We start from the raw sequence: 130,509 nt of genomic DNA, 5'->3' as shown, positions 1-130,509 counted from the left end.
TGAGCTCAGTGAACCCCAATCAGGATAAACTCAAAATCATACCCTGACACATCAAAATCAAACCGAAAACCAAAGTTAAAGAAAAATACTTTGAAAGCAGCCAGGAAAAAAAAAAGATTTGAATGACAATTTCTCCTCAGAAACCGTGGAGACCAGAAGACAGTGGAATATCTAAAGTGCTGAAAGAAAAAAATTAACCCAGTATCTAAATCTAGCAAAAAAAATCTTACTAATGACTGCAAAATAAAGACATTCTTAGATAAAGAAAAACTATTTCCCAGTAGTAATGAAAGTTCTTCAGGCTGAGTGGAAATGACATGAGAAAAAGCTGGAAATTCAGGAAATGAGGGAAGAGCAACAGAAATTGTAAATAGGAAAGACTTTTTCTCCTTTTAAATTATATAAAATAGGGATGACTGTTGAAAGAAAAAATTGTTAACACCGGCTGTTCGGGTTTTTAGTGTTGTGTGCTGTCAAGTTGATTTCAACTCATAGCAACCCTTTAGGACAGAGTAGAATGCCCCATAGGGTTTCATAGGCTGTAATCTTTACAGGAGCGGATTACCAGGTCTTTTCTTCCATGGAGTGGCTGGCTGGTGGGTTTGAACCACCAACCTCTTGGTTAGCAGCTGATTGCTTAACAGTTGTACCACAGGGGCTTCTCTCTAGTATATTAGATGTAATACATGACAATGGTTACAAAGGAGAAGGGAACCCGTATGATAAGTATATTTTACTTGAAATGGTTAAATAAACCCTTCGAGCAACCACTAAAAATCTTAACATAGAAATATTCAAATAATCCAAAATAAGGAAAAGGGGAACAGGAACAAAAAATAGAGAGAATGAATGAAAGCAAATAAAATGGTAGACCTAAGTCCAACAATATCAGTAATTACATTGATTAAAAGAGGTTGTCAGAATTAATAAACATGACCCAACTAAGTGCTTTCTACAATAAATCTACTTTAAATATGTGGATATAGATTGGTTAAAAGGAAAAGGATTTAAAAAAATACCATACAAACATTAATTAAAAGAAAACTGGAGTAGGTTTATTAGTATCAAAGTAGACTTCATAACAAAATATAATCAGAAATAATTACATAATGATAAAAGTCTCAGTTCACCAAGAAGACAGGAACAAAAGTGTATATGCTAACAATCGAACTTCAAAATTCATAGCAAAGCCTGATAGATCTGAAAGGAGAAATAGATCAATCCACAGTTACGCTTTGAGACTTCATGCTCTTTTAAGTAGAAATAGGCTCAGCAAGAATATTGACGAACTTGTTATGGATTGAATTGTGTCCTCCCAAAAGATGTATTTTTGGCCCTTGGACCTGTGAATGTGATCCTGTTTAGAAATAGGGTCTTTATATTAATGAAGTTTAATACCAGTGTGGGGTGGTTCCTAAACCTAATCATTTCTGAGTTTTGAAAAGACCAGAACAGACACAGAAATATACACATGGGGGAAGACAGACACTATGTGAGGATTGTCTGCAAGCCAAGGAACTAAGGAACACCCAAGGCTACCAATATTGAAGGCCTTGACATGACGAAGACACTGATTCGGACCTTTAGCCTCCAGAATTGTGGGAAAAAACCACTCACTTGTATTTGCATTGACAGCAGCACTGGGCAAGCCCTGAACAGCTCAACCGCTTGACCTAATTGAAATTTACAGAACACGCCATTCTTTTCAAGTGCACATGAAACATTCACTACTATAGACCATATTCTGGGCCATAAAAGAAGCCTTAACAAATTTAAAAGAACTGAGATTATACAAACTATGTTCTCTAAACATAGGAATTAACAAAGATATCTGGAAAACCCCCTAAATATTTGGAAATTTTAAAAAATAACCCATAATTCAAAGAGAAAGTCATGAGAAATTAGAAAATAAACTCATTGCCATAAAGTTGATTGCAACTCACGTGTTACATACAGAGTAGAACTGTTCCATAAGGCTGTCATGGCTGTAATATTTACAGAAGCAGATCGCCATGCCTTTCTTCTGTGACATCACAAAACCCACTGCTGTCAAGTCAGTTCCGACTCATAGCGACCCTATAGGACAGAGTAGAACTGCCCCCTAGGGTTTCCAAGGAGTGCCTGGCGGATTTGAACTGCTGACCTCTTGGTTAGCAGCCGTAGCACTTAAACACTACGCCACAAGAGTGGGTTCAGATCACCAACCTTTAGGTTAGTAGTCAAGCACAAACTGCACCACCCAGGGACCTCTAGGTATAGCAACTAACAAAAAAAGAGAAGACAAATTACCAATATCATGAATGAAAGAGGGGACATCAGGAAAGGCCCTAGAAATATTTAAAAGATAATAAGGGTATACCCTGAACAACTTTATACCTTTAAATTTGACTACTTAAATGGATCAATTTCTTGAAAGGCACAAACTATCAACTCACCTATGAGGAAATGAATAACCTGAATAGACCTTTGTCTATTGAATTGAATTTGTAGTTTAAAATTTTTTTTCCAAGGTATCTGCAGGATAGTGTCACTGGTAAGTGCTACTAAACATTTTTTAAAAAGAAACAGCCAGTTGTACACAGTCTTTTCCAAAAAATAGAAGACACGGGAACACTTTCCAACTCATAAGGCCAGCATTACCGTGGTAAACAAAACCAGACAAATCATTACAAGAAAACTACAGGCCAGTATTCTCTATTGACATAGACACAAAAAATAAAAATAATACATCATGACCAAGTTGTGTTTATTCTGGGAATGCAAGACTGGGTCAACAGATGAAATCCATTAACAGACTAAAGAAAAACTATATGATCACAGCAGTTTATACGAAAAGAGCATTTGATAAAATTCAATATTCATTTGTGAAAGGAACAGAAGGGAATTTCCTCAGTCTGATAAAATCCTGTAGCTAACATGCAGCTTAGGGGTGAAAGAATGTTTTCCCCCTAAGACCTGGAATAAATCAAGGATATCCACTCTTAACCAGTGTTATTCAATATCTTACTGCAAGTCTTAGTTTGGTAAGGCAGACAAAGAAATAAAAGCATGTAAATTAGAAGGGAAGAGACAAAACTGTCCCTGCTTGCACATGAACTGTTTGTCTACCTAGAAAATCCTGAGGAATCTACAAATAATTCCTACAACTAAGTGAGTTTAGCAAGTTGGAGGATACGATGTCAACACAAAAATCAATCTTATTTCCGTAACTCTCAGCGAACAATTGGAAACCTAAATAATCAATACCACTTATGTTAGCTTTAAAAAAGGGTGAGGGTGGAAATAACTTCAGAATAAATCTAACAAAAGTGCAGGATCTGTATGATGAAAATTATGTTGATGGCTAAAATCAAGGAGTACTTAAATATATACCATGTTCATGGGTTGGAAGACTCGATACAGTTCTCAATTTTCCCAAAATTGATCTTTATATTTAATGGAATTCCAAGCAAAATCCCTGCAGGCTTCCTTGTAGAAATCTAATTCTAAAATTTATATGGAAATGTAAAGGACCTACAATAGTCAAAACAACTTTGAAAAAGATGGATGAAGTTGGAGGACTTAACTACCTGACTTTAAGATTTGTTATAAAACCATAGTAAATAAAGACCACGTGGTATATAATGTCAAGATAGACAAACAGATTAATGGAAAAAATAACCCAAAAATAGACATATATTTTCAACAGATGCAGAAAAAAATTTTTTTTTCAGCAAATGGTGCTGAAACAATTGTATTTCCTTATGCAAAAAACAAAAAAATAAGCTCAAAATGAATCAAAGACCATCGGAGGAAATCTTTATAGAAGAAAAATATCTATTTGACCTCAACAAAAGAACTGTTCTTCAAAAGACAATGAAAAGACAAGTCAAAGATGGGGAGAAATCTACAAATCATATGTCTGATTAAAAAAAAAGTTTAAACAGAAGGAAATATTCTTTGATGGTTATGAGAGTGGGGAAGGAGGAAGGGAGAGGGGTTTTCACTAATTAGTAGATAACTATTTTAGGTAAAGGAAAAGACAATACAGGACAGGTCAGCACAACTGGACGAAACCAAAAGCAAAGAAATTTCCTGAATAAACTGAATGCTTCAAAGGGCCAGCGTAGCAGGGGCAGGGGTTTGGGGACTATGGTTTCAGGGGACATCCAAGTCAACTGGCATAATAATAAAACCTATTAAAACATTCTGCATCCCACTTCAGAGTGGTGTCTGAGGTCTTAAACGCATCTAAGATACATCAATTGGTCTCAACCCACGTGGAGCAAAGGAGAATGAAGAACACCAAAGACACAAGGTAATTATGAGCCCAAGAGACAGAAAGGGCCACATAAACCAGAGACTACATTAGCCTAAGACCAGAGGAACTAGATGGTGCCTGGCTACAACAGATGACTGCCCTGACAGGGAACACAACAGAGAACCCCTGAGGGAGCAGTTGAGCAGTGGGATGCAGACCCTAAACTCTCGTAAAAAGACTAGACTTAATGGTCTGACTGAGACTAGAAGGACCCCAGAGGTCATGGTCCCCAGACCTTCTGTTGGCCCAAGACAGGAACCATGCCCAAAGCCAACTCTTCAGACAGGGATTGGACTGGACTATGGGATGGAGAATGATACTGGTAAAGAGTGAGCTTCTTAGATCAAGTGGACACATGAGACTATGTGGGCATCTCTTGTTTGGAGGGGACATGAGAGGGCAGAGGGGGTCAGAAGCTGACAGAATGGACACGAAAGGAGAGAGTGGAGGGAGGGACCATGCTGTCTTGTTGAGGGGAGAGTGGCTAGGAGTGTATGGTAAGGTGTATATAGATTTTTTTATGAGAGATTGACTTGATTTACAAACTTAAAGCATAATAGAAATTAAAAAAAAAAAAAAACTTGTACTCAGAATATATAAAGAACTCCCAGGATTCAATAATTACATATAAAATGAAATGGCAAAAAGAATTCAATAATAAGAAAACACTCAATTTAGAAATGGGTAAAATATTTGAACATATACTTCACCAAAGAAGATACATCAATGGTTAATAAATACAGTGAAAAGAGACAACATTATTAGTAAAAAAAAAAAAAGTTGCTGGCAAGTCATTTTCAACTCATGGTGACCAATGTGTGTCAGAGTAGAACTGCACTTTATAGGGTTTTCAATGACTGCTTTTTCAGAAGTAGATTGCCAGGCCTTTCTTCCAAGGTGCCTCTGAATGGACTCAAACCTCCAGCCTTTCAGTTAGCAGTCAGAGTGTGTTAACTATTGCACCACGCAGAGACATCCTATGAGCCAGTAGGGAACTACAAGTTAAAACCAGAATGAGATACTACTACACACCTATTGTTAAGTGCCGTCAAGTCAGTTTCGACCCATGGGTACCCTCTGTACCACAGAACAAAACACTGCGCAGTCCTGCGCCACGCTCACAATCTTTGTTACGCTTGAGCAGTCAATGTGTCAATCCATCTCATTGAGGGTCTCCCTATTTTTTGCTGACTCTCCACTTTACCCAGCAAAATGTTCTTCCCCAGGGATTGGTCTCTCTTGATAGCGTGTCCAAAGCTTGTGAGACAAGTCTTGTCATCCTTGCTTCTAAGGAGTGCTCTGGCTGTACTTCTAAGACAGGCTAGTTCGTTCTTCTGGCACTCCATGATACATGTTCAGTATTCTTCGCCACCACCACAGAGGCATCAATTCTTCGGTCTTCCTTATTCATTGTCCAGCTCTTGCATGGATATGAGGTGACTGAAAACACCATGGCTTGGGTCAGGCTCACCTTAGTCTTGAAAGTGACATCTTTGCTTTTTAACACTTTAAAGAGGTCTTTTACAGCAGATTTGCCCAAAGCAGTGCCTCACTTGATTTCTTGACTGTTGCTTCCATGGGTGTAGATTGTGGATTCAAGTAAAATGAAATTCTTGATGTCTTAGTTATCTAGTGCTCCTATAACAGAAATACCACAAGTAGATAGCTTTAACAAGGAGAAATGTATTCTCTCACAGTCTAGTAGGCTACAAGTCCAAATTCAGGGCATCAGCTCCAGGGGAACACTTTCTCTCTCTGTTGGCTCTGGAGGAAGGTCTTTGTCATCAATCTTCCCTTGGTGTAGGAGCTTCTCTGCGCAGGAACCCCAGGTCTAATGGATGCGTTCTGCTCCCAGCGCTGGTTTTTTGCTGGTATGAGGTCCCCACTATCTGCTCCTTTCCCTTTTATCTCTTGTAAGATAAAAGGTAAAAGGTGATGCAGGTAGGCCACATCCCAGGGAAACTCCCTTTTCTTTGAATCAGGGATATGACCAGAGTAACGGTGTTACATCTCACCCTAATCCTTTTTAACATAACCTAATCTTGCCTCATGAACCACAGGCAGAGATTAGGATTTACAACACATAGGAAAATTACATCAATCACAAAATGGAGGACAACCACACAATATCGAAAATCATGGCCTAACCAAGTTAATACATATTTTTGGGGGGACACAATTCAATCCATAACACTTGACAACTTCAGTCTTTTCTCCGTTTATCATGATGTTGCTTATTGGTCCAGCTGTCAGGATTTTTGTTTTCTTTATGTTGAGGTGTCATCCATACTGAAGGCTGTAGTCTTTGATCTTCATCAGTAAGTGCTTCAAGTCCTCTTCACTTTCAGCAAGCAAGGTTGTGTCATCCACGTAATGCAGGTTGTTAATGAGTCTTCATCCTGATTGTCCAGCTTCTTGGATTATTTGCTCAGCATACAGATTGAATAAATATGATGAAAGGATACAACCCTGACATGTACCTTTCCTGACTTTAAACCACACAGTATCCCCTTTTTCTATTCAAACAACTGCTTCTTGATCTAAGTACAGGTTCCTTAGGATCACAGTTAAGTGTTCTGGAATTGCTATTCTTCACAATGTTATCCATAATTTGTTATGATATACACTGTCAAATGCCTTTGCATAGTCAATAAAGTGCAGGTAAACATCTTTCTGGTGTTCTCTGCTTTCAGCCAGGATCCACCTGACATCTGCAAATGATATCCCTCGTTCCACCACCTCTTCTGAATCCAGCTTGAATTTCTGGCAGTTCCCTGTTGATGTACTGCCACAACTGCTTTTGAATAATCTCCAGCAAAATTTTACATGCATGTGATATTAATTATATTGTTTTATAATTTCTGCATTCATTTGGATCACCTTTATTTGGAATAGGCATAAATATGAATTGCTTCCAGTCAGTTGACCAGGTAGCTGTCTTCCAAATTTCTTGGCATAGATGAGTGAGCACTTCCACTGCTGCATCTAGTTTGGTATTCCATTGAATGCATCTAATGTGAAACATCTAATTTGGTATTCCATCAATTCCTGGAGCCTTGTTTTCACCAATGCGTTCATCACAGCTTGGACGTCTTCATTCAGTACTGTTGATTCCTGATCATATGCTACCTCCTGAAATGACTGAACACCAACCAATTCTTTTCGTATAGTGACTGAGTATTCCTCCCATCTTTTTTTTTTTAACTTTTATTGAGCTTCAAGTGAACGTTTACAAATCAAGTCAGTCTGTCACATATAAGTTTATATACATCTTACCCCATACTCCCACTTGCTCTCCCCCTAATGAGTCAGCCCGTCCAGTCTCTCCTTTCGTGACAATTTTGCCAGCTTCCAACTCTCTCTATCCTCCCATCCCCCTTCCAGACAGGAGATGCCAACACAGCCTCAAGTGTCCACCTGATATAATTAGCTCACTCTTCATCAGCATCTCTCTCCCACCCACTGTCCAGTCCCTTTCATGTCTGATGAGTTGTCTTCGGGGATGGTTCCTGTCCTGTGCCAACAGAAGGTTTGGGGACCATGACCGCCGGGATTCCTCTAGTCTCAGCCAGACCATTAAGTATGTTATTTTTATGAGAATTTGGGGTCTGCATCCCACTGATCTCCTGCTCCCTCAGGGGTTCTCTATTGTGCTCCCTGACAGGGCAGTCATCGATTGTGACTGGGCACCAACTAGTTCTTCTGGTCTCAGGATGATGTAGGTCTCCGGTTCATGTGGCCCTTTCTGTCTCTTGGGCTCTTAGTTGTCATGTGACCTTGGTGTTCTTCATTCTCCCTTGCTCCAGGTGGGTTGAGACCAATTGATGCATCTTAGATGGCCGCTTGTTAGCATTTAAGACCCCAGACGCCACATTTCAAAGTGGGATGCAGAATGTTTTCATAATAGAATTATTTTGCCAATTGACTTAGAAGTCCCCTTAAACCATGGTTCCCAAACCCCCGCCCTTGCTCCGCTGACCTTTGAAGCATTCATTTTATCCTGGCAACTTCTTTGCTTTTGGTCCAGTCCAATTGAGCTGACCTTCCATGTATTGAGTGCTGTCCTTTCCTTCACCTAAAGCAGTTCTTATCTACTAATTAGTAAAAAACCCTCTCCCTCCCTCCCTCCGTCCCCCCCTCGTAACCACAAAAGTATGTGTTCTTCTCAGTTTATACTATTTCTCAAGATCTTATACTAGTGGTCTTATACAGTATTTGTCCTTTTGCCTCTGACTAATTTCACTCAGCATAATGCCTTCCAGGTTCCTCCATGTTATGAAATGTTTCACAGATTTGTCACTGTTCTTTATCGATGCATAGTATTCCATTGTGTGAATATACCACAATTTATTTATCCATTCATCTGTTGATGGACACCTTGGTTGCTTCCAGCTTTTTGTTATTGTAAACAGAGCTGCAATAAACATGGGTGTGCATATATCTGTTTGTGTGAAGGCTCTTGTTTCTCTAGGGTATATTCCGAGGAGTGGGATTTCTGGGTTGTATGGTAGGTTGTATGGTAGTTCTATTTCTAACTGTTTAAGATAACGCCAGATAGATTTCCAAAGTGGTTGTACCATTTTACATTCCCACCAGCAGTGCATAAGAGTTCCAATCTCTCCGCAGCCTCTCCAACATTTATTATTTTGTGTTTTTTGGATTAATGCCAGCTTTGTTGGAGTGAGATGGAATCTCATCGTAGTTTTAATTTGCATTTCTCTAATGGCTAATGATCGAGAGCATTTTCTCATGTATCTGTTAGCTGCCTGAATATCTTCTTTAGTGAAGTGCGTGTTCACATCCTTTGCCCACTTCTTGATTGGGTTGTTTGTCTTTTTGTGGTTGAGTTTTGACAGAATCATGTAGATTTTAGAGATCAGGCGCTGGTCGGAGATGTCATAGCTGAAAATTCTTTCCCAGTCTGTAGGTGGTCTTTTTACTCTTTTGGTGAAGTCTTTAGATGAGCATAGGTGTTTGATTTTTAGGAGCTCCCAGTTATCGGGTTTCTCTTCGTCATTTTTGGTCTGAGAAGATGCTTTGTAATATTTCGATGTTTTGGACTCTGCAAAGGTTTGTTTTATGACCTAATATGTGGTCTATTCTAGAGAATGTTCCATGTGCGCTAGAAAAAAAAGTATATTTTGCAGCAGTTGGGTGGAGAGTTCTGTATAAGTCAATGAGGTCAAGTTTGTTGATTGTTGTAATTAGATCTTCCGTGTCTCTGTGGAGCTTCTTACTGGATGTCCTGTCCTTCTCCGAAAGTGGTGTGTTGAAGCCTCCTACTATAATTGTGGAGGTATCTATCTTGCTTTTCAATTCTATTAAAATTTGATTTATGTATCTTGCAGCCGTGTCATTGGGTGCATAAATATTTAATATGGTTATGTCTTCCTGATCAATTGTCCCTTTTATCATTATATAGTGTCCTTCTTTATCCTTTGTGGTGGATTTAAATCTAAAGTCTATTTTGTCAGAAATTAATATTGCTACTCCTCTTCTTTTTTGCTTATTGTTTGCTTGATACACTTTTTTCCATCCTTTGAGTTTTAGTTTGTTTGTGTCTCTAAGTCTAAGGTGTGTCTCTTGTAGGCAGCATATAGATGGATCGTGTTTCTTTATCCAGTCTGTGACTCTCTGTCTCTTTATTGGTGCATTTAGTCCATTTACATTCAGGGTAATTATAGATAAATAAGTTTTTAGTGCTGTCATTTTGATGCCTTTTTATGTGTGTTGTTGACAATTTCATTTTTCCACATACTTTTTTGTGCTGAGGCGTTTTTCTTAGTAAATTGTGAGATGCTCATTTTCATAGTGCTTGACTTTATGTTAGTTGAGTCGTTACGTTTTTCTTGGTTTTTATCTTGAGTTATAGAGTTGTTATACCTTTTTGTGGTTACCTTATTATTTACCCCTATTTTTCTAAGTAAAAACCTAACTTGTATTGTTCTATATCGCCTTGTATCACTCTCCATATGGCAGTTCAATGCCTCCTGTATTTAGTCCCTCTTTTTGATTATTGTGATCTTTTACCTATTGACTTCCATGATTCCCTGTTATGTGTATTTTTTTTTAATTAATCTTAATTTGTTTGTTTTTGTGATTTCCCTATTTGAGTTGATATCAGGACGTTCTGTTTTGTAACCTTGTGTTGTGCTGATATCTGATATTATTGGTTCTCTGACCAAACAATATCCTTTAGTATTTCTTGTAGCTTTGGTTTGGTTTTTGCAAATTCTCTAAACTTGTGTTTGTCTGTAAATATCTTAATTTCGCCTTCATATTTCAGAGAGAGTTTTGCTGGATATATGATCCTTGGCTGGCAGTTTTTCTCCTTCAGTGTTCTGTATATGTCGTCCCATTCCCTTCTTGCCTGCATGGTTTCAGCTGAGTAGTCAGAACATATTCTTATTGATTCTCCCTTGAAGGAAACCTTTCTTTTCTCCCTGGCTGCTTTTAAAATTTTCTGTTTATCTTTGGTTTTGGTGAGTTTGATGATAATGTGTCTTGGTGTTTTTCTTTTTGTATCAATCTTAAATGGGGTTCGATGAGCATCTTGGATAGATATCCTTTCGTCTTTCATGATGTCAGGGAAGTTTTCTGTCAGGAGTTCTTCAACTATTTTCTCTGTGTTTTCTGTCCCCCCTCCCTGTTCTGGGACTCCAATCACCCGCAGGTTATCCTTCGTGATAGAGTCCCACATAATTCTTAGGGTTTCTTCATTTTTTTAAATTCTTTTATCTGATTTTTTTTCAGCTATGTTGATGTTAATTCCCTGGTCCTCCAGATGTCCCAGTCTGCATTCTAATTGCTCGAGTCTGCTCCTCTGACTTCCTAGTGCGTTGTCTAATTCTGTAATTTTATTGTTAATCTTTTGGATTTCTACATGTTGTCTCTCTATGGATTCTTGCAACTTACTAATTTTTCCACTATGTTCTTGAATAATCTTTTTGAGTTCTTCAACAGTTTTATCAGTGTGTTCCTTGGCTTTTTCTGCAGTTATCCTAATTTCATTTGTGATATCATTAAGCATTCTGTAAATTAGTTTTTTATATTCTGTATCTGATAATTCCAGGATTGTATCTTCATTTGGGAAAGATTTTGATTCTTTTGTTTGGGGGGTTGGAGAAGCTGTCATGGTCTACTTCTTTAAGTGGTTTGATATGGATTGTTGTCTCCGAGCCATCACTGGGAAACTAGTTTTTCCAGAAAATCCGCTAAAAAAAAATGCAGTCAGATCCCTATCAGAGTTCTCCCTCTGGCTCAGGCTATTCAGATGTTAATGAAGCTGCCTGGGGAGGGTGGGGGAGGGAACAGAGAGATAGGAGAGTAGCACCTCAGAATATAGCCAGAGTTGCTCGTCTTGCTTGGAATGACTATTATATCTGAGATTCCCGCGGGGCGCGTCGCCTATGTGTGCTGGCTGTGTGGAGATTGCCCCGGGGGGTCTGGCCCGCTGGAGTCATGGCCAGATCCTCCGCTTCCAGCCCCACGCCCAGCGTCAAGGCTCCCCTACTGGGACGGTGCACTCTCGACTCCAAAATCAGTCGCTGCCTCCCGGGGACTTCTCGTCCCTCCAGCCGCGTGGCCGTGCCACACCCGAGAGCCAGTTGGGCCTCCTCCCGGGGTTAGTTCAGATGGGTGGAGCAGCTCCCCGTGCTTGTGCCGTGACCGAGTGTCCCGGCTGGGACGCTGTTCTCCCTGCTCCAATACCAGTCGCTGCCTCCCGGGGACTTCTCCTACCGGCTGCGTCCCACGCCGCCTGCGCGACCCGGCTGGTCCCCTTCCCGGGGTTAGTTCAGGGGGGTGGAGCAACTCTCCGTGTTTATGCCGTACCTGCATCCAGTCCAAATCCCTGCGGGACGGTTCCCCGGCTCGGACGTTGCTCTTTCTGCTCCAAGACCAGTCACTGCCTCCCGGGGACCTCTCCTACCGGCTGCGTCCCACGCCGCCCGTGGAACCGGCTGGTCCCCCTCCCGGGGTTAGTTCAGGGGGGTGGAGTAGCTCTCTGTGCTTGTGCCGTACGTGACTAGTACGCTGGCTCCAGGCTCTGGAAACAATCGCTGCTTCCCCGTATTAGTTCGTTCTCCGTCTCTAAATCTGTGTTTGTTGTTCAGGGTTCGTAGATTGTTATGTATGTGATCGATTCACTTGTTTTTCCGTGTCTTTGTTGTAAGAGGGATCCGAGGTAGCGTCTGCCTAGTCTGCCATCTTCCGTCATTTTTGGTAATGTTTTGTATTCTGTTTATGCCTTGTATTAGGGCTCCTAACATTGTCCCTATTTTTTCTTCCATGATCTTTATCATTTTAGTCTTTATGTTTAGGTCTTTGATCCACTTGGAGTTAGTTTTTGTGCTTGGTGTGAGGTATGGGTCCTGTTTCACTTTTTTGCAAATGGATATCCAGTTATGCCAGCACCATTTGTTAAAAAGGCTATCTTTTCCCCAATTAACTGACTCTGGGCCTTTGTCAAATATCAGCTGCTCATATGTGGATGGATTTATATCTGGGTTCTCAATTCTGTTCCATTGGTCTATGTGCCTGTTGTTGTACCAATACCAGGCTGTTTTGACTGCTGTGGCTGTATAATAGGTTCTGAAATCAGGTAGAGTGAGGCCTCCCACTTTCTTCTTCTTTTTCAGTAATGCTTTGCTTATCCGAGGCTTCTTTCCCTTCCATATGAAGTTGGTGATTTGTTTCTCTATCACCTTAAAAAATGACATTGGAATTTGGATCGGAAGTGCATTGTATGTATAGATGGCTTTTAGTAGAATAGACATTTTTACTATGTTAAGTCTTCCTATCCATGAGCAAGGTATGTTTTTCCACTTAAGTATGTCCTTTTTAATTTCTTGTAGTAGAGCTTTGTAGTTTTCTTTGTATAGGTCTTTTACATCCTTGGTAAGATTTATTCCTAAGTATTTTATCTTCTTGGGGGCTACTGTGAATGGTATTGATTTGGTTATTTCCTCTTCGATGTTCTTTTTGTTGATGTAGAGGAATCCAAGTGATTTTTGTATGTTTATCTTATAACCTGAGACTCTGCCAAACTCTTCTATTAGTTTCAGTAGTTTTCTGGAGGATTCCTTAGGGTTTTCTGTGTATAAGATCATGTCATCTGCAAATAGAGATAATTTTACTTCTTCCTTGCCAATCCGGATGCTCTTTATTTCTTTGTCTAGCTTAATTGCCCTGGCTAGGACTTCTAGCACAATGTTGAATAAGAGCGGTGATAAAGGGCATCCTTGTCTGGTTCCCGTTCTCAAGGGAAATGCTTTCAGGCTCTCTCCATTTAGAGTGATGTTGGCTGTTGGCTTTGCATAGATGCCCTTTATTATGTTGAGGAATTTTCCTTCAATTCCTATTTTGGTGAGAGTTTTTATCATAAATGGGTGTTGGACTTTGTCAAATACCTTTTCTGCATCAATTGATAAGATCATGTGGTTTTTGTCTTTTGTTTTATTTATGTGGTGGATTACATTAATGGTTTTTCTGTTATTAAACCAGCCTTGCATACCTGGTATAAATCCCACTTGATCGTGGTGAATTATTTTTTTGATATGTTGTTGAATTCTATTGGCTAGAATTTTGTTGAGGATTTTTACATCAATGTTCATGAGGGATATGGGTCTGTAATTTTCTTTTTTTGTAATGTCTTTACCTGGTTTTGGTATCAGGGAGATGGTGGCTTCATAGAATGAGTTGGGTAGTATTCCGTCATTTTCTATGCTTTGAAATACCTTTAGTAGTAGTGGTGTTAACTCTTCTCTGAAAGTTTGGTAGAACTCTGCAGTGAAGCCGTCCGGGCCAGGGCTTATTTTTTGTTGGGAGTTTTTTGATTACCATTTCAATCTCTTTTTTTGTTATGGGTCTATTTAGTTGTTCTACTTCTGAATGTGTTAGTTTAGGTACGTAGTGTTTTTCCAGGAATTCATCCATTTCTTCTAGGTTTGCAAATCTGTTAGAGTACAATTTTTCGTAATAATCTGATATGGTTCTTTTAATTTCATTTGGGTCTGTTTTGATCTGGTTCTTCTCGTTTCTTATTCGGGTTATTTGTTTCCTTTCCTGTATTTCTTTAGTCAGTCTAGCCAATGGTTTATCAATTTTGTTAATTTTTTCAAAGAACCAGCTTTTGGCTTTGTTAATTCTTTCAGTTGTTTTTCTCTTCTCTAATTCATTTAGTTCAGCTCTAATTTTTATTATTTGTTTTCTTCTGGTGCCTGATGGTTTCTTTTGTTGCTCACTTTCTATTTGTTCAAGTTGTAGGGACAGTTCTCTGATTTTGGCTCTTTCTTCTTTTTGTATATGTGCATTTATCGATATAAATTGGCCTCTGAGCACTGCTTTTGCTGTGTCCCAGAGGTTTTGATAGCAAGTATTTTCATTCTCGTTGCATTCTATGAATTTCCTTATTCCCTCCTTGATGTCTTCTATAACCCGGTCTTTTTTCAGGAGGGTATTGTTCATTTTCCAAGTATTTGATTTCTTTTCCCTAGTTTTTCTGTTATTGATTTCTAGTTTTATTGCCTTGTGGTCTGAGAAGATGCTTTGTAATATTTTGATGTTTTGGATTCTGCAGAGGTTTGTTTTATGACCTAATATGTGGTCTATTCTAGAGAATGTTCCATGTGCGCTAGAAAAAAAAGTATACTTTGCAGCAGTTGGGTGGAGAGTTCTGTATAAGTCAATGAGGTCAAGTTGGTTGATTGTTGTAATTAGGTCTTCCGTGTCTCTATTGAGCTTCTTACTGGATGTCCTGTCCTTCTCCGAAAGTGGTGTGTTGAAGTCTCCTACTATAATTGTGGAGGTGTCTATCTCACTTTTCAGTTCGGTTAAAATTTGATTTATGTATCTTGCAGCCCTGTCATTGGGTGCATAAATATTTAATATGGTTATGTCTTCCTGATCAATTGTCCCTTTTATCATTATATAGTGTCCTTCTTTATCCTTTGTGGTGGATTTAAGTCTAAAGTCTATTTTGTCAGAAATTAATATTGCTACTCCTCTTCTTTTTTGCTTATTGTTTGCTTGATATATTTTTTTCCATCCTTTGAGTTTTAGTTTGTTTGTGTCTCTAAGTCTAAGGTGTGTCTCTTGTAGGCAGCATATAAGACGGATCGTGTTTCTTTATCCAGTCCGAGACTCTCTGTCTCTTTATTGGTGCATTTAGTCCATTTACATTCAGCGTAATTATAGATAAATAAGTGTTTAGTGTTGTCATTTTGATGCCTTTTTATGTGTGTTGTTGACAATTTCATTTTTCCACTTACTTTTTTGTGCTGAGACGTTTTTCTTAGTAAATTGTGAGATCCTCATTTTCGTAGTGTTTGACTTTATGTTTGTTGAGTCGTTACGTTTTTCTTGGCTTTTATCTTGAGTTACGGATTTGTTATACCTCTTTGTGGTTACCTTAATATTTACCCCTATTTTTCTAAGTAAAAACCTAACTTGTATTGTCCTATATCGCCTTGTATCACTCTCCATATGGCAGTTCTATGCCACCTGTATTTAGTCCCTCTTTTTGATTATTGTGATCTTTTACGTATTGACTTCAATGATTCCCTGTTATGAGCATTTTTTTTTAATTAATCTTTATTTGTTTTTGTGATTTCCCTGTTTGAGTTGATATCAGGATGTTCTGTTTTGTGACCTTGTGTTGTGCTGATATCTGATATTATTGGTTTTCTGACCAAACAATTTCCTTCAGTATTTCTTGTAGCTTTGGTTTGGTTTTTGCAAATTCTCTAAGCTTGTGTTTATCTGTAAATATCTTAATTTCGCCTTCATATTTCAGAGAGAGTTTTGCTGGATATATGATCCTTGGCTGGCAGTTTTTCTCCTTCAGTGCTCTTTATATGTCATCCCATTGCCTTCTTGCCTGCATGGTTTCTGCTGAGTAGTCTGAACTTATTCTTATTGATTCTCCCTTGAAGGAGACCTTTCTTTTCTCCCTGGCTGCTTTTAAAATTTTCTCTTTATCTTTGGTTTTGGCAAGTTTGATGATAATATGTATTGGTGTTTTTCTTTTCGGATCAATCTTAAATGGGGTTTGATGAGCATCTTGGATAGATATCCTTTCGTCTTTCATGATGTCAGGGAAGTTTTCTGTCAGCAGATCTTCAACTATTTTCTCTGTGTTTTCTGTCCTCCCTCCCTGTTCTGGGACTCCAATCACACGCAAGTTATCCTTCTTGATAGAGTCCCACATGATTCTTAGGGTTTCTTCATTTTTTTTAATTCTTTTATCTGATTTTTTTTCAGCTATGTTGATGTTAATTCCCTGGTCCTCCAGATGTCCCAGTCTGCATTCTAATTGCTCGAGTCTGCTCCTCTGACTTCCTATTGCGTTGTCTAATTCTGTAATTTTATTGTTAATCTTTTGGATTTCTACATGCTGTCTCTCTATGGATTCTTGCAACTTATTAATTTTTCCACTATGTTCTTGAATAATCTTTTTGAGTTCTTCAACAGTTTTATCAGTGTGTTCCTTGGCTTTTTCTGCAGTTTGCCTTATTTCGTTTGTGATGTTTTGAAGCATTCTGTAAATTAGTTTTTTATATTCTGTATCTGATAATTCCAGGATTGTATCTTCATTTGGGAAAGATTTTGATTCTTTTGTTTGGGGGGTTGTAGAAGCTGTCATGGTCTGCTTCTTTATGTGGTTTGATATGGACTGCTGTCTCTGAGCCATCACTGGGAAACTTGTTTTTCCAGAAAATCCTCTAAAAAAAAATGCAGTCAGATCCCTATCAGAACTGCCTTTGGAGTATAACCACCACCTTGTTCCCTGTAAGGATGAAAGTCCGAGATTTGGATCATATACGCCTGGCTGTAGCTGGTTCTGTGTTTTTAGTCCAATTAGGGATGGATTTTTGGTCCCTTGGTTTTTTGTGGTGCCTTCTCTCAGGCCGGAAGAATGGGTTAGGAAAAGACCAAAAAAAAAAAAAAAAAAAAAGGGGGAAAGCAAAGCCTCCGCGGAGCCGGAGCCGTTCTCCCTCTGGCTCAGGAAATTGCAATGTTAATGAAGCCGCCTGGGGAGGGTGGGGGAGGGTTCAGAGAGATAGGAGAGTAGCACCTCGGAATATAGCCAAAGTTGCTTGTCTTGCTTGGAATGACTATTTTATCTGAGATTCCTGAGGGGCGTGTCGCCTACGTGTGCTGGCTGTGTGGAGATTGCCCCCGGGGGTCTGGCCCGCTGAAGCCGCAGTCAGATCCTCTGCTGCCAGTCCAAAGCCCAGCGTCAAGGTTCCCCCTGCTGGGACGCTGCACTCCCGGCTCCAAAATCAGTCACTGCCTCCCAGGGACTTCTCGTCCCGCCAGCCGCGTGGCCACGCCGGCCCTGCGGACCAGCTGGGCCCCCTCCCGGGGTTAGTTCAGGGGAGTAGAGCTGCGCCCCGTGCTTGCGCCCTGACAGCGCCCAGTCAAAAGCCCGGCGCCAAGGTTCCCCGGCTGGGACGCTGCACTCCCGGCTCCAAAACCAGTCACTGCCTCCCGGGGACTTCTCCCACCAGCCGCATCACCACACCGCCTGCGCGGACCGGCTGGGCCCCCTCCCGGTTCAGTTCAGGGGAGTAGGGCTGCGCCCCTGGTTTGCGCCGTCACAAGATTTTTGAGTTCAGCTCCCTTGGGCCCAGAAGCCCAGCGCCAAGGTTACCTGACTGGGACACTGGCTCCAGGCTCCGAAAACAGTCGCTGCTTCCCCATATTTGTTCGTTTTCTGTCTCTAAATCTGTGTTTGTTGTTCAGGGTTCGTAGATTGTTATGTATGTGATCGATTCACTTGTTTTTCCGAGTCTTTTTGCAAGAGAGATCCGAGGTAGCGTCTACCTAGTCTGCCATCTTGGCCCCGCCTCCTCCCTCCCATCTTCTTTTGATGCTTCCTGCATCATTCAGTATTTTGCCCATGGAATCCTTCAATATTGCAACTCAAGATTTGCATTTTTTTTTTCAGTTCTTGAGAAATGCCAAGTGTGTTCTTCCCTTTTGCTTTTCTAAATTCAGGTCTTTGCACATTTCATTATAATACTTTACTTTGTCTTCCTGAGCTGCCCTTTAAAATCTTCTGTTCAGCTCTTTTACTTCATCATTTCTTTCATTCACTTTAGCTACTCGACATTCAAGAGCAAGTTTCAGAGTCTCTTCTGACATCCATTTGGTCTTTTCATTCTTTCCTGTTTTTTTAATGGCCTCTTGCTTTCTTCATACATGATGTCCTTTATGTCATTCCACAGCTCGTCTGGTCTTCGGTCATTAGTGATCAATGCATCAAATCTATTGTTGAAATAGTCTCCAAATTCAGGGGGGATATACTCAAGGTCATACTTTGGCTCTTGTGGACTTGGTCTGATTTTCTTCAGCTTCAAGTTGAACTTGAATTTGAGCAATTGATGGCCTACTCTGCAAATAATCTGAGAAGCTGGACAATAAGAAGAGGAATGCAGCATCAGGATTGGAAGAAGATTCATTAACAACCTATGATATGCAGATGACACAAACTTGCTTGCTAAAAGCGAAGAGGACTTGTAGCACTTACTGATGAAGATCAAAGATGATATAGCCTTCAGTATGGATTGTACCTCAACATAAACAAGACAAAATCTTCACAACTGGACCAATAAGCAACATCATGGTAAATGCAGAAAAGATTGAAGTTATCAAAGATTTCATTTTACTTGAATCCACAATCAACACCAAATGGAAGCTGCAGTCAAAAATCGAATGACATATTGCATTAGACAAACATGCTACAAAAGACCTCTTTAAAGTGTTAGAGAGCAAAGATGTCACTTTGAAGACTAACTCAAGCCATGATATTTTCTGTCACCTCATATGCATGTGAAAGTTGGATGATGAATAAGGAAGACCAAAGGAGAATTGATGCCTTTGATTTATGGTGTTGGTGAAGAATATTGGATATACCACGGAGTGCCAAGAGAACAAATAAGTCTGTCTTGGAAGAAGTAGAGCCAGAATGCTCGTTAGAAGCAAGGATGGCTAGACTTTGTCTCGTGTATTTTGGACATGTTACCAGAGGGACCGATCCCCAGAGAAGGACATCAACATCACGCTCAGTGAGGCGGAGGGTCAGCGAAAAAAAGGAAGACCTTCAATGAGATGGATTGACATAGTGGCCACAATGATGGGCTAAAGCATAGCAACAATTGTGAGGATGGCGCAGGACCGGGCGGTGTTTCTGTTGTATGTGAGGTCATCTGTGAGTTGGAACTGGCTCATTGGCACCTAACAACAACAAATGAATTTGAGCGTAGCTAAAATTCAAAAGTTTTGGGAAAAAAAGCTCAGATTCAGGATGTTACTCAGAGAAAGTTAATTCAATAATACTAATTTTACCTACAACTTTGGATCATAGTTATGCATGTGTTGAAGTAGTTGACTTACACACATCTTAAAGATACTCACATGATGAGTTTTATATGGCTACTAAGAATGAAAAAACTATAGATTCACATATTCACTATCTCTCATTCCAGGCATGGGTTCATTCAGTGGACTGGCTGGTGGACCATTCAACACTATTTAATTCCTCTCTCTCTCTCTGCTGAACACCCATAGTGGAATTCACAAAAGCTGAATGTGTTTGTGCTATGATCTTGCTGTAATTAAGAGGGGATATAGATCACTGCAAAGGAAGGAAGAAGGCTGTGAGCTTGGGCTGGATGCTATTCTTTTGTCACATCCTGAGAGCGGGATGGTTTGAGGGATTGTGTGTGATCAACTCTCCCTCAGAGGTAGCATGCCCTCAGAGTTCCTTCTGTCAATGCGCATAGAACAGGCAGAGATCTCAAGAGGTTTCGTGCATCGAGCACACTCATATGTAATACTCTCCATGGCTGACTTCCCATTCCTGGGCTGGTGACAACCCAGTAGATAGGAAGAACAGAGTAGTGTCAGAGATGCGGGACCAGAACCCGGTTTTGGTTCCTCTTTCACCAGATCTGTGCATGTGTGATCTAGACCAGATCTCTCTCAAACTTTCTGAGCTTCAGTTTCTTTGGGACTGTGGCTAGGCCACTGATACACCCTAAGATTTAACAAGATCCACGATAACACAAATTGTAAAAAGCAAAATGCTGTTTAAGCACTGTTGTTAGGTGCCATTCAGTCAGTTCCAGTTCACATCAATCCTACGTACAACAGGACAAAACACTGCCTGATCTTGCATCATCCTCACAATCATTGCTTTGCTTGAGCCCATTGCTGCAGCAACTTCGGCATCCATCTCATTGCGGGTCTTCCTCTATTTTGCTGACGCTCTACCTCACTGAGCATGATGTCCTTCTTCAGGGATCGGTCCTTCCTGATAACATGTCCAAAGTACTTGAGGCAAAGTCTGGCCATCCTTGCTTCTAAGGAACATTCTAGCTGTACTTCTTCCAAGATAGACTGGTTTGCTCTTCTGGCACTCCATGGTATATTCAATATTCTTCACCAACACCATAATTCAAAGGCATCAGTTCTTCTTTGGTCTTCTTTATTCATCATCCAACTTTTGCATGCATATGAGGCGATTGAAAACACCATGGCTTGAGTCAGGCACACCTTAGTCTTCAAAGTGACATCTTTGCTTTTTAACAATTCAAAGAGGCCTTTTGCAGCATATTTGCTTAATGCAATATGTTGTTTGATTCCTTGACTGCTGCTTCCATGGGCATTGATTGTGGATCCAAGTAAAATGAAATCCTTTCAGTGTTTTTTCCATTTATCGTCATGTTGCTTATTGGTCCAGTTGTGAGGATTTTGTCTTCTTTATGTTGAGGTGCAATCCATACTGAAGGCTACAGTCTTTGATCTTCATCAGAAAGTGCTACAAGTCCTCTTCACTTTCAACAAGCAAGGTTGTGTCATCTGCGTATCACAGGTTGTTAATGAATCTTCCTCCAATCCTGATGCCACATTCTTCTTTATATAGTCCAGCTTCTGTCTCTTTGCTCAGCATATAGATTGAGTAAGTATGGTGAAAGGCTACAACTCTGACACACACCCTTCCTGATTTTAAACCACACGGTATCCCCTTATTCTGTTCGAAAAATTGCCTCTTGGCCTGTGTACAGGTTCGTTATGAGCACAACTAAGTGTTCTGGAATTCTCATTCTTCACAGAGTTATCCGTAATTTATTATGATCCATACAGTTGAATGCCTTTGCATACTCAATAAAACACAGGTAAACACCATAATTGTCCAGTACAAAATGGCCACTACCTGTCCATTTCTGCTTACTAATGTCTAGGATATCTATCTGTTATGGATTGAATTGTGTCCCCCAAAAATGTGTGTCAACTTGGCTAGGCCATGATTCCTAGTATTGTGTGATTGTCCACCATTTTGTCATCTGATGTGATTTTCCTATGTGTTGTAAATCCTACCTCTATGATGTTAGTGAGACAGGATTAGAGGCAGTTAAGTTAACCAGGCAGGACTCAATTTACAAGATTAGATTGTATTGTGAGTCAATCTCTTTTGAGATATAAAAGAGAGACACAAACAGACAGGGGACCTCCTACAACCAAGAAAGCAGAGCCAGGAGCAGAGCACATCCTTTTGACCCGGGGTCCCTGTGCTGAGAAGCTCCTAGACCAGAGAAAGGTTGATAACAAGGACCTTCCTCCAGTACAAACAGAGAAACATTGCTAGACAATTGCTAGCTATCTCTCAGGAGACTGTGATCACCTGCAATCTAGTAGAAGGTCCAGTAACTGCTGTAGTTTCATGCAATATGTGATGACTGTGAAAAACATTTTAAGATATCTGCAGCAATAGTGGTGCTGCAAAAAATATCTTTGATTCCTATTGGTGACAAAGTCACAGGTACTGCTAATACTACTATAGTTTGTTGACCTCATTCGTAATTGAAAGAAATGGTAAATATCAGTTAGAGGTTAGTGACAATGAAGGTATGATTTTTTACCCCACCTAAGAAACCCTACTCTTTTGTATAATCAGCTCTGAAAGTGAGTATTCTTGCCACGCATCTTCAGCCTGTGCAGTGCGTAGCGCTCATTTTACCTGGCTCCATTCCTGCCAGCCCTGGGGGCACTTAGACTTTGGCACATGTAAACACTTTGTGGTTACCTTCCCTCTCAGTCTCTCTCTTCAGGTTTTGAAGTTAAAATCCTGAACAGATTCTAACTTGCACTCTCTCTCCCTCTTTGTCTCCTTGCAATTCTATGTCCTCTCTCTCTCTCATTCTCCTCATTTTTCTGCCTTTATGGCCCATGGTTCATCTTCAACCTGTCTCTTTTTTCTTCTTTCCCCTGACTTATTCCATTATCCCTCCCTCCCTTTTAGGCTCCCCACTTGTAGATCTATACAGAGCCCCCATCATGGGTCTCATAAGCACCTCCCTCCTCTGCACTGCTTACCTGTGGCTTCAGCATAGGAGACATCATTGATCTGGTTTACTCCAGGTATGATGTTAGGCCCCAGTCAGACATGTTTTGGTCCAATATTGTGAGGAGGAGGAGGAGGAATTTTCTGAAGAGGCCTCCCCTTCAGGTTCTATTCCCAAGGCAGAGACCTTTCTGGACAATGCTTCCCTGTTGATACCCAGAATGCAGCGAGGGATGCAGGTCTCTGCACCTTCAGCATGGCCTATGAAGTGAGGAGCAGCACAGCCAAGACCCTCTTCTGGGGCAGGGGTGAGAGGGCCTCCCCTTGCTCCTAAAATCCCTCTGGTTTCCTTTACTATTTTCCCTTAAGGCCTCTTAATTATCCCCAAGATGAGATATTTCTTAGGGCTGGCCACTCCCCAGCTTTTAGGTCCTTGTCACCATTACCCTCAACTTCCCCATAAATCTACTTCTTGAGTTGCCTTCACCTGAGATAGTAGGTCCCAGACAAATTGATGGAAATGTTTATTAGTAATTATTAGTAATAGTCCATCTTCCTCTCTCTCATACTCCTCTAGCTGCCCCCGACCATATCTTCTTGCTCCCATCCAAGTATCTCCAGGGGAGAAGATCACTCTCCTCTGCCACTTCAAAGATTTCTATGCAGTGAAGGCCTTCAGGCCTGCTGACTGTGGGACAGAAAGGAGCATTTAGTGGCGATCAGTGCTGGGTTCCCCAAAGAGAACGTGGATGGCACCTGTGACCTGGAGCTGCTCTAAGCCTGACCCTATAGCCCTAAGACCAAAGGGAGCTAACTTACCTGGAATGTGGTCAACCCAGCCCTGGAGCAACAGGTTCAGTGGTTGAAGTTCAGAAAAAGCACAAAGCAGTTTATAGAGATTGGAGAGGTCAACGGTCAAAGAAAATATGGAAAAGGCCCATGAAGAGTTCAGAGAAGATGCAGAGGATGGAAAGGACCTAGGAGATGGTTACTGAGAGAAGGTCTGGCGAGGTGTTTGCAAGATAACTTCTTTATTGTCAATTTCTCATTCTCCACTGGCCTATAAAAATGAGCAGTTGAAATTTTTTCACTGTAAAAAGTATTCTCCCAACTCTGAGTTCCTGCTCTAGCTTCTACCTTCTCTCTTTCCTTTGCTTTACTGTAAACTTACAGAGACTAGTTCCCATAGGCTGCATCCTCTCCCGAAGCTCCATCTCTCTCTTCAACCTTTAACTGCCATCTACTCCACCCCCTCCTCTAGAAGGAAACTGCTCTCCAATTGCCACATCAAAATTCTGAGTTCTTAAAATTCCTTCAGTTCAGCCTACATTTATTGAAAGCTTCCAGGCACGGTGCTAATTGTCACTTTGCTATCTCACATTTTTTTTTATCTCAGGACACCTTTATACCCTTAAAAATTATTGAAGACCCCAACGAGCTTTAGTTTATATAGGTTTCATCTATCGATTTTATCCTGTTCTACATGAAAACTGAGAATTAGTTTAAATGTGAACTATCACTTGATAATAATAATAAACTAATTATGTGTTAACATAAGTAACAAGGTCTTTAATGAAAAAACAAATCTGTATTTTCCAAAACAATTTTAGCAAGAAGTGTAGCTTGTTTTACATTTTTGCAAATCTCTTTCACATCTGGCCTCATAGAAGACAGCAGGATTCTCATATCTGCTTCTATATTCAATCTGTTGTGATATGTTGTTCTGATTGAATTATATGAAGAAAATCCAGCCTCATACAGACATGTATTTGGGAAACAGAAAAGTATTTTTCAGATAATCATGGGTATAGTTCTCTGATACTACACCAAAATCTGATAGGTAGTTGTTTTTTGAAGATTAGTTTAAAATGTGGGGTGGCAAGAAGATAAAATACTTAGGAATAAATCTACCCAGAGATGTAAAAGACCTACACAAATAAAACTACAAGACACTAGTGCAAGAAACCAAAAGAGACCTACATAAGTAGAAAAACATACCTTGCTCATAGGAAGACTCAACATTGTGAAAATGTCTGTTCTACCCAAAGCAATCTATAGATACAATGCAATCCCGATCCAAATTCCAATGGCATTTTTTAATGAGATGGAGAAACAAATCACCGACTTCATATGGAAAAAGAAGAGACCCCGGATAAGTAAAGCATTACTGAAGAAGAAGAACAAAGTGGGAGGCCTCACACTACCTGATTTTAGAACATATTATACCGCCACAGTAGTCAGAACATCCTGGTACTGGTACAACAATAGATACCTAGACCAATGGAACAGAATTGAGAATCCAGACATAAATTCATCCACTTATGAGCAAATGATAATTGACAAAGGCCCTAAGTCCATTAATCGGGGAAAAGACAGTCTCTTTAACAAACAGTGCTGGCATTACTGGATATTCATCTGCAAAAAAAAATGAAACAAGACTCAGACCTCACACCAGGCACAAAAACTAATTCAAAATGGATCAAAGACCTAAATATAAAATCTAAAATGATAAAAATCATGGAAGAAAAAGTAGGGACAACATTAGGAACCCTAACACATGACATAAACAGTATACAAAACATTACTTATAATGCACAAATGCCAGAAGAGAAACTAGATAACTGGGAGCTTCTAAAAATCAAACACTTATGCTCATCCAAAGACTTTACCAAAAGAGTAAAAAGACAGCCTACAGACTGGGAAAAAATTTTTGGCTACAACAAATCCAGTCCGTGTCTAATCTCTAAAATCTACAAAATACTGCAAAACCTCAACAACAAAAAAACAAATAACCCAATTAAAAAATGAGCAAAGGATATGAACAGACACTTCACCAAAGAAAATATTCAGGCAGCTAACAAAGACATGGGGAAATGCTCACACTCATTACCTGTTAGAGAAATGCAAATCAAAACTGCAATGAGTCCCATTTTGGAGAGTGGCGTCTGGGGTCTTAAATGCTAGCAAGCGGCTATCTAAGATGCACCAATTGGTCTCAACCTACCTGGAGCAAAGGAGAATGAAGAACACCAAAGACACAAGGTAATTATGAGCCCAAGAAACAGAAAGGGCCACATAAATCAGAAACTACATCAGCCTGAGACCAGAAGAACTAGATGGTGCCCGGCTACAACTGATGACTGCCCTGACAGGGAACACAACAGAGAATCCCTGAGGGAGCAGGAGAACCTCAAATTCTCATAAAAAGACCAGACTTAATGGTCTGACTGAGCTAGAAGGACCGTGGAGGTCATGGTCCCCAAACTTTCTGTTAGCCCAAGATAGGAACCATTCCCAAAGCCAACTCTTTAGACAGGGATTAGACCAGACTATAAGAAAATGATACTGATGAAGAGTGAGCTTCTTGGATCAAGAAAGCACATGAGACTATGTGGGCAGCTCCTGTCAGGAGGGGAGATGAGAAGGCAGAAGGGGACAGAAGCTGGCTGAATGGACACAGAAATACAGGGTGGAGAGAAGGAGTGTGCTCTCTCATTAGTGGGAGAGCAACTAGGAGTATATAGCAAGGTATACACAAATTTTTGTGTGAGAGACTGATTTGATTTGTAAACTTTCACTTGAAGCACAATAATAATAAAAAAGAAGATACTACCATACAATCCAGCAATCCCACTCCTTGGAATATATCCTAAAGAAATAAGAGCCATCACACGAATAGGTATATATATACCCATGTTCATTGTAGCACTATTTACAATAGCAAAAATATGGAACAACCTAGGTGCCCATCAACAGATGAATGGACAAATTATGGCATATTAACACGATGGAATACTACGCAACGATAAAGAACAACAATGAATCTTCAAAACATAACGTGGATGAATCTGGAAGGCATTATGTTGAGTGAAATTAGTCAGTCACAAAAGGACAAATATTGTAGGAGACCGCTATTATGAGAACTCAAGAAAAGGTTTAAACATGGAAGAAAACATCCTTTGATGGTTATGAGGGTGGGGAGGAGGGAGAGGAGCATTCACTAACTAGATAGTAGGTAAGAATTATTTTAGGTGAAGGGAAGGACAACACACAATATAGGGGAAGTCAGTACAACTGGACTAAACTAAAAGCTAAGAAGTTTCCTAAATACAACCAAACACTTCGAGGGACAGAGTAGCAGGGGCAGGGGTCTGGGGACCATGGTTTCAGGGGACATCTAAATCAATTGGCATAACAAAGTTTATTAAGAAAATGTTCTGCATCCCACTTTGCTGAGTGGCATCTGGGGTCTTAAAAGCTAACAAACGGCTATCTAGGATGCACCAATTGGTCCCAACCTACCTGGAGCAAAGGAAAATGAAGAACACCAAAGACACAAAGAAAATATGAGCCCAAGAGAAAGAAAGGGCCACATAAACCAGAGACTCCATGAGCCTGAGACCGGAAGAAGTAGATGGTGCCTGGCTACCACCAATGACCGCCCTAAAAACCAAAAAAAAAAAAAAAACCCAGTGCTGTCGATTTTGACTCATAGCGACCCTATGGGACAGGGTAGAACTGCCCCATAGAGTTTCCTAGGAGCATCTGGCAGATTCGAACTGCCGACCCTTTGGTTAGCAGCCGTAGCACGTAACCACTATGCTACCAGGGTTTCCAAATGACTTCCCTAACAGGGAACAAAACAGTGAGTCCCTGATGGAGCAGGAGAAAAGTGGGGTGTAGAACTCAAATTCTAGTAAAAAGGCCACACTTAATGGTCTGACTGAGACTGGAGGGACCCCAGAAGAGATGGCCTCCGGACTCAGCTCAGAAGTAAAATCATTTCCAAAGCCAACTCTTCAGATAAAGATTAAACTGAATATAAGACATGAAATGATGCTGGTGAAGAGTTTCTTGGCTCAAGTAGATACATAAATGGGCGGCTCCTGTCTAGAGGTGAGATGGGAAAGCAGAGGGGGACAGGAGCTGGTTGAATGGATATGGGAAATACAGGGTGGAAAGGAGGAGTGTGCTGTCACAGTATAGGGAGAGCAACTAGGGTCACATAATTGTATGAGAAACTGACTTGAATTTTAAACTTTCACTTAAAGCACAATAAAAAAATGTGGGGTGGAAAATCATATCAATGAATATTTCATACTGTTACATTAAAATTCATTGGTCTAGTTCTTTGTGCATTATTTCCCCTTACGCATTATTTTATAGTATTACATGTTGGTCACTTAAAAAATACTGGTTCACTGAGTTATACAGATCTCCCAAATGTTGACATTTTTCATTACACATTAACAAAAGTCCCATCTGTGAATTTCACTACTAATCTCATTAGAAAAAAATCTTTAAGTTGAGAAGTCGTCAGGCGTATGATGGTAGATACAGTAATTTTCACTTGAAAACTCAAATTTTATCATTGGTAACAAGCTGTCAGTTTTTTCCTTGATGTGACAAGCTCACTTAGTTCACTTTTGAAAAAATGTCTGCAGATACCCAAATATGAATAATAATAATTTCTTTCAGTCATTCTTCCAAATAAAACTGGTGTTCCATGAAAAATTGGCTAGTTCAGCTCACAAGTCCATCTCACAAGTCCCTTTCCTTGAGATAGCCATTGTACTTCAGTTGCAACGGAAGTGCTTTATCCGTACTTCCCGTTTAGAGACAACAAGTATTAAAAAGATATGTATAATTAAACTGGGAACATTTGACTGACATTATTAGAAATACTTCATAACACATCAAAAATCATAAAACCTAGTATTCTGCCAATTTAATCTTCTGTCAAGTTTCACTGTGCACGATGTTCTGTGGTTCACTGCGCTTTACTCAGAAGGAGGAAACGTATTTAATACACTAGTGGTTTATAATGCCAAAAAGCAAATCAAACCCACTGCCGTTCAGTCAACTCTGACTCACGGCAACCCCACAGGTTTCCAAGGCCGTACATCTCCACAGAAGCAGACCGCCACATCCTCCTCCCATGGAGCAGCTGGGGGGTTCAAACTGCCAACCTTCCAATTAGTAGTCGATTGCTTTAACCACTGTGCCACCGGGGACTCCTTAGTGGTATTATAATAGGGAAGCACAAAGTATTTGCTTCTTTCCACAAATATCATGTACGTGGTAAATTTATGCCTTTCCCACATTGTGACACTTCTGAAGGGGCGACCCCTAGCCTCCAACTTTATAGATAAAATAAATGAGGATGAAAGGCTGTTCAAGAAGTCATCCATGGATGAACCCCTGAAACTGCTGCCCTGAGATAATCTTTAAACCTCAATCCAGAAATATCCCCTGAAGTCTTAAAACCAAACAATGGTTTAGCTTAACTACTGAAAAAATGTCTGCTTGATCATTATCCTCTTTTAAGAATTATCGATATGGGATCAAATTGACAACAGCAACTGGAAAAATTAGATAGGAAGCTTAGAGGGCAGTGAGTTTATGTTTATGGGGCAGGAACACCTCAGAAAAGGAGGGTGAGAATGGTGGCACAGCTCAAAAAATGTAATCCATGTCACTGAATTGTACATGTAGAAACTGTTGAATTGGTGTATGTTTTGCTCTGTATATTCTCAACAACAAAATAAATACAATTAAAAAAAAAGTTTTCCAAAGCTTAGCAGTAAATCCAAAAGGTATATAGCATGTCCTTTCAATATCATATGGGGACACAGATCTATTCAAAGATTGTTTAATCAAGTAAGGGAATGTACTTTGCTCCACTCTTCTATTTACTTCTGAATTAAGCATCCAGGCTAAGTGAAGAAAAAAAAAAGCTATGCATTCAAGGGTTGAGATTTAATAAAATTCATCATTTTCAATGCTTCAAAAAGGACATTCTTAAAATGGGTTCATTTATTTTGTTTATGGAGCCCTGGTGGTGCAGTGGTTAAGAGCTACAGCTGCTAACCAAAAGGCTGGCAGCTGGAATGCACCAGCTGCTCCTCGGAAACCTTATGGGGCAGTTCTCTCTGTACTATAAAGTCCCTATGAGTTGGAATGGACTCAGTGGCAACAAGTTTTTTTTTGTTGTTGTTGTTATTTAGTTTTTACTGCAAGCACATGCTGGTGAAGAATATGACTATTACTACAGTGTTGCTGTTGTGTGCCATTGATTTGATTTTGACTCATAGGGACCCTATCAATTGATTCCTTCTCAGCTCCAAATCCATTCAATGCCCTGCTTGCTATACTACAGCTGGGTGTTGAACTTTTCTCCTTTACCAGCAGAGGGCACTGGAGGAATGCCGCAGGAAGAAGGGGCTTTTCTTGGTTCTTGTATACTTCTTTGGGACTCATGCAGCCTGTGGCAACCAGCACTGCATAGGATACTCAGTGCCACTCCACTTCCAGCTTGTCAGTTCTAGCCCGTGGTTCCCTTCCTGACAGCCTTGGCACACCAGCACCCCAATGGGAAGGTTTCCTGCTTATGGTTCCCTGGCCACCAGTCTCACCCTGCCACTTATGGATCAACTCTGGCCCAGGACAACCCAGCAAACTTCTCCATCCATTCAATGGATTGCAGCCACTCCTGTCCAATGTGGCCTGAATTCCAGCCTTGGGGAGAGCATCCTCCTTCCAAATTTGTATCTTCCTTGGTGTCATGGATTGAATTGTGTTCCCCCAAAATATGTGTCAACTTGGTTAGGCCATGATTCCCAGTATTGTGTGACTGTCCTCCATTTTGTGATTTTCCTATGTGTTATAAATCATAATCTCTGCCTGTGGCTAAAGAGGATTAGTGTGGGATGTAACACCCTTGCTCAGGTCACATCCCTGATCCAATGTAAAGCAAGTTCCCCTGGGATGTGGCCTGCACCACCTTTTATCTTACAAGAGATAAAAGGAAAGGGAAGCAAGCAGAGAGTCAGGGACGTCATGCCACCAAGAAAGCAGCTCAGGGAGCAGAGCACATCCTTTAGGCCTGAGGTTCCTGTGCTGAGATCCTCCCAGACCAGGGGAAGACTGATGACAAGGACCTTCCTCCAGAGCCGACAGAGACAGAAAGCCTTCCCCTGGAGCTGATGCCCTGAATTTGGGCTTGTAGCCTACTAGACTGTGAGAGAATAAATTCCTCTTTGTTAAAACCATCCTCTTGTGGTATTTCTGTTAGAGTAGCGCCAGAGTAGTAAGACAGAATTTGATACTGTGAGAGTGGGGTGCTGCTCTAACAGATACCTAAACTGTGGAAGCGGTTTTGAAACTAAATGAATAGAAGACTCAGAAGGCAGTCGGCACGGGTAACACCGGAAAAGGCACAGATGGTGAGAAACAGTAGCAGAGGACTGGCAGCAGTAGAACCAGGAGACTAGTGCCAGACACCACTGGAGCCAAACCACAGAATGAGAAAGCTGAGTGCCTGTGGCGCAGGAGGATTCCTGGCAGAGTGGGGTGCCTCCAGGCATTTGTCAGTGGAGCTACTGAGCTTGAGAACACTTGTCCCCCAGGGTAGATGTGGGTGCGAGGCCTAAGGGCCTAAAGGCCAAGGAACACAGGAAGCCACCCAGCTGCCTCAGTCTCAAAAGGTTTGGCCACGACCTCTGGGGTTTCAGAGGGTGGAGCCATGGCCTCTGGTGTTCTAAGGGTGGAGTCACCACTCAGATGGACTAGGAGAATGGTGCACCTAAAACCAAGGGAACAAAGTTGCCGTGCCAGTGGGCCTGGAAGGTAGAACTGAAGCCCAGGGCCCAGCGGCCTCCACTCAGAATGAGTGTGGCCAACACCTAGAGTCTGAAGGGCAGGACTACTGTGTAAATGGTATCAGAGAACAGAGGATTATTTTCAAAGCCTTGGGGTCTAATGTAATGTGTTCTGCTGACTTGCTTGGTGTCTGTTATGCCTTCTTTCTCTCCAATTTCTCCTCTTTGTAATGGAAATGTCCATCTTGTGCCTGTTCTGCCATTGCACTTTGGAAGCAGAAAACTTGTATTTTAGATTTCACAGATGAAGAAGCAATTTTGGATTTTGGACTTGGAGTTGATTTTAAGACTTTTGCTCTGATACGATGGGGTGAATGTGTTTTACATGAGACAAGGGCATGAATTTTGGGGGGCCAAAGGGTGGAACACGATGGATTGAATTGTGTCCCCCCAAAGTATGTGTTAACTTGGTTAGGCCATGATTCCCAGTATTGTGTGGTTGTCCTCCATTTCGTGATTTTCCTATGTGTTATAATGTCTGCCTGTGGCTAAAGAGAGTTAGGGTGGGATGTAACACCCTTGCTCAGGTCATTCTTCATCCAATGTAAAGGGAGTTTCCCTAGGGTGTGGGCTGCACCACGTTTTATCTTACAAGAGGTAAAAGGAAAGGGAGGCAAGCAGAGAGCTGGGGACCTCATACCATCAAGAAAGAAGCACCAGGAACAGAACGCGTCCTTTGGACCCGGAGTTCCTGCACAGAGAAGCTGTTCATCCAGGGGAAGATTGATGAGAAGGGCCTTCCTCCAGAGCCAATAGAGAGAAAAAGCCTTCCCCTGGAGCTGACACCCTGAATTTGGACTTCTGGCGTACTAGACTGTGAGAGAATAAATTTCTCTTTATTAAAGCCATCCACTTGTGGTATTTCTGTTATAGTAGCACTAGATAATCAAGATGCTTGGGTACTCTCCCTCAACCTTCAAGTATTTTTAGAGCTCTCTTTTATTCACGTTTAGTAGTAATTTCCTGTGTAGTGGGTTGAATGGTGGCCCCCTCAAAGATATGTCCACACCCTAATCCCCAGAAAATGTGGATATTACCTTATATGATTAAAAAAAAAAACTGAATATTATCTTGCATGGCATAAGATGTGATTGAGATAAGGGTTTTGAGAGGAAGCACTTATCCTGGATTACCTGGGTAGGCCACAAATCAACTGGCCCTAAACCAGTGACCTTATAAAAGTGAGGCAGAGGAAGATTAGACACACAAGGAGAAGGCTATGTGAAGAAAGAAGGCTAAGCAGCACCACATGGCCACAAGCCAAGGAATGCCAAGAGCTGTCAGAAGCTGGAAGAGGCAAGAAATGGACTGTCCCCTCGTGACCCAGAGAGAGTGCAGCCCTGTCAACACCTTGATTTTGAACTTCTGGCCTCCAGAACTGTGCGAGAATCAATTTCTGTTGTTGTTTTTTTTTAATATAATTTTTATTGTGCTTTAAGTGAAAGTTTACAAATCAAGTCAGTCTCTCACATAAAAACTTATATACACCTTGCTACATACCCTCATACTTGCTACATACATAGCCCGCTCTCTCCCTCCAGTCTTTTCGTGTCCATTTCGCCAGCTTCTAACCCCCTCTACCTTCTCATCTACCCTCCAGAGAGGAGATGCCAACATAGTCTCAAGTGTCCACCTGATCCAAGAAGCTCACTCCTCACCAGCATCCCTCTCCAACCCATTGTCTAGTGCAATCCATGTCTGAAGAGTTGGCTTCAGGAATGGTTCCTGTCCTGGGCCAGTAGAAGGTCTGGGGTCCATGACCACCAGGGTCCTTCCATTCTCAGTCAGACCATTAAGTCTGGTCTTTTTATGAGAATTTGGGGTCTGCATCCCACTGCTCTCCTGCTCCCTCAGGGGTTCTCTGTTGTGTTCCCTATCAGGGCAGTCATCGGTTGTAGCCGGGCACCATCTAGTTCTTCTGGTCTCAGGATGATGCAGTCTCTGGTTCATGTGGCCCTTTCTGTCTCTTGGGCTCGTAATTGCCTTGTGTCCTTGGTGTTCTTCATTCTCTTTTGATCCAGGTGGGTTGAGACCAACTGATGCATCTTAGATGGCTGCTTGCTAGCGTTTAAGACCCCAGATGCCACTCTTCAAAGTGGGATGTAGAATGTTTTCTTAATAGATTTTATTATGCCAATTGACTTAGATGTCCCCTGAAATCATGGTCCCCAAACCCCTGCCCCTGTTACACTGGCCTTCGAAGCATTCAGTTTATTCAGGAAACTTCTTTGCTTTTGGTTTAGTCCAGTTGTGCTGACCTCCCCTGTTCAATTTCTGTTGTTTTAAGCCACCTAGTTTGTGGTAATTTGTTACAGCAGCCACAGGAAGCTAATATACTCTGTAAATAGTTCATCATTCCTGATATTAAAACTTCCCTATTTAAATTACTCCTTGTTTATGTCTCATGCCTCGACCCTGATTGATACAGAATTGATATCAAGAGTAGTGCCAGAAGATAGGCCCACAAGTATAGAATTTTGGGATTGGTTTGGTCATGCCAAACCAATGAGTGTATTGGGTATAAGTGTAGTGCTGAGCTCCTTGACAATGGGAAGTGGGATGTTAGTAATCCATGACATGCCATGACATCACAATTAATCAAGCTATTGCTTACGATGAAGTACCAACAGAACCATGTGTCTTGGGAGCACAAGTGGCTGCTACACTTGACTGTTGTACCAGTAATGATGACTGTAAGGACTGTGGTATGGGATGGATTCTCCTAAGTGCACTGGGTTAATTACAGAGAGAAAAATGACAAGGATAAGTCCTGTAATTCTCAGCTTATGTCATGACCTGAGAACCGGAGAGCTTCTATGACAGCCCAAAAAGTATCTCATTTCTTGTAGCCACAGGACTGATTTTGCTGAAAATGACACACACAATTTAGCTGTGTGGTGGACTTTTGCTTCCAGGCCAGATGGAGTAACAGGAACTAGATTTATCCTCTCAGCTGAAACAACCAAGAAAGACAGATAGGAATGTGGGGCTCCTTCTCTCAGGCTGTGAAGATCCACAAATTCCAGGATCTGCAGATAAGCTGATAGCTCAAGTCCCAAGAGCCGGAGGTCTGACAAACAGGAGCCAGCTGCAGGATCTAGAACAAGAGAAGGCCCCCAGCCTTGCTAGAACATCCACTTATATGTGGATGCAGGCCACACACCCAAGGAAACTCCCTTTCAACTGATTGGCTACTCATAGCAGATCCCATCATGGGGGTGATCACATATCAAATCTCAACAGGGAAGTGATCACAACATTATACGGCTGCCAAAACACTGAGAATCATGGCCCAGGCAAGTCGACACACAATCTTAACCGTTACAATATGCTGTGCAAAATGCAAAAACTAGTGAAATCCAAATAATGCCTGTAGTTTAGTTAATAGTATTTTACCAATGTCAATTTCCTGTTTTTGATAATTGTGCTATGGTTATGTAATATATTATCACTGGGGAGAGCTGGGTGAAAAAAAAAAAGGTAACTACATTAAAGAAGGCAAATTAAACCCAAAGTGGAATAAAGGAAATAATAGAGTTAAAAATCAAAGGGAAGATCATTAAAGATTATAAACCTATAATCAGACTGACTAAGAAAAAAAGAGAAAAGATACAAATTGTCAGTATCAGGTATGGGAGACGTAACACCACTACAGATTCTAAAGATATTAACAGGATAATAAAGGAATACTATGAACAATTTTATGCCAATAAATTTGACAACTTAGGTGAAATGATGCAAAAATTCCTTGCAAGACGCAAATTACCAAAGCTAACTCAAGAAGAAACAGATATAAAGGAACACACCTACCAACAGATAAAGGATTGGTGGTGGATATTTCTACATACATAACTGTAGGTGCTAACTATATATTGATATAGACGAGAGACCACACAAGAACCACAGTCAGGGCAACTTCTTAGACATAACCAACACCTCACGAAATGAAGTTCCTAGGCTTGAAAGTGAAGAACCACAGATTCAGGGGACATCTATGTCAACTGGCCCAGCACAGTTCATGAAGAAACCCTGGTGGTGTAGTGGTTAAGAGCTATGGCTACTAACCAAAAGGTCACAAAGTTCTGCATCCTACTTTGGTGAATAGTGTCTGGGGTCTTAAAAGCTCGCTATGTAAACTTTCACCCAAAACAATAAAATATTTTTTAAAAAATAATTAAAGATATGGGTCTATTCAAGTTTTTTTTCCTTGTATTTAAAAAAATTATTGTACATTATGTGAAAGTTCACAGCACAAATCAGTTTCCCATTTGATAGTTTGTACAGAAAATATTGCATGACATTGGTTTCATTCCCCACAATGTGTTAGCATTCTCCCCAGTTCCACCCTAGGTTCCCTGTTTCCTTTTGTTCTGATTTTCTATCCTTCCCGCCTTCTCATCTTTGCTTTTCGGCAAATGTTGCCCTTTTGATTTCATCTAATTGATTGTTCTAAGGCGCATGTTCCTCTCTGGTGTTACTGTTTATTTTATGGGCCTGTCTGTGGTTTGTGAAAGGTGGTTTCCAGGAATGGATTCAGTTCCAGTTCAGAAGGGTGTCTTAGGGCCATAGTCTCAGGGGTTCCTCCAATCTCTGTCAGACCGGTAAATCTGGTCTTTTTTGTGAATTTGACTTTTTTTCTACAATTTTTCTCCTGCTCTGTCTGGGACCCTTTGTTATGATCCCAGTCAGAGGTATTGGTAGTGTAGCTGGACATCATCTAGTTCTTCTGGTCTTGGGGTCATGCAGACTGTGGTTCATGTGGTCCCTTAGTCCTGTGGACTTCTTCCTCAAGTCTGGTTTCTTTTACTCTCCTTTGCTCCAGATAGGAAGAGACCAATAATTGTATCTTAGATGGTCCCTTGAAAGCTTTTAAGACCCCAGATACTACTTAAACAAACTAGGATGTATAACATTATCTTCATGAACTAAGTCATACCAATTGACCTAGTTGTCCCATGAGTCATGGTTCTGAGCCTTCAAATCTGATAAAGCAATCCCATGAGGTGTTTCCATATGTCTAAGAAGTATCCATAACTGTGCCCCCATGTGCTTTATTGTATACATGAGTATATGTGCAGTATCTACAAGTATTGCACATATACATTCTTATCTGTAAGTATATATATACATATGCCCGCAAATATTCCTATATATGAATGCACATGTACTCCCATATACATATGCACACCCATATAGAATATGTATCTACCTACGTAACCACTCACATATTTTTTGCTTGTTATTACTGTTGTTGCAAGATTATGTATGTTACAGCATTTACCATAGTCGTCCTTTATTCTTGCATACCTCTCTGTCTTCATTTACCTTGGTCGAGTTGTGCTGACTTCTCCCATATTATGTATTGCTTTTTCCATCACCAGAATTAACATGTCTACTATCTACATAGGTTATACATAGGGTTGCTATGAGTTGGAACCAACTCAACAGCACCTAACAACTACCTAGTAAGCAATTCCTGCTTGTTCCCTCTCCCATCTCTGGTAACCATCAAAGCATGTTGCTTTCTTTGTGTATGCCTATTCTTGGCTTTTTATAACAGTGGTATCATGCAATATTTTTCCTTTTGTGTTTGGCTTATTTAACTCAGCATGATGTTCGCCAGATTCATCCATGTCATGTTTCATGAACTCATCATTATTCTTTATTGTTGCATAGTATTCCATCGTGTGTATGTACCACTATTTGTTTATCCATTCATCCATTGATGGGCACTTGGGTTGTTTCCATCTTTTTGCTATTGTGAATAATGCTGCAATGAACATGAGTGTGCATATGTCTATTCGTGCCACTGCTCTTATATCTCTAGGATATATACCTAGCAGTGGGATTGCTGGATCATAAGGTATTTATATTTCTAGCTTTTTGGGGAGGGCCATAAAGTTTTCCATAGTAGTTGTGCAATTTTACATTCCCACCAGCAGTGTAGAAGAGTTCCAATCTCACCGCAACCTCACCAGCATTTGTTGTTTTCTGTTTTTTGGTCAGTGCCATTTTTGCAGGGATAGACGGTATCTCACTGCAGTTTTGATTTGCATCTCTCTAATGGCTACTGATTGCAAATATCTCTTAACATGTCCGTTAGCCACCTGAATGTCCTCTTTAGTCTATTCATGTCCTTTGCCCATTTTTTGATTGAATTGTTTGTCTTTTTGTTGTTGAGTTAAGTTTTCTATATATTTTAGAGATTAGGCCCTTGTCAAATATGTCAGTACCAAAATTTTTTTCCCAGTATGTAGGCTCTTTTTACTCATTTGATTAAAGTCTTTTGATGAGCATAAATATCTACTTTTTGGGAGATCCCACTTATCTAGTTTATCTTCTGTTGCTTGTGCATTTTCAGTTGTGTTTGATAGTATATTTATGCCAAAAATTAGGACCCCTAGCTTTGTCCCTATGTTATCTCCCAGGAATTTTATAGCTTTAGTTTTAACATTTAGGTCTTTGATCCATTTTGAGTTAGTTTTTGTGTATAGCAAAACAACAACTTTGTTCATGGGTCAGAAGACTCAATATTGCTAAGAAGTCATTTCTTCCCAAACTAGTGTATAGACTGACTCAATGCAATCCCAATCAAAATTCCAGCAGACATTTTTTTTTTTTAGAAATTGACAAATTGATTCTAAAATTTATATGAAAATTCAAAGGACCTAGAATAGCCAAAGCAAGTCTAAGAAGGAATAACAAAGTAGAGAGCTAACACTACCACGATTTCAAGTACCGTTATAAATTTGCAGTACGCAAAACAGTATGGTCTTGGCATAAAGACAGACAAATAGATCAATGGAACAGAATAGAAAGTCCAGAAATAAACCCATATGTATACAGACGACTGATTTTTTGTTAATAATTTTTATTGTGCTTTAAGTGAAAGTTTACAAATCAAGTCAGTGTCTCACACAAAAACCCATATACACCTTGCTACACACTCCCAATTACTCTCCCCCTAATGAGACAGCCCGCTTTCTCCCTCCACTCTCTCTTTTCATGTCCATTTTGCCAGCTTCTAACCCCCTCCACCCTCTCATCTCCCCTCCAGGCAGGAGATGCCAACATAGTGTCAAGTGTCCACCTGATCCAAGAAGCTTACTCCTCACCAGCATCCCTCTCCAACCCGTTGTCCAGTCCAATCCCTGTCCGAAGATGGGACAACTGATTTTTTTTTTAAATAATTTCTACTGTGCTTTAAGTGAAAGTTTACAAATCAAGTCAGTCTCTCACACAAAAACCCATATACACCTTGCTAACCCAGCACCTTGCTACACACTCCCAAATACTCTCCCCCTAATGAGACAGCCCACTCTCTCCCTCCACTCTCTCTTTTCATGTCCTTTTCACCAGCTTCTAACCCCCTCCACCCTCTCATCTCCCCTCTAGGCAGGAGATGCCAACATAGTCTCAAGTGTCCACCTGATCCAAGAAGCTCACTCCTCACCAGCATCCCTCTCCAACCCATTGTCCTGTCCAATCCATGTCTGAAGACAGACAACTGATTTTTGACAAAGGCACTAAGGGAATGCAAAATTAAAATTAAAAAGGATAACCTTTTCAACAAATGGTGCTGGGATAATTAGATAACCATATGAAACAAACAAAAAGCTCCCACAAAACTTCAATCTGTAACTCACACCATAAAAAAAAAAATTTAATTCAAAATAGATCACAGACCTAAACATATAATCTAAAACTATAAAACTTCTAGGAGGAAACATAGGAGAAAGTCTTTGTGACTTTGGTTTAGGCAAAGAATTCTTAGATTTGACACCAAAAGCATAATCCATAAAAGAACAAATCTACAAATTGGATTTCATCAAAATTAAACACTTCTGCTTAGGAGATAAAATAAGCCACAGACTGGTAGAAAATCTTTGCAAAGCATGTATCTAATCTAAGATAAAGAACTCTCAAAACTCAGCAGTAAGAAAACATAGAGAATGAAGAAAACCAAAGACACGAGGAAAACATTAGCCCAAAGGACTAACGAACCACATTAACCAGAGACTCCACCAGCTGGAGCCCAGAAGAACTAGATGGTGCCTGGCTACCACTGCCAACCGCTCTGACAGAGATCACAACAGACAGTCCCAGACAGGAGAAAAATGTGGAAAAGAATTCAAATTCATGAAAAAAGACAAGACTCACTGGTCTGACAAAGGCTGGAGTAACCCCCAAGACTATGGCCCTCGGACATACTGCTAACTCAGAACTTAAACCACTCCCAGAGCCAACTTTTCAGACAAAGACCAGACAGGCCTATAAAACAAAAAATAACACACATGAAGCACACGGCTTTGTTCAACCAAATATACGAGACCAAATGGGCAACTCCTGTCCAAAAGTAAGAGGAGAAAGCAGGAAGGGACAGGAACTGGATGAATGGACACAGGGAATCCGGGGTGGAAAGGGGGAGCATGATGTCACATTGTGGGAATTGCAACCAACGTCGCAAAGCAATATGTGTATAAATTTTTGAATGAGAAAATAACTTGAGTTGTAAACCTTCAAGCACAATAAAATTAAAAAAAAAAAAGTTAAAATATGGGTAAAAAATCTGAACAGACACTTCACAAAAGAAGATATATGGATGGGAAATAAATAGATGAGAAAATGGTTTAAATGCAAATTGAAATCACAACGAGATACCACTGTACACGTATCAGAATTGCAAAAAGACTGACCATGCCAAGTGTTGGCAAGAACGTGGAGCAACTGCAACTCTCATACATTGTAGGTGGGAATGTAAAATAGCACAATCACTTGGGAAAATGGCTTGGCAGTTTCTTAAAAAGTCAAACACACACCTACCATAGGATCCAGCATTCTAGTTTTAGATATTTACCCATAAGTAAAGGAAATATATATCCATGAAAGACTTGTTCATGGATGTTCATAGCAGCTTTATTTGTAATGGCCAAAAAACTCGAAGCAATCCAAATGTCCAACAGGTGAACAGATAAACCAACAGTGATATACCCTTGATATAGAAGACTACTCAGCAATAAAAAAAACTGTTGATATGTGCAACAACATGGATGAATCTCAAAATAATTATGCCGAGTGAAAGAAACCAGACCTAAATAAAAGTACATACTATATTATTCCATATAAGTAAAACTCTAGAACGTTATATGTGACTTCTACCTAAAAGAAAACAAACTTTAAACATTGAGCTCTACCTTGAAGTATTTAGAAGCGTACTGTGTATGCAGTTTATTTTGAAAGGCATCCAAAGTCTGTTTGATTAATGAGCTATGTGATAAAGCAAGTATAGTAAAATGTTAACAGTAGAATCCGGTTGGCAGGTATTCAGATGTTCCCTATGAAATTCTGTACTTTTGAAAACGTTCATAATAAAATTTGGAGGAAAAAGGCTAGAGGTATAGGTTTGCATGTTACTTTTTCTTGGTTTACTATAAAATGTGTGTAACAAAACACTTGCTACTTTAACCATTTTTAAGTGTATAACTCAGTGGCATTAATTACATATGCCTGATTTTTTGAGATAACCATAGGATCCAAGTGGAGGTGTCAAGTAGGCAGTTGGATAGGTCAGGGGATAAGTCGTGATACAAGACGTACATTACTGAATTACCAGTGTTGGCAAAATCACGATCAGGAGTTGGTAAAACAGCCTGTAGGCCAAATTCAGCCCACTGCCTGTTTTTGCATAGCCTGCCAACTAAGAGGAAACCCTGGTGGTGTAGTGGTTAAGAGCTATGGCTGCTAACCAAAAGGTTGTTAGTTCAAATCCACCAGGCAATCCTTGGGAACCCTATGGGGCAGTTCTACTCTATCCATAGGGTCACTATGAGTTGGAATCAACTCAAAGGCAATGGGTTTGGTTTTTGGTTTGGTGAACTAAGAATGGTTTTTACAATTTTAATTGGCTGAAAAAAAATCAAAAGAAGAATATTTTATGACATGTAAAAATGATGTGAAAATCAAATTTTTTAAAATTTTATTGGAATAGAGCCATGCCCATTTGCTTGTGTCCTGTCTATGACTACTTTAGAACTTTGACAGCAGAATTAGGCAGTTGCGACAGACTGTATGGGGTGGTACTCTCATTGCTTCACATTGCTGCTTGGGGCACTACAAATCAGTGACAGTTTAACCAGACACGAGTTTCAAATGCCACGTGTATCATCATACTATGACTTTTTTAAAAATAATTACCAGTACATACCTATCATGTCAAGTAAGAAAAATGACAGCCAAGTGTGAATTATTTTGTCACTGAATTAGATGGCAAAGCATCATGCTTATTATTCAGTGACCCTAGAACTCTGCAATGTACACTGACATTACCAGGCCCACCATATTCCTAGCTTAGAGAAATGCAACAGTCAGAAAAATTAGAAAATTTAAAGTAGAATATTTCAGTATAACAGAATATTTTTCACAAAAACAAACAAAAAAATGAAAGTGAGGCTGCAACCAAAGTCCATTTTGGAGTGGCTTACTTGCTAGCTGAGCAAGGAAAGCCCTTTACTGATGGGGAGTTAATTGAACTGTATTTTTTTGCAGTAGCTGAAGAAACGTGTCCAGAAAAAATAAACTTGTTTAAGACTATGAGCTGTAAAGTGAGAACAGCTGAAGAAATTTTTCAGGCAATCTGGAGCAACATCAACAGTCAACCAAAAACAAGACAAATGCTTTCCAGTGGTTTTCCTCGGCCCTTTGAACAGATATTACCAATGCGTTGTTAGCTGCTGTTGAGTGATTCCACTCATAGTGACCCTAAGTATACGCAGAGAAGAACTGCTCCATAGGGTTTTCAAAGCTGTGGCCTTTCGGGAAGCAGGTCGCCAGGCCTTCCGAGGTGCCTCTGAGAGGATTCGAATTGCCAACCTTCTGGCTAGTAGTTGAGTGCTTAACTGTTTGTGCTACCAGGGACTCCTCCTCAGAGTCGAGGGGAGGTAATATCGATAGGTTTATGTGCGACCTAGGGGAGGAAGGAAGGGGGGAGACAAGTGATTGAGTGGAAAAGGATGGGATTCTGGGGACCTGTGCCTGGAGTCCCATTAGGAGGAAAATGAGAAACGAGATGGAAGATAAGCTCAGGAATGGAACTCATTCACCAAACTAATTGGAAAGGCAGAGGTAGGGTGCTCCCACCTTCCTCGGAAGGACTGAAGCAGCTCCATGTACCGTATTGGGATGGCAAAGATGTTTGTTAGCAGAGGAAGGACCACAGCAGGAGCCGCTTTGGAAAGAACCCAGCTGCAGGGTTACGCTCTAACTGGTGAAGGAGAACAGCAGATCTTGGAGTTCGTCCAACCCAACAGCTGCAAAAGTGCATTGTTTGGCCCACAAGATGTTCAAAAAATCCAAACTTCTAGTTTCTCAAATCTGGACTTCTGGCTCCTAAGAAATCATCTCTGGCAACACTGGAGCGCACCCCTACCTGGCAAGAGTTGGCTGGAAGTGAAGAGCAGACCCCTTTTTAGATAGTTTGCCACAGTGCCTGCTTGTTTTACCTGCCTGGCCTCATGGGCATCTGAGTTTGGGCCCCCATCTAATCCAGCCTCTCCTGTTACAAACTGAGACAGAGGCCCAGCGACTTGCTAGTTGGTACAGCTAGTAAGAGACAAAGGCAGAACGAGAATTCTTGTCTTCTAGGACGCAACCCTGTGTCTTTTCTGCTACCTCCTGCAGCCTCTCCATAGGCAATGCTCAGTCCCTTAAAAAAACAAAACAAACCCATTGCCATCGAGTCAATTCCGACTCACAGCAACCCTATAGAACAGAGTAGAACTGCCCCGTAGTTTCCAAGGAGCACCCCGTGGATTTAAACTGCCGACCTTTTGGTTAGCAACCGTAGCTCAGGCCCTTAGGAAGGGAAAATGTCCCTGTAGGATATGTGACAGGGGAACATATTTAGGTCAGCCTTCATCATAATGAATGCCTCATCCGCCCTGCAGCCACTCTTATATGTCTAGGTAAGTAAGGAATATAGCCAAATGAAGTCCTGGTATCAGTGGAGGCTCAACCTGGTGTTACTGCTCAATACACTTAAAAAAAAAATGCACAGAACACTGGGGAACAGTCTAGGGGTACTCTTGAGGGCTAAAACTGCTCAGCTAACTTATCATGTTTGTGGTTGATATTGACATATGTGTGCATGTATATATATATACACACTCACATATGTACAGATATTGATATAAATATATATGTTTAGGTGGTTTATTTACTTATGTGTAATTTATTTTGCAAGTAATTGCAAACTTAAAAATTAAGGCAAAGATACTGTTTACCTAGATTCATCAATAGTTAACGTTTTGCCACATTTGTTTTTTCGTTCTGTGTGTGTGTGTGTATAAAACCATTGAAGAACAGGCTGAATATATTATGTTCCTTTATTCCATAAAAATTCAGTGCATATTTTCTAATAATATACATATCTACAGTTACATTCAGGAAATTTATCATAGATCCAATAGTTTATAGTCTATATTCCAAATTTGCCAGTGGAAAATTTACATCCTTTATAGCAATCTTTTTCTATTACGCAATCTAGGCCAGGATCAAGTGTTTCGTTTAGCTGTTAGCCACTTAAGCCTCCTTCAATCTGGAAGAGTTCCTCTACCTTTGTCTCTCGTGCCACGGGCGTTTTTGAAGAACGTCCAGCTGTTTTCTCTAGTGTATGTGCCTTCCTTTTATGTATGTAAGCATGTATGTTTATACCTATTAACAGCATGGATGCACGGATTCTTCTTTTATTCAGTGGGTTATGATCTATTACTTTCCTTATTTTGATGCACAATTTGTCCCAGGTTTGGCCAGTGAAAACCTCTTCAAGCTGGCTCCTATGTCTCTTTGATCTCCTTATCACTTTTTAAGTACTTGTTTTCTGCCACAAGATGTTCCAAACTCATCTTGTACCTTCCTTACTTCTGCCCTGGAATCAACCATTTCTTCAAGGAGCTCTGAGTCCTTTCATTGAAAAATACTATTTGGAAAGCAATATCTGGACACTAGATATGAATGCGAATGTATATGTGTATATATATGTATATAGAAACCCTGGTGGCATAGTGGTTAAGAGCTACAGCTGCTAACCAAAAGGCTGGCAGTTCAAATCCACCAGGTGGTCCTTGGAAACTGTGTGCGCCAGTTTCTACTCTGTCCTGTAGAGTTGCTGTGAGTTGGAATGGACTTAGCAGCAATGGGTTTGGGTTCCTTTTTTTTTTTCTTCCCCACTGAGAACCCTGGCTCCCAACAACACTCATGTGCTCAGTTCTACAATACCCCAAAATAGTTTCAGAACTGCCATGACTTTATCACTGTAACTAGAGTTCAGGTTTTTTGCAGTTATTTTTCCTTTAGGCTGAAGACACTTGAAGAGCTACTTGAATTAGTTCTATTTTCCTCCCTTCAATGTGGTTATTTTCTTCATCTGAGATATAGTTGGGTTCATTTGTTTACATCTGTACTCAGTGTTTAGCCTCCCATCCTTATTGATCTCATTTTTTTAATATGTTGACTGTGCTATGATCTGAAAAGTCAAAACTATACGAAAAGGTATACTGAAAGAAGTGTCCCTTCCCCTGGCCACCCCCCATCGGAGCTCTGTTGTCTTCTTCCAAAAGAAGAGTGTAACCCAGTAACCAAGGAACCCCCATTTTTCCCTATCCTAACAGGTAACCAATTTTATTAGTTTCTGGGTTATTCTTCCTCTATTTCTCTTTGCAAAAATTTGCGGATACATTTATTTCCTTCTCTTGTTCCTCATACCATAGTTTCTACTCTTTTGAACTTTGCTTTTCTCAATTAACAATATATCCTGGCAATCGCTCCATATCAAACCATAGTCATATAGTTTTTTAATTCATACAAGAAAACAACATTCCAGTCATTTACCAATTTGTCGATTGGGTGACAGCCACTGACCTTGGCACAAGGGATCTAGAAATGAGTAAAATACAGTCCCTGCCCTTCATGATCCCAATGGAAAGGAGACACACATATATAAACAAAACCAATATGGTGCTCTGGACGTCCAGAGGAAGGAGTAAGTAACAGGATGTCTGAAAAGGTGACACTCCAACTTAAGAATAAAAAACTAGAGAATTGAAACGGGAATTCTAGGTGAAGAAACAGCACATGTAAAGGCAGGGCTGAATAAGGGCAAGGCATATTATGGAAAGGGAGCCCCAGTGGCACAGTGATTAAGCACTCAGGTGCTAAACAAAAGGTTGGTGGTTTGAACCCACCAGTAGCTCTGCAGAAGAAAAGACCTGGGGATCTGGCCCATAAAGATTACAATCTAGGAAACCCTATGGGGCAATTCTACTCTGTTCTATAGGGTCCACTACAAGTCAGAATGGACTCCATGGCAATGGGTTATGTTATGGAAATGGAAGTTTAATTAGAATCTGAGGGGGAGGGGCAGGAGCATTGGAGAGGTAGCATGGTACCAGATAGTGCAGGTAATGCCAGGAAAAAGCTAGACTGTATTACTTAGGCACCCAGGAGAATGAAGGTCTTTAAGATACGACTTGGAAACATTTACCTCACAAATATTTAATTGACTGCCTGCATCGTGCTAGGTAGTGCAGAGAGGGCAGTAAGAATCAAGATCTCAACCTTTAGGGAGCTGACACTTGCAGGAAGACATAATTAAATGAGCTATTAGAATAAAGTGGCCACGCACACAGAACGGGAACCTAACCCACTGGAAATTGGGGTGAGACTGAGGTGAGAGAAGACTTCCCAAAGAGACCCAAAAAGCCCAGTGCCAGAGAAGGGCTGCCTTTTAACTGGGAGGCAGGAGGGGAGGAGAGCTGGAAGAGTTCTAACGCTAATAACGCCTGGAGCAAAGAGAGATTCAATCCTCACTGTCGAGTTGATTCCAACTCATAGCCACCCTATAGGACAGAGTAGAACTAGCCCATAGGGTTTAAAGAGAGATTAAGACATGAGAAATTTCACTGGATAAGACCACATGCCCATCACTTCTCCATTCCATTCTCCACATTGCAAATCTGATCTCTTCATTTTCTAAAAAAAGCCCCGCCCCACTTCATTGAAGATCAAGTGGGGGCCTTTAGAATCTGGTCCCAGGTTACCTACCTCGTGTCTCTATTTTTTAACCTCTTCTTCTCATTTTATGCTCCAAACCTACTGCCGCTGAGTCAATTCTGACTCATAGCATCCCTATAGGTCAGAATAGAACTGCCCCATGGAGTTTTCAAAGAGCGCCTGGTGGATATGAACTGCTGACCTTTTGGTTTGCAGCTAACCACGTATACCACCAGGGTTTCCATTCCAGCCATGCTGAATTTTTCTGTTTGTCACATTCATTTCCCACTGCCTAAAAATTCATCTCTCTACTGTCTTTTCAATTTTGATGCCACGGAACACTGGATTCGGTGTCACCTCTATCTGTTCTCACAGTGCCCTGTACTTCATCTAACAGATCTCATCTAATTGCGTGAATCCACAAACAGCTCGAACTCCTCGAGGGCAAAACTAAAGCCGAACCCACTGCCTTCGAGTAGATTCCAACTCATAGTAACCCTGTAAGACAGAGCGGAACTGCCCCGTAGGGTTTCCAAGGCTGTAAATCTTACGGAAGAAGACTTCCATGTCTTTCTCTGCTGGTGGGTTCCAACTGCCGACCTTTTTGGTTAGCACGGCTGAGCGCTTTAACCACTGCACCACCAGAGCTCCTTCCCTGGGGGTAGGAAGTGGTTTACTTATCGCTGTATCCAAATGTCCTAAAGCCCAACTAATTTTGAATGAATGAATGCTGGCTTTATCAGAGTTGGGGGGAGGGTTTTGAACTAGACCCTAAGAACCTCGGCCCCGAGATAATGGAAATTTCTTAAATTTAAGATTTATGATTAGGCTAATCTGCAAAGACCAGTACGATAAACTCGGACACTTCAATCCTCTTCAGTCTTCTATTTAAAGCAGGTAAGGTCCAAAGTAGCTCCTCACAAAACCTACCACCTGCTTAAAGGAGTAGAACCCTTGGCTTAGCCAATTCCGGGGATCTTTTTGCATTTAGACTCCACCCACTAGCCCCAGAATGGCGGAAGAATCGAACGATACGTGGTACCTCCTCACACAAATGCGGAGGCATCCCGACGTTACGCCGGCGGCGTAGGCGGGGCGACCGGTTCTTCCTCTCCGCTTCCTCGGCCCCTCCCCCGGCGCTCACACGGTCATTGTGAAGCGACAGCCGCTGCCAGTTTCTAGGGCTGTTTCAGACCTAGAGACTTTAAATTCTTGGCGCGTGTGAGCGCCCGCGCTGCTCCTTTCCCACTCCAAAGGCTAAGGGCGCGAAATTCACTTAATTTTATTTTCCCTCCTCACCCACCTGGAGCTAACCGCCCCGGTGCGCGCAGGCATTCGCGCCACCTCTCCCTCCTCCCCGCCCCTCCCCCTTCGAGAGCTCTCACCCGCGCGCTCCCCCCTTTCCCGGCGACGCGCACGCGCGCCAGGCCGGCTCGCGCCCTCTCGGTTTCCTACAGCCCGCGAGACCCCCTCCCCTTCCGCCTCGCGGCGCTTCCTCGCGCCGCGGTCTTCTCTATCCACCCCCGACACCGCGGGGCTCCCCCCGCCCGCCAACGGCGGGTCCCCAGCATCCCAACCCCCCTCGCTTCCCGCGCCCTCCGGCAGGGGCCTAGTCCCGGCCCCCTCGCTCCTTCCCTTCCCCCTGATTCCCCTTCCGGACGCTGCCATCATGTTGAAGCCTCAGCCGCCACAACAGACTTCCCAGCCCCAGCAGCCGCCCCCCACGCAACAGGCCGTGGCCCGCCGGCCTCCCGGGGGCACCAGCCCTCCCAACGGCAGCCTCCCGGGGCCGCTGGCCTCCACCTCGACTTCCCCAGGGCCTCCCGCGGCCGCTTCCCCTTGCCTGGGGCCCGGAGCCGCTGCAGGGAGCGGGCTGCGCCGGGGAGCCGAGAGCATCTTGGCGCCGCAACCGCCGCCGCCGCAGCATCAAGAGAGGCCAGGGGCAGCTACCATCGGCACCTCCAGGTGAGGAGGGGTGGGCTTCCGGGCGGGGGAGCAGAGGCTACCAGGAGGAGGCGGCGGCTCTGTTCCGGCCCGGCGGCCGGGGCCTGAGTACAGCGGTGTGGGGCGGGCCCCAACGTGACCACCTATGGACGGCACCGGGGGGAGCGAGAGGCCCCCCGTGAAGATGGGGGTGGGTACCCTCAGGTCCTAACAGGTCGGAGGAAAAGGGTCCCCGGGCAGCCATGGGACATTTGGGGGCCAGGCTGAGCTTTCAAGGCCTAGGCAGGGTTCGGGACTCGGGCTTTCAGGGGAAGCGGGGCGCACCTCTCCAGCACCGCCGAATCGGGGAGTTGCGGGGGGGAGAAAAGGTGAGCGGGGTCCCCGGCTCCATTACCACGGAGGGTCTCGCGGTCCCGGGCTTCAGCCAATGGGGAGTCAGCTGCGGGAAGGGGTCCCCGGCCGTAGCCAATGGAGGGGGGCGCGCGGCCCACAGTTTGGCCAATAGGGAGGGAAGGACTTGGGAGCGGGTTGCTACCTCCCCCTTCCCGGTCTGGCCAGTAGGAGGGGAGCGGGGAGGGCGGGGGGACGGAAGGAGGGAGGTCTGGGAGGGCCTCGGGCCGGGAACCTCCGCCGCGTGCGCGCTTTTGCCGTACGTGCGCGCGGATGCACTGTCTCTTGACCCGGGCATTCGTGTGTCCGGGGCAACATATTGGGCAGAAGCTGGGCGTGTGCCTGGAGGGGTACTGGAGGCCCCACTCGGTTTCTCTCCTTCTCGGTGTCTCTTTTTAATGGAATTGAGGGTGGTGGTACACGCAGGCGCAGTGGGTTCTGGTCACGGGAGGGGGCGTTTCGAAGAGGCCCGTGGGCTTGAGAGCGCAGGCGCAGACCGGGCGAGGCCTCCCGGTGGATGGCTTTTGCGGCTGCGCTGTCCCCCAGCCCCGCCAACGGCCCCCTCATCGCCCTCAATCGCCGGTTACATCAGCCATCGAGGAGCGGGGTTACCGAGGGATTGGTGACCTGTCCGAGTTGGTAATAGGCTGAATGGGTAATGAGGTCTAGGGGGTGAGGTGTGGAGGGGCTTTCCTCTCAGGGCTTGGGGTGTGAGGCTGCTGAAAATGATTGTCTTTTCTATTTGGAAAGTAATGTGTCTGAGGTGCGTGTAGGTACTACCAAATCTACCTACTGAAAATGATTGTCTTTTCTATTTGGGAAGTAATGTGTCTGAGGTAGGTACTACCAAATCTACCTAAGTCTTGCCTTTATATCTGGGATGGGTTATTGGTTATCGAATACTGTAGCGTTGTCTGTTGGAAGCATGCAGCCCTCTGCCCCTGGGAGAAAGTGAGGAGGTTGTGTTGAATTGGCTCTTCAGACCAATGACAATTATTCCCGATTATGGTCTATTTTACTGGAATTTGGAGGCAGCGTATTTACTGGCTCTTGATGCTTACTGTTGTTTTCCCCTATAAGGTGAGAATTTGAACATCTTGTTGGTAAATTGGTTTGTAGCCTAAATCAGCATCTTCATTTGGTATGTGTTTCTAGGATATCAAGTGCTTTGAGGTTAATGTTGTAAAGGAAAATTAAAAAGATTTAAATAACCAATTTTTTTATCCTTTCCCTTTTAGGGGACAGAGCACAGGAAAAGGACCCCCACAGTCACCAGTGAGTACGTTTATCTCTCCCTAAGATATGAGGACCTAAAAGCCGCTCACATGGGGTATAGGGGAGATTAGGTACAGAGGTAGAGGGGCTGAGAAGGACCGGAGACCCAGCACACACAAGGTGGGGGTGAGTGGAGCCTGGGCATTTAAAAGGAAAGTGAAACATTGACTGACCGACCACTTCTTATTTCTCCCTCTTTTGTCGCTGACAGGTGTTTGAGGGTGTTTACAACAATTACAGAATGTTACATTTCCTTACAGCTGTTGTGGTAAGTGGGTACTTAACCCCTAGGTTGTTTAAGACGGTTAGGACTCAATTTGCTAGAGACATTCTTATTTTTCTCATTCTCCTAGGGCTCTACTTGTGATGTAAAGGTGAAAAATGGGACCACCTATGAGGGTATCTTCAAGACTTTGAGCTCAAAGGTCAGTGTACTCGAATCAGCTTATTTTTGGACTTTGATGGAAGAGGAGAATGGAATAGATTTATCAAAGGCATTGGATTGAGTGGTATTGGTCAACATTATGGCTGTTACTCATTATGTAGGTCTATGCCAGGGTAATACTACAAGTGGTAATAAAAGACGTGGGTCTGAATAAACATGGGCTCTTCTGTTGTTAAAAAGCATGAATTTTAGAATGTCAGATGTTTAAATTTGAGACTTTTGTTAGGCCTTTGGGTGGTGTTGAGAAGACAGTGTACATGGGGTACTTTTGGAAAGAGTAAAGAGAAAATAGTTGTATTTTTGCTTTCACATTTCTTGATACTGACCTTCGGGTGTTGGGGAATGGGGGCTCTTGTAGTTTGAACTAGCAGTAGATGCTGTGCACAGGAAAGCATCTGAGCCAGCAGGTGGCCCTCGTCGGGAAGACATTGTGGACACCATGGTGTTTAAGCCAAGTGATGTCATGCTAGTCCACTTTCGAAATGTTGACTTCAATTATGCTACTAAAGGTATTGTTCTAGATAATTACAGATCCACTTTGTGAGTAGAGGGGAGGAGACGGCAGTTTGGGTGCAGGTGGAACATAATGGTGGCTTCTTTTGTTTTAGTCACTCCTTTTTTTTTCCTGAGGGAGGTGGCTTTTTTGTTGTTGTTCTTGAAAATGTGCCTTTATTTCTAAGATACAGTGGAGTGGTTTCTGACTTGCATTGTAGTTCTTCACATTTTTCCTGCTTAGTTTCAGCTCCTTGCTCATTTCGAACTATTAAGATGAGGTTTTCTATGCTTCCTTCCTTCCAGGCCTGGCACATAGCACGTATAGTCTAGATTTGGGTTTCTTAAATTTTTCTTTACTCCTGAATGAGTTGTTTTGGGGGGAGGAAGGATATGCAGAATTATCTGATTCCTGATTGTCGAATCTGCCCCCACAGACAAATTCACCGATTCAGCCATTGCCATGAACTCCAAGGTGAACGGGGAGCATAAAGAGAAGGTGCTCCAGCGCTGGGAGGGGGGCGACAGCAACAGTGATGACTACGACCTCGAGTCTGACATGGTAAAGTCTCCCTTCCTAGGAACCTGAGGGCTGGGTGACTCTGGTGCCATAATGTGGGTTGTTAACAGTAAGGACGTTCTTAGGGAAACCCGTTGCCGTTGAGTCGATACCAACTCGTAGCAAGCCTGTAGGGGAAGGGGAGGAAAATCCTTTACTGTTACCCGTTGGCTGTGGTCAGATTCCAAATAAAAAGGTACAGAAAAATCACCAAAATACTCTGTATCTCACTATCTGGGATTGATAGCTGTTAATAGTTGCTTCAGATGACTTTATTAACAGATTGCAGGTAAGGCTGAACACCACGTAAATTCATTACGCTTTCTGAGAGCAACTACTTTGATGCAGTTGATATTTCTCTGGCTGATGTTTCACGCTTACGCACGCGTATTCAGGAAAGAATACATTGTTGTTTCGACGTTTAATTTACACAGGTGCTCACTTTTCATGCTTGTTTTTTAAATTTTTCGAGTTGATATATAAATCTAGTGTACGCCTTTTAACTATTGTGTAGCGCTCAATTTGTATACATACGCATTTATACACACACACCAAACTCTTTATCCTTTACCGTACTGTTCGGAGGAGCCCTGCTGGAACAGTGGTTAAGCACTCGAATGCTAACCCACCAGCTGCTCTGCAGGAGAAAAATTTCTCAGGTCGCCTTTGTAAAGGTTATAGCCATGGAAACCTTACCGGGCGGTTCTGCTTTATTCTGTAGGGTCACTGTGAGTCGGAATCAGCTAGATGGCAGTGGATTTGGTGTTTGGTTTTATTAATTTGTGATTTGTCTATTACTCTGTTATTAAAAATAACGCATTGTTAAACTTTCAGAATGTATATCTTTTTGTCCGTGTGGCAGAGCTTCTCTAGGGTAAAAACCTAGAAATGGATTTGTTGGTTCTTAGGTCTTTTCAGTTTTATCAGTTACCGCCAACTCATGCAGCAGTTGGTAGTATCAATTGATAGTCCCACCAGCAGTGTTCCTGTTTTGCCACCCTTGCTTTGGTCACATTTTTAAGTTTTTCAGTTGATGGAAGGAAAATGACACATCATGATTGTTTTCTTTCTGGGTTTAAAATACGTTTCCTTCTCTCCCCCCACCCAGTCCAATGGATGGGATCCCAATGAAATGTTCAAATTCAATGAGGAAACCTACGGTGTAAAGACCACCTACGATAGCAGCCTTTCTTCTTATACGTGAGTATCTTGGTAGTTCCAGGGCGATGCAGTTTAGGGTGTAGGGTTAGTAATAGAAGGCACGAGTCTGTAGGTGGAACATAGCTTTTGCTTATGCTTTTCTGTGTGCCCAGGTTGCCCTCCCCTACTCCTGGTCTGCCTTGTGAACTCCTCCCTTGGAGGTTTTCTCTTACCTTTTCCTGATTTCTAGGGCACCCCATAGGTAGAATTAACTGTTTTCTTTTTCATCTGTGTCTTTCATCGTGAATTTAAAAACACATTTTATGTGTGTTTGTAGCTAAGTGTTTTTCAGACTTGAAGATATACCATGGGACACTGCCAGACTCCAGTGGGCGCCCACTGAATATATGCTTAAATTGTTAAAGGGGTAGGATACTCACATACCTGCACAGGGGATAGAACTGACAAGTGTTTTCTCTTTTTCTCCTTTTGTCCCCTGGCACTGGGATGCTGGTGGTCTGTGTGGGTTCTCTCAGGGTACCTTTAGAGAAGGACAACTCAGAAGAGTTTCGTCAGCGGGAGCTGCGTGCGGCCCAGTTGGCCCGAGAGATTGAGTCAAGTCCGCAGTACCGCCTGCGGATCGCCATGGAGAATGACGATGGGCGCACTGAGGAGGAGAAGCACAGTGCAGTCCAGCGGCAGAGTTCAGGACGGGAGAGCCCCAGCCTGGCATCCAGGTGATTACTGGGGCAGCCAGGACTGCTTGGGGCTCACTGTGGGCAAAGAGCATTGTACACTATTGTTTTAGTGTCACAAGTGTATGAGGTATAGGCTAGTACACATTCCCGGTTTTTATGCTTTGGAGATTGAAGTCTAGGGAGGTTAAGTAATTGATCTAAGGCAGCATGGCTAAAGCTTGTGGATTTAGGAGGAAAAAAAGTTTCCCCCCAGAATTTTGATATATATTGTTTTTCTTTTATCTGTACGTATTTCTTTTTTCACCTTTACACGGTGAAACGAAACTGTGCGTAATGATCTGTGTTTTGTAAAAGCTGCGTCTCGAACTACAGGGTGATACTATCTTTTTCATAAGTCAGGAACAGTAGAATTGTGGAACATTAGCCAGGCTGGCACAACATAAGGCCATAAACCTGTAGCCACAGAACATTCAGCCAGGATATATCTTCAGGTGGGGTAGTGAAGGAAGCTAGAGCCAGGCGTTACGTGTGCATGTGCAGTGGCGGCGGGGCTGGGGGGAGGGGTGATGAGATGGACTTAAGAAAGGAGGGCTTCATCTTTCCAAAATGTATGGGTTTTATGGCTAACTGACCTTAATTGAACTCTCTCCCCAGGGAGGGGAAATACATCCCTCTACCCCAACGAGTCCGGGAAGGTCCCCGGGGAGGTGTTCGCTGTAACAGTTCCCGGGGTGGCCGCCCTGGCCTTAGCTCTTTGCCACCTCGTGGCCCTCACCATCTTGACAATAGCAGCCCTGGCCCAGGCTCTGAGACACGTGGTATCAATGGAGGTGAGTCGTGGAGCATACTTGGCAGGGGCGAGAGAGGGGACAGTAAGAAGGTGGGAAGCATAATTGAAAAGTAGGGTTTAGATGGGTTGAAAGAATGATGCATGGTGGTAATGCAACAGCAGTTAGTCTGCCTGTTCTTACTTTTATTCCATTTTTTAAAAAAAAATAGGCCCTTCCCGTATGTCCCCTAAGGCACAGCGGCCTCTGAGAGGTGCCAAGACTCTGTCTTCATCTAGCAGTAGGCCTTCTGGAGAAGCGTCTGTTCCACCTCCTTCTGCAGGTAAAATTTCACTAGGATCGGGTGAAGATAGAGGGATAGAAATTTATAGAGGAATATAAACATTCTAACTGCTGAATGGTGGAATGGGAAACGGTTTCAAATATGAAAGCTGATGGGAGGGGGGTTGGATTTATTCTCTTGGGGAAAGAATTTTTAGTTTTTCTATTGCAGAAATCCTAACCTAGTGATCCGTGGGTTGTATCAGGGCTTTGAACCAGTGCATTCTGGTTTGAATCCCTGGTGAGAATTTCCTTCGTAACTTCTCAGGCAATGCTAGTGCTACTGGTTAGGGACTAGTTCTGAGATCCACTAGTAGGGCAGTTGTTTTTCAAAATTTATCATACGTGAGAATCACCTGTGGATCTTGTTAAAATGTAGATTCTGATTCAGTACATCTAGAGTAGAAGTGTGCATTCTCAGCAGGGGTTTGAACCAGTTGGAAGCTCTGGTTTTATCTGGTTGGTAGACGTCTTTTGTTTAGAATTGATGTAGTTGCCAACATTTTAAGACATAGAAGTCGTATAATTATAATTTCTTTTGTGATGCAGGAGGTTCTGAAAACGTTGAGCCTGCCTTGGTACATAGTCCTAGTTGACTGGAACTAAGGACCAACCGTTTAGGCATTCTAGTTTATCATGGTGCCCATGAGGCCAGTTCACCTGCTTATGTTAACCTGCCTCGCCTTTTCGCCTTTATCAGCGTTTCAACTTGAGAACCTGCCTATTATATAAAGGTTATTTGGTGTTAATTCAGATGGCATCTTTCCATTGCTTATTGACCAGCAGTAACCATCGTACAGCTCTCCCTTTTCTTCCAGTGGGCCGGATGTACCCCCCGCGCTCTCCCAAGTCTGCTGCCCCTGCTCCAATCACAGCCTCCTGTCCTGAGCCTCCCGTTGGTTCAGCAGTGCCAACTGCTCCAGCTTCCGTCGCCGTGACACCATCAGTTGTGGACCCTGGAGTGGGCTCCATTTCCCCAGCTTCTCCGAAGATCACACTGGCCCCCACAGATGGTAAGAGTCAGATAGTTGAGATCTGTTGACAGTGTGAAGTGTCATTCTGGACAGGAGAACCTTCAGGTGTCTTTCTCTTGCTCAGTGAAAGAACTCCCGACCAAGGAGCCTGGAAGAAATCTGGAGCCCCAGGAGCTGGCCCGGATAGCTGGGAAAGGTGCGAATTGTTTTTACCTACTCAGGTCAAATGCCCTTTTTTTGGGTGGTGAGTGTTTCAGTTAGTGAGGTGGTTTAAGTTCAGAAGCAGACAATATTTATCACTTCTTTGACCCTAGGTTTTTTTTTTTTTTAGGATTCCCAAGTGTGTGTTTCTGCTTTTTCCCCCGATTCTTTGTCTTCTGGGCTACTGGCATTTGTAGCTGCCTTTGAAGAAAAAAACTTACATTTTTTCCTTTTGCACTGTTTTCTTGTAGTCCCTGGCCTGCAGAATGAACAGAAACGATTTCAACTGGAAGAACTGAGAAAGTTTGGGGCCCAGTTTAAGGTGAGAGATGGAAGTATGGGAATGAGCTAGGATACTAGCAGAATGAAGAGAGGAGCAGAGGGTTTATATAAGCGGCAGAGGATTAGATGTGATGGATGAGATGAGATGAGCAGGACCTGGGATCTGGACGGGATAGTATTGTATGTGTGTTTTTCTTATTCCAGCTTCAGCCCAGTAGCTCCCCTGAGACCAGCCTGGATCCTTTTCCTTCCCGGATAGTAAAGGAGGAGTCCAAGGGGAAAGAGAAGGAGGTTGACGGTCTATTGACTTCTGAACCCATGGGGTCCCCAGTCTCCTCCAAGACAGAGTCTGTATCGGATAAAGAGGAGAAACCGCCCCTGCCACCAGCAGGAGGCACTGAGGGGCCAGAGCAGCCCCCACCGCCTTGCCCAAGCCAAACCGGCAGCCCGCCAGTGGGCCTCATCAAGGGTGATGACAAGGATGAGGGCCCCGTTGCCGAGTGAGTAAGATGGGGAGCTGGGTGGGTGCCAAGGTTAAGCCATTAGGATTTATCAGAGCTTCAAACTGGTTCTTTCCAGTTTGAACCCCTGATGAGAATTTGCATTTCCATTTTAGATACACTGAGTCAGAATACACATTTTTAACAAGATGCCAGAATGATTGTTATGTGTAAGTTTTGAAAACCACTGTTTTACTAGTGGTTGTCAGAATTGGTCCCTAACCAGCAGGATTAGCATTGCTTGGAAACTTGTTAGAAATGCAGATTCTCAGCAGGGGCTGTAATTGAAAGGAACTGTTTCAAAACCCTGGGGTTTACTCTATTTTCTTTCATAGACAAGTAAAGAAGTCAACGTTGAACCCCAATGCCAAGGAGTTCAATCCCACAAAGCCTCTGCTGTCTGTGGTGAGATGGGACGGGAGAACATGGACTTTGGTTTCTGTGAGGGAAACTTGGGTTGGGGGGTTAATAAAGCAATGAAGGGAAACGCTTGCCAGTCACCTGGCAGTGAGAGGAGACACTGTAAAAGTGTGGAGGCATAGCAATAGTTGGGCAGGTTTGGGAGAAACAGAGGCAGGTCTCCAGGGTGGCAGGGGATCCTGGTGTGTATGACAGGTACTTACGGGCTTTTCTTTATGACTTAGCATTTGCTTCAGGAAATGCGAGTGAAGTTGTTTTTGAGCGTAGGCTTCATTAGGCAGAATCACTTGGCTTAAATCCTCGCACTTACAAACTTCGTGGTGCTGGATAAGCCACTGAACTGCTCCACCTCAGTTTCCTCATCTGTAATTTGAGAATGCCTATCTCATGAGGTATGATGTAGGCTTTAACCAAGTAAAGTGTAGAATGTCTCTGGAACACAGCACTCCATGAATGCTAGCTGCTGTTACAGGCATGGCAGAGGGAGATCTAAAAAGTCAAAATATTCTTTCTTGTTGTGCTTCTCAGAACAAATCCACCAGTACCCCAACTTCCCCGGGGCCCCGGACTCATTCAACTCCTTCCATCCCAGTGCTGACAGCCGGCCAGAGTGGGTTATATAGCCCCCAGTACATCTCTTACATACCTCAAATCCACATGGGGCCAGCTGTGCAAGTAAGAGACTGGTTGGGCCCAAGGTAACGGGGTGGGGGTTGGTAGGGCTGGTTGGGGGACCATGTCAAGCCTGTTTTCCTGGGCATTTGCAGGCAAGTCATCCAGCCTCATCTGTGTCTTTTTTTTAGGCACCTCAAATGTATCCATATCCTGTATCCAATTCTGTACCTGGGCAGCAGGGCAAGTACCGGGGAGCCAAAGGTGAGCAAGGTCAGGAGGGGCAGTTGATGGGGCTGCCCAGTGCCTCCTGGCAGATGGAGCTTGAGCTCTGCACTATTTTTACCCATCCTGCAGGCTCCCTGCCCCCTCAGCGCTCAGACCAGCATCAGCCAGCCTCAGCCCCTCCGATGATGCAGGCTGCTGCTGCCGCCGGCCCACCTCTGGTGGCCGCCACACCCTATTCTTCCTACATCCCCTACAATCCACAGCAGTTCCCAGGCCAGCCTGCCATGATGCAACCCATGGCCCACTACCCCTCACAGGTGACTGGGGCACAGGAGGAAAGTAGAGGTAGAGAGCCCCTGCTAGGGATCCCTTCTCCATCTCCAAGGATTTGGGGGGAGGGGTGCGGATGGCAGGCAGTGTTCTGCATGGTGCCTGCCAGTTTTGGGATTGATATAATCCAACTTAAGTGTAAGTCCTGGTTTTTCAGTTACTGGCAGGATCTGTACCTAGTTATTGAACATCTGAGCCTTAGTTCTTTTTTTCTGTAAGATACAATTAAAATAGCATCTGCTTGGTAGAATTATTGTGAACGTTAAAAGTAGTTGTGATAAGGCCAGAGTAGTGTTACGCACAGGTTGATGGGGCAGGAGAACATGCTTCCCAAGTCTTCTGTTGGGCCAACTGCTTTTCTCTCATCCCGCCAGCCGGTGTTTGCCCCCATGCTTCAAAGCAACCCCCGCATGCTGACGTCGGGCAGCCACCCCCAGGCCATTGTGTCATCATCCACTCCTCAGTACCCTTCTGCAGAGCAGCCCACTCCCCAGGCCCTTTACGGTGAGTTCTCCTGTGCTTCCCTGTCCCTGCTCCCACACCCTTGCCTCTGCTCTGGGCTGTGCTCCTTGGCCCTTCGGTGTGCTCAGCACTGATTCTCTCCCTCTTTTCTGCTGCAGCCACTGTTCACCAGTCCTATCCACACCATGCCACGCAGCTCCATGCCCACCAGCCGCAGCCGGCCACCACGCCTACTGGGAGCCAGCCGCAGTCCCAGCACGCGGCCCCTAGTCCTGTCCAGGTTCCTACTATGGGGGCCTGAGAGGTGGAGGCAGTAGTGGGTGGCTGAGAGAGTTGGGGGTCATCCCACAGCAAGGAGGATCGGGGTTCAGTGGATGGTAGGCCTGGATACCACAGGAGTGAGTGACACTCACTCTTCCCTCCACCTGACAGCACCAGGCGGGGCAGGCACCACACCTGGGCAGTGGACAGCCACAGCAGAATCTGTACCACCCAGGGGCCCTGACAGGCACGCCGCCTTCTCTACCACCGGGACCTTCTGCCCAGTCCCCTCAGAGCAGCTTCCCCCAGCCAGCCGCTGTGTATGCCATCCATGCCCACCAGCAGCTGCCCCACGGCTTCACCAACATGGCCCACGTCACCCAGGTAAAAGCCCAGGAGACTTGCTTCCTCTGGGTCTGTGGTCCACCATGAGGACATGATAAGCCATGGGGCTTCCCGTTTCTGAACCCCTGGTGCTCCCTCTGCTCCTTGCTCCCTGGCACTACCAGCTCCTTTCTGTTCTCTGTAGGCCCATGTCCAAACTGGAATCACAGCAGCCCCGCCCCCTCACCCTGGGGCTCCCCACCCGCCCCAGGTGATGCTGCTGCACCCACCCCAGAGCCATGGGGGCCCCCCCCAAGGCGCGGTGCCCCAGAGCGGGGTGCCTGCACTCTCAGCTTCCACACCCTCACCCTACCCCTACATCGGACACCCCCAAGGTGAGCAGCCTGGCCAGGCGCCTGGATTTCCAGGAGGAGCCGATGACAGGATTCGTGAGTTCTCGTTAGCTGGGGGAATTTGGCATGGAAGAGCTGAGGGGCTGCAGGTGGGGCAGGATGCACGGGTTCTGGGTGGGGAGTGAGGGTCTTGGAGGCAGGGCTGTCCCACAGGGCGCCCGCCGACCTGCACCTGTCTGTGAAGTATGTAGGGTGGGCAGAAGCCACAGCCGCCGCCGCCAGGGGCTTGCTCCTGGCTCTGTCCTTTGCTTCCCTCCGTCCTCGCTCAGTTGTGATCCAGCAGCCCCCCTCCCCACTGCCTCCCCAGCTCTCAGTGACCCCGACTGTCTCCTGACTTAGCCGAGGTAAGGTCAGCGCAGCAGACAGGGCCAGGCTGGGGTGCGGGGGGCTGAGCTGGGCACACGAGTAAGGGCTCTGGCTCACTGGGAAACAGCGATTGATCTGTGCTTCTGACAGCCCCAAGAGACACCCTGAGGAGGCCGCTCCTACCCAAACACACCCCCCACGCCCCGCACTGGACGGCATTGGATGAAGGGACAGCTGCTTGGGTTCTAATGCTCCTGCTCTCTTCTCTTTCCCCTCCAACCAGTTCAATCTCATCCCTCCCAGCAGCTCCCCTTCCACCCCCCGGGGAACTGAAGATTGTCCTGGCCGCGACCTGAGACCTCCATGAGTGGAGGGAAGAGTGATCTATGTCTCTTCCCCCAGCAGCTCGGACCAGTCCCAGCCCCCAACCCCCCCTTTCCCCCTGGGGAAGCTGGGGAATTCCTGCCAAGCACCTTGACTGGGAGGGGCCTCAAAGTGGGCAGGGCCAGGGCCCAGTGGGGGTGGGGGGTTCCTGCTCTGACTCTGTCCATTCCCACCCCGTCTTGCCCTCCCATCCTCTATCCCACTGGAGACAGAAGATCTTTTATTTTCTATTATTTATAACCTCAGACTTGGGCCCCCTGTTGTTCTTCCCCATTAACTTGAGTGACCTGAGTGAAAGACAGACAGATGCCCCACAAGGATGGTTGGACAAGGACTTTTACTTTTTATTACATAAAAATATTTAAAAAAAAAAAATAAAAAAAATAAAATTTTAAACTAACTTAACCTGCCTGTAGTTTCCTGTCTAGAGAATGGGGCAGGCCCATAGCTGTCCTTTCAAGCACTAGAGTTGTGCAGATCCTAGAGGTTGGGCACCAGGGCCCTTCCCTTGAGGGGAAGATAAAGCTGAGCAGCTCCGTTTTCTCATACATGTTTTATGTGGTATTGGCGTTGTGTTTGTCTTGTCATCATTTTCTTTCTCCTCCATGTAAAAATTGTATCTAACGTCTCAGTGTAGGGTCATGAATCAGATGAGGGTCTTAAGCTGTTCGCTCATTGAGTTCCAGATGGTTAACGTTTTGATGTTGTGTCCTTGATAGCTGTGAGGTTCTGGGTTTCCAGATGGCTAAAAGTGCGTGAGATGTGTTGGCCAAGCCGGTTCCCAAGATGGTGCAGTGTGGCAATACAGTCAGGATGCTAAACACAGACATGGGTTCCTCCTCTGGCTCCAGAGCTACTGCAGAAGTCACCCAACCTCTAGTGACTGTTCCCACCTCTAAACTGGTCTCATCTTGAGATGTGACTTGAAGCTTTTCCTTTCTAGTGGTATCTCATGAATTAGTCTGCTTCTTTGTGTTGAAAAATGTTTTTATTTTTTTTTGGCAACTGGAATTAATGGTCCGGCTGGCACACAGCTGAGATGTCTTGGGTGTGGGTGAGAGCTATAGATGTGAAGTTGGTAGTGAGGAAGAGAGCTGGGTTGAGGAACCAGGTTTAGGGGTGCAACAGCTGAACTAGGGGTTTGACAGGAGGAGAGAAGCGAGGCATGGGCTGTAGAAATGAAAACAGGCTCCAGGGGAGGTGCTTTGTCAAGGAGGCAGTTTGGAATTGTGTCACACTCTGACCTTTTGCCCTTGGTTTCCTTGTATGTAAAATGGAGAGAATCTCACCCTTACGGGGTTGTGAGAATGTGAGTTGTGCCCAAGTGCTCAGTAGAAGGGAGGGGTGTTTCACCTGGGACCAAAGTCAGAAAAAAGTGGCTGAGACCTGGGTGGAAAGAATGAAGGTTAGATATTGAGGAAGAAGTCTCAGGATGTGAGGATCTGAAACCAGGCATAGAGAAGGGTCACTTGATAAGTAGAAAAAGGATTGTGTGTAGCAGCCATGTGGCTGCTAAAATTGGACAGGGTTATGTTAGAGTCCTAGCGAGAAAGCTCTTGGATGGAAGATGGGGGTGGAATGGGAGTGTGGACTGGGGTTGGTTAGTGATGGGAGTTGGGGCAGGAAAGCCTTCTGCTGGGATTGGGGTAGCTGAAGTACACACTGAGATAACAGGTTTCTGTGGAACAGTGAAAAATATAATTGCAGGTATTACTAGAAAAGAAAAAAAACCTATTGCCATCGAGTCGATTCCAACTCATAGTAACCCTACAGGACAGAGTAGAACTGCCCCATAGGATTTCCAAGGAGCTCCTGGTGGATTTGAACTGCCGATCTTTTGGTTAGCAGCTGTAGCTCATAACCACTACGCCACCAGGGTTTCTTTCAGGTATTACTAAGTAGTCATTTTTATGCTTTAAGGAAGGATTGCAGATTGTGATTTATTACCTTATTCCTAAAAGCAGAAATGAGTTGGGGAGGGAACTTACCCTTCATCCAAGCAGGATTCCCCTGTGAAACCCAGATTCCACTTGGACACAGAAGGATAAACTAGCCCTGATATTGAACAATACTTTTTGCAAAGTTTTACCTTGTGTATTGCTTTTGTTAGTTTTCCTCTGCTCTGGAGTCAGATCAAGTTATCTGAGGTCCTCAAAACAGCACTCAGGTTGGGCCCACAACCCTCCCCCCTTCTCTGGGCTGCTGGTCCTTGGGTTGTCCTGGATGTATCCTTTTGTCAGTGGCCATGCTCGAAAGGGGTGCCTATGAATTCTTGGTAGTAGTGCTTGATTGGTGTGGACTGTGCATCCTGGCCAGTCTTGGTCATTTCAAGTTTTTTTTTTTTAATCTATCCAGCATTTGTAAATAGCCTTTTTCTTTTCTTATTCATTTTTCTACTATGTTTTCAATGAAAGTTTCCCATACAAAAATTTATACATACATTATCATGTGGTCCTAGTTGATCTCCTTATACTGTCACAGCACACTCCTTTCCACCCTGTTATTTCCCATGTCCGTTCAACCAGCTTCCTGTCCGTTTCTGTCTTGTCTCTGGACAGGAGCTGCCCATTTAGTCTCATGTATCTACTCGAGCTAAGAAGCACACTCTTCGCAAGTATCATTTAATGTCTTATATAGTCCAATCTTTTTCTGAAAAATTGACTTCAGGAATGGTTTTAGTTTTGGGCTAACAGGGAGTCCGGGGCCATGTCCTCTGGGGTTCCTCCAATCTCAGACCATAAAGTCTGGTCTTTTTTACTAGAATTTGAGTTTTGCATCCCACTTTTCTCCTGCCCCTCAGGAACACTCTGTTGTGTTCTGTCAGGGCAATCATTGGCGGTAGCCAGGCACCATCTAGGTCTGGTCCGAGGCTGATGGAGTGTCTGGTTCACGTGGCCCTTTCTGTCTCTTGGGCTCATATTTTCCTTGTCTTTGGTGTTCTTCATTCTTTGCTACAGGTGGGTTGGGACCAATTGATGCATCTTAGATGGCCGCTTGCTACTTTTTAAGACCCCAGACACCACTCACCAAGGTGGGATGCAGAACATTTCCTTAATAAACTGTTATGCTGTTGACCTAGATGTCCCCTAAAACCATGATCCCTAGATCCCCATCCCTGCTATTCTGTCCCTCAAAGTGTTTGTCTGTATTCAGGGAACTTCTTAGCTTTTGGTTTAGTCCAGTTGTGCTGACTTCCTCTGTATAATGTGTTGTCCTTCCCTTCAACTAATTTTTGTCTACTATCTAGTTAGTGAATATCCTTTTCCCTTCCCACTCTCATAACCATCAACGAATGTTTTCTTCTGTATTTAAACCTTTTCTTGAGTTCTTGTAATAGTAGTCTCATGCAGTATTTGTCCTTTTGCGACTGCTTTCACTCGGCATGATGCCTTACAAATTCATGTTACGTTTCAAGGATTCATCGTCCTTCATCATTGCGTAGTATCTCATTGTGCGAATATACCATAATTCGTTTATCCATTCATCCATTGACAGGCACCTAGGTTGATTCCATTTTTTTGCTATTGTGTAAACAGCCTTTTAAATTCTAAATCCCAGTAAATGTTGAAAAAGGAAACCCTTCTACAACCTCTCACTCCTGTGCTTAGAGTTGGGTTATAGATAGCAGTGATCAACCAGTTCATTAAGTAACACTGCAGGAACCACTTACTGAGATTTATGTAGCTCTCAAGTCCCTTAAAGGTGAACAAGATAGTCCCCACTCAGAGCTTAAACAGGTAGCTAAACATTAACAACAGTAACTACTGAAAGAGGAAATAAGGTGGGTTTAGCATCTGGGTTAAGCCTATGCTGGCTCCAGGTGATAGCCAGATTCTTTCCCAAGAGCTTCCAGTAGGAGCGTCCACACACTGGGGTGTTTTACTAGGCAATTAATTGCACAATGCTTACCGGGCTTTTTCTTTGGCTTTTCACTTTCTCAAGTTGCCATAGTGATAAACCCGTTGCTGTGGAGTCGATCCCAACTCATAGTGACCTTACAGGATGGAGTAGAACTGCCCCATAGGGTTTTCAAGACTGTACGTCTTTACAGGAGCAGACTGCCAAATCTCCCTCCTGGAGAGAGTGGTTAGTGGGTTTGAACCACTGACAAACTTTTAAGTTAGCAGCTGAGTGCTTAACCACTGCCCCACTGTTGTCAGGTGCCGTCAAGTCTGTTCCAACTCATAGTGACCCTATATACCACAGAACGACAGCTTTAAAAAGACATCAGTGAGGTCTTCCAACCTCTGCCATAGAGATGAACTCAAGACTAGCAGGATGAGCTCAAAATGGCTCTGCAGCACCTCCTGCTCCTGGACTTTGGTTCCCTTTTTGTACTCCATCTCCTCCAACTTACACAAAGTACACAAGACACACAGGCTAGTCTAGTATTCACAGAACAGTTTATTGGCCTGCCCCAGCTGGCAGGCTACTCCTCAACAGGGCAAGTGTCAGTCTAGCTGTACCCTCCTGGGCTGATAAGGGCTACAGCTTGGGCCCTGGGGACACCAGGACAGGAGGGGACACTGGCCAAGGCAGCCCTGGAGCAGATCCTGAGCAGAGGTCCAGAGACTCAACCCCACTTGATCTTCTTGTCCTCCTCAGTTAAGGCCAGTGTGTCAATGACAAGGCCAGTGCCAATGGTCCCGCTGCCATCACGAAGGGTGAAACGCTGGCCCTTTTCTAATATCATTGGCTGCCTCAAAATCAGGGTAAACTTCAGGTTCTCCCCGGGCATGGCAAGCTCCTGGAGGGAGACACAGAGATAATGTCACCTGTCAACTTCAGTGTGCCTTGCCTCCATTCAGTAACTGGTGGCTACTGTGGAGGTTGAGAAACCCAGAAGAATACATCAGGGTGATGATTCTGTCAAGGGACAGCTTCATTCCAGCTGTCAGGCAAACTCAACAGCATGTGCAAAGACAAAAAGAATGAATGGGACAAATGATACCAGTGTTTCCAAGGTATATTCTTGGAAAAAAAAGTCTAGGAAATTTTGGGTTATACAGGTTTCTTAGTTGCAGTACTTCTCTGAGCCCTCATATACTGTGAAACTTAAATAACAAGAGGGTTCTTTCCTAGGAAATCTTTCTGGAGATAAATGCTGGTATAGCTAGCTTTTAACCTACTTCAGCCTAGGGCACACTGGGTGAGGACTCAGTTCCTCTAGATCCACTAGTCTAGACCCTCCCATCTACTTTCACCTACATCAACAGTCAGCCTCTGGCTGATCCACAGCAATCAAGTCACCCTAGTTGTCACATTGTATCTTTCGAACTATGAATGAGGCAGAGCTGGTGTCACTCCTTCACACTTCCCTATACCCACATACCTTCCCTGGGGGCAAGATGACACGACAGGCCATGTCCCAAGTCAGGGAGAACATGACAGGCATGAAGTGGGATACAAAAGGCTTGTGGCGGCCACCCTCCTCCTTGCTGAGGATGTAAACCTGTAGGAGAGCAATGAAGGTGCAGCTGGACTTGACTAGAAGCACTGCTTCCATGCAGGGGACAGTGTGGCTTAGCCCTGCCCACCATCAGCTGGAGCCCTCACCTGGGCCTCCACCTTCTGGTGGGGCTGGATGGAACCTGGCTTAGCCATGACCAGGCCACGCCTCAGGTCCTCACGCTTCAAGCCTCGGAGCAGGGCTCCAAGATTATCGCCTGCCTCTGCCCTTTCCAGGCTCTTGTGGAACATCTCAATGCCTAGAAAAGAAGAAAGGAGGCAAAAGGGAGAAGGAGGAGTACCTGGGTTAGAGGAGAAAGCACGAGGAATTCACAAGGTGAAAGGTCAGCTCCTGGGTCCCAAGGCTTCCTATACCTGTCACCACAGTGCGAATGTTCTTGTTATGTCCCAGGAACTCACACTCGTCTCCCTTTTTCAAAATGCCACGCTCCAGCGTACCTGTTACCACCGTGCCCCGGCCTGAAAAGGAGCCGGAAAGGACATCAGGGACGCTCGGCTAAGCTATTGCTGGGGTAGAGGGTACAAACAAGCATGGTCTGGTCCTCACCAGGGACAGAGTAAATAGATTCTACAGGCATGAGGAAAGGCTTCTCCAGGTCTCGAATGGGCACTGGGATGTAAGTGTCCACAGCATCCAGCAACTTCTGCACTGACTTTAGGCCTAGCTCAGGGTCACGTTGCTGTGAAGGGAATTGACAGGACTCTTAAAAATCCACTCTGCTCCTCTTACCAAGCATCACTCTCTGGACTCAGAGCAGAGCTCTGCCTGCCCATCCAGCCTCATCCTCTGCCAGCAGCCCCCTACTGTCCCTATCCTCACCTCAAGGGCACAGAGAGCAGAGCCTACAATAACTGGGGCCTCCTCCCCTTTGTAGCCAAACTCAGTGAGCAGTTCCCGGATTTCCAGCTCAACTAGCTCCACCGTCTCAGAGTCCTGGACAGCATCTGCCTTGTTCACATACACCACAATGTACTCTACCCCGATCTGTAGATGGAGAAAGATAACAAGGGATGGTGTCCAGAGTGGCCCAACGGCCACTCTTCCCCTTTGCACCCCACCTGAGCTCTTGAGTACCTGTTTGGCCAGTAGTAAGTGCTCTCGGGTCTGGGGCATGGGGCCATCATCGGCTGCCACCACCAGGATACAGCCATCGAGGGGAGCAGCGCCTGTGATCATATTCTGGGTTGGGGGAGGAGAGGAAACACTCAGCCAAGTTCAGTGGCCTCCTCGGCTCCATATCCATCTGACCAAGCACAGCAATTGAAAACTGAGGCTCACATTTCCCTTCCATCTCCTCACCCCCCAACTTTGAGTCATCATGGCCACAAATCCATAGTCTCAAATACCTACATCTCAGTATCATAACCTTCTCTCCTTATGCCCACCATTTATCCTGACAGAAGGCAGCTCCTGGTCCTCTCCCCAGAGGTCCTCAGTAACTCTCTCACCTTAATGTAATCTGCGTGGCCTGGGCAGTCTGTGTGGGCATAGTGGCGGGCGGCAGTGCTATACTCCACATGGGCTGCGTTGATTGTGATACCCCGAGCTCGCTCTTCCGGAGCATTGTCAATCTCTTCATACTTCTTAAACTTGGCCCCGCCGCCCTCCTCTAGAACTGGAGGGAAGAGACACACCTCTCAGCTAAACTTCCAAGGCTACGGGCAGGGCTCAGGCCACACCCCTGAGCCCCTCCCACCTAAACGAATGAGTCTGGGAGGATAAAAATTCTGTAATCCCTCTCCCTCCAATCTCTGATTTCTCCAGCAGAGCTAACTTTGCATCAGAAAGGGCTATTACAGTCCTCAAGGTCCAGCCCTGCGAATTCTCCAGGGGGAGGCAGTTCAGGGTCCCCCAATTCATGCATCAAAAAGTTCTTCAGGTTAAAGGGAAATCTGCATCTTCCACTCTACCGCCTGCCCGAGTTCTGGTTCCCAAGGCCACACGAAACACGTCCAGCAGCCGCTCAGGGGCCCAGTTTCCTGGCTCCAGGTCCTGTCTCTAGATCGGGCACTACCGGACGCCCCCAGCCCATGCCCGCTCACTCTTGGTGATGGCCGCTGTCAGCGTGGTCTTGCCGTGGTCCACATGGCCGATGGTACCCACGTTCACATGGGGCCTATCGCGGACATAGACCTTCTTGGCCTCCACTGCCAAGCCTCGACACAAGAGGGGCAGTGCCGGGGCCTTTGGCGGCCACAACAGGCCCTGCAGTAGTGAAGTCGGGCCGGCGCCGAGACCTGCGGGACAGAGGCTTGGAGTCAGGACGCGGATTTGAGCCCGGCCACCCCCGGAGCACCCTACGGGTCCCCAGGCTGCCACCGCCCTCCCTGCCCCCTCACCGCAGAAGCGGGGCGTCGCGCGCAGCAGGGTCGTGGCCGCCATTATGGTGGTGCAGGCGCCCCGCGTACCGCGTAGCGGCAACCCGCGCGTGCAGCAGCCAAAGGACACTTACTGCTGAAGTCACTTCCGGCGGAAGTGAGGGCCGAGAAGGCGAGTCCGGGCGCCTCTAGCCACCAGTTTCCACTGCTTTCTCCGCCGACTTCCGGACACAAGGCAGAGGACGTCGGGAAAAGTGCAGGTGTCTCCGGGAGGGGAAGGGTGGAGGTTTCCGCGATGCGATCGGGTCTAGCCGCCTGACGGGCTATGTTCTTTTCTCAGGTGGCACCGGTGGGCCTTGCATTTTCCAAGGCGGAGGGTTTAGGGTGGAAGTCAGGTAGGTCCGCGTCGGGTCCAGAGGGAGTAGAGGCGGCCCGGGTGCGGACTACTCAAGAAAGTCCCGGGCCCGGCGCAGAGAGGTCCCGGATCCCCTGGATTCCGACCCACTGCGCGGTTCTCGCGGCCTTCGAGCCGCAATGGAGGTAGGACCAGGTCCTGGACGCCTTTCGGGGCAGGGCCTCCAGTGTGACCCATCTCTCCGCTGAGCCTTTGTTTTCTTATCTGTAAAATGGGAATAATAGTATCCATTTAATAGGGAGATTCTGACATCTGGACCTGAGAGGAAATGAGCTACGCTGAAGCCAGGGATGGGGTCTTGGGACTTCCAGCTGGAACAGTCCCTGCCCCTCAAATATCTGTCCCCACCGCACCCCCTGTTCTGTACTGGCTGACCTCATAGGGTCGGAGTCCTAAGACAAGGCTCTGTCGTCTACTCCTGTAGCCCCTTCTGCGGCCCAGGGGGAAATTCCCTTGTCTCTCTCCTCCCCCACCCCCGCCCCCACCTCATTTTACAGATAACATCGAGGATGAGGGACCAGCCTGAATCTTGTTCCTGGAAGTGTCCCTAGCACCCAACATAGGGCAGGGCACATAGTGAGTGCTCAATAAATGTCTGTTGACTGACTGACTGACTGAAAGAGTAGTAAATAACCTTTAGCTCTCACATCCATCATCTCATCGCAGCATCCGACATCAGCCTGAAATAATAAAACCAAAAAACCAAACCCACTGCTGTCGAGTCTATTCTGACTCGTAGCAACCCTGATCCTGATTAACGTTTCCAAAACTTACCCAAACCTACGACTCAATAGACAGCACTTGTTTCAAATCGATTCCCTGATTGCTCCCTTGGAGATTATGATTCAGTGGAGTCTGGGCACAGGGTGTAACAAACACCTTGCCCTCCTCCTTCAGCTGAAAGGAGTTTGGGAAAGGAGTCTGAACTAGAGCTTTTTATGTATCAAACGTTGTGCAAATGTTCTATATTGATTAACAATCAGTGTTCCCAGTGTTACCTGATGTGTGGTCAGATCTGTTATTTTCCCCATTTTACAGGTGAGAAAACTGAGGATCAGGGAGATGAAGATTAACCCCCCCAAACCTCAAAAGCCCTAAAAACATGTGCTCTTAAGCACTGCACTGTACTATTATTTAATACATTAAATTATGTATTATTTTACAGATTGCTCAGATAAAGTGAGGAACTTGCGTCTTTCTGGCCCTCCAACCCATCATTTCTGCCTAAAAAGGGCTGGTATAAGTATGGAAATGTTTTCTTTGTCTTTTCTGTGCCCCTCAGTCACTCCGCTCCTGGGAATTTATCCTGAAATACTATCAGCCACTGGTGGGGGTGGAAGTTTTTTTGGGTGACATATGAACTAATGGTTTCTATGCTAGTGGTACTGTATTTATTTATTACTTTTTAGCAACTTTAATGAAGTGTAACTTACATACAGTAAATGGGACATATTGTCCAATTTGGTACGTTTTGACAGGTGTTTTTGAGCCACGAAACCATCACAACAATCAAAATAATGAACATGTCTATCACTCTCCCGCAAACATTTCCTCATGATGCACTGTAATCCCTCTCTCAGCCCCCGATTTCTCACCCCCACACCAGCCCTCAGGCAACCTCTGCTATGTTTTCTGTCATTGTCTATGTATGTTATTTCTATCATAAGTGTATTTACTGATTGATTTTTTTAAATATTGAGTTTTCAGTGAAGGTTCACCTAGCACTTTAGGCTCCCATTCAACAATTTCTACACAAGTGGTTCAGTGATACGTAAATGACTGAGGTTTGAGAAACAGTGCTAAGAAGAGGGTCCAAAGGAAGAAAAACTTTTGTGGCGCTGTTGAGTGTAGCATATTCTGTAATAGTAAATCGATCAGTCAGGAATCTTGATTTACAGATAATTTACATTGACTGGTTTAAGCAGGGGAGGGATTTATTAGAGAGTATTGGGCAGCTTACAGATTTGTGGGGAGGACTAGAGAGATACTCCCAAGCCATAGGACTGACAAATAAGAAAACTGCTGCTCCTGTCACTGCCACCAAACACGAAGTGCCAGGACTTAGACTTGTCTGCAGCAGCTATTGCTGGAAACACTGAAGCCATGTTTGCATCATCAAAGTGATCATCCCTCTGCCCCCAAAGCCAGGCAAATTCAAAGTCTCACATGGATATGTCTGATAGAAGAAGCCTAGATCATATGTCAAGGTTCTTGTATCAGAGGAGGCTGAGATGTAGTCTTTGATATTGGGGAGGCAGGGCTGATTGCAAGGAATTTCTCCAAATGTAGAAAGTCTAAAAGATGCCCACCATACCGTTACTGAACATTTTGATCAAAGATTCTATAGAAGAATCCTGAACAAAAGGGAGGAAATGCAGGACAGATTTCACATTCTCATGGAATCCAGACTTTCTGGAGTCATGGAGGCTGGATGAACCCCTGACATTATTGCCCTGAGATCTTTAAACCTTAAACCAAAAATATCCCCTGAAATATTCTTTAAACCAAACAATAGTTCAGCTTATTTAGTAAAGAATATCTGCCTTCAGCATTTTGCTCTTTTAAGAACTGTCTACATAGAATCAAATTGACAACAGTAATTTGAAAGATAGGAAACTCAGGGGGCAGTGAGTTTGTTAATGGGGAGGAACAATTCAGAAAAGGAGGCTGAGAATGGTTATACACCTTGAAAAATGTGATCAGTCACTGAATTGTACATGGAGAAATTGTTGAATTGGTTTATGTTCTGCTGTATATATTCTCAACAACAACAAAAAGATGTCCAGCCCACATGAACCACGGCCTCTTCTAGCCTGAGACCAGAAGAACTAGATGGTGCCCAACTACCACTACAGACCATTCCGACCAGGGACACAATAGAAGGTGCCTGATAGAATGGGGGAGAAATGTAGAACAAAATTCAAATTCCTAAAAAAGGCCAGACTTACTGAATCTATAGTGATGAGAGGAACCCCTGAGACTATCACCCTAAGATACCCTTTGAACTCGAAACTGAATCAATTTTTGCTGGGCACCTTTCAGCCAAATAATACATTGGCTTATTAAATAAAGAATATCACCCATGAGTAATGTGCTGCCTTAAACAATTAGCCCTATGAGACCAAATGGTCAACATTTACCAAAAAGCAAAGATGAGAAGGCAAGGAGGGGAAGAGAAGCTAGATCAATGGAAACAGAACAAACAGAAGGGAGATAATGAGGTTGCTGACACTTTGTGAAAATTGTAACCACACAGAACAATAAGTATAAAAATTGTTAAAGGGGAACCTCGTTTGCTGTGTAGTCTTTCACTTAAAACATAATAAAACATTATTTAAGAAAAAAAAAGTCCAGCCACACCTGTCACAAATATTGTAGTCAAAGAGTGGGATAGACACGAATGTCCAGTACGTGAATATGGTGGCATGAACTGTGGCATAGCCACTAGGTGAGATATTAATGGGGTAGGCTCAGTGTTGCAGAGATGGGGGAGCCAGCCACCTGTGAAAATGTTTGTGACCAATGTTACGGAGCAAGGAAGAAGGAAGGAGCTACTCCATGGGAGCCTACTACAGAAAAATAGCCTGCGTACAAGGTCGGGGGTGAAGGGGTAGGAACAAAGGAAGTTGAAAACAATGTGACTTTAGAAGGCTGTGAATTTGCTTGGAGGAGGAGATTTTTCATATTTTGTGTGACTGGAGTTAAAGGAGAATTCTTTGTGAAGAATCTTGAACTCTAAAAAAGGTGTTCCTGAAATCAAATGACCTTCCAGGTCCTCCCCTCCGCACCTCTCCAGCTGTCCATTCAGTCTGCTGTTGGGCAGACACCTTTAGTTCCTACCTGACAGTGGTTTTGCCATCTTCCCGAACGCAAGGCCCTGATTTTGTTCAGGGTGGCTCCTTCCCCAGCTCCAGGCGTAAATTCTGGTGGTCCTGTTCTTGCCAGGGGATTTGTGTGGGGTTGAGTTTGTGACTCCTTTGGGACCAGTGATTGGTATGAGGAGATCTGCTTGGGGCAGGGGGAAGAGGGCTTCTGGGAAAGAATTCCTCTTAAGGAGATGCTGGAAGAGGAATACCTCTTTCTGACTGGATGTTGCTGGATCTGGATGGGAAGTGTGAAACTTCTGTGGCCATCTTGCTCCCAGTTTGGTGATGAGGCCAGAACCAAGAGGAGAACAAAGCGAAGAGGATCTTAGAAAATGGACTCCTTGTGTTATTAGATGATGAATGTCATTTCTGTTTAAGCCAGGCTGTGCCAGAGTTGTCTGTTCTTTACAGCCAAATCCATCCTAACAGATACTCTCTCTTATAGCAGTTGGTATCCTGAGACAGAGTTCTTGGTTTTACTTGCCTGAGACTATGAGTGCCTTGAGTAGGGCCAGGACCAAGCATCATTTATCTATCTCTGTGTCCCTGGTGCCTGGCTGCGGTAGACCTCTGCAGATGTTCGCAGCTGAACTATTAATGAGCCTTCGCAAACTGACTGTGGTGCTCCAAATTAACATGTCCAAAACAGGACTCTTCGTTCTCTCCCACACCCTCCTTAAAAACCAAACCAAATCCATTGCCATCAAGTTGATTCTGACTCACAGTGACCCTACACGACAGGGTAGAACACCCTTACACATCTGAATAAATGGCACCACCATTCTCCCTCCCTCTCACCCCCCACACCTAACCCATTACTCAGTTTTCTCTCCAAAATATATCCCGAATGTGACCACTTCTCACTACCTCCACTGCCAACATGGTGGTTCAGTCCGGAATCATCTCATCTAGGTTACTGGAGAACTCTCTATTGAATCTCCTGGCTTTTATTCTTATCCCTAATACCCGTCATTCTCCACACAGCACCCAGGTCGGTCGCTTTAAAATGCCGATCACAAGTTAATATTCCCTCAATGATTCCTCACTGTACTTAGAGTAAAATCTAAATTCCTATTTTAAATGGGTGAATTAGATCTCAATTAAAAGGTGTTACAGAAAAATAATCAAACTCCTCCCTCTGGCCCACAAGGCCTACGTGATCTGGCCCCTGCCCACCTCTCTTGACTTTCCGCTCTCTCTCCCAGCCACACTGGCCATCCTTCTGCTCTGCAGACATCCCACGATTGTTTCTACCTCAGGGTCTTTGCAGATTTCTCCCCTCTTCCTGGAATGCTCTTCGTTGCAGCTTTCCCCATGCCTTGTTCCTTTTCATTATTTAAGGCCCACCTCATTTTTTTCTTTCCAGATGTCATCTCCTGAGCCTAAAGTAGCACCCAACTCACCCTCTTATCCTTGTTTTTCCTCAAAGCACCCAAATATCCAGAATTAGTTTAAAAAACCTGCTGTCCAGTCAATTCAAACTCATAGCAACTCTATAGGACAAAGAACTGCCCCCATAGGGTTTCCTAGGCTGTAATCTTTAGGGAAGCAGACTGCCACATCTTTCTCCTTTGTAGCACATGGTGGATTCAAACTGCCAACCTTTTGGTTAGCAGCTGAGTGCTTAACTACTATGCAACTAGGGCTCCTTTCTTATTAGTTTGCTTGGATTTTTTTCCTTTCTCATGACAGTAAGAACTTATTTTTTACTCTAAGAATAGTGCCTAACCCTTAAGTGAATAATAAGTATTTGCTGAACGAATTATTTGTTGAATCATTTTTATTGAGCATTTGTTATTGGCTTATTTTGATGTTTTCAGTGGAAAGCAAAATTTGTATTCACATTCATTTTATAAATAAAGGTGAGTAACTACTTGGGCCTCAGCTTTATTATCTATAAAGTGGGGCTAGGCTGAAGAGGTTGTAGTCTCTGATATTTTAAGATTTTTTTGTAGCTCTAACTTATAAAAGGAGGGTGCGGTCTGGTGTACTTGAAATGAGTACTGGGCTGGTCCACCAACTTAGGGGCAAACTGAGGACTAGGACCCCAAATTTTGTCCTCAGTGTCACGCAACAAAACCCTTACTGGAAGCTCAAGGGCATCCTTCACTCTTCTCGTCCTCACCAGCGAGCCTGGCAATGGCGCCTCAGAAAACTCTGGACATTCCCCTTGGTACCAACCTATTGCACTGCCTATCAGGCCTCTCCTGGACCACTGCACCAACTTCCTCCTTGCCTCCAGGCCTACCCCCTCATCCCCCAGCCATCTGCATACTGGCCCCATATGCCCTTCCGAACACAGAGCTCTGACACACTCATGTCCCTGAGACATGACTGGGGACATTCCAACTTGAAACACTTTGGACATGTCACACAAAAGCTACTAAGTAAAAGGCACTTGAGAAGTGGCCTAGGTGGGTCAGCCACAGGTTGCTTCCTAGAGGAAGCCACACTTCGGAGCCTGAAACCAGAGAGAGGAAGATTGGCAGAGGAGGGAAATGTGTGTATGTCCAGAGGCAGAGCCTGAGTGAAGCAGGAGTACTTAAGAGTGTCCTGATTGAACAGGGCATGGTTTGGAAGGATAGGAGGTCCTGGCCAAAGTACCAGGGCTGAATTTGACAACCCAGAAAAGAAGACAAAATAGGAGAAGTCTTCTCTTCGGGATAGGGGAAGGTCAAGATGACCTCTAAAAGGACTCTACAAGCAAAGACTCCCCCTTCAGTCAGAGACTCCTGGTTTCCTTTGAAGAGCCACCCTCCACCATGTTCTGCCCATGAAGTTTGGTTGGAGCTGAGCCCATCCCTATCTCCGATTATGGGTCCGTGATTCAGTGTTTACCAATCAGCATAATCCACCCCTCATGGTTCTAAGTGATTGGTTCGAGGATGGTCACTGGGTGACCCAGCCCTGTTTCATTTGCTGGAACTATCAGGAAAGTCATGATCTTTTTCTGCTACAGTTAAGCTGAACGAATGTAAGCTTAGAGCTGCTGGGGCCCATTTTGTTACCTGTGAGGGGACCACCTGCCTAGGAATGAGAACAGCCCAGAGGAAAGCAGAGCTAAGAGACTGAAACCAAGTTCAGTTAACATTGAGCCTCTGGTTCCAGCCATGCCTGAAGTCATTCTACTTTGGACTTTTCAGTTCTGTGAACCAGTAAGCTCCCCCTTCTTTTCATGTTTAAGCTAACTTAAATTGGGGTTGCCATTACTTATAGCTGAAAGCATCGTATTACATCCCCTGTTCCTGAGATAGAAGTGCTTCTCCCCTTCATATTAATACCTTGGCTTAACCTGGGACTTGGATTCTATCCCATCTCACCTTGCCCAGAACCTTGTTCCATCAATTATTATTCCTTCTACTGGCTCGTTTCCCCTGAGACTTCCAACATAATTAAGTCTCCCTCGGGATACAAACAAACAAGCCAACCTTCCTCTCTAATTGTTGTTGTCTGCCATCAAGTTAATTCCAACTCATAGTGACCCTACTGGGCAGAGTAGAACTGCCCCATAGAATTTCCTAGGCTGAAACCTTTACGGAGCAAATCCCAGGTCTTTTCTCCTGCCGAGCAGCTAGTGGGTTCAAACCACCGATCTTTCTGTTAGCAGTCAAGCACTTAACCATTGCACCAGCAGGGCTACAAACCTATCTGTATCTCTCCTTCCCTTTTTCAGCCAAGCTGTGTAGGACAGCTCTCCACATTCCTCCCACTCTTCACCTCCCATTCACTCCTCAATCTACTAGATTCTGGCTTCTGCTACCACCACTTCTCTAAAATTACTCTTACCGAGGTTACTCAGCCATGTCAGCCATTAATTCCTTCTGCAGGAGACAATGGCAGTGCACAGCCCAGAATCCCTTGGATCCATTTTTAAAATCTGTGTGTTTAACCATTCTCCTATACCTCCTATATTCCCACATCCCGTGGTCTTCGGTTGTGGTTTCACTCAAGACAGTTATAACTTCCAGATCTTTTTTTTTTTTTTTTTGAGAAATGCCCTCAGGCTACGGGAGGCTTTGCGTTGATGGAAGTGCCTGGGAACCGATTATCTCCTGGGGCCAGCTCTTAGTCAATGACTGAGGGATGTTGGAGTATGAAAGCCCCAGCTCCCTTGTTTCCAAACAAATCTGAAGCATAAGTTACATCCAGAGGTCCCCTGTGGAATCAGAATTTACTACTCCCTGAGATCACACACTTGCTTGGCTTCCTCTCCTTTCCTCTCCTGCTTCCCTATTCCCTTACCAGTTTTTCCTGGTAGCACTTAATCAATCACTTGCACACAAATCCTCATTTAAGGGTGTGCTTCTGGGAAGCCTGACCCAAGACGTCGTCTCAGCACTTTCTACTGCTCTTTCTTTCCTACCTGTTAAAAATGTTGACTATTCCCCAGAACTAGGTTCTGGACCTCTTCTCTCTACATGTACTACCTGGACAATCTCATTCATGTCCATGGCTTCAACCACGACTTGTATCTGATCACTAAACTGCTTTGTAAAGCTCAGAATGTAGATCCATCTTTGTTGAACAGCTCCACTTGGTTGTTCATGGACTGTCCAATACAGTAGCCACTAGCCACATATGGCTATTTTCATTTAAATTTTAATTACTGTAAATAAAACTTCAGTTTTTTTATTCCTTAGTCACACTAGTCACATTTCAAGTGCTCAACAGCCACATGTGGCTAATGGCTACCACATTGGGCACTGCTGACAGAGAACATTTCAACCATCGCAGAAAGTTGTATTGGATAGCTTAGACAAAACACTTTGAAACCTAACTCATCATCATCAGCTGTTTGCCTTTCTGTATTCCTCAGCTGTACCTCTCCAAAACAATGAGAAGCCAACTACAGAGAAACAAGCATGTAAGGTGGGGGAGGGGTAGAGGGAGAGCCACAGGAATAGGGTCCTTTCCATTGACATCTTCCTCTGAAACTGGAAAGAGGGATGGACACAGATGGTGATGAAGACCTTACAGAGGCCATTTCTGAGCTGAAGTTAGTTTGGTTAGAGCAGGGGTAGAGCTGGGGGACTAAGAGTGGCTAGGCCAGAACTTGCCCTTCCCAGTGAGTTTTTCCAACTCCATCTTGGCAGCAGCAGCTTTGGGTAAATATTCTTACACGAGTCAGGGCACTTATCCATCTCCATCTTTTGTGTTTCCTTGTCTCTGTGTTCCAGGATGGGCACTTGATCCAAGCCAATCAGTTCTGGAAATTTTACTGGAAATCTCAGAGTTGAGATATGTTCTTTTCACTAGAGTTGCTAAGCTATTAGGACTTAAGCTTGAAGTTATGGAAAGCCATCTTGCCACTAAAAAAAGAGTCTAACTGAGAGTGAAGCTAAGTGCATGGGGAGAGCAGAGCCCACAGATGGTGAGATGGATTCCTGACATCTTCTGGCCCTGTATTCAGCTATTCCTAAAGAAGTTTTGATTCACTATGGACTTTTCAATTACTTCAGCCGCCAACACTACCAGTTGCCCTCAAGTCCATTCCCACTCACCGCGACCCCATGTGTGTGAGAGAACTGTGCCCCATAGGGTTTTCAAGGGCTGATTTTCGAAGTAGATGCAAGACCTTTCTTCAAGGCACCTCTGGGTGTACTCCAATCTCCTACTGGTTAGCAGTGGAGCGGTTTAAAACCCTCTGCCTCACCCAGGGATTCCCTTGAGCCAACAGATTCCCTGGTTGTTTAGGCCAACTGGAGCTGGGGCAGTTAGAGACCCGGCTGACAGAGGATCTCATTGTGTTCATGATTTCAATTATTCTCTATATCTTAAGGGTTCTCGATTTCTCTATCTGGCCTTGATGTCTCTTCTGAGCCCGGGGCTTATGTGTCCATTGGCCTTCTTAGGTCTCACAAGCACGTCCAAAATTGACCTCATTATTTCCACATCATCTTTATTTTCTGTCGACCACCTGCCTCTTCCTTCAGAGAAGCCAAGGTCGTAAGTTCAGGCTCCGCCTTCTCGAGGGGCCTCCCCAAGGTCACCCGCGTCTTCCCTCGCCCAGTTCCTTGAGGGCGGTGTCCGCGTCCCCCTCAGTAGCCAGGCCGGGCGCTCTAGGCTGCAGCGGATTCTCCAGAAAGCCTTATCATCTCGCTGGTTGCCGGTACCCGAGGGCTACTCTAGCCTTCAACCGTGCTTCGGGACTCTATCCCTTTAAGTGGCTTCTCTATGGTTGACTTCTATTTTTTGGCCCGAATCTCCTCCGGGAGGACGCTTTGGTGGGATCCAACCCCTTCCCATGGCTGCTTCTGTGGTCCCTTTTACGTGCAACTGGGAAAGTCAATAAAGTCCAGCAAGACTCGCACCTCATTAGCTCCTGCAGGGACTGTGCCCGAGATGAGGATGGCGGAAGTGGGTATGAAGCTGCCCTTCCCTCTCGCCTCTGTTCTCTATGATCTCTTCCTTCGGTGACGGGAAAACGGTCCCAGCGCCTGCGCAGAACTGGCCTGGGAACTGGTCGCGGAGAGGGGGGAGGGAGCGGGAGCTGCCGCCGCTGCCGCCGCCACCGCCGCCGCCGAAGCTAACCGCGGGGACCGAGATGCAGGTGGGACCGGAACCGGAACCCCCCCTTCAAGTACCTTTTCCCTCTCCGCGACCTGGCCCCAGCACCTGAGAGGAGCCTTGAATGGGGGACGTGGGGGGGCCAGGGCAGGAGGTGCGCGCGGCGCCGGAGGGGGTGCAGCAGACAGGGCTGGTTCCCAGGAGGCTGCGGCCCCGGGGAATGGGCGGGCGGGGGTGTCCAGGGAGTAGCGTCGAGTTGGAGTGGATTGACCACCAGGCCCGGAGGGTCCGAGCCAAGAGCGGAGCCTGCACCCTCAGCCACCCGCTCTTCGGGAAATATCAGAACTGAGCCAGAAGGCAGGTGCACCGGGAAAATGTGTCTGAGTCCTGCTTGGGAAAAGAGAAACTGAGTCACCAGCTTAGGAGCCGAGGGGTCAGCGGGCCTGACGGGGGGCTGTGTCTTCCGGTGGTGCAGAGGGTTCGGTGGGCCTGTGTGAGCTGAGGTGGCCTGTGGCTGGAAATCGGTCTCTCTGCTGTGCCTGCACCTCTTGGCTCAGTTCCCCTGTGCTCTGTGACTCCTGCATCTCTTGGCCTCTTCTCTTGGTTTGGAGTTGTCCCTGTGGTTAGGGCCTGCTGAATGTGTAGAGCCTAGGCCAAGGAGGAAGGAGAGGTGCCTGACTTGGAGCCAGGCTGTGGGGCTGTGCATCTGAACAGGAGTCTGAGGTCTCTGAGGGCTTAGGTAGACTTTCCTGAGCTGCCCTCACCTAGTTTGGGGACTGTTATCTTCCAGTATTATAAAACAGAGAAGCACTAACAAAAGAACCATGGGTTGTAAAGTCCATGATCAGCTCCACCAATTTCTAGTTATTAAAATCTTGGTAAACCTTTTCTTTTCTCTAATTTCTCTTTTAGAGGATTGGAACCATAATCCTGTTCTCCCCCACAAAGATAAAAGATGATGGCAGTAGTATATTGTGTGCTTACTTTGTGTCAAGGACTAACATTCCATTTAATTCTCCTGGAAGTTCTAAGAAGTAGGAATTGTTAGTTCTGTTTTACAGTTAAGAAAGCCGAGGCTCAGAGAAGACCAGTAATTTGCTCAAGATCACATCGCTAATAGGCGGCAGATCTAGGATTGGATTCCAACTCTCACTCCAGAACCCATGGCCTTAACCACTAAGCTAAACAGCCCTTACGACACCCTTCCCAGTAAGAGATGGGGAGATGAAAAGTCCTAGAATCCCCAGCTCTCTGTTATGTGACGAGCCCAACCAACAGTCTCTCCTCCCCAGATGCAGCTGCTTCTGGGCCCCAGACTGAAGGGGCACCAAAGAAGTAGCCTGTGGCCATTCCAAGCCTCTTTTACACAGTGCTTGGGCCCTGGGCCCTGGCTTCAGCTTTCAAGACAGTTGCTGCTTCAGTTCATCCATGTTTTGTTCACCCATCCTCACTAATGAATAACTTCCTTTCTCAGAGCTTGAGAGTGGGATGCATGAGGCAGGATCTCTAAGCTCTGTGGGCTCAGCTCCCTTCTGGCCCCCTGAGCTGGGACAGTCAGGGGCTATGGCGAAGGCTGATCCAGCCAGTCCCTGAGCACAACGACTATGCAATGGGAAGAACAGTAGACTTGGAACCCTGAAACTTTTCTGAGCTTCAGTTTCCCCATCTATTATGTTATGTGCCATCCAGTCAATTCTGACTCATAGTGACCCTATACGACAGGGTAGAACTGCCCTATAGAGTTTCCTAGGGTATTATCTTTATATAGACAGATCTCCAGGTCTTTTCTTCCATGGAGCGGCTGGTGGGATCAAACCGCCAACCTTTTGGTTAGCAGCTGAGCTAACACGACTCCTTTTTCATGTATTGTACCAAAAAAAAAAAAAAAAAAACCCCTTTGCCGTAGAGTCGGTTCCAACTCACAGAAACCCTGTAGGACTGAGTAACACTCTCACAGGGTTTCCAAGGACTGGCTGGTGGACTCAAAATGCCAACCTTTTGGTTAGCAGCTGTAGCTCTTAACCACTACACCACCAGGACTTCTATGAGTCGGAATCGATTTGACAGCACTGGGTTTTCATCGATTATAGGAGTTGTTAAAACTTCCCACAGGAAAAGGTTATGGAAAGCGTGTAATAAATACTGAAGGATCCACTTTGGAGAAGGGAGGTGATCTGAAAAAGCTTCCTTTTTGGAGGAATATGCCTCAAGTACTCTTATCACTTCTACAACCAAAACCAGGGGAAATGGGTTGAGTAGACAGCTGGAGAGGTACAGGCCAGATGTTGGGGAGCTGGTTTACTGGGATATGTGGGGTGCGAGAATCTGGGACAGGGAAAGGATGCAGTTTAGTTTTCTTCCCCATTGCTCTCTGAGGCGCCTAAAAACAGTAGGGAGTCTCTGACTCGGGGTGGGGCTCTCCCCCCAGTCCCACCCCAGCAGTGACTCTGTCTGTGCCTCTCTCTTCCTTCTGCAGCTGCTGCCGCTCACCCCGTGTCTTCCAGCCACTTCCCTCTTTGCTGCCCCTCCCCACAGGCTCCCCCTCTCTACCTCTTGGGGACCATCATGAATGGTGCCCCTTCCCAGGAGGATGGGGCTTCCCCCTCCCCTCCACCATTGCCACCACCCCCTCCCCCAAGTTGGCGGGAGTTCTGCGAGTCCCATGCCCGGGCTGCCGCCCTGGATTTTGCCCGCCGTTTCCGCCTCTACCTGGCCTCCCACCCCCAATATGCAGGGCCTGGGGCTGAGACTGCCTTCTCCCGCCGTTTTGCTGAGCTCTTCCTGCAGCACTTTGAAGCTGAGGTGGCCCGGGCCTCTGGCTCCCTCTCACCACCCATCCTGGCTCCCCTGAGTCCTGGAGTGGAGATCCCACCACATGACCTGCGCCTGGAGAGCTGCAGGGTGGCCAGGCCCCTGGCTGTGCTGGGCCCTTCTCGGTCATCTGAGGACCTGGCCTGCCCCATCCCTTCCTCGGGCTCCTCCTCTTCTACGACCTCTTCGAAGCCGAAGCTAAAGAAACGCTTCTCCCTCCGCTCAGTGGGCCGCTCTGTCCGAGGTTCAGTCCGTGGCATCCTACAGTGGCGGGGAACTGTTGACCCTCCCTCGCCAGCTGGGCCTCTGGAGACCTCATCAGGCCCCCCGGTCTTAGGCGGAAACAGCAACTCCAACTCCTCCGGTGGGGCTGGGAACAGTGGTCGGGGACTGACTGGTGATGGCTCGTCCCCTGGGGAAAGATGGACTCACCGTTTTGAGAGGCTGAGACTGAGTCGGGGAGGGGGGACCTTGAAGGATGGTGCAGGGATGGTGCAGAGGGAAGAGCTGCTGAGTTTCATGGGTGCTGAAGAAGCAGCCCCTGACCCAGCTGGAGTGGGCCGGGGAGGAGGGGCAGCCGGGCCAACCTCAGGGGGAGGAGGGCAACCTCAGTGGCAGAAGTGTCGCTTACTGCTGCGAAGCGAAGGAGAAGGAGGAGGAGGAAGCCGCCTGGAGTTCTTTGTACCACCCAAGGTGAGGCTTGGAGGGGAGTGGGTGACTGGGAGAGCAAGTGATAGAGCAGCCAGATCGGTAACTCAGCCCTGCAGATAAGCTTGTGGTTTACCAGCCCACACACCTAGCTTTGCTTGCTTTTCGTTTTTAAAGCCAGCTCCTGGCTTTGGGTTAGTAGCTGTGAAGAGGACTGAGAAAGCGGTGCTTTTGTCTAACTCACGTAGGGTGTAGAAGGAAAGCTGAATCTTGTAGGGGGGAAGCGGAGGAGGGAATGATGATCTCTGTTCAGCCCAAATCTGGATTCTGTTCTCCTAGGCATCTCGGCCCCGACTCAGCATTCCCTGCTCTACTATCACGGATGTCCGGACAACCACAGCCCTGGAGATGCCTGACCGGGAGAACACGTTCGTGGTTAAGGTAGGAGCTCTGAGCCCCCCACCATCTGGAGCATGTGTGCTGGGGAGAAAACGCTCAGCACTTTTAAGCGAGGGACGTTGACGGAAGGTGGTGTGTGTATGTTAAGTTCCTTGAGAGCGTGTCCCTGGTGCTGCAGCTTTTCTGGGAGAGAGAAAGAGAGGGAAGAGGTTCTTGTTCTCATTAGGGGTGGATTAGGGCCTCAGGACCTGGAAGTCCCCTGTGGGCCTCCTCCCTGCCCTCTTGCCATGGCTGAGGCCGTCCTCTTGTCCCCCTCTCGACCCGTAGGTGGAAGGCCCCTCAGAGTATATCCTGGAGACAACTGATTCTCTACATGTGAAGGCCTGGGTGTCTGACATCCAAGAATGCCTGAGCCCAGGGTGAGGGACCTGACTTCAGTCACTGAAGGGACGTGGGAGTGGGATGGGGAACAGCCTTGTACCTTCTCCTAGTGACTTTCCTCCCAGCACCATTCTCCTTGTCTCTGCAGACCCTGCCCTGCTACCAGTCCCCGCCCCATGACCCTCTCTCTGGTCCCTGGAACCTCATTCCTTACAAGGGAGAACACAGACAGCCTGGAGCTGCCCTGCCTGAATCACTCAGAGAGCCTGCCCAGCCAGGATCTGCCGCTGGGAGCCAGTGAGAGCAACGACCGCCTGTCACAGGGTAAGGGTGGAGTCTTAGAGGGCTGTGATCCTCAGAACCGGCCTCACAAGAACCCCTGCTGTCAGGCCTGGACCCTTTCTCTAGACTCTGCTGTGCACTCCATTCCTGTTCCCCACCCCACCCCAGAATGCTTGTCTTCCCTGGACATGCGGGGCACTCTCAAGCTGTGGTTTACCTTTTAGAACCATTGTCATCACCACCCCACAGGCCCCCAGCAAACTCCTATCCAACCTTCTATGCCCAGGCTTGCATCTTTTCCATGAAAGTGTCTCCTGCAGCCCACCGCTCAGGCTGGAGATAACCCTTCTCTTCCCCACACTTCCAGAACACGTTGTAAACATTTTTCTTTTGCTCTCACTCTGCATCTCTGTGCTTATGTTGATGGTGCCTTGTTTTCTCTTGACTGTCTCTATGTCTCTGCTGTTTGGCCTGATCAAACATAATGTATCCTACCCCCACACATAGACACACAGAGGCATGGGACTCCGTGACCAGCAGTGCTCACCTGTCCTGACTCGGCTTCCACTGTCCCTCCTGCTCCTTCATTCTGGGCTCAGCTTCACAGTGCCTGGCACTCAGTCTATATTCGGTGTATGAACAAATGAATCACATCTCAGAGCTAGAATGGACCTAACAAGTCATCAGATCCAACCCCCTCATTTCTCAGGCTGCTGAGACCCAGGAAAGTAAAATGGCTTTTCTGAGGCCACCTGAGCGTCACTGACAAAGACAGGAGCTACAACGCCAGCCTCCTGATTCCTGGCCCACTGCTTTCTTCAGTCTGCCCTGGTGCCTCCTCCTGAGTGCTGACTGTGTACAGCATTCACGTAGGCTCAGGCCTGGTTCAGGCCTGGCCCTGTGCTAGGCCCTGGGCAGGGTGGGGGAAGCTGGAGGTGCCTGAGGATGCGCCCCTGGCCCTCCACAGGTGCACAGGCATCCCCTGTCAGAAGCAGCTCCCAGAGAGAGAGCCAGTGCCAGTGTCCTGTGAGCAGCGCAGCAGGAAGCGCCTTGGGAGCCCAGGAGGAAGAGAGCAAATGGGGGGAGGGTGGACTAGGCAGGGAGCACTATACAGAGGAGGCAAGAGAAACGAACGTGGCTTGAGGGGAGGCAGATGGTGAGAGCAGAGACCTGAGGTGGGGTGAACCCAGGATATCTGGGAAAATTGGGTAGGGTCATTGGGTTAAAGTGGAAGGTATACAAACTGAGATAAAGATAAAGTAGGGTAGGTTAGGGGGGATTGATGGAAGGAGGATCTGAGATGCCTCTTTGAATTGGTGACTTTGTCCTATAAGCCAAAAAAAGGACCCCTTTTAAATGTCAAAATATTACAGAGTCCCCTTTTGCTTTTGCAGCAATAGCTGTAATTGCAAATGTTGATTTGGAAAATATATAGGCTCTTCTGGGTACTAGGACCCCCTTGCAATAGCTTCTGGATGCTAGGACCCCTTTGCAATAACTGCAGCCGTCAGCAGTGTACAGGGTGTCCATAAGGAGCCATTGGCGTCTTGGCCAGCTCATTCCCAGTGTGCACTGGGGAGACTAGCTAGGGGAGAAACAGGCCCAGGTAGACCAGTCCTGCCGAAGTTCTTGAGTTCTCAACTTTGCCATCCTCTGTTTTTTTCCAGGGGCGTATGGGGGCCTCTCAGACCGCCCCTCGGCATCCATCTCCCCCAGTTCCGCCTCCATTGCTGCCTCCCATTTTGACTCAATGGAACTACTCCCCCCAGAGTTGCCCCCCCGCATCCCCATTGAAGAGGGACCCCCACCAGGGACAGTTCATCCCCTCTCAGCCCCTTACCCTCCCCTGGACACTCCAGAAACAGCCACAGGTACTAGAGGTGTAAGTGTGTGTCTGCCTCCAGGCTTGGTTGCCTGCCTTCCTGAATTCCTCTTCCATCTCCGGGTCTTGAGGGATCGGACCCAGAGGGAGGGAAATGGCACTTAAGGGGAGGAGACACCTCAAGGGGGAAGCAAGGCTTTTATTCTCCAAGATGGGGAAGGCTGCCCTGACACCCCGGTTTCCCTCCCTCTCTCCTTCCTGAAGGGTCATTCCTGTTCCAGGGGGAGCCAGAGGGAGGTGAGGGAGACCAGCCCCTCTCAGGATATCCGTGGTTCCATGGGATGCTTTCTCGACTCAAGGCTGCCCAGTTAGTGTTAGCAGGAGGTACTGGCTCCCACGGCGTGTTCCTGGTACGGCAGAGTGAGACGAGGCGGGGTGAATATGTTCTCACTTTCAACTTCCAGGGCAAGGCCAAGGTGAGTGATGCAGGGGCAGAGGTTCCGCTCCATGCAGAGAGCTTGCGGGTAGAGGGGGGACACTGCTGTCGAGGGAAGTTGGGTTTTATAATTGGCTAGGCTTCAGCTCCCACTTCACATTACTCATCCTGCCCTCAGCACCTACGTTTGTCGCTGAATGAGGAGGGTCAGTGCCGGGTCCAGCACCTGTGGTTCCAGTCCATTTTCGATATGCTCGAGCATTTCCAGGTGCACCCCATCCCTCTGGAGTCTGGAGGCTCCAGTGACGTTGTCCTTGTCAGCTATATCGTATCCTCCCAGCGGCAGCAGGGTGAGCAGAGCAGGTCTGCAGGGGAGAAGGTGCCCGTGCACCCAAGAAGTGAGGTGTGTGTGCCAGAAAGATGGGGCGGGGGGCTGTGACGAGGAGAGGCCTTGCTAGGGGAGAGCAGGGTAGAGGAGGCTCCTGCTAGGATGTAGGAAGGCAGAGGGCTCCTCGCTGGAGCCGGGTGGGAGTTGAGAGTTGGGCTGGTGCATCCCCATTCCATCAGACTCCTTGTGCCATCATCTGTCTCCCAGACCCATCCTCCCAGCCTTGTCTTTGCCCTTCGTCACAGCCTTGCCTTGGGCCTGCCCTTCTTGGGGATTGCTCAGTCTGACCCCCTACCCTCCTCCCTTGATGTCTGATGTCCCTGTCTGATCTCTCCCTCTTCCCCATCCCAACGTCCCATCTGCCCCGCCCGTTCCCCCCTCCCCGCCCCCAGGCCGGGAGCAGGCCAGGAGCCATGCAGGGGTGTGCAAGGGAGATCGATGCCACCCCGATGCCTCCTCCACCCTCATGCCCTTCGGAGCGAGTGACCGTGTGTAAGTGTGGTCCTCCTCTCACCGCCGCCCATGATCCATCTTCCATGGATGGGGGGTTGCTCAGGAGACGGGATGTGGGGGAGATAGCACATGGCTCCTGGGGGACATGAGTGAAGGGGAGGCCACGATAAGAGCTTGCCTCCTTCCACAATCAGTCTGTCTTCTCACCGTTCCTATCCAGAATCGAACACCTCCCATGATCCACCCCAGCCCTCTGAACCCCCTTCATGGACAGATCCCCCACATCCTGGGGCAGAAGAGGCGTCGGGGGCGCCAGAAGTGGCGGCAGCAACAGCCACAGCAGCCAAAGAGAGGCAAGAGAAAGAGAAAGCGGGCAGTGGAGGGGTCCAGGAAGAGCTGGTCCCCGTGGTTGAGCTGGTCCCCGTGGTTGAATTGGAAGAGACCATAGGACCAGGCATGGAGGACCAGGGAAGCGCTGGATCTGGTGGGGATGTGGGGATGACCCTGACAGTGCAGCTCCAGCAGCTACCGCTAGGGGGCGACGGAGAAGGGGGCCATCCCAGAGCCATTAATAACCAGTATTCGTTTGTGTGAGACACCCTGCCCCACCCCTTCTCCACTCTTCTGGCTCCCCAGCCCTTGGTTTTTGCGATTAGGGTTGGATAGGGACACAGAGAAGAGGTAGGAACCTCCTCCCCACATGCTTCCTAACCCTTGTTGGCCAAGGGTGTATATGTTGGTACAAGAGGCTCAAGAGCCCTATTAACTCCCAGTTCATACACTACAGGTGCCCCTTCCCCTGGGCAGGGGATTTGGGCTCCATTACCTCCCTGAGGGGCTCTTACAGTCAGCCCCACCCCTGGGGGCCATTTCCCCATTAACCACGCCTTGTGGCACAAATAGTTAAGCACGTGACTCCTACTAGCCAAAAGGTTGGTAGTTCGAACCCACCCAGAGGCGCCATGGAAGTAAGGCCTGGCGATCTGCTTCCAAAAGGTCACAGCTTTGAAAACCCTGTGGAGCGCAGTTCTGCTCTGCATGTATGGGGTAGCTATGAGTCAGAATCGACTGGACAGAAACTAACAACAACAGCAGCCCAAGGAAGGGTGAGGGGGAAGGGGGAAGGGCTGTCACTTATATTAAGGTTGTTGTTGTTGTTTTAAACAAAATGGAGAAGCATAAATAAATAAAGGGTTTATCACAGTTCTTTCCTGATGGCTGTGGCCAGTGTTTGTAGTGGGAACCCGGACAGGTGGGTAGGAGGCAGCTCACTCCATGTTATGAGCTGCAGCACTGAGAGGCCTGGCACTGTCCAGCCTGCGCTTTTGGGCCCGTGGCTCCTCTGTGGGCTATGATGTTTGCTGATACGCTGGTAAGTGCAGAGCCAGATAATGCTCACTGAGGTCTCCAGCCACCAAGTACCCTTAATGGGAGAGGGGAAGGAACAGCAGGATCAGTGATCTCCAAGGACCCTTCACACTCTGAATTCTTAAGAATTAACTACCCTATGGAGAAAGCAGGGGGTGGGCATGGTGGCAATGTTGGGAGGGCTTTAATGCGGCAGGCCCAGAGTCTGGTTGCAGAGGGCCTAGGGCAGGCTGACTGCCCCTTCTTGGAGCCAGACTTGGAAGCAGGAGAATGGGAACAGTGCACTGATCTCCGGTCTGGGCTGTGCCTCTCACTTGCTGTGTGTGACCTGCGTGCAGTGTCGCCGGTCCGGGCCTCAGTTTCCTCATCTGTAAAATACAAGCTTTCATCTGTGTTAGAGCTACCCACATGATTTGTTTGGCCAGGATAATGTTTCCATGTGAATTTCACCTTTAAGTTTGGGTTACTGGTTTCTCTTGAAAATCAGAAGATCCAGCCATATGGGGACCACGTCTACATCCGCTCCATCTCCACCAGGCCACTTCACACACATGCCTGCCTGTCTTGTGGGCATCGAGTTGGCAACACCTCCCTGCCACGCCTCCTACTCCTTTGCCCCCCATTATACATAAGCTTTACTCTCTAAATCGGTCTTACTGAACTGTGGCTGTGCCCCCCACAGAGGGCACCCCTGGGCTTCCCAGCTCTGGGTGTGGTAGGTTCCAATGTGGTGGGGCCAGGGTCTAAAGAATCCCACCCGTTGATTGGTCCTTTCCACCTCCATCCAGCTCTGTCTCTTACATTCCACCCTTTACTTGCCATCTCAGGCAGAGGAGCCTGTACTCCCTTATACCCCTCAGCCTCTGCCCCCACCTCCAGGAGGCCCTACCCATGCTCACGACCTTGCTATTCTGGGCGTCATGTCCTGTCGGGAGATGGACAGGAGACAGCTGAGCACACAGGCCACCCAGGCTCAAGGCTAGCAGGGCAAGGCTGCTGGCTCTCCCTGACTTATCTAATCCCTGGGGCTCCCCCAAACCTTGGCCTTGGAAGACTGGAGATAGAATTGGTCTTCAGAAGGGAGGGATGGTTTGGGAATCGGGGGGCTGTGTTTTCAAAGTGGGATGGCAAGTGAAGGCTGTGGCACCCCAGAGTAAGCAGGACCTGATCCTTTTCTAATCTAGAAGCAACTGGTCCTCCCACCCCTTCCCCTGCCCCAACCCTGCTAGCCTTCAGGGACTTGCCTTCCCAGGACACCCCAATGGCTTGCATGTTTTAGATGGAAGGGCCCAAGAGACTTTCCCTTTAAGCCTTTCTTTACAGATGGTTAAACCAGGCTCAGAACTGGTCAGAAATTGGCCCGCAGTCCAGGCTCTATCTCCATGTCCTTCAGAACTAGGGCTTCTCCCACCCTCCCAGCTTCAGCTTCAGCTCTCAGGTAAGAGAGGTCGAACACCTAACTCTGGGTTTGTTAGGCTTGGAGACCCGCAGTTGGAAGGGATACCAGAGAGCACCTCATGGCTCAACCTTCTTCCATCCCAGTCACATGACCTGCCTCCCTGATGATGACCCTTCTGCAGCTCTTGGCTGGTGGCTTTCCCTTTCTGGGAGGGAAGTTGGTGGAGGTAGAAATGAATAACCCTAAAGGGCCCTGTGAGCAGGAGCCCTGTAAAGCCGGCCACCTTTCCTCAGCTCATGCTGTGGACCCTCTTGAAGCTGCCCATCTGTCCTGTCTTACCCACTTCTCCATGTTTGGGTATTCCTGCTCCATTAAGACAGTGACCCCTGTCACTTGTCCAGGTGGTGGTGGGAGGAAGCCAGCCAGTGCCAAAGGTTTGGTAGATGTTGAGCCTGACTCTGGCCTGAAAAGGTGGGTGCTGGGGCAGATGGAGGAACCTGGGGTCAGGTGGAGGTGCCTGTTAATGTGACCTCAACACTCACGTCCTGCCTTATTGTCTGAGTCCCCTCACCCTATCCCTCAGGTCACAGCAGGACTCTGCTTCACATAGGGAGGGGTTTGTGGGAGCTGTAAAAAGGGGGAGGGACAGAGCACCATGTCCTCAACTCACCCAGGAGACTGCCCATTCCCCAAGTACAGACAGAAGAAGAGATGAGTCTGGGGGCTAAATCCTTAAGTTCCATCCACCCGTGCTGGCCACCCCCACCCTCCAAAACTGGGGGCTTTCCTTCCCTTTGCCCCACTATTTCCCTAGGTTGTTCTCGGCTCAGACCTAGAAGCAGTGTTAAGAACCCTTTCAGTGGCCCATACCCATCACTGCTGATTTCAGGTAACAGAGGTCTAGACAAAGGAAGGACTTGATCCCAGGGTCACATGGCTCCTTCCCCTCACTGACCTTCTCACCATTGCTCTCATTGAACACTCTGCCATCCTACCCGCCACTGCCCCTACTCCATGGTACCCTCCGTTTTGCTCCCCCAGCAGCTGCCCTGGTGACCACCAAAAGACGCCCCCACGCTGCAGTGAGGGTGGGGGGGGCGGCTCAGAGCAGCTGCCTCTCTGAGGAAGCTGACACCATGGCCAGCCGCTCAGCGACTTGTGGCTTTGCACCCAGCCCCTGGCCCCCGCCGCCCTGGCTACTGCAGGCCAGCTCTCTGCTGCCCCTTTTCCCCACTGCTCCTCTGACTTCCCTCACCCCCACTGTCCTGTCTCTCTGCCCTTCCCTCCCCCCGCTCTGTTTTTTCCTTATTTCCCCTAGACCTGTCCCCATAAATCTGACCCTTTCCCCATTCCTTGGAGACCCTGCTTTATTCAGCTTCCCAGGCCCCCTTCCCGGATGCCTCTTTCAGTGTGATATGCCTGATACCATCAGGGCCAGAATGGAGTGAAGACTACACACCGTCTGGAGCTGCTATGTAAACCCTTAGGTGAAGAGAGCAGTGTGGGATGACTTGGGGTGACCCCCGCCCCCATGCTGAAACGTTTATCTCTCCCCCTCTGCCATCAGCACATTCTACAGCCTCTTGGATTACCCAGCTGCCTGGGTATCCCATTTTGCCGGGGGCGGGGGGATTCCCTGTCAGAGATGGGGAGGCCCTGAAGGCTGTGTTCCTGGAGGCTGAGTTAAAGTGAAAGGAGGAGGGAGTGTTTGAGGGGAGAGACAGGCAGTCCTGGCTTTGCTCACCAGGGCCTGGACACTAAATCCCTTGTTGATGGCTGCAGCAACCCCTCCCTAGGGTAGGGTTACCATCTTCGGCCCTGTCCACTTGACCCCTCTCCCTTCCCTATTTCCCCTTATCCCCAAAAGATGATCTCCCCCTCTTCAGTGCCTAGAAGGCCTGGGGTGTCTGCTGCCCTTTCAACAAACTAAGTGAAGAAGGAGACTATGGCTGTGGAAACAGGCTAGGATGGGCAAGAAGGGAAGGAGGGTGTGAAGAGAATGAAAGGTGAAGGCCTGAGAGTAGAAGGGCATAAGGAAAGAATCAGGGGTTATGTTGGGGATGGGAAATTCAGTGCAACTGAGGAAGGTGAGGCAATTGGGAGAGGGGTCAGTAAGCAGAAGACGGAAAGTGAAGTCTCTCCTTACCCCCTCCCCTGGGGTTGGGGCCACCTTAGCTTTCCTCATGAGTGACATCTCAGGCTGCAGCCCCACTGTTCCCCCTCTGTCAGCAGAAATCTCTCTCTCTTCTAGCCCCTCCTGCTGGAGTCTCAGCCAGCCAATCCCTGATCCGGGGGAGGGGGGAACCTGGCCCCCCTACTCCCTCATAAGGACCAGCTGGGGGCTGGGGGGGGTGGCCGGCTGTTGCAAGTGGGACCGGGTGAGAACTTTGTGGAGGGAAGAAAAACCTGGGGGGGTGGGGGGCAGGAGAGAAAAAACAAGATACCCAGACAGACAGGCAGGTGGATACTGAGGAAGGCCCCCACACGTGAGACCCCCCCCCAGAAGGAACGCACCGCCCCCCTGGCCCCCAGGAAGGGAGCACAATGGAGGCTGCACACTCCAAGACCACGGAGGAATGTTTGGCCTATTTTGGGGTGAGTGAGACCACAGGCCTCACCCCAGACCAAGTTAAGCGGCACCTGGAGAAGTACGGCCACAATGGTAAGTGTTCCTTGATAAGGCTGGTAATGCCCTCCTGTCCCCTTCCCCCTCCTCCACACACACATACACACCAGAGCCTCTCCCTCTGGGATATCTTAGGGATGAGCTGGGCCATGGTCCAATGGCTGCGGGAGGAAAGAAGAACTGAGAAAACAGGGTCCCTGAGACTCAGAGTTTTGTGAAATATTGTGGGATGACCTTGGTGAATCTCAGCTGCCCTTTGGGTAGCCTGATTGTCTTAGTCACAAAGTCCTGGGTGTGGGGGTCATTGGGCTGAACCCCAAATGAATATTTCCTTTTCTTCTTTTTCCCTGGGCAGAGCTCCCTGCTGAGGAAGGTAAGTTATTGGAATTTCTGAGTAAATGACCTTCCCTCATCTCCGTGTCCCACTCCCTTCTCCCTGACTTCTCCCAACCCACTCCTTGGACAAATATCCCTCCCCCAAAGTTAAGAGTCTGGCAGGTGGATGGGGGGGCAGAAGTTTCCAGTCACTTTCTCCTGAAAGTATCCAACCCTTGAACAACTGCCACCACTTTGAAGAGCCTGTTCTTGGACTCCAGGCAGCTCCCTCAGGCCTTCTGTCTGGTGGCAGGTATGCTTAGCCATCACCCCAGGACCTCCCCACTCCAGGCCTGAATCCAGGGCACTCTCAGCCCCTGGACCCCAGCATTCACCTGGAGTCCCAGACATTCATCCTCTTGATCTTAGCCCCAGGGGGCCCTCCCTTTGCCTTTTCGCCTCAGGAAAGTCCCTGTGGGAGTTGGTGATAGAGCAGTTTGAAGACCTCCTGGTGCGCATCCTTCTCCTGGCCGCCTGCATTTCCTTTGTAAGTGTGGGAGTGCATATGGGGGCTGGCTGGGGGTGAGTTGGGAGTATTAGAGAGTCTGCTTGCGGCCGAGGTGAGGGGGGCTCCCAATCATCAAGTCCTCTAGTCCAAGCCCTCAGCGTCCTATTTTACAGACCAGAGCTGGAGAGAAGGGCATGCTGATTCTCATCCCCCTTCACCCTCCCCCACCCCCCGAAGACAGATTTTATTTTAACCTTTACGGGTAAAAAAAAAAAAAATCCTCAATCAAAATATTAAAGCTAAGCCACCCAGGCAGCCTCAAGGGCTTGGAAGGCTTGGGTTACTCCCTTGAAGCGCCAGGCTTCCGGAAGGTTCAGAACCCAAGCCTAGCTGCGGCTCACGGGCCCACAGCCTACTACTCCCGGCATGCTCCGGGACCCGCGCGCCGCTCCACCAATCCCGGGGCATCCTGGCGCCCTGCCCCGCCCTCCTGACGCTGATTGGTCGAGGGGAAGACCCCCCCCCCCAGAAGCGGGAAGGAGTCGCTGGTGCGGTGGTGACTCCAAATGTGGCCCTAAAGCCCAGACCCTTCCCTTCCCATGGCCTAGCACCCACCTCGGCCCATGAGGTCTGCAACTCCTGGGGTGCCCCGCTTCTCACCCACCTGGCCTTACCTCTACTCTTCTCCGCTCTCCCCAACTCCTTACATCCTCAAGGTCCTTCCACCTTTCCTGCCCTGGAGACCTCTCCTCCAGTTTCCACAAGCCCCTCCTGTGTGACTTCTCAGCACCCACCCGCAGCAGTCCATCCTGCGTTTTGGGGTCTCTTCCTTCACATCTTAGTCCTGCTGGAAGACAAGGCTCTGGAGGCAAAAAAAAAAAAAAAAAAAGCCCCCCTGCCCTCTGGTCTCCTTAGTAGAGGCCCCTGAGTACTAGCTGGCAGGGCCTCACTTCTCCCCTCTCAGATTTGCTCCTTGACATTTGCCTGTGGCTGTTGCCGGGCAGTAGCAACAGCTGGGGCGGGGTGTGTACAGGAGGCCCCGTAACCCTATCCTCCCCCTCCTGCTCCCTCTGGTGAAATTGGAGCTACCCTGGGCTTTGGGGGAGGGCTGTGGGTGGGCCAGGCGCCTGTGAGGACTGGACTGCAGGGTTTTTCCTATGGGTTTTGGCTCTAGTGGGATGGATGTGGAGGTGGGGGTAGTTGGCCTAGTTGTCCCCTGAGCTTCGTTTACAAGCCAACAACTCAGGGGAACCTGCAAGCATTCCAGTTAATCCCCGAGTTGTGCATGTCTGTACCCGCCTGTTCTCACTGAGTAACGCTGGTGGCGGTGCACTCTTGAGTATGAGTCTCTGAGGTGTGTAGAACCTCAGTCAGATGTGTGACTCTAGTATCCCCATGACACCCTGCCCCATTAGCTCTCACTCATGTTCTCACATCTCTTTGCAGTCTTTGGAATCTCCCCACTTCCTTTCTTTACCTTTTTGGGGGGCTTGCTTACCTGTTCCCCTGTTCCCCAGGTGCTGGCCTGGTTTGAGGAAGGTGAAGAGACCGTCACGGCCTTTGTTGAACCCTTCGTCATCCTCTTGATCCTCATTGCCAACGCCATAGTGGGGGTTTGGCAGGTTAGTTTTGACTCCTCCTCACTCCCAGTCCTGACACTAAACAGGAGACCAGCCTTTCCTCACCAATCTCCCTGTCCTCCATCACTTTGCCTGACTTGCTTTGTCCTCTGGTCCTGTCACCTAATTTGGAAATAGGAAGGTGAATTGGAAAGAGAAGGGAGACTGGAGTTCCCACTGTTTCTTGCTGGCTACGTGACCCTGGGCAAATTCCTTCATCTCTCCGAACCCCATAAAATGAGACTCATAATCCTGTGCTTCAGGATTGTGGTGAAATTTAAAAAGATGATGAGTACGCAAGTGCCCAGCATTGTGCCTGACATGTAGCAGGAAATCAATACCAATAGTTATTTTTTGCAAATAACTCACTCACGTAAATAACACACCCACACATATAATGCGCGGCATAATTTGCTTGCCAAAATAGCGAGGGGGGTTTCGTGGTTGGTAAAAATGTATAACGTGTGCATTATTTGCATAACATACTGTAAATGCTAGTTCGATTTTCTTCTTCCTCTTATCTTACCACCCTTATTTTTCCTGTCCCTGCTTTCTGGTTTTCTCTGATTTTCCTTTCTTCTCTCCTCCAAGCCCGACTACCTGAAGCATGACCTTATTTTCAGCCATGGGTGACAGCTTTCCTTACACATACACACCCACCCTTGTATAAGTTTTGTCAACTCCTCTGGGCCAGGAGCTGGAACTGCATAACCCTACCTTCTCTGCAATGTCCCTCATTCCCTCTCCATCTCTACCCCCACCCAGCCCTCTCTGATCAATCCCCTCTGAGTCCATGACCTATTCCCTCTGGAGGTCCCCTGCTGACACTCCTCTCCTCCACCCTGCCCCCCAGGAGCGTAATGCAGAGAATGCCATAGAGGCTCTGAAGGAATATGAGCCTGAGATGGGAAAGGTCTACCGGGCTGATCGAAAGGCAGTGCAAAGGATCAAGGCTCGGGACATTGTCCCCGGGGACATTGTGGAGGTGGCTGGTGAGCAATGGGAATGGGCGGTCCAGGAGACAAAGATGCATGTGTGTTGTGGTGGGGGCTGGTATCTAGCAGTAGCAGGATGGTGAAGTCTTTGCCCCTCCTTCTCAGACTCCTCAGGAGGTCATCCCAGGGCATTCTGGCCTCAGGCTCCCTTCCCTTCCCCCCATCAGCGTCTCAGCAGGAACAGCCAGTCCTGTCCCCAAGCTACAAGCAGACCCCTGCTCACCCTCCTCTCAGCCAGCACTTGCAAGCAACAGGTGGAACTCAGTGTCTGCCAATGGCCCCCGTTTCCACCCCCCTCTGGAGGCCTGGCTTCCCTCTCCTTCCACACATCCCAAGCTTGGTCAGCTCTAAATCTTGACCTCTCAGTGCCCTTGAGGCCTCTCAAAGGGGAAGGAGTGAGAGTAGAAGGGAGGAGGGGGGCTGAAGGCGCAAGCCCCCGACCATGTAAGGGAAACTCAGGCCCCAGCAGAGAGCACGGGACCTGGGAGGAGGAGAGCTCAAGGAGGGGCCCCGCCTCTCTAGTCAAGGGACACTTAATGCCTGACCAGGGAGGGGTGGGGGCTGGGTGGCTAAGATTACTGGGATTCTGCCCCCTTCAGCGGATTTTATATTTGCCCTGCGCTGGCCTCCCACATCTCCAGGCATGGAGGAGTGTGTCTTTCTAGGCCTCCTTCCTCCACCAGACACTCAAGTCACCTTAACAGGAACCTTGCGGAGAGGGAGGGCAGGGCAGGCTGAAGACCCCTGTGCCCATTACAGGGCCACCCTGCTGTGGTAGCAGTTTGGAGACAGGACCATGAATGTCTATAAATATTACATTGGCTTGGGTGACAGGATGTCCCGCCTGACTCCATCGCTGGCTTCCTCCCTCTTCCTTCCGCTTCCCCTGGCCCAGGAAGAGGAACCTTAGGAAATGAGGGAAAGGAAAGTGATTGAACCCTGTCCCCAGCACCATCCTTGGGACCAGGGTGGAATTGGGCAGAGGCCCTGGGAAGAGTTTCCAGCCTCCTCCAAAGGTTTCTAAGTTTGGCGGGCCATCTACCTCTTCAGCGGCACCCCCAAGACAATTCCATGTATTGACTCCACTCCACCTGGGTATTTCTCTTGGCCTCCCCCTCCATCTTTCTCAGCTCTCCAGTGTGTCTTGCTTTTCCTGGCCCTCTGTGCCTTGTTTCCTTCAGGCTCCCCCTTCTCTGCTCCCTGAGTGCGTAAGTGCGTGAGTGCTGAGTGCCTGAATGTATGCGTGTATGTGTGCCTGCTTGCCTACGTGTGTGCTGTCTCCCACTTCATTCTCTACCTTCGTACCCTTGCACCACTTCTCTCCCACTCACCCCGTTTTCTCTGAGCCCCCCGTGGCCCACATTTTTCACTCTTGTTTCCTTCTTTGTTGTGTTCTCTCTCCGTGTTCTCAGTTTTAGTTTCTTAGTATTCTGCTGGAGTGTCTCTGATTTCCCCTTCAGTCACTCTGCATGCATTCATTGAGCATATGCTATGTGCCATGCCAGGCAGCACGCCACACAGGTAGGGAAGGAAGGCATTCAACACAGAGGGGCCGTGGGTATGAGGGTTAAGACGGGGGATGCTTGCTGGGGCTACAGGAGAACAGGCCGAGGATTTGACTCAAGCCCAAGGGTGGAGCCACCTAGCCCTGGGTGACCTCCCTGAGACCTGGAGGGTGAGTGTGAGTTAGACAGAGTGTGAGTTAGGCAGGAAGAAACTCCCTTCCCAGCTGACCCACCTCTTTTCCTCTCTCTTCACAGTGGGGGACAAAGTCCCTGCAGATATCCGAATCCTCTCCATCAAATCCACCACCCTCCGGGTTGACCAGTCCATCCTCACAGGTCTGGTGGCCTGGGTTCCTGGGAGAATGGATCCAGTGGGTGTGCGGATGAGAATCTGATGAGGGAGAACCTGGGTGGCCAGCATTGCTCAACCATGTCCACTCTGTCTCACGCCTGAAACACAAGGGGGCGTGGGAGAGGACAGGACATTCATGCCCGTTCTCCATGTGGCCATCTACCGATCTACCCATCCCTTCCACATGGGTCTATGGACATGTGCACCCAGGGAACTGTTCTGTCTCCTTTGACATCTTCAAAAGTCCCCAAATGAGAAACCCTAAGATTCTCAAACAAGACAGAGGGTTCTGATGCGCTTAAAACCACGCTGCTTCTGTTTCTTCAGCGGGAGGGAGAAGGCAAAAAGCCAGTGAGCATTCCTTGTGATCCAAGAGGGTGAGGCTGGGGTTGCTCTGGGCTGATCCTGGAGCCCCTGCTATTAGGATGAGGGAGGCAAGCTCCCAGGACTGGGGACGGCTCCCTCCCAGAAACTTGCTTTGCAGTTTACTGTGTACTTTCACATACTCGCTTATTTCATTTCCACCAAGATTTTGTTCTGAAGTGCACGTATTATTGTCCTCATTCTACAGAGGGGCAAATTGAGGTTGAGTGATCCAAAGTCACACAACCTGTAAGTGGTTTATCTGGGACTCAGATCAAGGTCTTTTTCCTCCAAGTATAATGGATTTCCTCATTCCCTCCAGCAGCCTCCCCCAGAATTTTGACTTCCTCCAGGATTATTGCTTGATCCTTACCAGGCCCTGCCCTGAGGGAGTTAGGGGTGGGAGGTATGGAAAAGGAACATGATGTCATATGAAAACCCCTGGGGCCCTTCTCTACAGGTGAGTCTGTCTCTGTCATCAAGCACACAGACCCTGTTCCTGACCCCCGAGCTGTCAACCAGGACAAGAAGAACATGCTTTTCTCGGTGAGCAATCCAGGGCCAGCTATCATGCACTCCAGCCACAGAGACTCTGATTTGGCAGAGACATCAAAGCATGAGAAGAGATGAGGCCCTTGAAGGGGCGGCCTTATGGGAAGCCCTCCCTGTGGTGGAATGGGGCATGAAGGTCACCTCTTACCTGACTCCGTGCCTCTTCTTCACCTCCCCAGGGTACCAACATTGCAGCTGGCAAGGCCTTAGGCATTGTGGCCAGCACGGGCGTGAACACCGAGATTGGGAAGATTCGTGACCAAATGGCTGCCACAGAACAGGACAAGACCCCTCTGCAGCAGAAGCTGGATGAGTTTGGGGAGCAGCTCTCCAAGGTTATCTCCCTCATCTGCGTGGCCGTCTGGCTCATCAACATTGGCCACTTCAGTGATCCTGTCCATGGAGGCTCTTGGATCCGTGGTGCCATCTACTACTTCAAGATTGCTGTGGCTCTGGCTGTGGCTGCAATCCCAGAAGGTATGGCAGCCTCTATTTCTCCTGCTATTTGCTAATCGTGTCTGCCAAGAGCCTTTTTCCAAATAAAGTAGCATTTACAGGTTCTAAGAATTAGGATCTGATGCCTTCGGGGGCCACACTGGGTCCCACCCCCTCCCTCTCCTGTATTGTCCCCTCACCCTATACCCCCTCCCCACAGGTCTTCCTGCAGTCATCACCACCTGCCTGGCCCTGGGGACCCGCCGGATGGCAAAGAAGAATGCTATTGTGAGGAGCTTACCCTCAGTTGAGACCCTGGGCTGCACCTCTGTCATCTGTTCCGACAAGACAGGCACCCTCACCACCAACCAGATGTCTGTCTGCAAGGTCAGGCCACATGCACAGCACGCCTACTCAGAAGATGGCATTGGGGGTGAAATGGGCCTTCCCAGGATAGGGTGCCCCTCATCAGTGGCAGCTTCTCTTGGCGTGGGAAATGCTCACAGGGTAGATAGAGCACCATCCTGCCAGCAAGGACAGCGATCAGAGAGGACCCCTTCACCCCAGCCAGTCCCCTCGCTAGAGCCACCTTCTGTGCACCAGACACTGCTGGGTGTGATCTTTAATTCTCAAACAGCCTCAGGAGGGGAAGGGCTCAGCAATCCCATTTTCCAGAGGAGAAAACTGAGGCTCTGGGAGATTCAGTGACTTGCCCAAAGACACGCAGGTCATAAGTAGCAGAGTTCTTTCAAACCAAGTCTGACTCCAGAGCTCCTTCCTTTGCACCAGGCTACCCTCCAGAATGTTCAGTCCGTGTGGGACCTGGGGAGCCTGGCCGTGCTAATCTTGAGCGGTATTTTCTAAACCAGGCCTTGTAATTATTTCTGTGCCTTGGACCTGTTGGCATTCTGGGTCTCTTGTCAGTATAATATTTTAAATGCACAAAATAAAATACATAGGATTCTTTTTAATAAAATACATAGGATTCTTTTTTAAAAAATACATAGGATTACAGAGAAAGCCAATGTTTGCAATACAGTTACTAAGATATTTTAAAAACAAATTTTTGGTTTGCTAATACATACATACTTCTAACGCATCAAATATTAAGTTCTTTGAGTGGCTGTAATAACTATCATAAATTCGAAGCAGCGGTGAGCATAAATGCTATTTTGGGAGACCTGCAACAATGGTAGGAAAGTATGATTATTCTGGGGACAGAGTCAGAGGTTTTGCTAACTAACGTGATCGGTTGTCCATGTTCATAATTGGAAAGAAATGGTAAGAGAGAAAATGAAGATGAGTTCAAGTTCACAGACCCCTTGAAGGGTGGGTCATCCATGGACCCAAGGTAAAGAATTCCTGTCCTAAGCAGGGTTCTGTAAAGTAGCACACCAGTGAAATATAAACAAATATTCTGAGAAACGATGGCTCTGGGCCCGTGAGGACACCCACAGTGCCTGCTGGCGTAGAAAACTTCAGAGAAGGCCAGCTAGAATGGGAGAAGACTCCACTTTGTCTAACCTCTAGTTTCCCAAACTCCTGTGACCACAGAGCCCTTTTATCTTAGAGCACACCTGGGCCATTTCTCTTCTCGTGACTGAAAAGCCTAGCCCCATCCACCCGCTCTGGCTTCAGGGCTGGCTGGTCCCCTGAGGCATCATGGATTCTCCACGTCCTCTTACAGCAGAGGCTTCCGAACCAGACTACAGGCTTGTGGAACTTGCCTCCTGTTGGGCTTCCTGTGTTCCAAAAAACAGTAAATTGCCCACTTTGAAAAGGCAAGAGATTTCATAGGAAAATAACCTGAATTTCGAGCTCCTTCTGCAAAACTGGAAGATCTGGCCACAAACGGCTGGAGCCATAGATGAGCCATGTCCTTCCAGTTAGCTGCAGTCCCTGCCACACCTTATGGTATTGACAATCCAAAGATGCCCCTAGTCATGGCCTGCAGTACTGCTTTAAAGCTACCAATAGAGAACATGGAAATGATTGCAAGGAAACAGGGGAGAAAATGAGGGAAGAAGAAGGAAAGGCAGATGGGAGGGGACATGGCAGGAAGTCCAGGAAGTCTGCTCAGAGGGCTGGGTGTAGGGAGGCTAGCCCATAGCAGGGACCTCCCCTCCATGCAGACCACTGCCTTCCGGGGACAGGGAGTTAGACATCTGTGTGCATGCCTTCCCCCTGCCCCCCGCAGATGTTTATCGTTGACAAGATAGATGGGGACTTCTGCGCTCTGAATGAGTTCTCCATCACTGGTTCCACTTATGCTCCAGAAGGAGAGATGTAAGTCCCCAGAGGTCTTCTCCCAGCTCCTCATGCCCTTCCCCCCACACTCCACCTCTCCCCAGTCCTTCTCTCTAGTTTTGGCTTCCTTTCTCTCTCCACGTCGTCCCTTGGCCTTATTCTCTCTCCCACCGCATCGCCTGCTCACTGTTCCCCTCATGCTCTCTGCATCTCATTCCTGTTCTTCTCCACCTGTCTCTTTCCCTTCCTCCCTCCCCACCCCACCGCTAGCTTGAAGAATGATAAGCCAGTGCGGGCAGGGCAGTATGATGGGCTGGTGGAGCTGGCCACCATTTGTGCCCTCTGCAATGACTCCTCCTTGGATTTCAATGAGGTAACCCCCACCCCCCCACTTCCAACGAATCCTCTCCTTCCCCTTCCAATTGGCTCAGGGGCCAGGGTTCCTCCACAGGCCAAGAGGAAGGGACCCTGGGAGGTGGGTCCAATGGGAAGTGAGTAGTTTGCTCCCTCTTAGTTCTAGGTGGAAGATGGGTATGACAGGTGGGAGCAAAGCTCTAGGAGGCTAGGGCACCTATTTCCTCTTCCCATCTCAGACCAAAGGTATCTATGAGAAGGTCGGTGAGGCCACTGAGACGGCCCTTACCACCCTGGTGGAGAAGATGAATGTATTCAACACTGATGTGAGAAGCCTCTCGAAGGTGGAGAGGGCCAATGCCTGCAACTCGGTGAGTCTGGGGACTCCTCCCTGCCCCATATTCCTTCTTCACCCCACATCACACAAATTCAAGGAACCTTAGGAGGCAGAAACAGGGTCTGTGCCCCTTGTGGGGGCCTCCTTAACCAGCACAGGCAGACAGCCCTCCCACCGCTCTTTTTGGCCAGACTGACCCTGAGTAATGCCTACTACCACTCTGTCTGCTGCAATGTCCCTTGATGAATTTCAAGATCATGTCTTCCTGTTGTTACCCTAGTTGAAATGGACGGAGCTGGGCACAGAATCCACAAGTGACCCTTACTGGGGCAGCCTGAGCTTCAACTATTATGCGTTTGTCCCCAGAAGTTCACTTGCTTTCACTGGATCTCAAGCCCTGATCTATGGTTACCATACCTACAGGAAAGGACTACTTCACAAGCTTTTCCTCCGCTCCCTCTTGTCTAGATAAACACATACACATTCGAGTCTGTTGCTCTCTAAGTCCTTTCTGTTAATATTTACTGAGCTGTCTACATTGAACCACGGTGAAGCAGCAGTTAAGAAGGCGGCTGCTAACCAAAAGGTTGGCAGTTCGAATCCACCAGCTGCTCTTTGGCAGTTCTACTTTGTATTACAGGGTAGCTGTGAGTCAGAATCGGCTCAATGGCAGTGGGGTTTTTTTGGTTTTTATGAGTTGGAATCAACTCAGTGGCAAGGGGCTTGGGATTTGGTCTACACTGAGGTCCTCTGGGGTGTTATGTTGCCCACATCACGGTTAGTTTTGTATGCAAGATGCTTGTTGCTGCTTTCCTTAACATAACAAAAAAAGTTGAAGACAATCTAAATGTCTATCAATAAAGGATTTGTTTTACAAAATTACAGCAATGCCATACAGTAGACTACTATTGCAGGTGATAATATATACAGAGATGTAGCAATGTGGAGAAATATCCATGATGTTTTTGGTGAGACAGCATTCATGTTTGTGGAATGCTTAGTACTGTGTGCCAGGAGCTAGGCCATCATGGTCCAATAGCATATGTGGTTATTTAAATGTAAATTAATTAAAATGAAATAAAAGCAAAAATTCAGTTCATCAGTCGCAGTAGCCACGTTTCCAAAGTGGAGCAGCCACTGCTCAGTTGCACCGAATTTGACAGTGCAGATTATAGAACGTTGCCATCATCTCTGAACATTCTATTGGGCGGTGCCACACTAGGCCATCCTGTCTCTGCTGTGCTGTAAACTGGGCAGTATAAACACGGTGGCAGCACTAGCCTTGGAATTCTCTCCATGTGTACTGCTGGCACCACTTAGCTTTAGCCTCAGACTCAGCTTGGGGTCTACTTTGACCTCCAGATCTTTTTTGACTGTTTTAAGGGGTCTGAGACTCTTTCCTTTAAAATGTAGCATCATCGCTTTTTTCCCACCAATCTTACGTCTGGTCTCTCTCCCCTATCTCCTCTCTCCCAGGTGATCCGCCAGCTAATGAAGAAGGAGTTCACACTGGAGTTCTCCCGAGACAGAAAGTCCATGTCTGTCTATTGCTCCCCAGCCAAATCCCGGGCTGCTGTGGGCAACAAGATGTTTGTCAAGGTCAGAAATCATAAATGCCTCACTCCTCGATTCTTCCTAATCCTGAACCCCTCTCCTACCTCCGCCCCCTCACCGTGCCTTCGAAGGAAGGCCGTGGTCTCTGATTGCTGCTCTGCTGTCCTAGGGTGCCCCTGAGGGGGTCATCGATCGCTGTAACTACGTGCGAGTTGGCACAACCAGGGTACCGATGACAGGGCCGGTGAAGGAGAAGATCTTGTCAGTGATCAAGGAGTGGGGCACCGGCCGAGACACCCTGCGCTGCCTGGCCCTGGCCACCCGGGACACCCCCCCGAAGCGAGAGGACATGTTTCTGGAAGACTCTGCGAAGTTCATAGAGTATGAGGTGAGCAGGTGGCAGCCTCCTGGTGTCCAAGAGTTGATGAGGAATGAGCTTTCCAGTCGGCCACCTTGCTCCCTTTGCCAACCTTGTCACGCTCTGCTTCGTCAGTCAAACCCATCCCTCCTTATCACGGGTTATAGGGCACAGGGTGTTAGGGCTTGATAGAGCCTTCAGATCAGCTAGCCTGGTGCTACACTAATGTGTGTCTGGGCCAGTCTGCGGTGAGGCGAGGAGCCTGCACCAGCAGCATCGTCATCTGTGCAGTGAGCACGCCAGCCCTTCTCAGTGAGGAAGCAGTACGTTCATCTACATTCTGGCCTAGCTCCTGATCTTGTAGTGGGTCGGCACTCTGAGGAGCACCACAGTCCACTCCCTTCATTTCATAGAGGTGACTGGGACCCAGCAGGTAAAAGGGATTTGCTCAACATTGTAGACCAAGTGAATGGAACAGTGAAAGCAAAAACCACCCCTGACTTCCAGTTCCTGTACTTCCCTTGAAGACATGGTCTGAGTGCCTGCGATGTGCCTGGCCCTGGTGGGGCCCGCACATACATAGATGAGTGGAAACACTCCTCTTCTGAGCCAAGGGGCCCTGCTGAGGTTTGAACATCAGGTCCCTGAGACTGCAAGTCCAGGGTGCAGGCTTTCATCCAGCTCACTGTCCTTTCTCCCATCTCTGCCAGCTTCCTCCCTGGCTCATTTTCCTAGTCCCTCCCTGACCCTGTTGCTCTGCTCTGTCTCCCCAGGTGGACCTGACTTTCGTTGGCGTGGTGGGCATGTTGGACCCACCCCGCAAGGAGGTCACAGGCTCCATCCAGCTGTGCCGTGATGCTGGAATCCGAGTAATTATGATCACAGGGGACAACAAGGGCACGGCCATCGCCATCTGCCGACGAATTGGCATCTTTGGCGAGAACGAGGAGGTGGCAGAACGTGCCTACACCGGCCGGGAGTTTGACGACCTACCGCTGCCTGAGCAGCGGGAGGCCTGCCGCCGTGCCTGCTGTTTTGCCCGTGTGGAGCCCACCCACAAGTCCAAGATTGTGGAATATCTGCAGTCCTACGACGAGATCACAGCCATGGTGAGAAGACAGGGGGCTGCTGGGCTGGGCCACATGGACGTGGCACTGGGGGTGTCTTCTTCGCGTCCTTGGAGATGAACACCTTGGGAAGTGGGGGGTGCAGGAGGGAGGGGCTAAACAGGAGAGCTGTTGGTAGGGGCACGGGACTGGAGGGATTCAGGTCCTGTGAAGGCTTTCCAGAAGGCGGCTGTGGAGAGGGACCCTAAGTCCTACCTTCTCCTCTCAGACAGGCGATGGCGTCAATGACGCCCCTGCACTGAAAAAGGCTGAGATCGGCATTGCCATGGGATCCGGCACCGCCGTGGCCAAGACGGCCTCAGAGATGGTGCTGGCAGATGATAATTTCTCCACCATCGTGGCTGCTGTGGAGGAGGGCCGCGCCATCTACAACAACATGAAGCAGTTCATCCGCTACCTCATTTCCTCCAACGTGGGCGAGGTGGTCTGGTGAGTGGCTAGGGCGGGCCTTCCAGGATGACTGGGTGCTGGGTGGGGACAACCCAGGTCTGGAGGCAGGACCATGCTCAACTGCCTCCTTTCCTGCAGCATCTTCCTGACAGCCGCTTTGGGGCTGCCCGAGGCCCTTATCCCTGTGCAGCTGCTGTGGGTCAACCTGGTGACAGATGGGCTCCCAGCCACAGCCCTGGGCTTCAACCCGCCAGACCTGGACATCATGGACCGCCCCCCACGCACCCCAAAGGAACCCCTCATCAGTGGCTGGCTCTTCTTCCGCTATATGGCAATTGGGGGTGAGCAGGCTGGGCTGTAACCCACATCCCCACAGTCCTTCCCAGCCCTGGGAACTGAGCCCCCTCCAGGACACCAGCTCCCCCAGTGCAGCGGCCCTGATAGGCCTCATCCTCAACCAGCTGTTCATGGCCACGTGAGGCTTGATACCTCCCAGCTCCCAGCTCTGACCCCCGACTCCCATCTTCTACGACAGGCTATGTGGGTGCAGCTACCGTGGGAGCAGCTGCCTGGTGGTTCATGTATGCAGAGGATGGGCCTCATGTCACCTACAGCCAGCTGGTAGGAGGGGAGCTGATGGGAGGGGTGGGAACCGGGAGGGTCTGTGTAGAGCCACCATGGGGCTTAGTATCCCGCTCCTCCTCCCGCTGTAGACTCACTTTATGAAGTGCACTGAGGACAACGCCCACTTTGAAGGTGTGGACTGTGAGGTCTTTGAGGCCTCTGAGCCCATGACCATGGCCTTGTCTGTGCTGGTCACCATCGAGATGTGCAACGCTCTCAACAGGTGGGGCTGCCCCCCGTCCCTGCCACCTACCCCAGAGCTCACTGCCTTTGCCTTGAGCCCCCTGGCCTGCCTCCACTGTCCTCACCACTCCTTTCTTCTTGTGTTTCCCACTCTTGGCTCCGTGGTTGTTTCCCTGCAGCCTGTCTGAGAACCAGTCCCTCATACGGATGCCACCATGGGTGAACATCTGGCTGGTGGGCTCCATCGGCCTCTCCATGTCCCTCCATTTTCTCATCCTCTACATCGACCCCTTGCCGGTGAGCTTCCTTCTACCCAGGGGCCACCTTCCCCTGACCCCTGTAGGGTATCTGTGTAGGGCAGAGACTGCTACAGCTAGAAGGGCGGAGAACAACAAAAGGGTGGGCTCAGATTGGGGCAGTGCTGGGTCCGCTGGCCCCCTCCACCCCCTCCTAAGCAGGATGCTTGTCCTTCCTCTCTGCTCCCCCTCCCCCCACAGGTCCACTGGCCCCCTGTCCACCCCCTCCTAAGCGGGATGCTTGTCCTTCCTCTCTGCTCCCCCTCCCCCACAGATGATCTTCAAGCTCCAGGCCTTGACAGTTAACCAGTGGCTCATGGTCCTCAAGATCTCACTTCCAGTCATCGGGCTCGACGAGATCCTCAAGTTCATTGCTCGGAACTATCTGGAGGGTAAGAGGTTCTCCCTCCAAGGAGCCCTCAGAGCCTCGAGAGCCCTTGAACCTGGGGCAGAGTCCCTCTGCGCGCTGTGCCCACACACCCTCTTCCTTCCTTTCCTTTCTTGGCCCTGTAGGACCAGTGTCCACCAGGGAGGAGCACTCCAGGCCCCTCTTACATGTTGTCCCCACTCTATCTGCTCCTGGCGCAGACACCCCCAAACCTCCTCACTCCTCAGCCTCCACACCAGCCTCCCCTCCTCCCTTCCTTGGTAACGGCTGTCTCTCTGTCCTCTCTGGTCATAGGATAACCTGTTTCCCCCTCCTCCATCTCTTTGAATCCATGTCACAGGTATTGCCCCCTTCTTGCCCTTGCCCCCAGCTGCTCTGCCTGACGCCTGCCCCCCACTCCCTCCACACCCAAGGTCACTCGCTCGCAGCTCCACGTGGAGCCACTGCTGCTGCTGCTGCCACCCAGCTGCTGCCACCCATCGTGCTTCTGAATGGGGTTGGGCAGTGGCTGCCTGACTAGGAGTCGGCACTGCTCTCCTGGATGGCCCCCACCGTGGGTTGCACCCGAGCCGGGCACCAGTGTTGGCCGGGGTGCGCTGTGCAGCGCTGGCTGGGCTGGACTGCGCGGCGCTGCTCTGACTGGGCGCTGAGCTGTCTCTGCTGCTAAGGCTGCAGTGGTTGGGGAAGTGGGTTTTGGGGACACAGGTGAATAGGGGAGCAATGAGGGCGGGGTGACCCTCCAGGTGTGCCAGGAGCCTGCAAGGAACTTCCCCCTCTCTCCTGCCCCACTTGCTCCATTCCTTCTTTCTCTTTCCAGACCCAGAAGATGAGAGAAGGAAGTAACCAGTCAGTCTTTCTGCCTCTCCTTCCCCGCCCGATAGCGACGCACCTTCAGCCAGAGCTGAGGCAGACAGACCCAGCCTATGCCCTTCTACTCCCCCTCCCGTGTTTCTGTTTATATGCCCATCACTTCCCCTCCCCGCTCTCAGCGACCTGCCCCTTCCTTTTAACCTTGTGAAAGTTTCCCCCTTCCCCGACTTCGTGGGGCTTGCAGGGACAAGGTGACCGATTGATCTGAGCTGCTTATTTATTGAAAATAAATGACAGAAAAGTCTGGCCTGGCCTCCAAGCACTTCTTGGGGTCTGAGCTGGGTCCCTGTGGACAAGCATCTTAGTGTCATGCAGTCCAGAAAGCAGCTGCCTGTCCCAGGGTATGTGTGTGTGTGTGTGAGAGAGAGAGAGAGAGAGACACCATGACTCCGTGACTCCCAGCCACCACACACAGCTTGGGGCTGTGCCTCGGGAAGGGGACAAGTGGTAACAGATACGGCTGTTAGTTCTGCTGGGACTGAGGGGGAAGAAGAGGGCTGGGGCCCAGGAGGCAGCATGGTGGCCAGAAAGCTGCAGGGCTGAGCCTGCACCTTTGGTTCCAGGAAGGGGTTGGGACCCTCACCCAGGTATCATCCCTGAGAGCAGAAGGCTCAGCTACCCCTGGCAGGAGGTGCTAGAGGGCCGGCAGCGGTGGCCCCATCACCTCGACCCCAGGCCTGCAGAGGGTGAAGCGTCCATCCCGAGCCCCAAAGCCTAGGCCTTGGGTTCTGGAGTGAAGAAAGGCAGTCTCCCCGACATGGGTGGGAGTGAGGGGGATTCTTGCACTGGCCCTTCAGGTGTCCTTGATGTCCCTGACATCCCTGAGGGGCGCCTCATCCAGGATGCTGTGCACTTGCTCCAGTGTCTCTGCCTGGCGGATCCGTTCCAGGCGTACCTGTGGGGACATGCAGGGGATACAGAGGGCCTTCAGCGGGGAAAACCAGCCCCTCCCGACCTGTCAGCCTACCTGGGGTGAGGGCCAACCCACCTCCCCTACCCAACAGAGGGCTCAGGTTCCAAGGAGGAAATGGGTCCTAAGAGAGCAGCCCCAGGAAGTCTGGGAGGGTTGATCACTGGTGGGGTTTATATAACAAACACATCACACACCTGCATCCCAGGCCCTGCACGAAGGCTTTCATGGGACTAAGAGCGTACACAAAAGATGTCAACTTCCTCAGAGCAATAGCTCAGGGGGAAGAAGACTCCTGCCGCTGGGGGACTGTCCTTGCAAGACCCGGAACAGGTCATAAAGCCTGGTGGGGAGGGGATAAGCCGTACCTGCAGGGCCTGGGAGAGACGTACAAAATCCCTCTGCACCTGCTCGCTGGTCTCCAGCTCCGCCTGCAGCCGCAGCATCTTGGCCCTCTGTTCTGAGAAGAGGTCGGTGAGCGGGGCCTGGGGAGACAAGACACTAAGCTGGGGCCTGGCTCAGCCTCGAGACAGATGGGAAGGCACGTGGCCAAAGGAACGGGATGTCTGGATGCCACAGCCCGTTTTACACCTCTCAAACTCTGACCTCCTCTGTCTGGCCTAAGGCTGATGGTGGCCTCAGCGCTTCCTGCTGCCCGGCCTGAGGGAGACATAAAGGGCAGGAAGGGCTGGTCAGGGTCTTCTCCACACTGCAGCCCCTTCCCCATCGCCCCAGGTCAGCCCTGTGTTCTCACCCTGCTCTGTTCCTGCTGGACTCGCTCCAGCTCCGTCCTTAGGCTGCACAGGGAAGCTGGGAAGTCAGACACAGTGGCAAGTGTCAGGCCCACACCCACTCCCCTTCCCCACCCCACCCCTGGCCAGCTCCAGCCCATACTCACCCTCTAACACCTCTGTGTGGAAAGGAATAAGAGGTCAAGGTGAATTCTCACGCTGTTTCCTCTACCCCCTCCTGGCCCATGCCTGGTCCCTGTGGGGAGGTCAGCCTTCCTGGGAGTGGGGAGTGGGGAGTGGGGGGCTTATCTCCGCTTGTCTCACCTGACTCCTCCCGTTGCACCCTCAACTGCCCCTCCAGGCTGGCCCTGGCTGCCGTCTCCTCCTCCAGCGCCTCCCGCAGTGTCACAATTTCAATGCGCAGGCGCTCAGCCTCGTGCTCCCGGGTCTGCTGACTGGCCCGCGCCTCCTGCCGCGTGTATCGCACCAGCTGCTGCAGCTCCTGGAAGGAATGCAAGTCACAGGCTGGGCGTGGGGCAAGAGGGAAGCCAGCCACCAGTTAGAGGGTGGTCACGGGCTGGGTGTGGGGCAGGAGGGCAGCAGGCCACTGGTTGGAGGGGAGTCACAGGCTGGGCGTTGGGGAGGAGGGCAGAGAGCCATCAGCTAGCTGGGGATCACAGGGAGGGAGGCGAGGGGAGGAAAGCGAAGAGAAAGGAAGGAAGGAAACTATGAAGACGGGAAACAACCCAAATGCCCATCACCAGGACAAGAGATAAAACTCTGTGGGCCAGCAGTAACTACTGTACCCAGTAGACAAGAACAAACCATAGCCACATGTGACAATGTGGGTGACTCTCAGCAATGGTGCTGAGTGAAATTTCCAAAGGTCATCAACAGCAAGATACCCTTTTATAAAGTTCAAAAACAATAAAGGCTAAGCAGGCTATTGTTTAGGCACACATGTACATAATATCCTGAAGAGAGAGCAAGGGGCTGCCAGATGACAGAGCTCAGGGCCGCGAGGTGCATGCAGAAAGATACAAGTTCCCGTTCTCAGGGTCAGGCAGAGTTCCAGGTGTTCCTTATGCTTTCAGTCAACTTTTAACAAATTATATTACTAATAAATCAAAGAAGGCCATGCAAGACCAATGACGATACCCTGTCACAAGCCACAAATAATGATGAATCCAATTTAGTGGATCTGACATCACTTAGAAATAACCAACCAACCAACCAAATGTCTGCTTCCTTTGTGTTGTGCATTCTGTGAGCTCATATTCTCTTCGTGTCAATGCTGGGGAGGGGGTATGGTCCCATTTTACGGATGAGGAAGCTGAGCCTTAGAGGCGTGAAGTGAATTGGCCAAAGTGATGCAGCTAATACAGGGCAGCCTGGATCTGTCCACCAGCCCTGTGGCCCCAGGCCAATGCTGCACTGTCCTGGAGAGGAAGGACTGACAGGGTGGCCCCAGTGCCCACATTCTCCTCACCGGCACTGAGCTGGGCAGCGCCTCTTGCTTGCCATCCTCCTGCTCCAGGCCCCGGGGGGCTGCAGATGGAGACTGCTCAGCCCGGAGCCCTTGGTTCTCCTCATTCAGCCGCTTTACTTTGTGGCTCAGGCACTTGTGGGAGGTGGCCAGCTCTGCCTGGGGATGGGCAGTTAGTACCAGGTGATGAGGGGAACAGGGCATCTCTAACTCCCTATGAAGTCAAACCCTGGGCCCTCACAGCCGTGACTGACAGGCAGAGAGCCCACTCCTTCCTTATCTACCCAGAGAGGAGAACATCCTTTCTTAAGTGTCCACACTCACCAAGTCCATTTCCACCCTGACCCTGGAAGCCCAAAGGTCACATCTGGCGTTTTACTTGGTTCACATGGTTTTTGTCAACTTTCAAATGAGTTGCCAACTTTAAAAAAATTGGGAGACATCACACAAATATCCAGATTTCTGGCTTTCCTTCAAAACCCTGACAATCTGGCAGCACGGAGCCTGCATTCCCACGGGTGACAGTCAGCAGAGCCCTCCAGACAGGTCCTGTGCTCCCCGGCTTGCCACGGCTCTGAGCACACACACTGTCTCCCAAATGGCCTGACTCAACCATTCACCTCTGCCCTCTGGTCTTGCTAAGAATCCGTTTTCACAATCTCTGTATTTAATTCTCACAACTCTGCAAACTAGGTCCCCTTAGCTCAATTTTTTAGACAGCAGTGTTGAGGCTCTGAGTCTGCAGAATTAGCTCAAGGCCACACAGTAAATTGAACCCCTGCGTGGCCACAGAACTGAGCTGCCCCTGAAACCCTTTTACCCATTTGGCACCAACTACAGGGTGCATCGGAGTGGCTAATGGGGAGGGCAGGTGTCTCAACTTTCTATGTGCTCCCTTCCTGCATTCCTGTCAGACCCCTCTCTCTCCTGGGCCGACCCTCACCATCTGCAGCTGAACCCGCTCCTGGGCCTGGCTCACGGTCCCCTGCAGGGTCCGAAGCAGCTGCTCCGAGTTCTGGACCTGGGCTAGGAGTACCTGCATCTGTGGGTGGAAGGAGGGTGAGGGTAAGGCCAGGGGCAGCACCCTAGAGAAGGTGGGCAGCAAGAGGCCCCGCACGAGCCAGAGCTGAGCTGGGACCCACCTGCTTGGCACAGTCCTCGTTACTCCGTCTCAGGCCCTCTTGTAGCTCATCTCGCTCGCGGCTGAGCCTCTCTAGGTCCTTCTGCAGCTGCTGCCCCTGCCACAGAGCCCTGACCTCAGCCTCTATCTTCCCAGGGTTGGCCTTCCCCCCTCCCTACCTCTCATCCCACGCTGTCTGCATCTCAGGCTGCAGTGCCATCATCCACACAGCTGCTCAGGCTCAATGCCCAGGAACTGACGCTGCCTCACCGACTCTTCCCTTTCCTTCGCTCCCCATGTCCCAACCATCAGCAGGCCCTGACCCTCTACCTCCAAGTGTAACCCAGTCCACCCACTTCCTTCCATCTGCACTGTCACCTCTGGTCCCAGCTACTTCCTCCTAACCTCCATTGAATCTCTCACCTGGTCTCCTAGCGCCTCCTGTTGCCCCCGGCCCCTACAGTCTCTTCCTACACAGTAGCCCAAGTCATCTTTTAAAAGCCTAAAGCAGAGAGGCCCTTTTCCTGGCTTAAACCCTCTGGAAGCTTCCCACTGCCCTTCACCTAATATCTGAGCTCCACGGCAGCCCAATGAGGCCCGACCTCACAGGGACCCCTTCTTCCTGATCTCATCCCTCCTCTCCCCCCTGCCCACCATCCTCCCACCTGGTGGCCTTGCTATTCCTCAGACATACTATGGTCTATCTTCCCTCAGGGCCTTTGACCTCTGGAGGCCCTGAACTTCAAAGAGCACCTCCTGTTCATCGCTCAGGTCTTAGCTCAAGCCTTAGCTGGGGGTGGCCAGTCTCCTGCACCACTAATCTCTACCCCATGACCCTATTCCATTCTCTTCTGACCATCTCATTCTGTCGCAGTATCCTCCTTAGGTATCCGTGTGCGTGTTTATGTCTGACTTCCTTCCCTGGGAGGAAGCTCCAAGAGGGTAGGCGTTTGCCTTCTTCATTGTGGTCTCCCGGCTCTAGCTTGGGGCCTGGTCCCAGTAGGCACTCAGTAAGTGCTTGGAGAAGGGAGAGATGGGCACATGCAAGCCCACAGGCCATGCCCACTCCACTCACCTCTGTCTGCAGCTGCTCCCACTGGTTGTCTGGGACAAGCTGGTAACCAGGAGGGGGCAGGTAGATGCCCTCAGGGACCAGGGTGCCCGTGGACACCAGGGAGGCCGTCTCTTCCTGCTCAGGGCTCAGGCCCTGGCGGCTATGGGGCAGGGAGGTGCTGCTGCTGGCCCCACCACCGAGGGAGAAGGAGGATATGGAAGCGCTGTCATCACAGTTGTGGGCGAAGGCCTCGGCTGCCGTACCCCCTTCTCCACTCAGCTCCTCCAGAGGCTCCAGTGGGGGAGACGGGTCCCGGGACAGGGGCAGCAACTCTGTGGAGCCGTGCAAGGAAGAGGGGTGCCGGGGCCGTCTCTAGGGAGAAGGGGCAGGAAGAGGCTGGGGGGCCAGGGTCCTGAGGAACCCATTCTTCCCTCCTCACCCCCAGCCACCCCTCACCTGGATCTCTTGAATCAGCTCCTCTGCCCTCAGCAGCTTCGCCTTCAGCTCCTCAATCTCCTGCTCCATGGGCAGCACAATCTCCCGCAGCTTCTCCGAGTCCTCGTGGGCCTGGGGATAGAAGGTTGGCAGCGACAGTCCCCTCTCCGGACTGCTGCACCCTCAGGTCTGCTCAGCGTTCTCTCCAAACACATCAGCTCTTCTAGTCCTCTCAAGGAGGCACTGTTTCCCGCCCCATCCCATTTTAGAGATGAGACGATAGAGGCTCTCAGACCTTACAGGACTTGGCTTAGGACACATGGCAGGTAAAAGGGCAAAGGGCAGGACTATCTTCCTGCTGCTCACTTGCTCACTTTTCTTCCCCAACATCCTTTCTCCTTTTTTTCTTCTGTCATAGAATCTCACACATTTAGTTTGTCACATGGCCTAAATTCTAGAATACCGTCTATATTTCTCAGCTTACCCTGCAACTAACCATGGCTATATGATGAGGTCCCAGGTAATGAGATGTAAGCAGATGTGCCATGTGCAAATTCCAGGACAATTCCTTGTACAGAGAGGGTGTGCCTTTCTTTACTTCTCCTCTTCCCCCTTCTTCTTGCTGGCTGGAGTGTGGACATGATGGCTGGCACTTAAGTAGCCATCTTGGACTATGAGGCCTATGGCAAAACAGCCATATAGGAGGAGCCTGAGTTCCCAATGACTTGCTCAGCTGTCTCAACAGCCCTGGAACACCTACCTTTAGACTTTTAAGAAAAGTAAACTTCTATTTTATTTAAGCCACTGTTAATTTGGATTTTCAGTCACATGGCTAAACCTCATCCTAACTGCTATATCCCTTCACACTCCCATCATTACCACATCGTTGACCATTTCTTTTTGGTCTCTTTTCAGGTGGGGAATCCTGGTGAATGTGCACAGCCAAGAGCCTCTGGATATGTCCACTTGGATGTCCCACAGGCTTCTCTAACCATGTACATGACAACAGGTTTGGCTTTATTATTATCATTATTGCTATTATTAATAATATTAGCAAGCACGTATTACCAAACTCATCATCTTTCAAAGTAAGTTCATGTCACTACCTCATTTGACTGAACCAACTCCCTGATGCTGTTCCTCCCACCACAAGCACTAGATCAGCAAGAATGGTGCTGCCATCCACCCAGTTGTTTAAGGCAGAAGAAGCCTGCCAGTCATTCCTGTCTTCTCTCTCTCTGCCACCACCCTCTTCCAATTCATGCTGCTTCTCCCTCTTGACTCACTCTCAAATCTGTCTCCAACAAGCTCAGTTTAACTCTCCAAACCTCTTATGTGAACAGTGGCAAGAGGCAAGGTAAGCCTGCGTGACCTAAACAAAATGCCTCTGATTCAGGCCTGGGATACACACTCTGCAGATGCTCAATGGAGGGATGGATGGCTGAACTCAGGGGCTGGGCCACGACTGGAACTGACCAGACTCCAGTCCTGATGCCCTTCTGCTGTACCAGGTGGCTTTAATTCGGCAGAGCCCGCCCTTCACCACTCTGCATAACTGAGCCCCAGGAACGTCTTGAATGCAAGTAGCAGCCACTGGGAGGCTGTGGGCTGGAAGCCTTCCTTTCTTGGGTTCCTGTTTTGGTTTTTGTCTTTCTAACCAGATAATTTAATTTACTCCATCTCGATGAACTTGTTTCCTCTGGCATAAGATGAGGTATTAATAAATACCTATCTCACGGAGCTGCTGTGACAGTCAAATGAGGTAGCGACAATTAACTTACTTTGAAAGATAATGAGTTTGGTAATAATGTGCTTGCTATTATTATTAATAATAGCAATAACAATAATAATAATAAAGCCAAACCTGTTGTCATCAAGTCAATTTTGACTCACAGTCACCCTACAGGACAGAGTAGAACCTTCCCATAGGGTTTCCAAGGCTGTAATCTTTATGGGAGCAGACTGCCACATCCTTCTCCTGCAGAGTGGCTGGTGGGTTCAAACCACTGACCTTTCAGTTCACAGCTGAGCACTTTACCCACTGTGCTACCAGGGCTCCCAATAATAATAATAAAGGAAGTGATATACCATAAAGATTATGAATAAAAACTTTAGAAACCAGACTGCCTAGATTTAAAGCTCAACTCTGCTTCTTTCTAGCTGTGCAACCCTGGGAGAATTGCTGACTCTCTCTGAACTTCACTTTACTCATCTGTTAAATGGATCTAATAGGCCTACTTCACAGAGTGAGACTCAGAAGATTCATTCTGTCAAGCACATAGCACAGTTCCTAGGGCTTGAGAGGTATTCTTAAGTGTTTGTTTTCTTCTCCCTTAATTTTGGAGGCAAACTGACTTGCTCTAGGTCACTCCTCTAGTCAGGGGCAAGCCAGAACCTTGCCTCGTGTGGTAACTCTGTGCTATATCCAGAATTATTACTGGGCTCCCCACTCCTAAGTGATGTGGAAACGGGATACCAACAATCCCTCTGCCCCACTGTCTTTGGCTGCCTCAACCTCTTTCCAAATCCAGGGGAGGACGGGAGCCATCTCAGCCCCAACCTTTTCCATCTGCTTCTCCAACGAGTCCAGGGGGTGAGCGCGGGACAGAAGCTGCTTCAGCCGGCCCAGTTCCCGCTCCTTCTCCTCACACTCCTGCTGCTGCTGCTGCCGCTCCTGCTTCAGAGAAGCGATTTGGGCTTCATAGCTGCAGATGGAGTCTGGCAGGGCAGGAAGGGCAGGGAGAGGAAGGGTCAGTAGGCAGGCCCCACCTGTGATGGGGGGTGGCTCTCAACGCATTGACTCTCTACAAACAGCTGACCCTAGTGGTTAAGACAGTAGCTTTGCAGAGAGACGGACCTGGGCTTGAACCTGGACTCTGCTACCCAACTGCCATGGGAGCCGGGCAATCACTTAGCCTCTCTGCACATCAGTGTCCTCAAGCTGCAAAATGGTGATACTGACGCTAACTTCAGGGGTTGTTAAAGGGTTAAAGGAGATGCCATATGTAAGGTGTTCAGCTCCCTCTTCCTGGTGCACAATAACGCTTAACACATACCATCTATTCCTATTAGCAAGTACCAATAACAATCAATGTTTAATCGTAGTAATAAATATTTATTTTGGACCAGACTCTGAGCCGGGCTCTGGAAATAGAGAAATCAACTCAACACAAACCCTGCCACCAAAGCTCATAGTCTAGTGGGAAGGCAGCTGTGGAAATAAGTTACGATGCTGTGTAAGGAGAGCTGTATGAGAGGACCCTTCCTGGGCTTGTGGACCCTGAGGGAGGAGCTACTCCCTCTGAGATCTGGTTAAGAGGAGTAGACACTGCTAGGTGGTGATGGAGGGAAAGGCCCGGCAGGAGCAAATGCTCAGAGGTGGGACAGTGGCTGGTGTACTGGGGGCATGCCAGGAGGAGCTGGAATGAAGGTCGTCCAGGACAGATGCTGGGAAGTGGGAAGACAATGGCGGTGGACAGTTCACAAGGCCTTGAATGGCACTCCAAAGAGTTTGCAATTCATCCTGTACATCGGTGGGAGGTGGAGATGATACGGGGTGGAATACAGACACTTTTTATTTGCATAGTTATTTATGTTAAAGTGTACTAATGGTGAGAATAAAGGTTTTGCCACTGGACTGCCTGGGTTTAATTCTTCTGTCACTTTCTGGCTGTGTGATCATAAACCAGAAAAACCAAACCCTTTGCCATCGAGTCGATTCTGACTCATAGCAACCCTACAGGACAGGGTAGAACTGCCCGATAGGGTTTCCAAGGAGCAGGTGGTGCACTTGAACTGTTGACCTTTCGGTTAGCAGCTGTAGCTCTTAACCACTGTGCCACCAGGGCTCTGGATCTCAAGCAAGTTATTTACCTTTCTGGGCCTCAGAGACTCCTCTGAAAAATGGAGAAAGATAATAGTTCCTACCTCAAAGTTTGTTCAAAGATGAAATATTTGTGAAGCATTTCACACAGTGCTTGGCATATAGTAAGCATTTAATAAATGCTAGCTATTGTTTATTTCTTTATATAGCAGAGTTAGAAAGTTTCCTTTAAAATTAATTTACGTAAGTTTTAAGAAAGTAGATCTATTTAAAGAACAAATAGATTAAGTAAATAACAGGCAAAGGCATACGGGAATAAGACCGCATTGTGCAAGTGCTCAGTGGATGCTTGAAATGTGGGAAATACAGCCCTAGAGAACCCTGAAGCCAGGAAAGGTTTTTAGAAAGGGAAAATGACATGGTGTGAAGGGAATTTTAGGAAGTTTACTCTGGAAGTCAATGTCAAGGCCAGATTAAAGAGGGAGCTCTGTGAGAAGGCTGGGGTGACAGTCCAGGAGGGAGCTGACAAGGGCCCCACTACAGCAGTTGGCGGCAAAAGGCTGGGGACAGGTTTGAAAGCTAGTTCGGAGCCTAGGGCCACTGACAGGAGGAGGAACCAGGAAAAGCAGCTGGAGGTCTGGGGCAAGGGGAGCTGGGCATCCCGAGTACTAATACAGAGAATTAGAAGTGGAGGAAGCAGCAGAAGGAGGGCAGAGGTGAGGTGCAGATTCAGGGGTAGCTGGGGGAAGGAAGGAAACCTGAGGCTTAGGCTCAAGTCTCACAGAGACTGGGCCCAGGGCTGGATCTGTAGCCCAGAAGGCCAGACTAAAATGAAGCTGGCTCAGGGAACTGAGAAGTACCCTGCTCATCTTCTGGGTTGATCAGTCATCAGTGAGGGACAAGGAAAGACATGGGACAAGGGAACAGGTCGATGCTCAGGCTAAATTTAGCTGTAGCTGGCAGCACTGCCGAGAGTACAGGCAAGGCCTCTACGCAAAAGGAAGGGCGCCCATTTCTCTGCTAAGCTACCCAGAGCTTCTCTGTGCCCCGGCAAAGCTTGGCTGAACTCTTTCTTGTCACACACTCCCCCGAATGAGGCTAACAGGCAGAGCGCAGCGGAAGACCCCTCTCACCTTTCAGGATGGCCTGCAGCGAGGCCACCTCCTCTTGGCATTGCCGCCGCACTGCAGCCACAGCCTCGGCCTTCGTACTCTCGCTCACCTCCGCCACAGCCTTCATGGTCTCCATTTCTGCCAGGGCAGCTGCCAGCTCGGCTCGAAGACGGCAGAGCTCCCCGGACTCAGCCTCAGCCTTTGCCCCCTCCTGGGGCTGGTGGTCCAGCGCTGTGGGGGCAGGGATCAGCCTCTCTTCCCATCTCCTCCAGGATCCCCAACACCCCTGCAAATCTGCACCCTGCAAACTAGGACTACAACCAGAGGGACTCTACCTGGCCCCACCCACTCACCTGCCCCGCCCCTTCCCCGCCTCCTTTCTAACTAGCTCCGCCTCTATTGCCTGGAGTCCCGCCTCTTTCCATTTCTCCGTTCACCCAATCCTCCCTTTTCTGACTTGGCCCCGCCCATGCAATAGTCCCGCCCCTCTACACACCTGGCCCCGCCCCTTCCCTCACTGGGCTCCACCTCTCACCTGTCCCTGGCCCTAACCCTTGAATCGTCAGGCCACGCCCCCTTCTCCGGTGGCTCCAGGCCCCGCCTCCCGTCTTTCACGGCAGCGTGGCCCCGCCCTCTCTCCAGGTTCCCCCTCACCACCCCCTCTCCGCTGGCTACTGAGCTCAGCCCCACCTCCGGCTTCACCGCCCCTCGCGTGCATGGACGCGCCCTCACGTACCGACCCCTGGCCGCCGCCGGCCGTCCTCGCCCGCAGCAGCCGACGCAGCTGCCGCCATCGCCTCTGTGCAAACGGCGGATTCCCTCACTCCCTGGCGATTGCTCTCACCGCTTCCGGGTCCTTTCGGTTGTTTCCGGATCCGCTCGGCTGTTTCCGGATCGGCCCCGGGCTCATGCAGGGACCGGAGATGAGGGGCAGGAGTGCCGAGCCTGGGCCGAAGATTCCCGAGTCGACGCCAGGCCCCGCCCCGGCCCCGCCCACTCCCCGCCTCCTTTCCTAGCCGCGCTCTGGATGGAGGACGCCAGCCCTTGGGACCTCAAAGGAGTGCTTTCTTCAAAGACCCTGCCGACCGTCTCCGCGTCGCCTTGGAAGTTCTGCCTAAATTACACCTCCTCCCGGACGCCTGCCGGTGTCTGCCAACGGAGGGCGAAGCTCGCTCTGTCTTCGGAGCCCGGGAGACCGCCTTTGATCGGCCCTTGGCAGCCCTTCCGCCGGAGCCAGGCTCACGTTACAGCGAGTTGTGGCGGGGCCCTCTCTGCATCTCCGCCCTCGTGGCGCGTCCCTCGGGGCAGGGCTGGGGCGGCTTCATTTTCTCGGTGCCTCTGAGGTCCCGCGTTGCTGTGAACCAGTTTTAGAAGTCGGAAACTTCCACGTCACCACCCCCATTCTGATACCCAGCCAGTCACCGCTTGCTTCTAATCCCCCTCTCCCACTCTCAAATCCCTTCTCTCCTCCCCTGGCCACTGCTCTAGGTCACGCCCTCATTATCTGCGACCTCCCCATCCAAGAGCCCACCTGACATCTCCCCCGATGGCAGGCGACTCAAACTCGTGTACAGAAGTCTGGATTCCCCTCTCCCAGACCTATTTTTCCCTCTGTAAAGGACACCCCAGGCACCTGGAAGCCCTTGATTCTTTTCCTCCTGCAAGTCCTGGATGCTCTACCTGTAATGTACAGAATATTCCAGAAGGTGTCCGTCCCTTTATCTCCATCTCCAGTGCTAACACCCAGCCCCATCATCTCTCCTGAACTTCCACAGTGCCTCTGAACTGTTCCCCCTATGTTGACTCGACCCCTTTAGCATATTCTCAAGGCAGCTGGAGTGCTCTTTGTAAAACAGATCATGTCTCATCTCTGCTTGAAACCTTCTAGGTCAATCCAATATGAAAACAGGCAAAGGACATGCACAGACATTTCGCAGATGGCAGGTAAACACATGACAAGGTTTCAGCATCATTAGCCATTAGGGTAAAGAAAATTAAAGCCACAATAAGATATCACTACACGCCTATCAGCGTGGCTGAAATAAAGTGATAACATCAAGTGCTGGTGAGAATGCAGAGAAACTGGATTCCTCATATATTACTGATGGGAATGTAAAATATAGTACAGCCACTCTGTACGGCATGTGCTTACTTAAACAGACCAAATGTCACTTCCTCAGTCAGGCCTTCCCCAACCACCCTGTCTAAAGTAGCCACCTCCATCACCTCTCCACCCCTAGATCACATCAAGCGCTTCTCACCATGTAAAATTATATATGGTTAACTTGTTTATTATCAGTCCCCCTTTATACTCCCTCCACCCCAAAACTAGAATCGAAGCTCCCTGAGAAAAATACAGTACAGAATTTCAAATTCTTATGGACTCTAGACTTCCTGGAGCCATGACGGTTGAATGAACCCCTGAAACTATTGCCCTGAGATAATCTTTAAACCTTAATCCAAAAATATCCCCTGAAGTCTTCTTAAAACCAAACAGTAGTTTAGTTTAACCAGTAAAAAATGTCTGCCTTGAGCATTAAATTCTTTTAACAACTATCTATGTAGGATTAGATTGACAACAGCAACTTGAAATATTTGCTAGGAGCCTTAAGGGGCAGTGAATTTATGTTAATAGAGAAGAACAACTCAGAAAAGGAGGGCAAGTGGTTGCACAACTTAAAGAATGTAATCAATGTCACTTAATGGCATATGTAGAAACTGTTGAATTGGTGTATGTTTTGCTGTGTATATTCTCAACAACAACAACAAAAAAGTTCCCCGAGATTAGGAATCTCGTCTTTCTTGTCCCTTGCTGTTTCCGCAGCACCTAGCACAGTGCCTGATCCGTAACCAACCAGTTGCCATCTGATTGATTCCAACTCACAGTGACCGCATGTGTGTCAGAGCAGAACTGTGCTCCATCGGGATTTCATTGGCTGATTTTTCAGAAGTAGACTGCCAGGCCTTTCTTCTGAGGACCCTCAGGGTGGACTCGAACCACCACCCAGGGACTCCAAGGCTCTAAATAAATATTTGATAGATGAATTATTGAACGGACACTTTCCCTACTGGCCTCCTGGGCTCCCTGCAACTCACTATCCTCATTGCAGTCAGGGGAAGCTTTGGAAAATGCAAATCTAACCAAGTCTCCTCCTGGTTTATGAATCCCCAATAGCTTCATGTGGCCCTCAGAATAAAGTCCAGGCTCCCTGTATGCATGGCAGGCTTCTGGGGGGAAGGGATGAAATGATGACTGAAATAAAGTTCCAGTTAGTTTGGGGAGAACCGGCTATCAGGCTTGGATGGTATGCTGCAGGCCTTGGAAGCCATTGAAGGCTGTTGAGCAGGGGAAGCACGTGACTAATACCAAGGAAGCTCTCTCCAGTGAAGTGTAGGTGGGAAGTGAAAGAGATGGGGGGTAGGGAGCCCAGAATGGAGGCTATTGAAATAGCTCTGGTTGTGAAGGCAAGAGTCCAAAGAGAAGAGAAAATTTAATTTAAGAAATACTGAAATTCAGAAAACAAAATATAGGAACATGGACTAGCCTCGATGACTGAATGCCTGTGAGGGAAGAGAAAAGAAAGCTTTCTTTCATTCTCCCTAGTTTTCTTCCTCCCTTTATTCAATAAATATTTATTGAGCACGTATTAGATGCCAGTGAACAAGACAGTCACGATCCCTGTTCTCGAAGAGTGAGCAGGAGGCAGTCGAGAAGACTAACAAACACGCATAACTTGAGACTGGAACAAGTACTAGGAAGGAAATAAAAGAGGGCGTAAGAGCAAAAGTACCTGGGGGTCAGGGAAGGCCTCTCTGAGAGTGCGACATTTGAGTTGAGGCCTGAGTGATAAAAGGAGTCAGTGAAGCCAAGAGCTGGTGGAGAGATCCAGAAAGAGTAGCAAGTGCAAAGACCATGAGGATGGAAGGAGCTTTCATTGGACAATGGTGAGCCAGAGGAGTGGTGAGGGCTGAGGTGGAAAATGTAGGTAGGGGCAGCATTACTCAGGCCTTCGTTGTAGGCCATGGTTTGGAGGAAAGCCACTGAAATGTTTTAAGCAGGGACCTGACACACACTAGCAAGAAAGCTCTGACTGGGCACCTGTGGCAGCCAGTGAAGGGGATTAGAGAGATTTTGTTGAATAAAAGGCAAACGGGGCTCCTGCCATTGTCCTGCCCTCTCCATCCCCCAGTGCCTTGTTCTTCCCCTCTCAGCTGCCTCAACCCAGCCAAAGGGAAGTGGTGGCCCTACCACCTGGAGGGTCCCCTGGGGTTTGCCCGAGGCAAACAGGAAGCCACAGCCCAGTGAGACAGGCCTGGAAATCAGCAACTGAGAAAGCGTGTCTCCTGCGTTCCTGGACCCTTTCCCTGAGTGCCTGCAGCAGTGAAAGACACAGAAACACACACACACATACACAGACAAAGAGAAAGAAGAGAGACAGAGCAAAGAAAGAACAAGATTTAGGAGTCAGGATTCCTGGGTTCTAGTGCTGACTGTGCCAGCAGCTCAATGTGTGATTGTGGGCAACACCCCGTGCTTCTCTGGGCCCCCATTTCTAAATGGGTTCCTTCCATAAATGAAGCAAGGGCTTTCTGGGAAGGAACTGAGCGAGCAAGGAACACTGATCGTCGGTCATTTCTAAGGACCACTGCAGAAACACCTACAAAGACTTCTGTCTGCTCCACACAGCTGCCAAGCCCCCTCCCAGCTTTCTGTATGTTGACTAATTTCTCCACAGAACAATCGATGGGGTAGGTTAGCTCTTCTTATCACTTCCAGTGTATGGATAAAGAAACTTGCCCATGCTTTTAAACCCAGGCAGTCTGGCTCTAGCCTGTGCTCTTAGCCATGCTGTCTCTCGTTAACTGAGGGCCTACTATGTGTGGGCTCTGGGATAAAAAGACTGCACAATATATTGTCCTGTTTAATCTCCATGGACAACCTTTTTTTTTTTTTAATAATTTTTATTGTGCTGTAAGTGAAAGTTTACAAATCAAGTCAGTCTCTCACACAAAAACCCATATATACCTTGCTACACACTCCTATTTACTCTCCCCCTAGTGAGACAGCCCGCTCTCTCCATGGACAGCTTTTGATAGAACTATTATTATCCCCAGTTTAGAGGGAAGGAAACTGAGGTTTAGAGGGATGAAGAAATTTTAAATTTAGACAAGTGGAGGAGGCGAAGGATTCAAACTCCGGTTACCCAGACCCACAAAGTGTAAGTGACAGAGCAGTTGTACGGAGGTGGAAGGAGGCCAAGAAATGTTTGTTGAAGGATGGTTGGGGTGTGTGTGAAGGGACATAGATTTGAGCCTGGGGTTGAGAGTATGGGGGAGAAGAAGGGAACCCCTGAGGCTAAATTCACTCATTCAACAAATATTTTGGGGGCACCTACTATGTGCTAAGCACTGTTAGGGCACTGGGTCTGTAGTAGTGAGCAAGACAAAGTCTCTGCTGCAAGGGGCTTATGTTCTGGTGGGAGAAACAGAAAGTGAACAAGCAGACACACAAGATCATTTCACATGGTGGTAAGGGCTGGCATGGAAATGAAACAGGGTAGCCGAGTCAGGAGGTAAGGTTTGTGGGTCTGGGGAGAGTGCCTGGGAAAGGGGGTCTGAGGCGTGACCACCCCTTCCTCCCCGGGGGAATGCCCGCCCTCCCCCGCAGACACCCATGGTTCAGTGCCCCCTAGGCCCCTGCCTCCCCAGCATCCCCTGCGCGGGGAAGCTGGGTGCCCCGGGGAGTCTAGCCACCATGCCGCCCCTTCTCCTCCTCTTTTTCCTCCTCTTCCTTGCTCTGGCAGGAGTCAGGCCCCAGAAACAAGTGCTGGTTGAAGGTATGTCATAAAGGCACAGAGGGAAGGAGTGGGGACTAGAACCCTGGGTGCCCTTGGCCAAGTAACTTACTCTCTCTGGGCCTCCATTTTCTTACTCATAAAATTCAAGGAGGGGTTGGAAGGACTCTGAGGGCTCATGGCACTCCCAGCTTGTGGGGTCCTTGGGTTTAGGACCCAGTGTGAAGAGAGAAGGGGGACATGGGGATTCTCTCTCTTTTTGTCTCCACAGAGGGAGACGATGCCATGCTGACGTGTCTCAAGGACCCCTTAAACTCCTCACCTGAGTCCTCTATGCCCCTGGCCTGGTATCAGGGGTCCAAGACAGAGCCCTTCTTAGAGCTGAAGCTGGGGTTACCAGGCCTGGGCATCCAGGTGGGGCCTCTGGGCATCATGCTGCTCATCTTCAACGTCTCGTACCAGATGGGGGGGTTCTACCTATGCCAGCCACGGCCCCCCTCTGAGCAGGCCTGGCAGCCTGGTTGGACAGTCAGTGTGAATGGCAGCGGTAAGGGCCAAGCTGATCCGGGCGGGGGGGTGGGGGGGAACTGGGAGAGACAAGGGAGGCCTGCTATGGATGCCGGAGGTCCATGAGCCAAAACTGAGTTGGATGGAGGGCTGGGGGATCTGACAGATAAGCGGGGAGCCAGTTCTAGATGGGTGGGACTCGAGTGGCTTCAGCTCTGAGCTGCTGACATCTCTCTGACTCTCACTCTTTTCTCTCCCTCTCTCTGAATCTCCGTTTCTCTCTTCACTACCTCTCTGGGTTTTTGTCTCGGTTTATGTCTGCCTTTGCATCTCTGGATCTCTATCTCTCCTGAATGTTGGCTGGTTCTGGGTCTCTTCCCAGGGGAGATGTTCAGGTGGAATGCTTCAGACCTAGATGGCCTAAGCTGTAATCTGGGGAACATGTCCTCAGAAGGCCCCAGGGCCTCTTCTGGTTCCCCTACCAGCTCCCAGATGTACGTGTGGACCAAACGTCACCATAAGACCTGGGAGGCAGACCCTGTGTGTGTCCCACCTCAGGGCAGTCCAAACCAGGGCTTCAACCAAGGTAAGGTGACAGGGGATGGGGAGATGCCAGGAGGTGGGGGTCCAGGGGCTGGGGAGGGGCAGGGATTCAGAATTGGTGGGCTTGCAGAGGATGGGATTGCAAGGACTAGGCCTTCCTAGCTTTGGCTCTCCCTGCCTCAGACCTCACCGTGGCTCCTGGCTCCGTACTCTGGCTACCCTGTGGGGTGCCCCCTGCCACCGTGTCCAGAGGCCCCATCTCCTGGAACCATGTACACCCCAAGAAGCCTAACATCTCATTGCTGAGCCTAGACCTGAAGTATTCTCTAGCCAGAGAGATGTGGGTACAGGGGACCCTCTGGGGAGGGACTGTTCTGTTGCTACCCCAGGTCACAGTTCAAGATGCTGGCACCTATCGATGTCACCATGGCAATTGGACCGAGTTTGAGCTGAAAGTCACTGCCAGGCCAGGTAGAGAGCTTTTTTCAGTTGTGGTGTATCTGTGCAGGGCTACAGGGAAGAAATGGAAGCTAGTCAACCTTGGAATCCCAACCTGAGGGCTAGTACCAGCCTCAGCCTGAACCCCTACCTTTGCACTGAACATTAACTCCAACCCTTTCCTCCTCCCTTGCTTCCAAGACACTACTTTTCTGGACCTTCTCCTACCACTGGCTTGTCCTTCCCATCAGCTTTGCTAGGGTTTTCCTTCCTCCCCCACTCCTCTTCTCATCCATGTCCACACACTCTCATCCCTGCCTACACTTTCTTATCCTGTCTACACATCGTTCCTACTTGGCCTCCTTTACTTCCATGGCTTCTTGGACCATCCATGCCTTGGTGACGTGTTTCCAGGGTCCATACGCCCATACCCAGTTGTTTCCTGGAACTAGCATTTGACGTTCCATGGACACCTCAAGCTGAACATAAACAAAATCAAACTCAAATCTTCCTCCCCAAGTATAGTCTTCTGGGTGGCCCACTGTAAGCGAAGGGCACCATCACCTGCCCTCTAGCCCAAGCCAGGAACCTGGACATCGTTTCTTTTCCTCACCCCATCCATCAAATCCGTCACAGTGTTTTGCTCACTGTATTTCCTTAATACAATCATACCGTGCTACCCAAACCACAATTCTCAAACTCAACCTCAACTTTCACTCCAAACGCAACCTCAGCAATCCGTTGAATCCCAACTCAAACTTTGTGAATTCAACTCTGCCCTTGACTTTGACCATTATTGTCCTTAACTGCAGCATGAAGCTTAACTGCCTCTGACTATAGTTAAGGTTTGTTCATGGTTTGCTCCATAGATACTGCTCCAGGCCCTGTGCCAGGCTCTGGCCAGTCCCTGTCCTTCTGGGACTTGGCTCCTCACACAGGGAGGGAGGAGAATCCTCCTTGTAGCTTGGGACATCAAGGATCATTGTCTTGCCCCTGACCCCCAGACTTACAGCCCTTTGAGATCTTGAGGCTGGGAAGTAAGATGCCAGCTCAGGGTCCTCATCTCATAGTCCCCTCCCTCTAGCAGTATGGCGCTGGCTGCTGAAGTCTGGTGGCTGGAAGGTCCCAGCTGTGACTCTGATTTATCTACTCTTCTGCTTGGGTTTCCTGGTGGGCTTGCTTCATCTTCGAAGAGGTGAGTCGTGTCTTCCACCCAGCCTGCCCAAACACTACCCCCATCCTCCTCAGATAAGCCCACACTGGCCAATCTGACAACTCTCTCTCTCTCCTCCCAGCCCTTCCCCACAAACCCCAGAATTCTGTCCCCCAACTCCTCCTCTAGCCTCCCCAAACTTCCCAAGTCCCTTAGAATTTGAGCTCCCATCTCCTCCATTGACTCAAGTGATCTTCCTGGAACTTCCCCGCCCATCTTCACCCTAAAGCAGCCCCCAGAAGCATAGCGAGGGGGGTTGGGGGGGGCATTGCCCCCAGGCGCAAGCAAGTCCAAGGGGGTGCCAGAAGAGGCCAGCGAATCCCCCCAACTGTCGACAACGCTGGCGCGGGATGGGGGGAGGAGAGGAAAAGCACAAATTTAGAGATTACCCTCGCTACGCATCTGGCAGCCCCTCCTCTGATACCTCCCCTCAACTCCCACCAGCCCTGATCCTGAGGAGGAAAAGAAAGCGAATGACTGACCCTACCAGGAGGTAATGCAGGAGCCCCCCTCCCCCTTCACTTTATGCTTTGCCCACGGTGTCTTTCCTCCATCTCTGCCGCCTGAAATACTGCCCAACCTTCAAAAGCCAGCTCTAAAGCTACCTCCTCTGCGAAGCCCCTTGAAGTGCTGGCAGCTTCCTCTGTAGGATAAAAAAAAAAAAAAAAAATCCTCTGTAGGATATCCCCCCAAAAAACCAAACCCAGTGCCGTCAAGTCGATTCCGACTCATAGCGACCCTATAGGACAGAGTAGAGCTGCCCCATAGGGTTTCCAAGGAGCGGCTGGTGGTTTTGAACTGCCGACCTCTTGGTTAACGGCCTGAGCTCTTAACCGCAGCGCCACCATGGCTGGTTCCCACCACAAAGGAGTTAATTACAAGCCACCACGTTTTAACTGCTGAGGGCCTGGCCTAAATTTTGAATGTATCTCCCCAGTCCCCTCCAGGCCTGGCCTCAGAGGGCAACTCCCCTTCCCCTGCTAGGTTCTTCAAAGTGACACCTCCGCCGGGAAACGGGGCCCAGAACCAGTACGGCAACGTGCTGTCGCTGCCGACGACCACCTCCAGCACCGGTAGGAGGCAACGCCCGGCTTCTAATCCAGCCCCGCCCCTCCGGCCTTTAGCGCCACCCCAGAGCTAGAGCCCGACAGTGTCCTGCACCCCTCCAAGCCCCTGAGCTCCAAGTCTTCTCCCAGAGCTGGGAGCTCCTCCTTCAGAACAGATCCCCCCCCAGATTCGAACTCCTCCCGTAGAACCAAGGCCTGCCTCCAGGACTCAACCCCGTCCCCAGGTTTCAAAGCCCCAAGTTCGGTACCCAGAACCAAACCTCACCCTAGAACTTGAGGCCACGCCCCAAATTTAGATCCCGCCCCCGTGGCTCAAAGGCGTGTACCTAGCCCCAGAGTCTGTCCCCAGAGCCTAAAGCGTCCTCTCCCACTTCCCTGGCGCGCAGACCCTGGACCCTGACGGTCTGCATCTCTTCTGACCCTCCCCTTCCGTTACAACATCCCTCTCGCCAGGACGCGCCCTCCGATGGGCTGCTGGCCTGGGGGGCGCCGCTTTGCCCTACGGAAACCCGCACAACGACTACCGGGAGGCTGGAGCCTCGAGGCCCCAGAGCCCACAGGGAGCTGGTGAGTAAGGGAGGGTGTCGTTACTCACAAGGGGGGAGTTGGAGACGTCTGTGGCAGGAACAGTGGATCGGGACCTGGAGGAGAGGGGCTGTAACTCGATTTCACCAACCTCTGTCCCCAGACCCCAAAGAAGAGGAAGGGGAGGCCTATGAGGAGCCGGACAGTGAGGAGGCCTCGGAATTCTATGAGAACGACGATGCCAACAACCTTGGGCAAGACCAACTGTCCCAGGGTAAGGCTGCCTTCCATGCCTCCCCCACTTCCTCAGTGGTGGGCTGTGGACTCTCGCTGAACACCCCTCTTTCTTCATCAGATGGCAGCAGCTATGAGCACCCTGAGGGCTATGAGAATCCTGAGGATGGGACCTTAGGTCCTGAGGATGGGACCCTGGGTCCTGAGGATGAGGACTCCTTCTCTAGCGGTAATTTGGGGATCCCACAGGGCCTTGGACTTGGGAGGACCTCCCAGGGCTGTAGAGGCCCTAGGGAGCAGGAGTGGTCCTTGGATGTCTCTATTTTTTTCCATCAGCTGAATCTTACGAGAATGAGGATGAAGTGCTGGCCCCACCAGTCCCCCGGGCAGTAGGTGTGTGTGAGGATGGTCGCATTCCTGGGGGAGCGGGGACTGGAAGCCAGCAGGAATGGTGACTTTCCTCTTCCTTTCTTAGACTTCCTGAGTCCCCATGGGACTGCTTGGGACCCCAGCCGGGAGGCAACCTCTCTTGGTGAGAAGTGCTTGGAACTGCCTACCTTACCCAGCTGGGGCTGACCTGGCCTCTCAGCTCGGACCCCAAACACAACCTTGACACTGACACTGAGCTCAGACCCAAGTCCAACCCTGACCTTAGATTTTACTCCTAACTCTAACCTCAGGCCCAATCCTGACCACCAGTATTTACCCAAACCCTAACCAGGAACATCAACACTGATCCCAATCCAACTCCAACCCTGTCTTTGACCTCCAACTCATGCCAGCCCCAATGCAGTCCTCAGCTTTCACCCCTCATTCTCTACAACCTCCTCATGACTCTGATTTTGGCTCCTTCCAAGTCTGTTCTTGGCCTTTTCCTTACGACTATGACCTTAATCTAACCCATAGTTGACCCTTACCCTACAACTGATTAGGGCCCTGAATCTGGTGCTAACCCTTATCATTCCTTCCTAGTACAGCATGGATCAAGACTCCCACCCTCCTCCACCCCTCAAGCCTCCCTCTTTACCAGAGGCTGCACTTTCCCTTTCCATGCCACCCCCTCCCCCCATGGCTCCTGGGCCTCCAGTTCTCCATTCCTTGCCCAAGCAGGGTCCCAGTCCTATGAAGATATGAGAGGGATCCTGTACGCAGCCCCCCAGCTCCGCTCCCTTCGGGCCCAGTCTGGTCCCAATCATGAGGAAGGTGGGTGCTTCTGCCGCTGCCCGTTGTGTGTCCTCTGGGGTTGACTTCCCCTCCCAGACTACTTCCAGCCCTACCTCTGTTTTATTGCTTCCTGGTCCTATCCAGATGCAGACTCCTATGAGAACATGGATAATCCCGATGGGCCAGAACCAGCATGGGGAGGAGGTGGCCACATGGGGACCTGGAGCACCAGGTGACCCTCTCCAGGTGAGCTGGGAGCCACCCTGTAAGGAAGGGAGAGGAGGGAGATGAGCAGTGATAGAAGTGGGACGGATGCTGGCTCTCAGGGAGGGAGAGGTGAAGGGGCTCCCAAGGCCCAGCGGGTAGGGAGAGGGCTCCTGGACCCCACTCCATCACCATTTCTTCTATATAGCTTGGGCCTTCTCAGGCCCGAGATTCACATCTGACTGAAATCTGGGAACCCCAAGCAGATGGTATCAACCTCTGGAGCGACGCTGCTCAGATTGTGTGTATGTGTGAGTGTGTATATGTGTGTGTGTACTCAAGTGAAACTTCTGGCCCCCTTTCCTCTCCCCAAATAAACTCAGTGAGCTCTTCCAATCCTATGAAGTAGTGCGCTTGTGTGGGAGGGGAAGGAAAGGTGAGGGTGGGTGTATCCCTATCCTCTCTCAACTCCAGCGGATACAACCCAGTTCCCCTCTCGACATCCTGGATACAACCCATTTCCCCCTCTTGCCTGCTACCCACCAGACTCCTCACCAGCTGCTACCTTCCCACCATCCAGTCATTCAAGCATTGTTCATTCAGCAGTTGTGTGCTGGGGATTTAGTGAAGAAGCAGCAATCCAGGAATTGGCATTCTGGTTCAGCAATATCATTCATCATCACTGACATTTACTGAGCACCTACTATATTCTAGAAGCCCTCGTGGCACAATGATTAAGCATTCAGTTGCTAACCAAAAGGTCGGCAGTTCAAATCCACCACCCACTCCTTGGAAACCTGGTGGGGCGGTTCTACTCTGTCCTATAGGGTTGCTGTGAGTTGAAATCAACTCGATGGCGATGGGGCTATATTCTAAGCACATCAATAAGCTCAGTTAATCCTTACAATCACCTCACAAGGTTATTGAGCACTTACTATGTGCCAGGATTGTTCAAACTACTTTCTGTATATTAAATCATTTTATCCTTACAAACAACTCTATGAGGTAGGTATACTATTATTATCCCCATTTCCTACATCGGGAGACTGAGGCAGAGAAGTTAAATAACAAGGTTTGCCTAGTT

The 130,509-nt window shown here is 48.0% G+C and overlaps 6 protein-coding genes across 39 annotated transcripts; 4 read left to right on the top strand and 2 right to left on the bottom strand.

Moving 5' to 3' along the window:
• Positions 1-47,839: 47,839 nt before the first annotated feature.
• On the top strand, positions 47,840-60,503 carry ATXN2L (ataxin 2 like). 22 transcript variants are annotated; one of them, XM_064295770.1, is made up of 24 exons: positions 47,846-48,319; positions 49,927-49,963; positions 50,175-50,231; positions 50,317-50,388; positions 50,767-50,917; positions 51,338-51,462; positions 52,568-52,659; positions 53,136-53,336; positions 53,952-54,127; positions 54,297-54,407; positions 55,207-55,419; positions 55,505-55,576; positions 55,833-55,903; positions 56,068-56,363; positions 56,699-56,768; positions 57,312-57,458; positions 57,587-57,659; positions 57,753-57,940; positions 58,328-58,457; positions 58,574-58,695; positions 58,848-59,060; positions 59,206-59,449; positions 59,598-59,757; positions 60,026-60,137. In XM_064295770.1, the coding sequence occupies exons 1-23, from the start codon at positions 48,024-48,026 to the stop codon at positions 59,750-59,752; spliced, it is 3,312 nt and encodes a 1,103-aa protein (XP_064151840.1). In that variant the 5' UTR covers positions 47,846-48,023; the 3' UTR covers positions 59,753-59,757; positions 60,026-60,137. The 22 variants fall into 22 exon arrangements, with proteins under 22 accessions (XP_064151851.1, XP_064151840.1, XP_064151839.1 ...); XM_064295769.1 differs by having other exon boundaries at positions 60,003-60,116; XM_064295779.1 differs by lacking the exons at positions 47,846-48,319; positions 60,026-60,137 and adding exons at positions 49,329-49,343; positions 49,439-49,524 and having other exon boundaries at positions 59,598-59,932.
• A 3,986-nt stretch (positions 60,504-64,489) lies between these two features.
• TUFM (Tu translation elongation factor, mitochondrial) lies at positions 64,490-68,031 on the bottom strand. The gene is made up of 10 exons (XM_003418834.4): positions 67,913-68,031; positions 67,616-67,810; positions 67,022-67,188; positions 66,648-66,752; positions 66,393-66,557; positions 66,120-66,252; positions 65,927-66,031; positions 65,660-65,811; positions 65,436-65,555; positions 64,490-64,850 (listed from the first exon to the last, which is right to left on the bottom strand). Exons 1-10 carry the CDS (start codon positions 67,953-67,955, stop codon positions 64,677-64,679), a joined length of 1,359 nt encoding a protein of 452 aa, XP_003418882.1. The 5' UTR covers positions 67,956-68,031; the 3' UTR covers positions 64,490-64,676.
• A 10,579-nt stretch (positions 68,032-78,610) lies between these two features.
• On the top strand, positions 78,611-87,505 carry SH2B1 (SH2B adaptor protein 1). Of its 5 annotated transcripts, none has more exons than XM_010598486.3 (9): positions 78,611-78,722; positions 81,156-82,183; positions 82,478-82,579; positions 82,865-82,956; positions 83,067-83,242; positions 84,868-85,071; positions 85,287-85,498; positions 85,637-85,808; positions 86,520-87,505. In XM_010598486.3, exons 2-9 carry the CDS (start codon positions 81,245-81,247, stop codon positions 86,891-86,893), a joined length of 2,271 nt encoding a protein of 756 aa, XP_010596788.1. In that variant the 5' UTR covers positions 78,611-78,722; positions 81,156-81,244; the 3' UTR covers positions 86,894-87,505. The 5 variants fall into 5 exon arrangements, with proteins under 5 accessions (XP_010596788.1, XP_023414661.1, XP_023414659.1 ...); XM_023558893.2 differs by lacking the exon at positions 78,611-78,722 and adding an exon at positions 86,239-86,338 and having other exon boundaries at positions 78,894-82,183; positions 86,520-86,659; XM_023558892.2 differs by lacking the exon at positions 78,611-78,722 and adding an exon at positions 86,239-86,338 and having other exon boundaries at positions 78,895-82,183; positions 85,637-85,861; positions 86,520-86,635.
• A 4,041-nt stretch (positions 87,506-91,546) lies between these two features.
• Positions 91,547-107,271, top strand: ATP2A1 (ATPase sarcoplasmic/endoplasmic reticulum Ca2+ transporting 1). The gene is made up of 22 exons (XM_003418832.4): positions 91,547-91,728; positions 92,048-92,065; positions 92,472-92,554; positions 94,033-94,137; positions 94,988-95,126; positions 96,890-96,970; positions 97,810-97,895; positions 98,081-98,378; positions 98,557-98,723; positions 100,534-100,622; positions 100,854-100,956; positions 101,177-101,308; positions 102,751-102,873; positions 102,998-103,216; positions 103,960-104,295; positions 104,522-104,742; positions 104,842-105,044; positions 105,239-105,324; positions 105,417-105,550; positions 105,690-105,807; positions 106,081-106,198; positions 107,012-107,271. Exons 1-22 carry the CDS (start codon positions 91,611-91,613, stop codon positions 107,035-107,037), a joined length of 3,003 nt encoding a protein of 1,000 aa, XP_003418880.1. The 5' UTR covers positions 91,547-91,610; the 3' UTR covers positions 107,038-107,271.
• Positions 107,272-107,594: 323 nt separating this feature from the next.
• RABEP2 (rabaptin, RAB GTPase binding effector protein 2) lies at positions 107,595-119,083 on the bottom strand. Of its 6 annotated transcripts, XM_023558885.2 has the most exons (15): positions 118,787-119,081; positions 118,472-118,680; positions 117,757-117,966; positions 115,361-115,518; positions 112,822-112,932; positions 112,387-112,737; positions 111,334-111,429; positions 111,135-111,233; positions 110,195-110,350; positions 109,030-109,207; positions 108,873-108,884; positions 108,729-108,784; positions 108,581-108,634; positions 108,343-108,459; positions 107,595-107,959 (listed from the first exon to the last, which is right to left on the bottom strand). In XM_023558885.2, exons 2-15 carry the CDS (start codon positions 118,527-118,529, stop codon positions 107,858-107,860), a joined length of 1,758 nt encoding a protein of 585 aa, XP_023414653.1. In that variant the 5' UTR covers positions 118,530-118,680; positions 118,787-119,081; the 3' UTR covers positions 107,595-107,857. The 6 variants fall into 6 exon arrangements, with proteins under 6 accessions (XP_023414653.1, XP_023414654.1, XP_010596781.1 ...); XM_023558886.2 differs by having other exon boundaries at positions 118,580-119,080; XM_010598479.3 differs by lacking the exon at positions 110,195-110,350 and having other exon boundaries at positions 118,472-119,082.
• Positions 119,084-123,437: 4,354 nt separating this feature from the next.
• On the top strand, positions 123,438-129,990 carry CD19 (CD19 molecule). Of its 4 annotated transcripts, none has more exons than XM_064295785.1 (15): positions 123,438-123,572; positions 123,802-124,077; positions 124,420-124,623; positions 124,764-125,051; positions 126,103-126,213; positions 126,676-126,724; positions 127,216-127,304; positions 127,752-127,865; positions 127,987-128,097; positions 128,179-128,286; positions 128,394-128,450; positions 128,533-128,589; positions 129,165-129,260; positions 129,366-129,467; positions 129,634-129,990. In XM_064295785.1, exons 1-14 carry the CDS (start codon positions 123,491-123,493, stop codon positions 129,455-129,457), a joined length of 1,734 nt encoding a protein of 577 aa, XP_064151855.1. In that variant the 5' UTR covers positions 123,438-123,490; the 3' UTR covers positions 129,458-129,467; positions 129,634-129,990. The 4 variants fall into 4 exon arrangements, with proteins under 4 accessions (XP_064151855.1, XP_064151858.1, XP_064151857.1 ...); XM_064295788.1 differs by having other exon boundaries at positions 126,106-126,213; positions 129,168-129,260; positions 129,634-129,843; XM_064295787.1 differs by having other exon boundaries at positions 126,106-126,213; positions 129,634-129,843.
• Positions 129,991-130,509: the final 519 nt, after the last annotated feature.

This window comes from Loxodonta africana, chromosome 12, assembly GCF_030014295.1.
Source record: "Loxodonta africana isolate mLoxAfr1 chromosome 12, mLoxAfr1.hap2, whole genome shotgun sequence".
NCBI lineage: Eukaryota > Metazoa > Chordata > Mammalia > Proboscidea > Elephantidae > Loxodonta > Loxodonta africana.
This window is presented reverse-complemented; position numbering and strand designations above follow the sequence as displayed.

Bases quoted from the DNA above. Each gene is read 5' to 3' on its own strand.
- SH2B1 (XM_010598486.3), top strand. From the start codon at position 81,245: ATGAATGGTGCCCCTTCCCAGGAGGATGGGGCTTCCCCCTCCCCTCCA. The intron at 82,184-82,477 runs GTGAGGCTTGGA...CTGTTCTCCTAG, and splicing joins AGTTCTTTGTACCACCCAAG to GCATCTCGGCCCCGACTCAG. The intron at 82,957-83,066 runs GTGAGGGACCTG...TTGTCTCTGCAG, and splicing joins CAAGAATGCCTGAGCCCAGG to ACCCTGCCCTGCTACCAGTC.
- TUFM (XM_003418834.4), bottom strand. From the start codon at position 67,955: ATGGCGGCCACGACCCTGCTGCGCGCGACGCCCCGCTTCTGCG. The intron at 67,189-67,615 runs GTGAGCGGGCAT...TCTTCCCTCCAG, and splicing joins GACAGCGGCCATCACCAAGA to TTCTAGAGGAGGGCGGCGGG. The intron at 64,851-65,435 runs GTATGTGGGTAT...GTCTCCCTCCAG, and splicing joins TCATCTTGCCCCCAGGGAAG to GAGCTTGCCATGCCCGGGGA.
- ATXN2L (XM_064295770.1), top strand. From the start codon at position 48,024: ATGTTGAAGCCTCAGCCGCCACAACAGACTTCCCAGCCCCAGCAGCCG. The intron at 48,320-49,926 runs GTGAGGAGGGGT...TTTCCCTTTTAG, and splicing joins GCTACCATCGGCACCTCCAG to GGGACAGAGCACAGGAAAAG. The intron at 50,389-50,766 runs GTCAGTGTACTC...GGGCTCTTGTAG, and splicing joins TCAAGACTTTGAGCTCAAAG to TTTGAACTAGCAGTAGATGC.
- ATP2A1 (XM_003418832.4), top strand. From the start codon at position 91,611: ATGGAGGCTGCACACTCCAAGACCACGGAGGAATGTTTGGCCTATTTT. The intron at 97,896-98,080 runs GTGAGCAATCCA...TCACCTCCCCAG, and splicing joins AGAAGAACATGCTTTTCTCG to GGTACCAACATTGCAGCTGG. The intron at 105,808-106,080 runs GTGAGCTTCCTT...CCTCCCCCACAG, and splicing joins TCTACATCGACCCCTTGCCG to ATGATCTTCAAGCTCCAGGC.
- CD19 (XM_064295785.1), top strand. From the start codon at position 123,491: ATGCCGCCCCTTCTCCTCCTCTTTTTCCTCCTCTTCCTTGCTCTGGCA. The intron at 125,052-126,102 runs GTAGAGAGCTTT...CCCTCCCTCTAG, and splicing joins GAAAGTCACTGCCAGGCCAG to CAGTATGGCGCTGGCTGCTG. The intron at 128,590-129,164 runs GTGAGAAGTGCT...TCCTTGCCCAAG, and splicing joins CCGGGAGGCAACCTCTCTTG to CAGGGTCCCAGTCCTATGAA.
- RABEP2 (XM_023558885.2), bottom strand. From the start codon at position 118,529: ATGGCGGCAGCTGCGTCGGCTGCTGCGGGCGAGGACGGCCGGCGGCGG. The intron at 112,738-112,821 runs GTGAGGGGTGGC...CCTTCTCCCTAG, and splicing joins AGCTGATTCAAGAGATCCAG to AGACGGCCCCGGCACCCCTC. The intron at 108,635-108,728 runs GTGAGAACACAG...TGTCTCCCTCAG, and splicing joins TCCAGCAGGAACAGAGCAGG to GCCGGGCAGCAGGAAGCGCT.